The following is a 144,179-nucleotide window of genomic DNA, read 5'->3' as shown; positions in this document are numbered from 1 at the left end:
GGAATCATCATCACTGCAGAATTTCTTAACACTGTTCAAAGCCTGATTTACAGGAAAATGTTCATGATCATCAGTTACGAGACTTTCCCAAATTTTGCTAGTTGGAGAAACATAAAATAAATTCTCTTTTATTCTTTTAACTGCCCTTTTTCTTTTCCTATTGATTCATACCGAAATTGTTATCCCGATTTATAAAGCAATATCTTCATCAGTATGTTATTTGAGTTTAGTAGAGAATTTTGGTATATATAATACTGAGAGAGAGATAAGTGATATTTATCACGAAGATTTATTATAAAGAGATTTAAATTTTTTCTGATAAATAGTTTTTTTGCTAATATTACTAAAAACGTGTTTTTTTATTATTGATTCTTTCAAATTTCACCCTTTGGGGGGTTTCTGTGCTTTCATACAAAAGGGTGATGTGTAGAATTTCGTCGATTAAGTGCGATTAATTCACGCATTCGGGCTAAAGAGAATTTCAGACCAAACCAAATTGTAACATATAATTTTAGCAAATTTATGTATAATATAATTAAATGTAAAATTCATAATAATAATAATGTTTTTTTTATTTATTTATTTGGGGCTAGACACATGTAAGGATGATGTACAGTTAGAAAACGCTATTCATTCGTATGCACATCACCATAGCACATACACATGATGATTCGGAAGAAAAGAAAACGCGAACATCAATGCAAAAAAAATTCAAAAACCTCACAACATCGTTAATAATATAGAACGATTTTCCAATTTGATCTTCAGATAAGTGAGATATTTTGAATTTGAAATTTTGTCTAATGAGATTGCGGAAAATAAAGGGTTTTTTTGAAGCACGCGTCTTCGTAAATTTAAATAGTGGAAATTCTCAAATGTGAAATATGTCGAATAAATTACATAAAATTTAATGTGAAAGCCGCTAGACATACGCGAAAAAGCCACCATCTGCTCTAATTGAAAAAATTAGGCATCCCGATTACAAAGGCATGTTAAAAAGCGGATAATTTTCAGACGTGAGATTGAAAAACATCTCATGGTATGAGCATATCTCGTTGATCCATGAACTGATGAAAGATCGTTTTTTGAATTGTATTTCTATGTAAATGGAAATAACCGGAGGAAAACATTTTCTGACCGCGGCCGGTACCACTTGCAAGTCCCAAACGAATGGGGGCCCAGCTATACGGAGCAAGTCCAAAATAATAAAGGACCAAAATTAATGATAATTAATTAGTCAAATTAGTTCAAATGAAATTAATTAAACATAACTTACAGTTCTTAAACTCTAAGGATTTGAATTAATTTTACTTGTATTATAAAACATTGGAAATTGTTTCATTTAAAATTACAAAAATTTGAAAGTAAAGTAATGGATACCATAAAATGAAATTAATCTCATGATGAATCTGTTTTGAGAAAAATCATGGAAATTTATAGAGCATCAAGTAAATACCTCATACATAAATTAACCATAAGTTCTGTCATTTGGGACCACTCTTAGACTCACATATAGGAGTAAAGTTGGAGAATACGATTTTTTCCATTTGCGGTATCGGATTAAACTGCAGTAAATATACGAATAACGCGTATCGGTTGTTGTCCAGCATGATATCATGTTATGATCGCTGATAAGCAAATATTTATCCGAATTGTTCGCTTTATGAGAGAAATACATGCGTTCTGTCGAAAATATCATTAAATATCCATTACGAAGCGGTAGATGGCTAGTTTCCGTACTTTTCAAAAATAATTCCGCTCGTGAGCGCTCAAAACTCCGTGCCCTTTTCCCTCCATGATCGGTGGCGCTCTGATGTGGAGGGGGGGGGAGATACACAGAATAGCCGATCTATGCAAAGTCAAATTAATTCTAGAGACATTAAGCTCCTGGGATTTCCAATTAACAATTTCAGAGCCAGTGAGTGTTCGGACCAGAGACACGGCGCGCGGGGAATCACTGGCAGCAGCAGCATCCATCTTTGTGTTGTCCGCAACTGTTGTTCCAACTCATTTGTTTACCGGAAAATAACTAACGACATTTCCGATGATGCGCATGCGCTGAGATGTGTTCGCTGCCGAGTTGGAATTAGAAAGATTATATGGACTGACCTGTCTGACTCACACTTTCTGGTCTTTGAGGTGAATGGGATTTTACTAAATTATATCATAGCCGAGTAGGGGATTGTAGGAATTTGGATTCATTTCCGGTTATTATTTGTCGTATATGGTCATTTCGTAGATTCACTTTTGGTTGTTTTTGACTGAAATGAATCAACGTTTATAGTATTAGATTAAAATTCAGATTTAAAAATGCATTATTTCACTTGAAAGAATAAAACTGTGAAAATCATTTTCGTATATTCCTACAAACGAAATGCTATTATATTTAAGGGGATATTACAAGTGGAGCTATCATTGGTATTCGGAACGTATGATTAGCCTAACAAGACTTTGTTTGTACTCTTTCATTGTTCAAGTTTTCTTTATTTTATCCTAAATATGACATAGTGGCCTGTGGGTTCCGACTGAAATTGTTTTTCTTAAAATAATATCTAAAACTACTCACAAATTTTTTCAACCCAGATAATGTAGAGTATATTCATTTTCACATACAATTTTTTTTCCAGAATTTTATTACTGAATTTTGTGTAATAAATCTCACACTTTACCCTGCAAGCTAAAACCCATCTTAAAAAAACCGTGAAACTTCAACTTCATGTTCAGCCCAAATGATGAAAGCCACCAAAGTCCATATTCATCATATTTCTAACTCAAAACTTACACAATCTTTTAAAACAGGGAATAAGTCCCTGAGGTAAAACAAAAAAATACCTCTATAATGAGAAAAAGCATCACACACATAATGGAACCAGAGTCTGAAAGAGTTACTTGATGAGGAAAATTTTTATATAATTATGAGGTGGTAAAAATATATGAAAAAGTGTATATTAGTTAAGAATTAATAATAGCACCATGTGTCTTAAATGGTTAGCAAGCTTATGTTAAGTCTTAATTGGATAGTTACTTGAAGAGACAAATCAAAATGTTGAGGAATTTTTTGTCATTACTCATTTTGTTTGGTAGAGATATCAACATAATACCACCGCTGACAGTTGATCTGTATTGGTGTTATAATGGTATGGGGTGTCCCATAAATTCGCAAATAGTTCAAAAGGTTATAGACATCGCAATAATACGCATATTTGTGTATTTCGATTTGGTTTGCGCGCGCGAAATAGTTATTCTCGCAAAAACGAAATTTCGACAAGCAGAAAAAACTAGTTCAAATACTTGTCGATAGAGGGCATTGAACGAAAACAAATCCCTGGAAATATGCAAATCAGATTCGTGTCAAATGATAAGCGTATGATTTAAAGCTCATTTCTAAATTTTCCTGTTACTTGTGGTTACATAAGATTTTCATTGTGATATTGACATATTGATATTAGTGGATAAAGCGCGCTATTGGTGGAGTTTTTTTACCTCAGACGCGAAACCCAGCCTTTTTTTCTTACGAATATTTTGGAAATTATAATGCCAAGAAATATTTACGAATGTTTCGGACACAGAAGAGATTGAAGAAAGGTGCCTAGCCATTCGTTATTCGCTTTATTGCAACGCCCTCTATTAGAAAAATACGAACTATATTTTTTCTGTACCAAAAATAAAAAATCCTCTTCCTGAATATAACTGTTTTACGAACCGGCATTCAAAAATATCTCGATTCCTTCCATTCTTATGGACTTTTATTTAGGAATTTATGGGACACCTTGCGGGTTTGCTTAGTCAATTTTTGTGATTTTTTTTCTAAAAGCAATGTTTTTGAAAAATATGGAAATATATCACCATTTTTATATGATACGATGCAATTTGCCAAGCAGTTCGATAATCCCATGTAATAGCTCAGTTAATCCAAAAATTATCCGCAAAACTGCATCTGATCTGAAAAAATAAAACGGTATTCAGTGGAAAGGTATAAAATAATTTATTCGATACACTCAGGGCCGTATTCACCGACATGGTAGTCTGTAGTCACATGGTTGAACTGTAATCACAATTTTTGGACAAGAGATCAACATAGATTGCTTAAAAACCTGAATTTAACCAATATCCGTGTCGATCTCATAAAAAAAAATTGTGACTAGTTTAAAACATGTCGATGAATACCTCCCTTAGAGGATTCACCCTTCGACAGAGAAAATCCTCTGAATCGGGCACACGATTTTACCAAAATCTTTTGAAAAATGGCAGTGCCTCTTGTGCTGTAACAATAACGCCAAATGTATGAATAAGTCTTTCGTAAGTTGATGATAAGCCTTACTGAGTGTAAAAGAGGTCCATGAAATTCGGAAAATAAGTATTCCGTCAATGAAAATCGTTATTCGAAGGTTTTCACAACTGACTCTGTTGCGAAGATGAATTTTTGAAAAGAGAGAAATTTCAACTGCCCCTGCGGGGAATCAAACCCACTAGGGTGTTCACCCGGAAAGTGAAAGGACGTGGGTTCGATTCCCCGCAGGGACACAGTTCATTTTCTCTCTTTCCAAAAATTCATCTTCGCAACAGCTATTCGTTAAAAAAACCTTCGTATGGTATAAACTGAAAATGGCGTCATCCTTTCACAAAACCGTTATTTCCACTTGTTTTTTGGCTCGACATAAAATTATTCCCATTTATAGTGATCATAAAAATTACAGCAATGTCATCGCATCAAAATCTGCTATTCTGTGATGTTCACATAACATTCGATTAAGAATAATTAAATTATGTATCATTGTATGGATATATCTGATACGAATCCGTATATGAAAATGTATAAGCAATAGCAATGATTTTCTGTAATAAAGCGGTGTCACATTTAACTTTCACGGTTAATTTTTAGCTCCGATTAGCGACCAACTCGAGGTCTCGGCCTATCCGACAATTTTTCTTAGAACTATAGCTAATGAATAGCTTAGAACTGTCATTATAATGAAATTTTTTTGAACATTCTTACACCCAGGATATGAATGTAACATCACTGTCATGAAAGTTCTAAAGAAACCAGAAGCATGGTCCCCAGTCAGCTCCAACCTCTCTCTCTCTCTCTTGGGGCCCCTTACGATTCTCATCTTTTTTTTCATGAATTAATTCACTTTGAAAGGGGTCCTTGAGCCCAGGGCAGCGCTGTGCAAAACTTTTCCGCGAAACTGCATCTGTTGTCGGAAAATAAAATGGTATGCAGTGGAACAAGAAGGTATCATAAAATTATTTATACGATACACTCAGGGGATTAATACCAATAATTTCCGCTTAGGACTAATGCTGTTTACCGTAGATGCAACTCGTGAACATTCCCCTGGGAATTTCTAAACATGTGGCATGCCGGAACGTGTCATATGTGTATATGTGTAGCCTGCGTGAGATGACAAATCTATAAGATAATACCCCTAAAACAGGGGGTGCACAACTTTTTCAGTTGATGGGCCAGATATACGCAATTTCTGCCACTCGCGGGTCAGAAACTTGTATACAAAGAGTGACCATATGACCCGTATTTTAGCATATTCCCGTAAGTTTGGCCGTCCTAACATTTTTTATAAAATTCCGTTACTTCCCTTACTTCCAACAAGGTTTGGTTGAAATTATTAAATCAAAAATTAAGATTATTCTCATCACTTATTAATTGTATTATGATAATTGTCTCTAATTATAATTATGTACAATTATGATAATTATGTACAATTATGATAGTCACGTAAATATACTGTATCCATCTCACATATTCGCCAAACAATTTACTTACCTTTGACAAATTTTCCGGAATCGCAACTTTTGCTTTTGGCCTTTTTTTCGGCGGTGAATGGCAACTCTATTCGCCTTCAACAAATTTCTCGGCTGTAAATGGTGACTTCACTTGCCTTTAACATTTTTTTGTTGATATCCCGTATTTTTATGAAGAGAATATGATCAGCCTAGGCATTTACCGTGCTGTGTAAATTGATATTTTTATACCGGAACAACTCTCGTGGACCGGGTGGAACACCTTGGAGGGCAGCATCTGGCCTGCTGGCCGGAGGTTGTGTATCCCCACTGTAAAATACGGATCATGTGGTCCATAAAAGAAGGATTACTTTTTGTGTGTGTGGTTCTCCTATGGTTATTAAGATATTTCTGATTATATACTCACACACACACACACACCACTAACAAACTATCTAAATCTCATTGAATATTAGATCAATAATAATTAAATAACACGTACAGCAAAGTTGAATTGTTTTCATTAAACTCATTAAAATTCATTTCTGCTACGGAGGGGGTAAAAGGTTAATGTATAATTCCAAAAATTCCTGATAACCCTCACATGTATATATTAAAGAAAATTAAGAAACTCTCAATAATATTTAACACAATTAAGAAAAAGGAAAAAAAAAAAACCCTCCTGGAAAAAGGAGAAAAAATAGCAACTTCATGTACAAGGAGAGTAAAAATATTTACATTCCACAGATAATTACACTGAGTAATGCCACGAAACGTTTAACCGAAAAAATTGTGTTAATTTTCCCCTGAAACAATTTTCTTTTAGAATTTTAGCAATGGCTCAAGATGTGCGTTTTCAGGACAATTTCCTTAAGGTTATTCGTTTCGCCCCCCCTCCCCTCGCCCACGAAAACCAAAGTTATTTAAGACTTTCTTTGTTTCTTCTTAACTGAAATAGTATTATTTCCACCCTTTTACTAGAAAATTCCGGCTTGAAACTACTTTTACAAACTAACATTCCTAGCATTTTAACTCTCTTATCTCTGTTTAAACATAATTTAACACTTTTCTTTTACGGTTCATGGCATTTTAAACAATTTGTGCGCTCACACACTCTTGTTTTCTTACTTTTTCTCGCTCCTTTTCTTTGGTTCTAAGAAACGAGATGAACTAACTCGCAAAATGTTCCAAGAAATTGAACTATTTCCTCGGCCATCTTATTTATCTGTTTCTAAGAAATGCTGCCACATAGATTTTCTTCCTGTTCTTTTAACGTTTAATGATTATAAAAATTCGGGTAAAGAGAGATATTTTTCTCTATGAATTTTCCACTTTTGGTGAAATGATCATTTTGATAACTTTATCTGGTTTAAGGGGGTTGGTGCACGCAAATTGTCCAAAAAAAAACCACATTTTCCAATTTTAAAATTCTATGGAAATTTCTGCGTCTGTGTTCAAGTTTTTATTCTACCTGTATTAAAATACTTTTAAAACATTTTAATATAAACTGCTGACAGGAGTTACACACATGCTAATGTGTTTTCTACTAAAATGCTGTTTTCTCAAAACTAAGTTTTTGTTAGATAAGGAACTTTTTTTCCCGAACAACACTTGAAACTTTGTGTGTGTCGCAACACTATGGTGTGGCATATTCTAACACGAGGATTTTTTTATTATAGTTATTAAAAAGAATTTATGGCGCAAAATATGGGTAAATATTGATGATTTTTCAAAACGTTGCATGTTGTTGGAGTTAAAGTTCGATAATAAGATAACCAACAATTAAAATCTTAAAAGCTCGCGTTAAAGTATGTAAAACCATAGTGTAGAGAGACACACAATGTTTCAAGACATTTGAATGAGTGGTGTACGAAAAAATGTTCCTTATCTAACAAAAAAACTCTGCTTTGAGAAAAATGCATTTTAGTGAAAAACGTTAGCATGTAATGTATAATGAGTTAGACAATTTTATAGTATTCAAAAATTAGGAAATGTGTTTTTTCGGAAAATTTTCGTGCATTGACCCTTTAATCTGAATTATTTGTAAAACAATTTTAGCTAATATAACTATTCCCAAGAATTTTTGTATTAGGGTATCTTTCCTCTACCAATATAGGTCATTCATTTGGTATTGATAGATTCAGTAGTTTATCTGAACGCATTGATCCTTTTTGTACTTCTATAAAAAATATTAGAGATCTGATGTTACAATTTTTATATTTACTATGTGTGGTTTGTTTCTGTGTTGTTTTAATGTTTTTGTATGATTTTTTATGATTTTTATTGTCTTTAAGATCTTTAATCAAATTTTTGTGGTTTTTTTAATGATTTTTTAAGACATGATTTCAAGTGTTTTAAATAATTTTGATTACTTTCGATGTTTTTTTACTGATTGATGATTTTTTTTTTTAATTACTCATTCTTATTTTAACTCTGATTGTATGTAAATACAAATACAAAAATATAAAGGCCACAACAGGCAAAATGCCTAACGACGTGGCTGAAAGAAGGCCAACTGGTGTTCCGTGGAACCCCTTAAAAATATCGGAACCCTTGGGGCTTTCAAAGAAGGAAACTTTCTTGTTACTGATACTCGCAAAGCTGTCCTTTGTTTAGAATTTTAATGAGATTTATTCGATTAAAAAAAATCCAGACCACTAGAATGGCTAACCTAGAGAGGTTAAGCATGTGAATGACCAAAGGATGACCTAGACACAGAGTCATATTTACGATGTGAAAGTGGCGCTAAGTTAAAGAAACAAGACTAGAATGGGTGAAGGGCTTTGAAATTTGTATTACCCACAGGCGATAAAACTATTATTCAAGATAATGCCTCGCAAGTCCTTGAAATGATCAGAGGATGAAGAAATTTTTCAGGACGTCACAGATTTATTTACCGAAAACAGCTATTTACAATTATTCACAATCCCGCGTTGAGAATAAAGTCTCAACTCTGACTAATTTTCTCTATTGCTCGCATCGTTTTTTCACACACATCGAATTTTCCAGAAATTCTAACGTAGTACCAGTCTAGCGGCGCTAACGTATGGAGGTCAATGAAGACCTTCTCGATCTTTCCACACGATTCGAGTGTTTATCTTTACACTTACGGCTTGGCAGCAGGAGATTACTGCCCCGAGGCGTTCTCAAAAAATTGCGCTACCGATATTTTTCGTAACACTATAAATCCGCTCTAATACGATCAAAGCTCGACTACGGTTCCATTGTATACGGGTCAGCACCTCGGACCTGTCTGTGTGTGCTCGACAAAATTCATCATCTCGCTCTCCGCATTTGCTCTGGAGCTTTCCGAACTTCTCCCATGGAAAGCCTCTATGTCGAATGCAACGAGCCATCACTGACATCAAGACGCCAGCAACTTCCCTTGAAATATTATTTCAAAATGAAGTCTTTACCAGATCATCCACTTCATCGTGTCATTTTTAATCCCTCATTTCATAGACTATTTGCTGCTCGCCCTTCATGTGTTCCATCTTACGGTCTTCGTATGAGGGCACTTGTGGAAGAACTACAATTAGATATCAGTCGTGTGGCCCCAGTTGCATGGCAACTGGCACCATGGGAGCAGTCTCTGCCAGATGTCTCTCTTTCATTATCATCATACTCTAGAGCCACCACAGCAGATGTCATATATCGACAGATATTCTTTAGGCACAGGGGTAGGTACAGCAGGTACTTCCCCATATATACCGACGGCTCTAAGAGCCCTGGGCATGTCGGTTGTGCCTACATCTGCTGTGAGGAGACATCTTTCAAACTTCACAACACATTCTCTATTTATTCGGCAGAACTGTACGCAATCCTTCAGGCTCTACGTCATATACGACACAAACGCCACCGACGACGCATCATTTATAGCGACACTCTCAGCGCATTACAAGCACTGTGCTCCTTCACTTTTCATACCCATCCATTTATTCATGCCATTTTTCATGAATTGAATCACCTCATTCATCACGGTACCACAGTAAAATTTTACTGGGTACCAGGTCATGTTGGAATACCGGGCAATGAAAAAGCAGACAACGCAGCTCGAACAACAACTAACATCGATAATAGCCTTTTGGTTCCTGCCAGTGACCACTTCTCAATCCTCCGAGAAGTGATGCATCGTCGCTGGCAGGATCACTGGAACAATCAAATTAATAACAAACTGCATTCTATCAAGCCCACTATCGGCCATTGGTGCTCGAGCTGCAGAGCTAACCGAAAGGAGGAAGTTCTGCTTGCCCGGTTACGCATAGGACACAGTCGCCTCACACCAGAGTGCCCTCATTGTCAAAGTCCATTGACCATTACCCATGCTTTTACTTGTTCACATCATCGCCATCATTTTACAACCACTTTTGGTCAGAATCATCTTTCAATTCGCAACATTATGTCTGACAATTGCGATGCATCTCGCATTTTTAAATTCATCAAAGCCATTGGTTTATATGACAAATTATAGTTTTTACAATTTATGTCATTGTTTTACGTTTCATGTTCCTTTTTATATGTTTTAGTTTTTTGACATGACGAAGGGACATTTTTCTTATTTTTATGTCATGTTTTGGCGCAGTTTGGCCAAATTGGTCCTTGCGCCAATAAATTGAAAATCCAATCCAATAAATCCGCCTCCGGAGGAGGACACCCTCATCTGAGAACAGTAAAATTATGTGGACTTGTTAATTGCTTGAATACCCGAATGTAGAAATGAGACATTCGCCCAAGCGGCATCTGCTATTTATCATCACACCTGGTCTATCACCTTAATTACCGTTGAGGGTCCCTAAGCGAGTGCTATAGTCTTCTTTATAGTTGATCAGTTTCTTTTTTCTTTGTGAACGGCGAGAGGGTGCAGTTTGTACTTGTACTATTGGCTTATAAGGCGTCCGTGGGATCACTTTGTCTTCATTGTCTTCTATCCATCTAACTATTTTCTTGACTTTATTTATTCTACTTTTGTTTTTAAAAATCTCTCTGATCCAGAGTGTCGCATTTTCAGCAGCAGGCACAGCCATGTGCTTTAGATGTGCAGTTAATGTACATGTTGTCAAGTAATGGATGGGAGTGAAGATTTCACCACAAAGGCAATGATCTGTTCCTCGTTTTTTGAAGTGGTGAAGTTAATTTGGAAAAGGTCCGTGATTGGTTGTAAAAAATACAAATTCTCTGCTCCAATTTTTTGCGTTGTATGAAACTTTAGGTACTATTTTGTGGACAGTTCTTTCAGTTTTGGCATCATTCCTTCGGGTTTGCCATAGATTGAGTATTTCTTTTTTTGCCTTTTGTTTTGCTTTTGATGATGGTAATAATATTTTAATTAAATGTGCGCCATTGATTGTCGCTGCTTTGGCTATTGCGTCTGCTTCTTCGTTCCCCACTCACCCACGTGCGCTTTGATCCAAGATATGGGAATTTGTGGGTTCTTGTGGAGGACCTGCCGAATTTCCCTAGCCACAGCATGGATGGTCATCGGGTTCTGTATTGCATATGTACTTGAAAGGCTATCGCTATAGATTATAGCTGCTTGTTGGAATTCTTGAGCTTTTATGGTTGTTTTATTCGGTCCAGTTCACTCGCTCCGGTGGATTTAATCAAAATATGCAAAATAAAAGTATTGTGTGGGGGAATATATACAATTAGGGATCGCCCGTGCCATCTCGCTTAGCACCTTATGGTGAGCAACATGAATACGACAATATTAGTATGCATGTGTGTTGTGGACATGAAATGCATGAAGAACTTGAATAGAGGAAAGAGAAATACACATATACACATTTATATACATATATATAACTGCCAGGTCGAGTCGTCTCGCCCTAAACCTATTTTGGTGAGCAATATGGGCTTGATTTAAATGGGGGATTTTATTACTTACTGACAAACGGGTGAAAATAAAATTTTAACATCCAAAAAAGTGCCTTCTAGAAAAAACTATACGCGTATATGGAGAAACACATCATTAAACTAGAACCCTTTCTGCCATCTATCAGATAAAAAACACAACTGTTATGATTGAGACTGGTTTTGGTGACTGGTTTTGATTGATATGTTAATGAAAAAAATCAATATAATACTACATTAAAAAATATATTTAAAGCAATAATATAGATTGAATTTTCAAGTGTGTTGTAAATCTTTAACAGTTGATATTTTTGTACAATATAATTGCAAATAAATTGCAAATAACATAAACAAATAATGTTTACCTCTGCTACTGTTTAATATGCTTGTCGCATTCTAAGGAAATTGGGGTGTGTGACTAAGGTAGATACTTTTTCTCAGGGCGAAGATTCCCATAAGCTTCTTTGTTCGATGCTACTACGTACGAGTTGGATGGAAAAACTGATGAAGAAATAAATATTTCTTCAGAGGAAGATCCCTTGATTCTTACGACGATTCAGATGAAGATACAGACATTTTGTCTGAAAACTTCTACGTTGGCAAAGACGGTACAGAATGGAATAAAATTAAAAATCGACAAAATAAAATCAGAATTCCCGTACTCAATATCATACTAAAATTACCGGGAAACATTGGCGACGCAAAAAACGTATGTTAGATAATTGATTCGTGGTAACTGTTGATTGATGATAGTAATCTAATAGATAATCGTGATTTGCAGAATTGAGTATACAGAGACTAAAGCACATAATTTTGAGAGTTATCGTGATGCCAAAGAAACTTCAATAACAGAAATTAAAGCGCTGATTGGTCTTTTGAACTTTGGAGGACTTCACAAATCGTCACATGTAAATGTTAAAAATCTCTGGACTACGGATGGAACTGATCTCGGCATTTTCTATAGAACTATGCCTCAGAAACGTTTTTATGCTTTTTGTTTCGTTTACGATTCGATGATGTTACAGACCGTGCTAGGAAAAGAGAAACAGACAAACTCGCTGCAGAGTAAGAGATCTGTTTAAAGCGTTTGTGAGAAACTGCCAAAAATGCTACACTCTGGGTGAATATATAACGATTGATGAAAAGCTTGAAGCTTTCAGAGGGCTATGCTCTTTTCGTCAATACATTCCTAACAAACCTGCAAAGTATGGTATAAAAATCTTTGCTCTTGTGGATTCCAGACTGTGGATTACTTTTGGCTTGGGGTGGGAAAGTTGTATCTTTGGTATATTGGTTCGCATACTTTTTATATTGAAATCAATTCATATCTTCCGGTGCCCCAAGTGTCCCAAAAATAGTTTAAAAAATGAAATGTTTATTTGAAAATAATTTCGAAAATACTTTTGGCGTGTGGCGGGAAAGTTGGCCTATATATTTCTTTTCCGAACATTGTTATTATGAAATGGCAACGCTTCGCAAATTCATTATTTTATTTTTAAATCTATAACTGGCGAAAATGGAAAACTTAATTTTACTGTAATTGTCTTGGGTATATTAGTTTGCGTAACTTTTTTTATTGAAACCCATTCATATCTTCCGGCGGCCCAAAAATAGTTAAAAATTCACATTTTGATGAAAATTTATAAAAAAAAAAGAATGTTTTCGAAATTGCTTATGGCGTGGGGTGGGAAAGTTGTGTCTTGGATATATATATATGCTACATAATTTTTTTATTGAAATCTACTCATTTCTTCTGGTGGCCAAAGTGCTCAAACACTAGTTAAAAATTAACATTTTCATGAACATCTATTAAAAAAAAAATTTTGAAATTACTTTTGACGTAGGGTGGGTAAAGTTCTGTCTTGAGCATATTAGTCTGCATACCTTTTTTATTGAAATCCATCCATATATTCTGGTGGCCCAAGCGCCCCAAAACTACTTAAAAATTCACACTTTTATGAAAATGTATTAAAAATTGTAAATTAATGAAAAAAAATGTTTATAAATTTTGCAGAGTATTCAGGTATTAAAGTATAAACTTATGAATAATAATTTTATAATAATACATGAAGGATAAATTTAAAAATCAAAGCAATAAATCATAAAGCTTATAAAAATGGAACTTACATAATAACTTTTTCAATTGTATTAATTTGGAGATTTACATATTTATCTTAATGTTGTAATGCTTTTTAATATTAAAATATTTGTTATGGCTTCTTGATTTTATCCTATTCAATGTGAAGCCTTGCATCTTCTCCACACGCACTTTCCGATGCCTCAGACACTTGGCGAATGCATCTTTCAACTACTAGGGTATGGCATGAATATTTTCACCATTTCTTCCAAATTCACCATGGCTTCCAACTTTTACTGTACTAAATAATTTTATACATTTAACAATAAACCATTAATGATTTTTCATTGTCTGCCTATACTATTTTCCCTGTGAGAAATCGATTATTTTACACATTTTTTTTAAATTAAAAATTTGCATAAAGATAGATTTTTGGCAAATATTTAAGTGTCTCGGAGCACCGGAAGAAATTAATTGAAGTTGAAAAAATTTTGCATTTATGCCAGTATGCTTAAAAGACAACTTTTGCAGCCCAAGCCGATTCTTTTATCCACATTTCGATTTTTCTACCCACACTAGTGTAAAACCTGATTGGTCGATGAAATCGTACAGAGATTAACAGAAAATCTCTCAAATTCTGGAAGAAACCTTACAGTGGGACAACTTGTATAAAAGTTATAATTTGGCTAAAAACCTAAAGAAAAAAAAATCGCACTTGTGTGAACAATTTGAAAATATAAGCGAAAATTACCTAAGAGGAATTCATCACAGGAAAAAACTGGGAAATGCATTTGTCTTTGTTCGGCTTTCAGAAACACATGACGTTAGTTTCGTAAGTACCAAAAAAGGAATAAATGCGTAAACGTTTTTTCAACAATGCACTATGATGATTATTCAATAGACTCAGCAACTGACGATGCTGAAAACCCTGAGATCATAACATTTTATAATCTCACAAAGGGAGCACTAGATGTCGCGAATAAAATGTCTGCAAACTTTTCTACTGCACGAAAAAGCAAAAGATGGCCAATGGTAGTGTTTTTTTTTGTACTAAACACAGCAGCAATAAATCCTCGTGTGCTTTTATTGTCAGCTAAAAACCAAACAACAGCAAAGGGTCGGCGACAATTTTTGAAAGAACTTGTTTTGGAGCTTATAAAGGAATATATGTTCAAAACAGAAGCACGCAACAATCACTTCCTCGAAAATTGAGAGAAGAACTGATAGAACATACATTGTTCTTTAAGTCAGACTAGTGAGCCACCAAGAAAGATACAAAAATGTGGCCAAAGGAAAAGATGCCATATTTGCCCAAGTAAAAAAGACAGAAAATCTGCAATTTGTTGTGCTAGGTGCGATAAAATTTTTGAAAGTATATCTGTAGTGAACACCATTTATATTTGCAAAGAACGTGAATAAATTGTATTTTTTGTAATTATATGTTTTTTAATATGAACTTAGAATCTTTTTTTTCATAGAAAATACATTTTCGTTAGTATTATTCAACAAAAATGGCTGACCTTTCATCCGAAAGACCTACGTGCATTTTTCTAGAATGTAACCAATAACCTTATTGGTTGGATTTTTTCAGTTTCGTAAAATAAATTTTATCAAACTTTTATAGCGTAATCCCGGCCTAACTGCGAAAAAAAATGTGATATAATTGTTTCAGAATTGTGATCACAGCATTTGAAATATCAAATGGCATTGATACATTATTCGTTTGTTAATAAAAATATTCAAGAATGAAAAACAGAACTATGTAGCTGATGTTTCAAAATAAGAGAGAAAATGCAATTTGCTTGCTAGAAATAATATAATACACGAGTAAGATATAAGAGTAACAACATGAATAAGTGAAATAAGGGGTTTCGGGGTTTCTTCCAATTAATTATATTTATACACACAATACCGTGCGTAGATTATGTTCGGAAAAATCACATCGATTCGTCAGCCAATGCACGCTTAGCACTTCCATTGGCCTAGAGCACGCGTCTTCAAACCCGTTGCTCGCAAGCAACACGGTGCTCCCTGTAAAACCTAGAGTGCTAGATGTTCGTGTCCGATTTCGTACTCGTGAGCACTTGATCATTGTCTAATTATACACTTTCTACGAAATGCATTCAAGTTATCCTGATATCATGCATTCGTATGTCAAACTTGCCGAAAGGGTGCTCTTCTTCTGATGATAGGTACAAGCAGTGCTCGCGATTAGAGGGAACTTGAAGGCCTCTGTCCTAGAGTGCACTATGGGGATTCCAGTTTCATAATAGATAATACGATCGTATCTCTAAGATTGAGGCTACAATAAATTTTCTATTAATATTTTCCCTCTTTTCATTGGAAATCCTTTGTCATTAATGATGCTTGTGACCTGTGTATCTACTGTCTCAATATTTTTTACTTAAAAAACTATTAAAATCAATTTTCAACTCATATTTAACTTTAAATTGGTAATTATTTCTCGGCAATGAATATCGAGTTCGAGCGAAACGACTTGGTAACGTGAAACTGAGCTGCTTAATTTTGAAACAGAAAGGATGACAGATAATTATGGGTATTCTTATCTGAGAGGAATAATAATTTTTCAAAAAATAATAATACTTAGAAAATTATAAATAGTTTTTTGTAAATTTCATGTAAAGGGTGTTCCATAAATTCGTAAATAGTTTAAAAATTCATACAAATTGAGGGAGTTGGAAAATTTGAATACGGTTTGCAAAGTTATTCTCATGAACGGGGATTTTTTTTATAAGAAAAAATTCAGTTCAAATTTTTTTTTTTCGGTAGAGGGCACTACACAATCAAGGAAATATATGAATCACAGAGTCCTTTAAAATGCAGGGTGAACGATTAACAGCTCATTTCCTGAATTTTCTTATTACCGGCGCTTAAGATTTTCATTGTGATGTTGGCATTGGTGGATAAAGCACTACTGGTGAAGTTGTTTTACCTCAGCCACAAATCACCGGCTGATGCTCCATAAACGTTTCGAACACAGAGGGGATCAAAGAAATGTTCAGGTCACATCGCTTCTGACAGCCTATCGTGCAGCGTCTTCTATCGACAAAAAAATTAACTATCTTTTTTTTGTGTACCAAAAACACCACACTTCGTAACATCAATTTTTATAAACAACATTCACAAGTACACCAATTCCTTGAATGTTTGTGAATTTTCGAACTATTTACAAAGATTATGGGACACCCTGTACTACTAGTCATCATATAACAAGATTTTTTTTATCAAGATTGCGAGATGCTGGAGCATACAATGGATACGAAATTGTGAGATGATGTTTTTCCAAGAACAAGAAAACACTCACATGCACACAACTGTTCGAACAAATTCGAGATCATATCCGTGATGCTCATGCGAAATTTTGTGTTTTCTTGCTTTTTGAGAATTAAGCCCCACTCCCCATTCCCCCTTTACTTTCTTTAAAGAGATATACGGAAAAAGAATCGCCCCCCATTCCGTGTATGTTGTTTCCCCGAAAATTTTCTTTTCGCGAAAAAACATCTGCCGAGTTTAAGCTGCAAGCAAATCATATGTCAGCTACGTAGAAATCGTGACAAGACTTCCTTTGAGATCTTATGCAAAATATCATCCCGTTCTTGAATCGACTGCTATTTTCATAAAGGAAACTGCACATCGTATACCTTAAAAATAACCCCGAGACTCAATTTCAATTTCTCTTCTTATTCTCCTCTCATCATTATTTTATTCAGGAAGCGGTTTTTTTTTCCACTCCTTTTGCGAGCTTTCTAGTCAAATAGAAAATTTTCGACGATGGTTATATCAATTTTTGTTTTCGGTACAGCGAAACGAATCGGTCAGTGAAATTCACTTTGTACAGGGCGTCCAATAAATTCGTAAGTGGTTTAAAAGTTCATAAAAAGTTGAAGTTATTGGCGTGTTTTTGTATGTGGTTTTCCGGAAAAAGTAATGATCACAGAGGCAGGCCCGTCATTTGGGGGTCCCTGGTTTTTGAAACTACACTAAAAATGGTACACATATATATATATATATATAATTTTAAATACATTGGGGGCTTTCCCCCCCCGAAGAAGATAGGCTGCTGAACATCGAAATTGGGAGCAACATGATTGGAGCCAAGTGCTGTTTACAGACGAGTCCCGATTCAGTCTGGAATGTGACACCCGACGTGTTCTGGTATGGAGGGACAGGGGCACTCGAAATAACCCCGCATTCGTTCGTGAAAGGTCACAATACAGACGAGCTGGTTGGATGGTATGGGGTGGAATCAGCATAGGCGGACGTACGGACCTGCATATCATTCGGAATGGCACTTTGACGGCCCGAAGGTATGCAGACGAGATACTGCGACCTCATGTCATCCCTTACGCTGGAGCCATTGGAGATTCCTTTGTTTTCCAGGATGATAATGCCCGACCGCATAGAGCTCGTCTGGTGGAGAACATGCTTGAAGCTGAAACAATACAGCGTATGGAATGGCCAGCGTGCTCTCCTAACAAGTTGAAATATGTGGGTGAAGTTTGACTTCAATTTCTCCCAATTTATTTTTATTAATTTTTATTTAAAATAAACTTACTTAAATAATATATATATATAATAATTAATGGTTTGCGCCATCTATAGAAAACTTAGTACAAATTATGTATTAAACTACATATTTCATATAAATGCTTTGCTATCGGAAAAAAAAAGTATTTTATTTGTATTCACTATTTAATTAATTAATTGGACAAGATCTCTGTCACTCTTCTCTCTCTCTCCCCTATTTATATAGTATAAATGTAGTATTCCAAGTTCAAAATACCATGACTAAATATTGTTATTATCATGCCCAGAACACATAGGCCTTTTAATATAATGTGATTATATTCAATATTTTCATCAATCACAAATTTTATTAAAATATACGGGAGATTATTTCCAGATATTCTCCAAATTATATGAAATTAACCCCATAATTATAACAATTGCCTAAAATAAGTTATCCCTCGTGATATGAGAGTCGACAAATTGGATAAAATTAATTAATAATTATATGATAGTTGCTCATCTGACGTATAAGTAATTGAATTCTATAGAGGCTATATATATTTATTATTTTATAAGTCTCGATTGCGATTCCCAACGCAACTACAATGAAATTAATTGACTAGAAATAATAACCAGTCGGGAATTAATTATTTTATTGGTATCTGGGTATTCCGAACTAATGAGACCTGCTAATCCGATTAGTCATGGAAGACTAATAAAGTATAATAACTAATGAAAAAAGCTAACACACACGAATTAGAAATGAATAAAAACAATGGCGAACAATACCCGAGGAGCAGGAGGAGAGGGAAAAAGGGATTTTTTTTTTCCCGATTTTTCAGAGTATCATTTTTATTTAATGGATAACTAGACATAATTCTGGTAGGAAATAAAATGGGAAAAAATGTATACTGTCTGGCCAAAAAAAAAAGGCTCAATTACATTGCTTTTAAATTTTTTTTTAGAGTTGCCGAATGATGAAAATAGTTGAAAAATATTCACTGAGTGGTTAATGGGAGAATTAAATTCCAGACCAGCGTGTGCGGAAAATGCATCGCCAATTGTGTCGGAAAATTCACCGACAACAATTTATCGCAACGCGATTAACCGAAAGGAAATTTCACCGACAACAATTCATCGGCAAAGGGATATTGAGTGAGAGAATAAGCACGTGAATGAGTCTGTGAGGAATTTCTCACAATTCAAGTACTTGCTCAAGTGAGTGAGTGGAAGAGCGGGTCACTCACTCGGTCACTGGCTCGCTCAATCGCCCTCACTTGGTCACTCACACAATCATACGGTCACTTGATCACTCCACTTGATGACTCACTCGATCACTCATGCAGTCACTCACTCAATCAATCATACGCTTTTTCCCCTTGCTTATTCATGCAGTTACTCACACACCCCAATTACTAGGTTACACATAAAATTGCTCATTCACTCACTTACTCGGTCACTCATACTGTCACTCACTCACTGCTCCCGAAGTTTTGTCCATGGATTTTCCTAGCAGTGAATTTTCTGTAGGTGAATTGTTTATCGTTGAATGTCCATCGGTAAATTTCGTGGCACTGAATATTGTTAGTGCTTAATTTCCTGTAAATCAAAAATACAAGCAATAATTTGCAGGCAGCCGGAAAAAAAAATAGGATAAAAGAATGTGGACCCAAAAAAAAAATGCATAAATAAGAGAAATAATTTCAAGACCACCTTCTTTTACACCATCTACACAGTATGTATGTTGCTGCCAAATCCCGAAGTGCGGCCAATTCGCGGAGTGGCCGGACCCGTCACGAATTGGCTAAAAGGTTTGCCCAAAGTACGAATTTTTTATAAATTAAAAGAAACAACAAATTACAAGATACAAATTCAAAATGTAATACAAGATACAAATTCAAAATGTAATACAAGATACAAATTCAAAATGTAATACAAGATACAAATTCAAAATGTAATACAAGATACAAATTCAAAATGTAATACAAGATACAAATTCAAAATGTAATACAAGATACAAATTCAAAATGTAATACAAGATACAAATTCAAAATGTAATACAATATACAAATACAAACATAAATTACACAAAGACAACGATACAAGATAAACATATATATTACATGCACTATGAAGCCCCAAGGGACCGTAAGGTCCTTCCAGCAGGCCTATATGATTGACAACTGCAGAGATGATTCGGACTTTGAACGACCATTTTGCGATGTGGTGATGTAAGACTCCCCGGTATGAGCCAAATCATTTTTTTTTGATCGCCAACGTGTGATACATGTCTATATACGACAGATATACTCCATCAACACCATGTGTCGAGAGAAAAAAAGTGAAATTTGACAGGAAAATCTAACAAAATATATAAACTTATGGTTTTCTGTCAAATTTTGGAGAAAAATAGAAGATTTCCGCATCGTCACTGCGGTTTGATGGGTTGACTAACGTGGGTCTGAAAATAATTGTAACAAAAAAATACGCCAACTTGGCGGTGATCCCGAATCATATATTTCTTGTCGGACTTTGGCCAGGGATCACACGATAATGTTCAAAAATCCGTGAATTTTGCACTCCGTCGTGAATTGGCCAAATTCCTTAAATATTATCCCTGCCAATGTTCGGAATGATGTTGACTGATCCCTGGTCAAAATCCGATAACAAAGATATGATTCGGGATCATCGTCAAGTTGGCGTATGTTTTCGTGATAATTATTTTCACGTTAATTATGGGAATCCATCAAACCGCTTATTTCAAAATTTGGCAGGACAAACTATATGTTTATATAATTCTTTCGGTAGTTTTTTCCTCTCAAATTTTACTTATTTTTTTGTCGTAACATGGAGCTGATCCAATACAGATACTATATATAGCCCCGCATCACACGTTGGTAATTTTAAAAAAAATGTATTTAGTAGGGCCGTCTTACATCAGCACATCGAGTTTTGGCTTGAGATCTCCGGCCACTTCTCGAAATGGCCAGACAAAGTCCGAATAATTTCTGCACTTCGTATATTGGCCAAAGCTCCTAGCCAATTCGCCGCACTTCGGGCTTTGGCAGTAACATATACAAAGTTTCAATTCGCATCCGTTTATCGATGCGTATTCTGCTGTAACATACGCAGCGGCGATATATTCAAGATTACGACATTGTTCCAACCCTATATCTCAAGTAAATTTCGGGACTGATCTCGAAGTACAGAGATATCACAAAAAGATCAAAATTTCCTTTGCAATCACTGTTTACATCGCCCTAAAAATTTCGAAATTGGCGGAATTCAGATACTCAACCGGCACTCCTTTACTGGAAAAAATGGATAAATCCAGGAAAGGGGACGTATACGAACAACAAAATGGGATTAAAATTCTAGCATTTTGTTCCTTCTATAACGATTGTATAAATTCATAACTTATTACTGACTAACTGGCTAATCCTTTCACCATTACTCATATCATGTGTCGTAAAACCTCCCTCAGCGGAGAGATTTCTGCTGCTATCGCCGTTTATCAAAAATCCGGCCCTTCGAAGAATTGACCTGAATTGGTTTAACATGGCGCAAGGAGGGAACTGAGATTTCAGCGAACGAGTCCTCACGTTACTGGAATTCAAAACGCGTTCTTCAGCTGCAGAAAGTTGCCGAATATGGAATCCTTCGACGCATTTTTAAAACGGGGTGGTAGAGATAGCGTTCGAAACAAGATCTTTTCTTCTGTATTCTTTTATCTACTGATGAAACAGGGCGAAAACAGCAGGAGGGGCGATAGGGCTGCAATATATCCTACCAGTGTATTGCGCCGAAGAGGAAACCAGGAAACACTTTTACCATTACTGCTGAAAACCGCCCACAAAGGAAGTCTTAGAGAAATGATATGAAATTTAAGGGTCATGGGATATTTGCCCTATAGGGAAGTGAACTTCTCTCAATCTGCGCTTACTTAACTATTGGCCTTAACACGATGGATGTGTGTAGGAGGCTTCTCAATTGCGTAAACGCCGTCTATATTTCTCATAAAGAAGCTTTGCACGTGAGAGAAGTTAAATCTTTGTTTATTTGAAAATTAAAAGGTTAGATGAATTTAAGATGTACCGCTTTACAGAGTGATATATATCCTAATGTGCGTAGGTATAGTGCCAAGTCTAGTTCGCGTTTAAACTAAGAATCACACCTTTGCTTCTAACTCGCGAGATTTATATAGCACGTATCTATATGTATACTTATAGCAGACGAGCTTTCCTATAGGTGGTTGTTTAGTGGGTAACGGAATAGCGTCAAATTAAGTTGTCATTTCATGTGCTGTTGACGAGATGTGATGAATTGCATGGTGAGTAAAGGGTGGTGCAACGCTTCTTGTGACGTCACTGCGCGGAGAAAACGCCCTGCGGTGATGAATTAGCTTGATCACGCCTACACTATTACTAGTATAGATGTCGGAGGGAATGGGATATTTTGGAATTGGAGCCAAGAACACACTCACTTCACTATGAACTGTCACGGGCGAGGAACGGAAAATAACTCAGCGAAAATAGAGAGATCATATTACATGTTAACGTTAATAAAAGGCTGTTGACCCATCGTCTAAGTCGAGATAACCTATGGTTAGCCATTCATCTTTGAGCAGGACGTCTGTATGTACACGCTCGGCTTTGAATGAGAAGGGCCTTATCGGAAAATAATACATAACCAATCCGAAGTAAATTGATGGTCTTGGACTTGAGTATGATTGGTTAGGTGATAGTTGGATATTTGTGAGCAACAATGGACGAGGACTTAGAATATGAGTAAAATATGATTTATTAGATTGTCTGCAAAGTCAGAATATCTTAAAAGCATGTCTGGCCAACCGAACACGACGGCCTAGTTCATATCCCAAGTACATTCTAACTGATCCTCCGACGCCGGGAAAAAGAAGCAACACCCTCAGAGAAACCCCCGCACAAGTGAAAAGCTTACACATCGCAGACCATGATAAAGGGTTACAATAACCTCTTACGTATGATGCATGTGCATAATCATGGGAAGTAATTGATCACTGGGGCAAGTTCTGAAATACTAAGTTTAAGGGGGAACACACATGACTTCAAATGAGAAGTTCCTATTACTCTATATTTCTCTCTCGTTAAAAATGCTTTAATGACATTTCACTATCAATATGATAACAATTTCAGGTCTCTCAGTTTAAAAAAAAATATGTGTTTCAACAATCTGGGCACCTTATATACACACCAAGAGGCACCAAACTCGAATAACCATTTTTCAGTCATTTTTTAACCCCCGGGTCTCAAATTTCATAGGAACGCTTTTTTGTTTTCTCCGTGGGAATATATCAATGATTTGTGGCATGCATTTTACATTATGAGAAACCATTAATGAATAAAAAAATATTAACCTGTTTTTATGGAATAAATTTATAAATTTCTCACAATTTTCAACATATTTTGTCAAACTTATCATGGAAATAAAATCGCACAGTAAAATGGAGGATACAATTCATTAATCTCTATCACTTTCAATCGCAAACTCTTGTATAGGTCCCAGGGACAACAATATTGTATAAATAAATAAATAAATAATATATATATATGCCTACTGAGAGAGGAAAAATAAACAATGGTACTTTTCAATGAAATTTGACGTAGGGGACAAAAAATTACCGTTCCAGTGTGGCGCCTTTTGGTGTCTATATAAGGCACCAAGCTCGTTTTGAAACACACATATATATATATTTAACTTAAGTGACCTGAAATTGTTATTATATTGATACTGAAATGACATTAAAGCATTTTTACCCAGAGAGAAATGCAGAGTAATAAGAAATTTTCATTTGAATGTCATGTGTCCCCTTAACTGCGCAGCGCGGCAAAAGAAATGAAGATGGCCGGGTGGCGTAATTACTACTACTACTAAACCGTATACGCACCTCGTACACACATTCCTCTTCAGAATTTCTAACGAATCGCCACATGACGGAATGTGTGTTCTGCGTGAATGTGTGGCCCCTATACGTTGTAGAGTTCCGCTTGTTTAGTGTTCATGCTGCCATCTGTCTTACATTTTCTGAAGTAGTGATGGAAATGCTTGAATTTTCATGTTATGCCATTATCGTGTTGTAGGTCTGCCTGTTCTCTGCGGAGAGACTTTTTAAATGGGAGACCATTCGATCCTTGAAACTGGAAAACCGCAGGAAACTAACTTCAGCCGACCACCACTGTGGCGTCAACGGAGTTCGAACCTGAATCCTAAGGACGAGGGTGCAGAACGATGCCCACACGACTCCACAGTGGCTGGGGTGGCTAATTACAATCCCTACTTTCTTAGTAGCACAACAGGCATTATCACGCCGTGATCGGTTACTACGAGCAATAAAGATAGCAAAACATCACGCGGGGAGGAGCTTTCGGCGAAATTGAGAATTACGAATTTTATTAACGAAAAATGAAATCATTTTTTTATTGAATCAATATATGATAGCAGGGTCCAGCTTCGCGAGCCGTTATTATTGTCATCTTGATGCACCTGAACCGCATTTGATTAAATCAGAAACAAAAAAAATGAAAGTATATTTTAGTGAATATATTTTAGTATATTAATAAATGGTTGCAAGAATGGAAAAAAAAAACGTAGGATGAGATTGAGAGGGTATCGAACCAGCACCTCCTACATATAGAAGGCCTCCGCAGTCTGCTTGTTACGTCAGTAGGTAGTCCATTTTCCCTCAGAATATTCAGGGGAAAAAATTCCCTGCTCGTGCCAGTATCATCGTTGTGAGAAAAAGGAATGATCTCGGGCTCAGAATTGGCGATCTTTATGCCCCACATCCAATCACTATGTAGTATTTGTGAGCCAATCAGTAAGATTCTACGCCAAAATAAGAAGAAACGAAATAGGATACTGTGTCTCAAAATGTGGCAAACTTGCTAGTTTGTCTGAATGACGTTTATGGCACAGTGCAGAGGGCTTCTATCTCTAGGAGGTGATGGTCGAACGCACCTTATTCGGTACGTGTGCCCTGTGTCCTAATCATTGCTCCAAATGGCAATGTCGGTTTCAAGTACAATTAAGTATATCATGTTAAGTTAATGATTTAATGGTTCATCACTCATTTCGGCCAATCACGATGCGCTAAATTTCTATAATATAGCTAGGGATGTACGGTTTGTTTATAAGCGGCCGTGGGGATAACAGGGTTCCAGCACTGAGACATAGAGCAATTACTATATATATATATATTTTTTTTTTTTTTTTTTTTTCATGCTAAAAATTAACTGTTCTAGGACTCGTAAAATGTCTGGCTTCGGGTACCACCAAAAATCCAGTGCTAGGAACGGTGATACCAGAGAAAAATGTATCCAGATACATGTACATTTTCATAAATGTACACTTTACGATACATTTTATAGATGAGAAATGCGCATAAATACTTAATTAAAACAACAATCCAAGCAATACCTATGCGTATTTCTCTTATACACAAAAACATCCGTGGAAATATCTGTCACGAAAATAGGCGACTCCTGTTTCCACCTATCAGATACCACCTGTTGAACATTTTCTTAAGAAAAATTAGCTTTTGGTTTCAAACCAGTATGTCATATGAAAACGGAGATAATGCGTTATGATGCCGAAAATAGCGCGTGAGTTTTATGCGCCAAAATACTTGTTACTGTGGTTTTTACGTTAACTGGAAAATCAGTTCTTACAATCGCTGAAAACATATTATAACCGGTTTTATTGTTATTTTGGCGTGTGAAATCTACGTCGGAACGCAGTATAAAAAGAAAAAAAATATATATGACACATCATTCTATACATATTATTCATATTCTACTGCACACCGGTTTAAAAACCGTGAATCAAGTTCACTTCGACGATTATATAATATGATGTGTAGCATCAATTGTCCTTCCGCAAAGCGTTTTTTCCTCTTGTTTGCAATAACAAAACATTATTGTTACAATGTTTGGGTCCACCAATTGGCTGCCTTAACTCTTGAGAGCCACCCAGCCGATATTATTGTCACACTAAAACTCCTGCTGTCATCACCAAAAAAAAAAATATGCTCATCGTATCTGCAACAAAATATCCTACCGCGTGCGGCGCACAAAAAATTTCAGAAATTCTACGACAAATATAAAAACATTGTGGCGTATAAAATACATGACGGTATGATACAATGCAGAATACTGTACGTTTCCATGCTATACGCCGGTTTTAAACCAAGAACCAATTTCACTTCGAGAATTATAACAGATACTTTTGTATTTATTTTGATAGGCGACGACGGGGTCCTAGGTCAACGTTGTTTCTCACAGGTATGAAATAATGTGGAGTATTAATATAAGAGTTTAAATATGGAAATATAATACGTCTTATTGGTTCGGAAATTTTCCTCCAATACGTTTTTCTTCGCGTGTTCATAAGGTATTTCTCCCGCCAGTCCACGAAATTATACTCTTAATTTCCCCGGTCGGCAAGTAGAAAATGCTTTGCGAACGTCTCGAGATATAGCGTAAAACAATTTCGTTACTTTAGCAGGCCGTGAGCCTCGTGCCCAGACCGGAAGAGGTATTAAAACCGTGTTGGTATATCATTGAATTTTCCTTAACGAGATTTCCAGCAGACATCAAAAACACGAGAGATTCTGAATACCACCTGAGATATGAGTGTTTACATATAACTAGCATAAATACATTTTCGAATTTTTCAATTTTCAAATACTATGAAATTTTCCGCGTCTAACTGTGTTCAAACTTTTATTATACATGTACTAAAAATATTTTCAAATATTTTAATATGAACTGCTGGCAGGTATTATATAAATGCTAATGTGTGTTTTCCATTAAAATGCTGTTTTCTCAAAACTAATTTTTTTGTTAGATAAGGAACATTTTTTCGAACACCGCGGATTCAAATGTCTTGAAACTTCGTGTATGTCTCAACACTATGGTTTTACATATTTTCCATCAGTATTTTTTTTACTAAAATTATTTAAAAGAATTTTGTGGCACAAAAATGTTGGAAAATTTTGGAGATTTTGAAAAAGTTGCACGTTGTTGGATTCGAGAAAGAAATAACCAACAATTCAAATCCTAAATTCTCTCGTTAAATTGTATAAAAATATCCATAGTATTTGAGGGAAAAATTTGAGTGCCTAAAGAGAGCGAAATAGTAAATATTTAAATGTTCATTTTAATACCGAACATTTTTCCCATAAGAAAGCATGGGAAGCCAAGACCGTACACCAACGCCCTTAAATTATTTCGTCACAGAACTTTTTGCGAATGCATCCAGCACCACCAGATTGATTTGAAAGCGTATTCACGTCAAAAATAACACTTTTATATAAGGTTTACCGTGCACGATTGCTATTTCGCAAGACAATGCAGAACGATATCTTTTGAATCATTAACGGCAACTTCAGGCGAAGTAGATATTTTCGAAGTTTTCGCAAACAGGTCTGGACGAAGACAGAGTTTCCAGTTGACTCCAATTACGCTAACCGGTAAATTCCTAAATGAGATTAGATTTCACTTTCAAACTTCGTCAGGGAAAACAACTCCGGGGGAACCAATAAATTTCCTTACCTCGGAATTATTTCTATCTCACATATCTTAACTTGAATTAACAACCGCCGAGGCAAAGTATGGGGAGGAAAAGAATATAGTGCGAATATCATTTATCCCCCGAAACAAGTTTTGTTTCGCGGCGATCATTTTCCATGTCTCCGTGAGAAAAGTTTTGTCTCCAAAAATATCATCCTCGAAGAAGCAGCGGGATTTTGGAGTGTATAATAGGATGTCTCAGCTTGTATCAGCGTATTTCTGCTTCATGATGGTAATGCTGCTAAATATTTCGGTCCACCTACTCTTCTCTAAATGAGTTACGTACCCGAGATATCGAGAGAGCAATCTTTAATAAACTGTACTAAGATGACACGTGTGCGCTAAGCCTTGCGAGACTTCGAATATGATATGTGAGGCATAGTTTGTGGTAAAAATTCCTCCTTTTCATAAACTCTCACTTTGTTGAACGAATGTTAATTTACGAACTTGTGAAAAGTTTTCAGATTTCCATGCATTTTTGAAGCATCTCCTGCAATTATAATCATCTATTAATTTTCGAACTGGTTTGCCGTTGCTTTAATAATTTCCAATTTTTTTATGAATAAAATAGTTTAAAGAAACTTAACATGTTTCAAAGACAAATATTAATATTCGTTCACGGATTTATTAAGTTATGAATTTACATTTATTATTTATTCACTGCTTTTATATTGGGTGTAACTTTTCCTTCACTTACCGCAAAAGTTGTAGGTTCTGAATTAAAACCAGGCAAAGTTTCTTTTCGCATCTAATAAAATAACGTAATTTCCAAACGCGAAGTTTCCTTATCGAACCCTACCTATTATACGAGGATGATGCCACTCTCCACTACCCATACAAAGGTTTAAAACTTTGTGTGGATAGGTGGCAGAGTCCCTGGCGTTCATACATTCATTGACATGTGAACACGTGTCACTATATCCGGTCTGTTGATATTGGTTTCCTGCGGTTCCCAACTTCGAGTCGCAAATGTGTGACGGCTTCTCATTCGAAAAGTCTCGCCACAGGGATGGGATAACAAGTACCGCAACACACATATATACATGTAAATTTTGAATACTTCAATATACTTCATGTAAATTTTGAAGAATGACATACTAAAAGAAGTATATCATTTATTTCACAATGCTGTAGGGGCACCAAATAAATCCCGTCATAACTCACAACTCTTCCGTTTTAAAACGTTAGTAAATTGCCTCGACGGTGATAGACCGGGGTTACGAACGGTATGGAAGAAAGTTTCGAAAATTGCTGCAATAAAGAGGATTCTTGTATACATGAAGTTACAAACGTGAATATTAATTATTAGATACTGGGGGAAACACTTCATTACTTCAAAACGGTGAATTAAGTAATAGAGACAATGTATAGAGGTGATATTCAGAAATTTCAGACAACAGAGATAGAAGTTGCCCTATAGGGAAGTGAACTTCTCTCAATCTGCGCTTACTTAACTATTGGCCTTAACAACAGAGATAGAAATTGCACTTACAGATTGAGGTGCCCAATAAACAATAAATGAGTGAAATTAAAATTTAAACCAGCGGAATATTTTGTGCAATAAAGGTTCAGGAAATTCAGAAAATTGAGGTCACAAAAGCCAGTCTCTTTCAGAAGCTATTTCATATGAATAAAAAAACTTACAGCCGTAACAAAGGAAATCCAAGTTTCTCACATGAGCAGTCCACATGAAAGCACATGATTAACATTACACTCTCGGGTGGTGCTGCTGCTGCTGAACCGGACACATGCACCTCGTCCATATTCCTCTGCGCAACTCCTAACGAATTGCTACATGTTGGAATGTGTATGTGTAGTGAACATGACGTGAAGTTTGTTTCTGTGTAATGCTTGTTATGTGTGTGTGTGTGTGTGTGTGTGTGTGTGTGTGTGTGTGTGTGTGTGTGTGTGTGTGTGTAGTGTTTTTTTTCTTTTCTTTCAAACCGAGCACATCTCAGGTCTATCACCATCTATGGGCGATTTACTACCTAGTGAGTTGTGCCGGAAGTGTAACTTTGTGTGTGTACCTTACAGTCTTGAGCGCTTTTATGCGTGTCCGGAAAATTCACCGCCAGCAATTCACCGACAACAATTCACCGCCGGAAAATTCACCGACCAACAATTCACCGCTAGGAAAATTCACCGACCAACAATTCACCGCCATGCAATTCACCGCTAGGAAAATTCACCGACCGACAATTCACCGCAATGCAATTCACCACTAGGAAAATTCACCGCTAGGAAAATTCACCGACCGACAATTCACCGCCATGCAATTCACCACTGGGAAAATTCACCGCTAGGAAAATTCACCGACTAGCAATTCACTGACAACAGTTCAATGCGAGGGAGTGAGCGATTGAGTTACTGAGTGAGTGACTGAGTGACCGAGTGAGTAAATTATTGAGTGACCGAGTCAGTGAATGAGTGACTGAGTGAGTGAGTGACCCAGTGAGTGACTGAGTGACCGAGTAAGTGAATGAGTGACCCAGTGAGTGACTGAGTGACCGAGTAAGTAAATGAGTGAGTGACCGAGTGAGTGACTGAGTGACCGAGTGAGTGATTGAGTGACCGAGTCAGTGATTGAGTGACCGAGTGAGTAAAGTGACCGAGTCAGTGAATGAGTGACCGAGTGAGTGAGTGACCCAGTGAGTGACTGAGTGACCGAGTAAGTAAGTGATTGAGTGACCCAGGGAGTGACCGAGTGACCGAGTAAGTGAATGAGTGACCGAGTAAGTGAATGAGTGACCCAGTGAGTGACTGAGTGACCGAGTAAGTAAGTGATTGAGTGACCGAGTAAGTAAGTGATTGAGTGACCGAGTGAGTGACTGAGTGACCGAGTAAGTAAGTGATTGAGTGACCGAGTGAGTGAGTGATTGAGTGACCGAGTGAGTGAGTGATCCAGTAGTGACTGAGTGACCCAGTGAGTGACTGAGTGACCGAGTAAGTGATTGAGCGAGCGAGTAAATTGGTTAGTGAGTGAGGGAGTGAGTGAATGGTCAGTAAGTGAGTAAGGGAGTGAGTGAATTGGTTAGTTAGTTAGTTTTTAACCTAGTAGTGTCACAAATGATTAAAAAATCCGATTGTTCCGAAAACGTATTTATGATGAAGTGTTGATTTGAAGACACTTGGATCGGGCGTCCTCTTCGTCGTGGTGGTCGTCGCGCTTTGACATCGACATTCGGAACTGCTTTCAAGGAACGCGTAACGATTTACCAACAATTCTATAGAAGGATGGCATCGAGCGTTCCAACAGCAATTATCTGCTCACCACCCAGATATATGGAAGTTCATCGGTGCCATAAAAAGAGAACAGAGTTTGAATGAAGTTCGGATGGAGCAAATTGTAAGTGGACAAAACCATCACATTGATTAGGAGAAAGAAATACCGGGACTCTGCGCAGAGATTAACATACCCCCTGTGAGTGACCACGAAAATTTTTAATTTTTATCAATTTTAAAACGAATAAAATCCAGGGCCCACATCCAGTAACGGGGACCCAATACGCAGATATTTAGTAGGGCACCCATACACTGGATTTATCTCGGACTTCCGCTGTTGAAAATTCTACAATGTTAAACGACAGAAAAGAATGAGATTCATCCAGTGCCCCCAAAATGAAACGAGACCCCTGACTCGGAAGCCAATCGGGCATCCCCCTGTGAGGGCCACTGCAAATATTCATTTTACCAACGAATAAAATCCAGCCCCCCCCCCCCCCCCCACGCAATTACCCTTGACCGAATTCGCAAATTTTATGGGGTCCCAGACTGGATATACCTTGGGCTTCCACTATCGCAAGGACCCCTGGAAATGAAACCTTTTAACTTCCCCATGAAGGTATATGTGCAATCCCCCGGGTACCCCGACCCTGTATGTTGGGAGCACTGGTGATATATGTATATTTTACGTATACAAACCTCTCGGTATGACCCCCACGAGGGCAGGGCTGGCAGGGGCAGGAACGTTTCTTATCGCTTTTTGATATTTTCACACTATAAATTAAGCAAAGATGGGCCCGTGAAAAAGCTGGTTTGGGGGCCCGCCATCTATTTCAGCTTAGGGGACCTGCTGTAGGATGTGGGAAACTCGGGGTATATGCACATTACTTGGTCCCGATGTGTCAAATGGGTCCCGATATATCCAAGAGTTAAATGAAAACTTGATCCCAAAATCGTAACCGACTTCCGTAACACAAAAACGTAACAGATTTCCATCACTCAAAAAACGTCACCGACTCCCGTAATAAAAAAATCGTCACTAATTTCCGTTGCATAGGAAGTTTATATATATAGAGTACATATAGATATAGATACGAACTAAGGCGGGATTTCTGAAAGTTCATCACGTGAAATCGCGGGTAACAGCTAGTTCAGCATAAAAAAAATCCATTGGTTACTGATGATCAGCGATGTTTTTTATAACATCAAAGTGATAACAGGAGATGATTTCAAGCATTTTTAGGAAGTTAATTCATCGCGTATCCACTTACTTTACTATCTTTTAATTCTGTTATTATCCCTTTTAACATTTCATTAGAAGTTTCTGAGTAAAACAGAGTTAATGGAATTTTGTTGAATTTACTATCTTGTATTGGGCAACAGCAATTTGTAATTTATACAAATACAAGGCCACAACAGGCAAAACGCCCAGCGAGAAAAAGATGCCCACAATGAATATGGATGTCATATATTTCAAAAATACAGCAACCCGAATCCGTATCATCTGAATTTCTTCTCATAAAGTCATTATTTAAACTTTCCGCCATATCTTTATGATATAGCACTTATTCACTCAATAGATCACTCACTTACTAGATCGCTCACTCACGGACTGACTTACTCGCTCATTGAATCAGTAACCCACTCGGTCACTCAGGGCCGTATTCACCGACATGGTTTAAACAGTAGTCACAATTTTTGGATAAGAGATCACCATAGATTGGTTAAAAACCTGAATTTAACCAATCCGTGTCGATCTCTTATCCAAAAATTGTGTGTGTGTGTGTGTGTGTGTGTGACTACAGTTTAAACCATGTCGGTGAATACGGCCATCAGTCACTCACTGGGTCACTCAGTCACTCATTCACTCACTGGGTCACTCACTCACTCAGTAACTCAATCGCTCATTCCCTCGCTAACTGACTCGCATCGAACTGTCTTCGGTGAATTGCATGGCGGTGAATTGTTGGTCGGTGAATTTTCCTAGCGGTGAATTGCATGGCGGTGAATTGCATGGCGGTGAATTGTTGGTCGGTGAATTTTCCTAGTGGTAAATTGCATGGCGGTGAATTGTTGGTCGGTGAATTTTCCTAGCGGTGAATTGCATGGCGGTGAATTGTTGGTCGGTGAATTTTCCTAGCGGTGAATTGCATGGCGGTGAATTGTTGTCGGTGAATTTTCCGGCGGTGAATTGTTGGCGGTGAATTTTCCGTAAACCGCGCTTATGTAGTGTTGTGTTTGATTTTTCAGTGCTGCCATCTATATTTCAGAAGTCTCCCACTTCAACATGCCAGCTTCTTCTTCTTCTTTTTTGCCCACAAGTCTTTTCCACACTTCTTCCGAAATCCCAGGCTGCGGTCTCCGGCCCTTATGTGCCACTGGCCGCACGTGCAATTTTTCACCCTAGTCATTGGATCTAGTCACATTTTTTTTTGAAAGGGCTTGTGCGTTGCATCGAGTTGATGGCTGTCTTCATGGGGAGAACGACGCGAGTGATTCGATACTTGCGAGCACGGCGCAAGAGGAGCCACCACTATAAATCTTTGCTAACTTTTCCGACACAACTCTGCCTCTTTTGAGGTAACGGAAGTAAGGGGCTTTGCATCAGTCCGTGTTTGTGAGCTGTTCTGCCTATCAAATCTATATTTCAGAAGTGAAGTGAGTGATATATTATGATTGAATTACATTTGTACTGTTTGTAGGTCTGTTGCTTACTGTGGCGAGACTTTTTAGAAAGGAAATCGGCTCGCATTCGCGCCTTGAAGTTGGGAACCACAAAAAATCAACTTCAGCTGACCCCGCTGTGGTGACGTTGGGGTTCGAACTCGGGACCTCGTGACGCGAGTTCATCACTATGACCACTCGACCACCGGGTGAAGTGCAATGATTGAATAACGGTATTGTTATAGGCCTGAAGCTTTTTGTGGCGATACACTCGGTTACAATATTGGACATGTACGTCAGAATCTCACGATTTCCTTCAAATAATTGCGGCATAACAGGTTATGAATATATATTAAACTAAAATTTTCGTTCGGATAATGCAGAAGTACAGTAAACCTCTGTTAACGGACAACCTCTCAGATGCGGCCACCCCTCTTTCACGGAAAAATAATATTTTATCCTTGCATAATAAAAAGTATGCATTTCAAACCTCTGATCAACGGTCACTCCTCTTTTACGAACGTATTTCTTTTTTGTGCCACCGGTGACCGTAAAAGAGAGGTTTTTACTATACAAATAAAAATTTCTATAAAGATAGTGGAAATCAGTTTTCTGTATTCGGAGAGATTATGATTCCTGGGACCAAAGAAAATCCTGTAACTGTTACAGAAATGGTCCCCAAATTAGAGACCTTCAGAAAGACCGATTTTGAAAAATGACGGGCAACAAAATAGGAAAGTGCATGGATTTGTTTTAAGAATGTAACGTAAAAGGAAATAAAAGAGCTAACAACTATATATATGAAGAATTTGCTCAATGGCATGTAAGTACAGGGATTTAGGATGCAACCTAAAAGTGTATTTCCTAGATCCACATCTGCATGATTTTCTTGAGAACTGGAATGATGTTTCCGACGAACGTGGAGAAATGTTTCGTAAAGGCAAATGACAATGGAATAAGCGGTATGAATTGAAATAGATGCCTGCAATTCTTACTGACTATTGCTGCAACATTATTTGAGAGGGTGAAAGTGATCACAAGGAAAACATAAATAACTTCTTGGAGAAAAAGTGAATTTATTGATATTTTCATCTGTTAATAAGTTGTTTTTTTTTTTCGTAAAATATATATTTCCGGAAAATGGCTCAGGCAGTTCTTTCAAATGAGCAGAGGATGAAACAAAATGCAGGGTGTCACAGATTTATTCCATGTTGCTGCCTAATAATAATAATAGTAAAAAAGAAAAAGAAGAAAGGTCAAAGGGAATGAGAGAGCTCCCCTCCCGTTCCCTTTGACCTTTCTTCTTCTTCTTTTTTACTATTATTATTATTAGGCAGCAACATTCCACACAACTGCTATTTGCACGTATTTACAAGCGGAGATGTTGACGGAACGTGACCTAAAGATAGAATGCGATCTACAAATAATGTTTTGTCTTCCCGATACCATTTCAACATAGTTCCGCAAAAGCAGCGCCACGCGCGCGTGCGCGTATTTATTGCCAAAAAAATCTTTCTAGAATAATTTCCAAGATTCGCGCAACACCTTTACGTTTCTCCTTCGGCATCAGGTTAGAGCTGTCACCAAACACGCTAAGTGCGCCGTTAATTTGGCGAGATTTACAGAGATATATGTATTTGTGTGTTCGTTTTATTTTTAATTTTTAAATGACAATGAGAGAAAATGATTATTTCTAAAAAATGTGATTTTGGAGTTATCATGTTCTGACGAAACATCACAGATATGCGCTATCGATTACTTACAAGTAAAAGATGACATAATAAGTGATAAATAATCACTAATTACACAATTTTCGTAACAATATGATATAATTCGTAGACCTGTATTTACTTTTTGTTTTATTATGTTTGGATACAACTTTAAAAATGACAGGAATAGTGATTATATATATATATATATATATATATTACATTTTTAGGCTATATAGATACACAGCGTAGGGAAAAAAATCTGAAATTGCCTATAACTTGAAAGCTATGCCTGGAACAGAGAAACAAATCACAGATTTGTAACAGGAGGCAGATTTCTTATAAGAATCATCACTGTTGTCTCAAGAAAAACGATTTTCATTTCTATTTGTAGAACAGTGTTATCAGAGCAAACATGATCAGCGGCCAGTGAATGGGGTATAAAATTTTCGGTGATTGGTTTTCAAAGAAATTTAAAAAAAAGATGACATATTCAGCTAATTATAGAGTCTATACAGACCCAAATACAATCCACGACAATGCATGATTTTTCAGTTGCAATTTCGTACAATTTCTATTCCCTTCGGGAACGAGAAGGTTATTGTGGAAATGTAGGAAAGCGAGTGTCTGGCATTGTAATAGATACCATCAGGATAGCGAGTGTAGTGCAAAGGAATCAGGGTTCCCCCACGTAACAAGCGAGCGAACGAGCGAGAGAGAGCGGGAGAAAACAGCTGTTAGGGGCATTACAAATGAGAGGCAGCCGCTCCTGAATTTAAGACAACAAGTTGTTTCCAAACAAGAGAGATTTATAATTAAATGAATTAATTGTTATGCTGATAATAAATGCGTTTTGGTAATTAATTTCTATCCACATGAATTAACACGAAATTGCGTGGTGTTGCGTACATGTTTCGCTCACCCCACCCCCCGCTCTTCTCGTCTTCACCCATTGCCCCTCCAAATGCCATGATTCTGTGATAAATGTTCGTTTTGTGCCGAAAACGGGAGGTTAAAATGTTTTCGTTGTTCAGTACGCAAGGCTGAACATTTTGTATCCGAACGTGTTTGTCCTTCCCATACTTCCTTCGTTTTAGCGATTCGGGGCACAGCGAACCTCCTTTTGGTCATCTCTAGCCAGTTTACACCCCGCAGCCGCCCGCCCCGTGTTGCATTCTTCGTGACCTTTTGAATGCTTAAATAACGTTTCCAGCATGTTACTATCATACAGATGCATACGTGATTACTTGGCAAATTAAAGACTTTGTAAAGCCGTTCATAATGACAGCTTTGTTTTAACATAATTTCCCGCATGGTGTGGGAAAATAAATCATGAGGAAGTCCGGGTTAAATTTGCAATTTTAATAAATTAAATCAGTTTGACTTATATTTCAATCTATACACTAATTTATAGTACAATTTTATGCAATCAGAGGTAGTGGTGACTGGTATTATATCAAGGAAGAACGCGCGCGTAAGCTACAAATATTGCAAGGGTATAAGTAAGCATTGTCAAGTGATTTCATTCGAGAAAATGTTAATACAGTGGAACCTCTCGATAACGGACACCCATGGGACCAACAACTTTGTACGCTAACGGAGAATGTCCGCTAATAGGGAGGTTATACAGCGAAACCTCGTTCATACGACTTTCACATTCGTGCAACGTTTGGCTTCGGTCGCAATTGGTTCCTATAGATTTTAATGTTAAAATGTATACGTTACTCTCTCTGGAAGCGGTACATCGGTATTTATGCATAATCATCAATCGTCTCGATGAAGAAAGTTCAATAAAATTATCACTTTTACCGGTGATAATGCATAATTTCCAAATAAGGTTGAAAAGTCTGATAAATATGGGAAATCCATAACCTTTCTTCTCTTCATTAAACCAATTAAAGTTAATTGCATTTTTAATTAGGTTGCTGTATTTTTGAAACATATGACATCCATATTTTTATGGACATATTTTTATCAGCCACCTCGTTGGGCATTTTGCCTGTTGTGGCGTTGTATTTGTATTTGTATGATTTTTACCATTACATGATACGTGCACTACACGTATTTTGCAATGAAAATTGAATGAAAATAAGTGTGGAAAGTATAAAAATAATCATAACACATTATCAGTCTTGTAATTTTGGCTTTCTTCACACGTATCAAAAAATAAAATCAACATTATTCGAATTCACCATCTTGCACCATAGTTATGTTGGAGGTATATTGGCGGTTTATCATATATACATATACCAACACGAGTTTCGAATTGAAAATAATCTTAGTTGAAGATGATAAAAAAAATTCTCGGTTTACTACCACAAATGAATAAATTCGAGTTTGGAAGAAAGTTGCCTTGTCCGCTATCGAGTGGTATGTTAACAGGGAGTGAAACACATTAAAGCCCTATTCCACGAGACCGGAGATCACAGAAAAGTGTCCGTTAATAGGGACTGTCCCTTATGGGAGGTTCTATTGTACATGGTGAGAAGCTGGTGAGATATCAGATGGACAAGCTGCTAACTAGAGGAAATCGATAACGAAAAGGTGGATACAGCGTAATTGCTTCAAAATATTAGACACTCTTTCAATAGTTAATAAACACTTTTAAAATTTGCCCTTTTCCTGGAAATGAGCAAACGAATCTCTTTCCAAAAGCAGCCGTGATGATGGTGACCACTTAGCATTATCGGGGTCGAGAACAGTTTAGCCACCACTGTGATTTCATACAGTCAACTTTAGTTTACACTGCTTCTTACACCAATGAACTGAAAAGCCTGCAGAATGTTTGTGAGCAATACATATAGCACCCGATGGATATAGTCAGAGAGATTAAGAGCTTTTTCATTGCATGAAAAGTTCAGTACAGAAGAAATTTTGACTGATAATAAGTAAATCATCATAATGATAATTCCCTACTCTGAAAATCGAGGTAAATAAAATTTTTTTCCCATGCAGTCTATTATTATTATTATTATCTGCTGATTTTTTTTTCATGATTTCTTTCTTGGCACATCAATTACTGATCTTTTGGTTCTCGTAGCAAAAGTTCACGAAGGGAAAAGAAATATCTGCGCTGGGTTTTTTCCACGATGTATGTTTGATCATAACTGTACACCGAAAAAGAAAAATAACTTGTTTTCACCTCTAGTCTTTTCTATTTCGTTCAAGAATAAGAAAGTTGATGAGAAAGTCGATAATGACGACTATTATTTTGTCGTCTGAGGCTCATCATGGGAAGATGGAGGCCTAAATTTTCTCAGCAACACTAAGAAATAAGACGGAAGAGTGAGAAAAGAAAAAAGAAACATTCCAAAGAAGTTACTAATGCATCAAAAGAAAGATTAGAAAAAAAATAGAAATCGAACAAATGGAAAGTTTTTCAACTTTTGTCTCGAAATATATCGACTTAAATCTTATTGATTGATCCTCGGTAAGAACATGGAAAAATCTTTACTGACGTAAGAATTTTTTTGCAAGAAAAACCGCATCCATTTTATGCGTGGAATATGTTTTTTTCAGCTGTCGTTATGAAATCCCATAAAAAACACAGTGCAGGTAAATACTATATTAGCATTGAGCATTCATGCCAGAACTGCATTGAGTATTTATGCCGGAACAGTGCAGGTAAATAATATATTAGCATTGAACATTCATGCCAGAACTGCAGTGAACATTCATGCCAGAACTGCAGTGAACATTCATGCCAGAACTGCAGTGAACATTCATGCCAGAACTGCATTGAGCATTCATGCCAGATCAGTGCAGGTAAATACTATGTTAGCATTGAACATTCATGCCAGAACTGCAGTGAACATTCATGCCAGAACTGCAGTGAACATTCATGCCAGAACTGCAGTGAACATTCATGCCAGAACTGCATTGAACATTCATGCCAGAACTGCATTGAACATTCATGCCAGAACTGTATTGAACATTTATACCAGATCAGTGCAGGTAAATACTATGTTAGCATTGAACATTCATGCCAGAACTGCGTTGGACATTCATGCCAGATCAGTGCTGGTAAATACTATGTTAGCATTGAACATTCATGCCAGAACTGCATTGAACATTCATGCCAGAACTGCATTGAACATTCATGCCAGAACTGCATTGAACATTCATGCCAGAACTGCATTGAACATTCATGCCAGAACTGCATTGAACATTCATGGTAGAACTGCATTGAGTATTTATGCCGGAACAGTGCAGGTAAATAATATATTAGCATTGGGCATTCATGCCAGATCAGTGCAGATAAATAATATATTAGCATTGGCCATTCATGCCAGATCAGTGCAGGTAAATACTATGTTAGCATTGAACATTCATGCCAGAACTGCAGTGAACATTCATGCCAGAACTGCATTGAACATTCATGCCAGAACTGCAGTGAACATTCATGCCAGAACTGCATTGAACATTCATGCCAGATCAGTGCAGGTAAATACTATGTTAACATTGAACATTCATGCCAGAACTGCGTTGAACATTTATGCCAGATCAGTGCAGGTAAATACTATGTTAGCATTGAACATTCATGCCGGAACTGCGTTGGACATTCATGCCAGATCAGTGCTGGTAAATACTATGTTAGCATTGAACATTCATGCCAGAACTGCATTGAACATTCGTAAACGAACTGAATTTAACATTCATAAACGAACTGAATTTAACATTCATAGCAGAACTTAATTGAACATTCATGCCAGAACTGCAAGGAACGATTCAGCCTTAATTTTCCCCCAAGATACAGTAAGGTTTTCTTTGTTCTCCTAGATGTCATGATTTTCACCTCATCCAAACAATCGGTTTTTTTTATCTTTTTTTGTTGAAAAAATATAGAATATATCTATCGAGCAATAGAGATGGGTTTCTTGACTACGCAAAGGCATTTGATATTATTTCCCATAAAATAGCCTTTAAGAAATGCAATTTCACCAAATTTAATTAAAACACCTGTCGTTACTTTATATTCTTAAGCAGTTAATGGTGTCCTTGAGAATGTGGTGATGGATATGTGAAAACCTCAATGAGAACAAAATATTTTCTTCAAGACTTAGTTCTTGGAATTTTAAATCTTCTCAAAAAACGATTTCTGTAATTTGGAAAAGCAGCATATATGGTTGTAATACAGTCAGACCTCAATATAATGAGCTCTAGCTCTTGGATGAATTTTCAGACCTAATAAATTTTTGTTTTTACTCGCTGTGCAAATTTCTATATTGATTTAATTCCCCCACCCCCCCCCCCCGACAAAAAAAAAGTTTTTCTTTGATTCAACAAATGAAAATATTTGTTTTATCTGATTCGTTGAATCGAGGTTCAACTGCACTTTGAGACCTACAATCTCAAACATTGTTTATCGTCGACTGATATCGTCAATAGAGATTGAACTAAAATTAAATATTTTAATTCGAAATTAGTTTTCAGCAAATGAGAAGCAAATTCTAAACATTTCTGGGCAAATAGACTTCACCCCGCATCTATACTAACAATCACATAAATCGATACATCACTGATCATTAACATGAATAATTGCCTACTTTTCGTATTCAAAACTTTGTCCTTGTAATGTAAGATTGAGGAGGGGGGGGGGGGTTTCAACCTTTTTACATGCTCAAAAGCTGTACTCTAGTAGAAATGTCATACCATTCAAGATATATCTATTATTTGTATATTATCTAACCATTGATTTATTTCAAATTTAATATACATATTTTTGATTCTATATGTTAATACAATGTTTTAAGTATCTAAAATATGTAACTTTTGCAAATTTTCAAACAAAAAACCCTTATTTACACCTAGCGCGTATGATAAAATACACTGCTGGCCACCCAAGTTGCAACACCAAGAAAAACAAGAGATATCGCAACAATATTTATTTTGTAGATAACATGTTGACCAAGCATCAAATGATCAAATTTATAGACTTCTGTGAAGTGTGGTTCCTGCCAAAATCAGTAGCCAGAGTAGCCGCCATTGTTGGAGATCACCGCTGCCACACGCCTCGGCATTGATTCAAAGAGACTTTGGATGTGTTCTTGGGGTACAGCAGACCAAGCAGCTTCCACGCGTTGCCAAAGTTGATCTGGTGTGGCAGCTGGGGGATGTAATCTGGGTCAATCGTTGAGCAACCATGGACCACATGTTTTCTATCGGCGAAAGATCCGGAGAGCGAGCTGGCCAGGGAAGCAATTCAATCTGGCGATTGACGAAGAACCTTTGGACAATGCGTGCCACGTGTGGTCGCGCATTATCCTGTTGAAATATGGCTGTGGGCAAGCCCTGAAGGTAAGGAAGGACAACTGGCTCCAACACCTCGGAGATGTAGCGCTGGCTTTTTAAAGTACCGGCAATGCGTACTAGAGGAGTGCGAGAGTGATATCCAATACCGCCCCATACCACAATACCCGGTGCAGGACCAGTGTGGCGGTGCATAACGCAGCTGTTCAGCATCCTCTCTCCACGGTGTCTCCAGACTCGAATCCGACCATCGTGGTGTTGCAGACAGAAGCGTGACTCGTCAGTAAAGACAATTTCATTCCATTGTGCCGTCCACATCCTTCTTTCATCGCACCATTGGCGGCGGAGACGTCTGTGGTTCTGCGTAAAGGGTAGACGAAGCAATGGACGTCTTGCGGACAGACCACTCTGCTGTAAACGGCGTCGAATGGTACGCGCAGACACTGGGTGATGCGGTACAGACTGAATGTGCTGTGCTATGGTTCGTGATGTGGCTGAGCGATCCGTCACTGCCATACGCACAATACGCCTGTCATCACGTGAAGTGGTGCACTGAGGTGGATGCGATCGAAAACGTCGGTCCGTCGTACCCTCCTGCATCCAACGATCACATATCCGCATCACAGTTGTTTGGTTTCGTCCAACACGACTACCGATTTCCCTGAAAGATAATCCACAATCTCGGTAGGCCACTATCCTTCCTCTGTCGAACTCGGATACTTGATCAAAAGATGATCGCTGTTTTCTACGAGGCATAATTGATCGTTGTTTTGAAAAAACCACAAGAAAAACACAATTGCCGCACTTCAAATCGTCGAAATCTCCAAGCCTTAAATAGCGCTTTGAAGTGACGCCACAGGCGCGCGTGATGTGCGTCTGCGCTGAAATTCTAATCATTTGCATATCTCACCTCCGCTAATGCATGTTGTAAATTTCATATTATTTGCATGCTTCCTTCAGGGTGTTGCATTTACGGTGGCCAGCAGTGTAGCTTGACATTAATGCTATTGAATAAAAGTGGATTCAAGGTTGGATTCAAGGCCATTCTCTCCATGGAAGTGGATTTATGGATTCAAAAGAATTTGTTTATAAGCATCTTCAGTCTGAACTTGGATACCTAATTTTATAGAGTTTCTACCTCGAAATTTTATAACATCTTTTGTTTTTTTTTATTATGAAGTATGAACAAAAGTATGAGCATAACATGATATAATTTATTTTTCTCCAGTCGATTAAGGTAAAATTATCCAAGCCGAAGTTTACCATTTAATCACATATTTTGCAATATTTAAAATAAAATACAAAGAGAGAAAAATAATATATTTGAATGAGGACATAATAGAACAGTTATTTATAATGTGATGAAGAGAAGTGGAACAGAGGGGGAGAGAGCAGTAGCTAAAAGCTATCAAGCATATTATAGGCCGAACCATTATTATCGATAGAAGAAATTATAAATAATTCCAATTAGAAGCCCATTACTTTAGCTGCAAAACAAAGACGGATCAGATATCTGAATAACTACTGCAAATAATCATTTAATGAGGATTTTTATTTGCCCAAATGTCCTCTTAATAAATCTGCTTTTTAAATTGGTTTCCATTTTTCTGAGTTATTGCGCATTAATATATTTTCTCGTAGGAAAAACGATGTGAAATGGGAATAATATATGATAATAATTAAGATATTGGGATAAAACATGATGTGAACTATACAATATAAGCCATACTCGTTTTAAGCCATATTGGTTGCTTAGACTTAATGATCGTAATGATCTTAACTCAATAAATATCTGGTTTAGAAATAATAATTTAAAATTAAATATAGATAAAACTAAATATATGTTATTTGGTTTTAGTACTTTCAATGATTTTGGTGTTCTAAAATATCATAGTATGACAGATGGCTGTATCTCGGATTGTATGTGCACAGTTGTAAATAGAGTAGACACCTTTAAAGTCTTTGGGGATTTTTTAGATTAAAAAATATCCTGGAAAACACATGTTCATTATTTGAGTGTAGAATTAAATCGGAACATTAGGAAGTTTTATTTTATTAGTTCCCAATCCATTTTAAAACTTCTTTATTTTGCGTTAGTAGAATTTAGATTGAGTTACGACATTACATGTTGGGATGGGACATACTTCAGCAACCTTTCTTCACTTTTTGTCCCACAGAAGTCCTTCATCCGTATCATTCCGAGTAAAAATAGACTCACGCATACATTTCCACTTTTCAATCAATTAAAGCTACTCCCTCTACAACACTTGTATGTTTATAAAAGTTTAAAAATGTTTTATAAAAGAAGTGACCAGCTCAATCTGAAATTACATAAATCTGGAATGCAATTTAGACGTCATACTATACAGGTAAATCTTCCTTTATCTTGCATACGCTGCTAAATGCCAAATTTTTTTGTTTATCAATTCCATTCCTGTTGCCACTTATTTCTTGGTGTTATTATTTCTTCTTTCTTTTTTTTTTTCTCTAGTTATTATTTATGCCGAAAGATATGTATCGGGTGTTGTTTTGTGGGCTCACAAGCTTGCTTAGCCCCTAAATGTTTTGTACTGTGTTTATAAAAATCGTAAATAAAGGAAAATATTTATCTATCTAAACTCAGAAGGTGAGGCGCCTATAGAAGAAAGAGTGCTCGTTGTCCATCTTTGAGCAAAGGACAGGTTTGCTGCTGAAGGTGATGGATATTTGTTTAATCGTATGCTTCGTATATAATCTTTTTCACTGGCCCGCACAGGGTTTTCGAGCTGGAGGGACCCAGGAAAGATTCCGGGGAACACTCTCGCACTTCCGGCACAACTCAATCGGTATGAAATTGCCTATTGCGATAGACCGGAGTTGGGCTAGAACCCTCCTAGAGATAGATGCGTCCGCACGGATTGTCAAGTTCATCTATAACATCATTAAGACTACCAAATAAGTTTCCCACATTTTGAAATATAGCATTCTATTTCATTTCTTCTTATTTTGGCGTAAAATCTTCCTGGTTGGCTCACAAATACCGCATGGTGATTGGATATGGAACATAGACATCGCCAATTCTAACCCCGATCTTTTTTTTTTCTCCTCACAACGGTGGTACTGGCACAAACAGGGTAGTTTTTGCTTCTGAATATTTTGAGGGAAAATAGACTATTTGCTGATGTCACGAACAGCGTGCGGACGTCTACCTCTAGGAGGTGCTGGTTGGGCTCGGTGAATGAATGAATGAATGCTATAGGTGATGTCTCGGAAATCGTTGTAAAAAAAGGAGGGTAAGGAGAAGTGAGTAGTTGTGATGGAAGTACTATCTCACCACGTTTCCTGAAAAATGGCGCATAGGTCAGCCTGGTACATCAAGGAGCTTCTCAGAGGCTAAACTCAGCATTTCCACGTCGTCATCGAAAATCGAATGACCTTACAATGCTGACTTCAGCTATTGCATAGAACAAAAAATACAAGATGAACGATTTTGAAATACTGTAATTGTAACAAAATATTCAGCAAGGGGTTACGTTAAATCTGCAATTTCTTCAAAACAATGAAAGCAAATAAATATGAAAAAACTTATTTATCAAAATAAATAATCTCAATTCACTTTTAAAATTGAATGGAATCTTGAAAATATTTTTTTCTTTTTTTCAATCATATTCTGATTGAGTGTTTCAAATGTCCGCAAACAAATAATGCATTATACGCCCGAAATTAAGGTTTCCAACAAAATTCTTCAAAAAATTCATTCTTTGCATGAAAAAAACAATTCAAAATACGAATCTCAAAATCATTTATTGAAAGCAAAAGTTTCTAAATGGATATTTTCGAAGGAAAAAACAATTGAAAATGCATCATTCTTCATGGAACTTTTCCGCAGACATTTCTTAATTGAGTGAATGCATTTGAACTACCATCTAAAATAACTGAAGTACTTTTTTTCTGCTGAAGTACATTTTTAATAGTCCAATACGTGTATATATATATATAAAAAGAATGCCTTAATTCTAAACGGGCCCCATAATTGACTACCGTTTTCTTTCGTTATTTATTTCCGCTCAGGATCGAAGTTAATCAAGAATCTGAGAAAGGAGTGACATTACCGTTAGGTTTCTTAGAGTTGGACGTCACAGGAGAGGTAACCTAACTCTGCACCGGTGATAAATCGTTCCAATGTCTCTAAGTTAATGTTAGGCGAGAGAAGGAGGAGAAGAAAACCGCCGGATAGATTCACATAGAATTCCTTTCCACAGAGTTTGTCCGGGTACGAGTTGGTACTCGGATGGAGTATTTGCAATATATCGTTGAACTCAGATTTCCGAGCAAATCTGCATGGACGTTCATCCAGAAAGAATTTCTGAAATTTTGATGAATTCTAGTGCAAGTTATCAAAGGCTTGACAACAATTATTATTGTACTGTAGATGTGCTGATTCTGAGGGAATGGAGTGATACCCTGGGAATTAAGTTCATGATCGGAAGATAAATATGGGCTGAACAAACCTTTTTAAAAATTCCGATGCCTGACCGAATATGTAACTTGAAATAATAGATTCTTGAATCGCACGCAATATTTTACATGCAACGGATTTACTTACTTTACAAAATTTTAAAAACTGATTCATTTGCATAAGAAATATTTAAAGTACTATATTTTTTTAATCGAAAATTTAAATAGAATGTCGCTACCAATTTAAAACATAAAATCAATTAAATTATTGTTGGGCTTTATCTTTGTTACTTTTTATGACCCATGTAAAGAATCATCCCTTTGGGTCGAATACGAGTACTACTTTACCGCCCACCAACTCCGGTCATATATCGCCATATAGCAATTTCCAATCAATGGAATTGGGTGGAATATAAAGGTGCCATCTATCGGCGGTCACCCCAAGCGCGATAGGTTCTCTCTCCCCCTGATGTTCTTTCGGCTGGATTCGGACCCAGAGACCTTGACGGCATTCTTCATAGTGGGAGACAAGCATTTTACCACTAACTTTGGGTCGAACAGTGTTTGTTTCTTTTTGTTTTCGTAATTGTCTTTTTGTCTTGTTTTGTTTTGTCTAAAAAAAGCAGCAAACCTCTGACGATAACTTTCTGCGCTTTTGGCATAGGAAAACAAGTCACCATGTTACAATTCACCTTGCATATAGAATCATAGCCAATTTACAGCATGAGACCGAACGGCAGACGCAAGCCTAGGATAGGGTGACCAGATTATGATGTGACTGAGAAACCGCACAAATCCTGATAAAAAACCAGGATACGACGCAAACTTACTGATAAAAACCAGGACACCCCTTGAAAATTTTTCTATAGAGGACATTATAGTGTCGAATTTGTATAGCAATGGACAATAGTACAGTGAAACCTCGATATAACAATACCAAGAAGAAATATGTAGGGGTTGATTTTGACATTGTAGAAGGTTCATCGTTAAAAGGGGAGATAGCAATATTAGCAGGTGCCACCAAATCGATGCGGTTGTAGGCATTTTATTCTGAATTGCGATGTCAGTACAACCATAAAATGAACTTTTAGTGTTTATTCTAACCAAAATACTATAATTAATTAGGGCCCATTCAAGTATTTCGTAAGCAGATTTTCAGCCATTTTTAACCCCCCCCCCTCCCCTTGTCATCAAAAGTCAGCAAATCCAAATCCCCCTTTCGCCCCCTCGATGCTGACGCAATACTTGAATGACCGCTTAGTTGATGAGCAAAATTCAGTTGCTTCACCACGTAAAATAGTTTTTTTGCACAACACTTCCGTGTACTACACAGAAAGTAGCTTCACGGAAATTGCATTAACGCTTTCGGAGAGGATAGATACAAAATACCGATGATATTAAACACCGTCCGAAACAAACTGCGAGGAATTTGAAAATATATTGGAAGTGATTTTGAGCGAAATTTCAGAATAGCGTTGAAGCGGTTTCAAAATAACCTCAACATATATCGTTATAGAGAGCTACGATGTAATAAAGGATATAATTGAAGCGAGGGGAGAAATTTGAATAGAAAAACTGGAAAGAAATCGGAAAAGAACACCCAAAACTAACGGGTATGAATGAACGCCAGGGGCTCCGTCAGCGGACTTATCCCGTTGCCGAGATCTCTTCCAGCCCAGCTTCGTGGCAGAGTCTGGAACAAAGTGAGTGCACCTAACAGTCTGAGTGTGTAGCTAGTGTTGTGTTTGATATTTCAGTGCTGCCATCTATACTTCAAATTGTGAGTGAAGTGTAATGATTGAATATTTGTGACTTTGTAGGCCAGACTTTTTAACGGGGAGATCGGCTCGCATTCGCGCCTTGAAGTTGGAAACCACAGACAACCAACTTCAGCCGACCACCACTGTGGCGCCGGTGGGGTTCGAACCCGGATCCTCGCGATGCGATGGGCAACGGTTCTTTCTTTTATTTATGCTATAGTTTCCCAACGTTTCTCTGATTTCTCAATTCAAATCTCTTAGTGAAGATTACACTTGGAAAAGTGGAATTTTCTTTTTTTTTTTGTTCCCAGGAGAGACAGAAAAACTGGCTAATTTTGTATTTGCCGTTTTTCGGAAAAATTCATCTCTTCCGCCACTACTACTAAATCACACATGCACCTCGTCCATGTTCATCTGCGGAACCTCTAACGAATTGGTACATGTTGGGATGTACGTGTAGCGAAACCTGACGGGAAATTTGTTTCTGTGTAATGCTTGTTATGTGTAGTCCTGCCATATGCCACCAGTTTTTTTAACTATGAGTGAAGTGTAATTATTGAATAATTGCATCGTTGTGTAGGCCTGCTGCTTTCTGTGGCGAGACTTTTTGATGGCGAGATCGGTTAGCATTTGCACCTCGAAGTTGGGAACCAGAGGAAACCAACTTCATCCGACCACCACTATGGCGACGGTGGGGTTCGAACCCTGATCCTCGCAATGCGAGTCCGTCACTATGACCACTCGACCACCACAGCGGCATCTCTACCGCTACCTGGACCCGAGTTCCCCGAATGCCGGTCGAGTGCTCTACCAACTAAGCTACACAGTGTCAGATCAAACTATTACCAATGGAGCGCATATATTTATGCTTAATGGCAACGTGCATGGTCGGTGGCAGAGCAATCAGCTAGTAATGGCTCGTAAATGACATCAGGCCAGCAGATGGTGACATATATGAGAGGAATATGTACTCCTCACATACAAGATATACAGAAAATCTGGCTAATTTTGTTAAGATACTCATTTTCGGAAAGTTTTCATCTCTGCTGCTACCGGGACATCTGTCAGTCACTATAGCTTCGTGACAATAGAACACTCTCTATTAAGCTGACTATAGCTTAGTTGGTAGAGCAGTCGACCGGATTCGAGGGACCCGGGTCCCGTTAGCGGCAGAGATTCACATCGTCTTGACTCTTTTCCTGGCCCCCGTTATACTCTTTTTCGCCCCGGCGGTGACCTGTCGGTTATAAATTCTTCGGAATATGGACTGGGTCACCGTTTCGGCCTATAAATCTTATATTAACAAGTGGAGAGTACATCTTTTTCTAAAATCTTGTAGAAAGTCCCTCAATTTCATTGACGTTGAAAGCGAAATTTACAAACTTAATTTTCCACGGGATTCACCTTTTTTACAACTAAGGTGTCGTATTGACTGAGATTGTTGTAACCGAGTTTGGTTGTATCATTAACCGGTAGAAAAAAGAATACATGTGTACAGCACAATATGTATTTCCGAAGCATTCAAAGAGACGAATCGTTTCCCATTGATATAATGGAAGTGTACTGACACGAGAGAACTTGTAATAGTTCTCGTCTCCAAAAAAAAAATATAGAGTCGGAGGCTGCACACATATGAAAAATGGATGCAACGAAACAACCAATTTCTATTGTTACTACTCTCTGCCGTATCTGTAACAGGCGTATATATTTTTGAATTATTATTATGATTTCACATACACTCAGTTCTCGTGTTACGTAAATGTTTGTTTTGTTTACCTAGTAGAAATAGTCAAACCGACCGGTCGCTGTAACTGATGATCAGCTTTTCTGTAGATGAGTTCCGTGTATCCTTTCTTGGATTCTTTCAGTTGATGATTTTCGTAGCCACATTCTGGAATTCTTTCGGTATTATTTTTTTCCCTGCTTTACCTCCGCTGTTACCTTATTCACATTTTTGAAAATTTCTAAAGTCGTTGAAAATAAGTGTGTTCATTATTTGCTAGGGGAAAATGCTTTTAAAGAGTTCGGAAAACAGTAACGACACCATGTATTTTGATGTGACACAAGGAATCACTCGTTTCTGACGCTTTTTGTTTCGCTGTTGATTATTTTTTTTCACACACAAATTGTGAATAGTAATTAAATGATGAATACAAGTAATTCTAAGCTTTTTAGGAAACGAAAGTATAACCATTAATTTCTTCTTTATACTATCGCTGTAGTGGGTTATCGGTAAATATTCATTCGCAAAAATAGGTGTTGAATTAATTGATTTTGACAGTGACAGTTGTGACGTATGATGCTTAATTACGTCAAATAACTGATGTACTGGAATTTTCATGTCATAATAGCGAATTATGGTTTCAGGTATTAAATAAATTAATGAATTAACTGTTTAAGTCTAGGCATTGAAATATCCAGGGAAGAAAAATATTGAGGGGGTTATAATCAATGAAATGAGATACCGTGAATGGTATTACGTGAAAACAAAAATGTTTTGCACTTCAAAGAACATATCGCATTTATATGACATATATTATATTATATATTTGAATAGTATGAAAATGTCATTTGCATTTAGACAACTTACTTATACTATTATGGTTGAAGAATGAGCAGCAATATGTCTCCAACACACATGGTATTTCCCCTCTGGCATGCAAGTGTTGAGAATCGTTTTTGCTTGTCTTGCCAAGAAATAGGAGATATGTACGCCTTTGAGCCATTCTGCTGGTAATTATAGAAACTTCGTGAACATCTCAAAAATATAAATCGAATGTTTAGGAGTTGCTTAGAAGCATCAATGCGGGAACGGGCTCAAAATATAAAATGTGTTTTCTTGAAAAATATGAGGAAAACCATGTTACTCGAGAGCAACAGTGCCAAATAGAGGACAAATAAATTATTGCAAAATAAATAATTGGTGAGAGAGAGAATTTAATTAAAATTTTTATTTTGGGACAAACACACAACTTAGGTAAGCGTTACTTATTCAATGTTCAGATATGGGGTAGGTAATCCGCAACAAACTACACAATAATATCCACGTAGGTCCAAATTAGGCCTACCTATTGTGAAAGTCATGGATTACAGGATTTCCGTTTCGCAATCGACAACAAGCTTTTACTCCCGTTTTCGTGAAATCCACATTGAGCCATAAATGTAATTATATAATTTAAAAATATTGTTCCTTTGTTTAAATTCTTATTTGCTCATTATTTGAGTATACCCAGCTGCAGGGAACCTAATTGCATTCGTGGAAAAAACGCATAATACCACAAGCATAAAAACAAATTGCATCAAAAACTTTTCATTTAAAAAATGAAGCCAAGTCTCGAGATTCTTTAGCAGTAAAAAGTTGCGATATCTGATTTAGAACCGAGTCAAATGTTGTTATTAACTGTGACACTTTTGATTCACGAATCACTCCAAGGTTCTACACCTTTAATTGAAGAACGTTTTGGGACTTGGCAATTACGAATCACGAGAATATGTTTATAAGTTTTATTATTCACGCCACTAATCGAATTCCATCAAATACTGTTTATGTAAGGATATCTGTACTTTTAGCGTTGACTTATAGGGGTCTTTTTATCTTCAAGTACTTTAATTATCTCGAGGATTTCCTCACGATCAAAGGGAGATTAAGATGTTATGTAGCTGGTTGTTCTGTAGAAAGTCGTTAACCACTTGTTCAAATTGTGCTTCTACAATAGGCGGACGGTGATTATTTGGTGAAAACTGGTCTTCTTATGTATTAACGTAATACTCCGCTATCTCTTCATCAGTGTGCATGTTACCGCTAAAGTGCAGAAATCACTTGTTCTACAGATAATCTAAGTATCAAATCAGTTAATCTGCAGATTAGCCAGGTAATGTGCACATTAACGGCTTTCGAGCTTTAGCGGTAACACATACAATATGTTTTCATCTACAAGGACTATGTAGCATATTTTGATTCAGACATATACAGACCTTTGATAAGGTTAAGCACTCAACACTGATTGCCATTATGATACCTAGAAGGTTTCTCTCCCACTTTATACATATGGTTTACAGCTACTTCACGGATAGGAAATTTCAGGTCCGTGTCAAAAACGCCCTGTCTACTCGACGCCCACTTAAGACATCTATTTGTCAAAGGTCAGTAAGTGGCCCAATACTCTTCAATATTTTTATTAACGATTTTACGGATCCACAAAAAAAGACTCGAAAATCCTTATGACATCCAGGAATCCTCATCAAGCTCTGAGGAAGTTGAGTTGGAAGAAATGGTTCGAAGACTCGAGATCTGGTTTCAGCAACTAGTTGCTCGCGAGCACCACGTTGCTCCCTGAAGAGCCCAGAGTGCTCATGAGCCCGATTTCGTGCTCGCAAACACTTGATAACCGTTCCAATTAAACACATTGTACATATTGCATTCAAGGATTGAAATCATGCTGATTTCATGCATTCGTATTTCATGCTTTCGTATGCAGGCAGTGCTCGCGACTGGAAAAAGTTTGAAGACGTGACAACAATCAGCTATGGCTCGTAAATTACATCACGCCAAAAGAATGGTGACATAGATACACTCCTCACTTGTCAGCATATACGCGCTCCATTGGTTGCTACAGCTTAGATGGTAGAGCACTCGAGGGGCGCGGGTTCAAGTCCCGGTAGGAGCAGAGATGAAAAAAATAAATTTTTTTTAACACATCAGTAATCTCTACAAAAATAGCTAGTTTTTTGTACATAAATGTTGATAAAAGATCTTTTATAAAACTGAAAAACTTCAACCAATAAGCGCGTCGGTTACATTCGAGCAAAGGCAACCGGTGATCTTATTGGTTGGGTTTTTCGAGTTTTGTCAAAGAGCTTTAAAAAACTTTTACAGTGTAATACCGTCTTTAGAGTGTTTTCTTCCAAAACAAACAGCACAGTCGATCTTGGCTTGTTGAGCTTGGGAGTGAGAGCGTAATATGTGATAAGGAATATATTTCTGGCGATTAGAAGAATTCCTGATCGGAGAATCGACAATGGCTGAAGAAAACACAGCATTCATGGATTCATTTGCAAACATATTGACAGATCCCAGTATTAGTAATGAGAAGAAATTAAGAGTTCTTCAGGATTTGAGTGTTTGAATTAGAGACAATCACTAACCAGCGTTTCTTGATCCCACTGTTCAAGTCTTTTAGCGAATACTCAAAGATGGAGAAAATTGCTTCATTGCAGAGCATCCGCTTCAGCAAAGGCGTAAACTGATTTTTGAGCTTATTCGTCGCTTTCCAGTAAATGATCACCTGCGCAAACATTCCAAAGATGTCTTGAGTGTCATGTCCAGACTGCTGAAGGTGGAAAATAAAGAAAATGTTCTGGTTTGCCTGCGTATAATTATAGAACTTCACAAGAACTTCAGACCTGACTTCAGTCCAGATCATTCAAGATTTCCTGTTATTCGTTAAAAACATTTACATGAAGCTGCCTCATCATTTGCATAAAATATTTGAACCGTCGTCATCTTTACTCGCCAAAGACCTTGCCGTCATCAATCTCGAAGCAATGTTGAACGGAACATTCACTACCACGAACGTTCAAGTCGAGAAAAAAGATACTGACGACAAGTCTTGCAAGAAAGATAAAGAAAAAGAAGCTACCATGAGAGAGAGAAAGAATATATATATATATATATATATATATATCAGTACAATATATATGTATATATACACTCATTGCCATAAAAATTTGCGCACCAAGAAATAATTGTGGGATCAAAACGAAAGTTGGCCTGAAGGTACATGTCGGGCAGATATGCAAATGATTAGAAATGCAGCGTGATTGCGCATTGCGTAATGGCACTAGAGGGCGTTGAACTTCATTCTCCTTGGAGTATAAAACAGGTAAGCAGAGCTTGCTGGAGTGTATTTAATCGTTTGCAAAGGAAATGCTGAGGTAGACATGCTGTTACGCCGCCGTCGAAGACCATATGAGCAGTTGTCAGAGTTCGATAGGGGAAGAATCATCGGGATGATGGAAGCTGGGTTGTCAGCTCGGCGAGTAGCTCGTCAACTAGGCCGTTCTGATTTTACTGTGAGGAGGTATTAGGACCAGTGGACAGAAGAGACGTCATTTACACGGCGACCAGATTCAAGACGCCCTCGACAGACCAGTCGTCGAGAAGACCGTCACGTCATCCGAAACGCACGCGTAGAGCCAACTGCCTCATTTGCCGCTATCCAGACACAGGCAGCAGCTTCACTACGGGCCCCTGTGTCTTCCCGAACCATCGCAAGGCGCCTGGCTGAAGGACATCTGGTATCGCGGCGCCCATTACGTGTGCTACCAATGACACCCACCCACCAACGCCTCCGTTTGGAGTGGTGTCGAGCACGACGGGATTGGACTGCAACGGAATGGAACCAGGTCGTCTTCAGCGACGAATCGAGATTTAACTTGAGCAGTGATGACAATCGTGTTCGTGTGTGGAGGCCCCGTGGTGAACGCTTCAATCCTGCCTTCGCTTTACAGCGACACACCGCTCCCACGGCTGGTGTCATGGTATGGGGTGCCATTGCTTACGATACACGGTCACCCCTAATATTGATCCATGGCACAATGACAGCCCAGCGGTACGTCCATAACATCCTTCAGCCACATGTGTTGCCACTCATGGCAGGGCTCCCAGGAGTCATTTTTCAAGAAGACAATGCTAGGCCACACACAGCAAGGATGTCACAAGACTGCCTCCGCCACATTACCACCCTTCCCTGGCCTGCTCTATCCCCAGATTTGTCACCAATCGAGCATATCTGGGATCATTTGGGACGGCAAGTTGGACACCCTACGAGGTTGGTCGAACTAGAGGCGCATTTACAGCAACTGTGGAACGAGATGTCTCGGGACATCATACGGAACTTGTATGCCTCAATGCCCACTCGTATCGTATCGTGCATTCGCGCTAGAGGGGGGTCCAACAGAGTACTAAAACTTCTGTTCATCTGTACTTTTTTCTGCAATAAATGATCCTTTTCCTTGGATTTTCTAATCACTATATATATAGAATGTGTATAGAAGCAAGAACTTTCAGTGAAAGCACTGCTCGAGGCATATATATATATATATTGCCTCGAGCAGTGCTTTCACTGAAAGTTTTAGCCGAGCTACCCATCACCCATCATTGTGGTTCTGATGTATCAGTTATACAAAGATACCAGTTCATCAGGATGTCGCAGTATTCATACCGCTGATTATGCATATACTTACATCTTTGCAACCTTCAGCCAAGCACAGGATGCATCCGAACAGTGCGTCTTAACGCATGGACCCATCCGGGCATGGCCCGGGGGGGGCTCACAAAAATGAGATCCGGTTGAAATTTTCTAGGATTTCCCAGGTAGGGCCTCCGAGACATCACTTGGCCCGGGGGGCCCATGGCACTCTTAAGAAGGCCCTGCATCTGAATTTCAATAAAGAGGTATTTGTGGCAGCACAGATCAAGACGTTGTCATTTTTAGATCGGATATATCAGGATGTTTTGAAAGAAAATTCTGCTGGTCTTGCTGGGGGGTATGCTGGACCTACTTAGTCTTTACCCACAGGAAGTTGCTCATCTTAGAAAGGAGAGAACTTCTGATAGCTGCTAGACATATACTAGCCACTGAATTGTGGGAGAATTTTCCAAAACAAACTATTATCTCACGTTTTCTTTTAGTCTTTTCCAATAACTAAATACCTTATCTCACCCTCACTGTAATATGTTTTACAATTTATCAAATTATGTTTCTTCGAAGTGTATAGTCATGATACCCGAATCTACTATCCGTAGCCTTACTCAATCTACGAGATGAGATTCGCTAATGCCTTCTCGAACCTGTTTATCGATTCCGCTTCTCTCGACAAGCGCCTTTAGATACATCATGTTATCCATCGAATATCATCTTATGCACATGATGGATACGACCTTGTATTGGAATCTAGCGGAGATAATTTCCCCATCCATCAACGCTTGCTTTAGTTGCTCGCATAGTAGGATCTGACAGAATACGGCAAGGGGGGCAAGAAAAAAGAATCAGTAATAATAAACGAGAGCAAAGAGATAACGGGAGGTGAAATTTTTCTATTCCCTTCTTCTTGGTACGTATATTCTATTCCTTTTGTGCGTTCGGATATCAGTATCTGATATTGAGTGTATCTCTCTTGGGGGGAGGGGGAAATATATTCTTATATAGCTGCACACAGCAAGAGGCATTTCAAAAGAGTATGGAACCTGAACTCATCAATTGTATAGATTTTGTATGACATCGGATATATATTCCACGAATTTTTGTCGTTGTAACCGATACGACCAAGACTGACGTTCTCAAGATCTTTTTTTATGCGAAAAATGTAGTCAGAAGCAATTACATGTTGTGTTCTCGTAGTGGTCACAGCATTTGATCAGATAAATACTTGGGGGGGGGGGGAATTGAGGTAATAAATACTCTGAATATCGCCAATGTGTTGCCTCACTAAAAATGTTGCTGAAAGTCGGCCAAATCACGTGTTAACTGCCAAAGCCCGAAGTTTGTCAATTCGCGATTTGGCCGGGTCAACTGGGATGGCCAATGTCCGAAATCCGGGCTTTCACCGGTCTTTGGTCGGGAAATAGATATCGATTCTTATGATTCGGGGGGTCGTCACTACGTTGGCACATTTCTTCTTGTGATTATGACCTTATGGTTAGTCATAGCTAACCATACCGATTGTGGTTAGCTATGGCATCCCTATGATCAAAGGCATCTGAACAATTTTCATAAATGTCTTGTGTCCCGCGCCTAGAGGCATACGCGTAACAAAGACATCTGATTATCGATAGCTTAATGCTTTATATACAGGGGTGTATAGGGATCTATATCTTGGGGTCGGAAAAAGCCTAGTGAAATCCCTAAATTCGGACATCGGCGGGATCAACTGAGCCGGCCAGAATTGGTCATCTTCAGCTTTTGCAGTAACATATGTATTGTTTGTAAATAACTCCGAAAAATGCGGTGTTACAGCATATGCTCTCTCAGGAGAGATCAGGCAGACCTACAACACGATACTAATATAGGATGAAAATTGAAGCATTTCCATCTTTACTTCAGAAAATGGAAGACAGATGGCAGCATGAACACGAAACAAGCCAGCTCGATTAACATTGATCAAGTCAAGACGAGCAAAACGACAAAACTACGAAATGTTTAGAAAACCTGTCATACTTTCACTAGGCGCCATCTGTACATCTTTTTATGGGGAAGGTGCCTCAGAGTGCCCAGAGCCCCAAAATTAGCTGCATTTTTAATTTCAGGGACAGCCCGCATGTGCGCCCTTTTTCTCTGTCTCAAGGAAGACTGCATAATAGGAATTCAAAAACTAATATTTGCCCAACTCACACAACTTATGACAGAAACCGACCCTCTTTCTGATAAGGAACAGAGAAACAGCGCTATCTATGTCTAGTGATCGCAATCTAGCCATCTAGATAGCGCTTTCCAAATAATGAAGACAGATGACATCATCAGCAAGAACACGAAACAAGCACAACGACGTAAATAAGTTATGTCGCATTTCTCGGGAATACCGCAATCGTACTTTACATCTGATTCTATGAAACTTGGTCCTATAGAACGAATTCCATTCTTGCCGGAAATTTCGTTCTAACCGATGTTCATGAATATAACAATTCGTTATAAGCGATATTTTTAATTATTACAGAATGTTTTCGTATCGCAAGTTCACTGTGATGAGATTATCCGATCGACTGAAATTTTTCTGATTTCGTTATAAGCATTCTCGGTTGTATTTTTCATTTACTTGCTGTGTAATTTGTATCCTGGTACAGCCGACGCCGCTTATTAAAATAACGGATATCATTCGATTATTGTTATCACCTTTCCAGAGAACGGAAAGGATCGTTTTTGTCGCACCACGGTCGTTTTCTACACACGAGGGCTGATTACACAGGGACCTACAATTTATTGCCGATTCCGAACGGAAAGGACCAATATCATAACATAGGGAAAATACGTTTATAATTATCGGGACTTCAGTTTATATTATCAATATTTTCCGACCGTCGACTTTTTTTCCCGTATTCCGAAGCTAACGTTTAAGCAAAAATATTTGTTCACCTCTAAGTTATCGTTATCGGTGCTCCAAGACTATTCATTAGGCTCTAGAAGGCGTTCTCTCTGCCTTCCCTTGTTGATAAACATTTGATTACTCCGTGATCGGGACGTAGTAATAGCTGTGATCCATGTACGTCTGGAGTTCCCTTCGCAATGATCTTCCGATAATGAAGGCAAATACATGGAGGTGGGATAGAAAAGATGGGAAAAGTCCCGTGTGCGATTTCGATTCCCGATTTCGAAACGCGTTAGCGCGTTTGCGTTTCATGTTAGACCCATGCATTCTTTAAAGGGAATTGTTTATATTGATGTGTAATATCACCTCTTATAGTTTTTCCCATCTTTTCAGAATCACCCTGTATATGGCACAAAAAAAAGCCCTTCTTTCAATTGACCAGATTCAAATTTCTTTTCCGAGAAGCTTTCTCAATTGATCGATGAAATGGCTTGTACATTATAAAAAGTAATTCACGATAAAAATTGTAGTTTCATTATAACGTTTCATAATGGCTGAATAAAACAAAGGCGGGATATTAGCTTAAAGAGGAAACAAAAGAATCCCACTGTATAATTAAGAGAAAAAAAACGGAACGATTGAACATTTTGCAACCAATTGTGTAAACAAGAAAAACAGTTGTCAAGTTTTACTAAAACCCGCATCCCATTCGTCCCATTTGGCCAAGGCCGCCCTTATCGGAGGCGGGGCCCGGTGCGGAAATAATGGCGGGACCCTCTAGCCTCGATTTTTTTTTTCTTCTTGAGAGAAGGGAATCAAAAATACTAGAAGAGGAAAATCATAAAAATTTCCAGCACCCATGAAAATTCAGAATAAATGAAAGGAATATTATAAGAATTGGCGAAAATCCAGAATCAATGAAATAAATTGTTTGACAACTGATGAAAATTCAGAATTCCAGAATTGAAGAAAATTCAGAATAAACGAAAAAAATACCTTCAGAACTGATGAAAGTTCAGAATTTATCAAAAAAACAAAAAAAAAAACAGTTCCAGATAGGGTGGAAATTCAGAATTCACGACAGAAATATTTACAGGATTTATGAAAATTCAGAATTTATGATAAAAATTATTGTTACCGTGAATGCAGGTCCCGGTGCTGTCGTACCTGCCCCACATCCCTAAGAGCGGCCTTGCGTTCGACCAAACGGGATGTATGGCCACCGTACTTGCAAACGGGACTTTTCAGACATAGTTATCGTTTGGTCACACTTACCAGAAAAGCCCAAAATCCCAATTTGATCACATTAAGCGGCGTCGACTGCATATATCAGACAGTGAACAACATAAACTAAACTCACACAAACAACAAAATCCCCTCACTATATTCCACAGAGATTCACACAGTACATAATATCGTAGCTTTTAAAATTGATTACAATGCCCGTCACCAGAATATTGATAGTTCATTAAGTTCACCAATCCTTGAGAATAACTTCCACGTTAACAATATTCAACAACTTTTTTTACTCTTGCTCCGAATACAATGTTTCCTGAGGGACCAATTTTAAACGATGTAATCAAATATTGTTCAAACGAGAGAAGATGTGCATATAAATAACAAACAAAAGTCTCTTTTCCTCCTCGGTAAACCCCCGAATCTATTTTCACTGAGAGTCGACTTTGATTTCTCCATCTCCATTGTGATCTCTATATTTATTTGTTTATATATATTTTTTTCCCGGTTATCCGATACGAGACATTCGATCCCGAATCATTGATCTCTTTCAACGTAAAGGATGGAGAGGCATTCGAGGGAGGGAGGAAGGGGAGCGAAAATCGATTATACTCACGAAATTTAAAACGTTTATTTGTCTTTGAATTCTTGTTTAATTTCCCCGCTGGGTAGAAATCTGAACGTATGGAGGAACGTTCGGGTAGGTTTTGCTTGTATTGGTGGGGAGAGAGAGAGAGAGAGAATCAATGTGAAATGTCAAAAACTGAAGGTGTAGTTTCGGTTTCTATGTGATTTAATTATTTCTAGAAAATGACGGTTTAGAATGCTTACTCTGAGAAGAGTTTAATTATTTGATATGTCTCTTTAGAAGCTATATGCATATGTTGGAGAATATATTTTTCCGTGTGTGCGGGAAATCCATCGCCAAAAATTTACTGCCAGGGAACTCGCCGACAACAATTTGCCACGCAATTCACTGACGTGGCGATGCAACGCTAGGAAACTCGACAACAAGCATTTATTTCATCGACAGTGTGACATTGAAGTGAATGGATGAGCAGGTGAGTGAGTAAGTGAGCAAATGAGCTTGTGAGTGAGCAGGTGAGCAAATGAGTGAGTGACGCTCAATCGCTTACATATCCATTTACTCGATCATTCTCACTGTCACCCACCCTCTCATTCGGTCAGTCATGCGGTTACTAATTTACTCTGTCACTCACTTAGACATTCATACGGTCACCGGCTCGCTCAATCACTCGATCACTCATGCGGTTACTCATTTGCTTATTCGCTAACTCATTCACCAGCACTAGTGAGCACCTTAAAATTCGGACTCGAGGGCCAGCGTGGGACCTATGGCACCCCAAAGTTTGTTTTTTAGTGATTTTAGTAATTAACATAGAACGTAATGAATTATTTTATGAAAAACATATTTTTTTTCTTTATCCAGGGTTTTCATTCGTTTAAATATGTAGCTTTTTTTCGCTCTTTTGATCTGCTCTGATACATTGTAAACTGCAAATGACTGCCATGGTCGCTAATAAATACTTCACCACCTTGTCGTTGTGTTTGAGAATTTATACAAATACAAATACAAATACAAATACAACGCCACAACAGGCAAAATGCCCAACGAGGTGGCTGATAAAAAAGATGCCCATAAAAATATGGTTGTCATATGTTTCAAAAATACAGCAACCCAATTAAAAATGCAATTAACACAAATTACAAACAATATATACACTTCGTCTGCACCATTTATGGCATCCATTAATAGTTTCTCATAGTCACATTCCATCTTCATAGGGACCTGTTATTGGTTCAGATCCAACCGTACATTTTGAAATTACATGAAAACGTGCATTAGGTTAACAGGCCCGTCGTTCTCCTCTCAGAAAACAAATTCATGGCCAAATGACGCGTTTTTTCAACAACACTATGAAGATAACGACCTTGAATTTATTAACTGAAATGAAAAAGCTCAAGTGCGTGGGTTGAAAGTACGAGTCTATTTTGCAAGGAATGCGGCGTGCGTTTGACCCCCACGCTAAATCTGAGTAGTGGCAGAATCAAATCATATCCCCCCCCCCCCCCAGGGAACAGGTGGGTCTCGTGCCCCGGGCGCTCGACCCGAGGGGGTGCAAATTTCATTCTGAAACCTCACCTTCAACATTACAAGGGGGCGTCAAAATGCGTGCTTGCCCTGAGTGACCAAACACCTAGTTGCGGCCTGCCCCCCCCCTCCCCATCTAAAGCGGGAGGTTGAACATTTTGAAAAAGAACCCGTTATGGGGTAAAATAAAGAATATTTTTGTTTTTATTATAAAACTAATAAATGAGTAAACATGTATTAGTATAAAAATAGAGCGTACATCCAAATTCCGTACTACGAAAGCACATGACGTTCTAACGAGTGTATTAAATCCATTTTGTAGATGCAATAAGCACCATATTGTGTTACTGAATTTTTTATTCACATATTAATAAATATCTTATTTTTATAATTTTCTAAATATGACTGAAACGAGGCGTACTTCTATCCTGATCGAAATAAATATCTAACAAACAAATTGTACCAAATAGGTTTTGGAAGTAGAAGCCAATAATACTCATCAAGTGGCAATACACGGAACATGCTTCTGATTTAACGTTTCAACATGATGCACGGATGATGTTTTGTTTCAACAGAAGAAAAATATATTTTTCTTTTCATAATTATAATAATCACATATTTTTTTAAATGTCTATTCGAAAGATAAGTGAAAATCAGTGAATCCAGAAAAGAAACTGTGAAATTCAAAATTTCAAACATTAAAACAAATTATATGCATAGTTCACCATACATATACGGTCACAAATCATTCAATTAAAAAATAATAATCATATGATTTTTAGAAAAAAAACGGAATTTTTATAAGTTTATTTTGTGAAAATAACAAAAAAACTCAGAGAATTCAGTATATTTGTCGAATTAAAATCAATCCAAAAACGGCATAATTTAGAATCAATATACTCATTCAAAACTGAAAAAAAAATTCTTTGGCTTTAATTAGGAACAAGAAAAATAAAAAATTAAAAGCTCTCATTTTTGAGATAGGAACTATTACATTTGAAGCTAATTTCGATGAACTAATGGTGGGAAAAAAAACTACTGAATTCTAGCAAAGTGTCACGACAGTGAAAGAGACAGTGAAATTCATTAGTTTCTTAATCAAAATTATTCCACATTTTTCCCCCTTTTCCTCTTTTCTTTTTTTTTGAATAGTTTGTTTGCTCTGCAGACTTGAATGACAAAGTGTCTTGAAAAATTCATTCTAAATTTCTTTTCCTCTTATTTAATAAATTAAAATTACGTTTTTGTATACCTTGACATAGAGGGAAAAAAGAAATTTTTTTTTCTAAATTTGATCTTCTCTTTATATATTTACTTAACCTCGCTCCAATATAAATATATTTTTTTTTAAATACCTGACATGTTTGATTAAAAAAAAATGTTTTTATTCAACAATATAAATTTAAATAGTCAAGGCAGTGAAAAAAAAAATTTAAATAAAGAAATTGAATTGACAAAACCAAAGAAATATTGTGTATGTATGTGTGTGTGTGTATACTGTATTTCTCAAGAAGAATTAAGTTTAAAAATCAGACCTTTTCATTAAGTTTATATTAGTTTTCTAAAACTTCAAATTTCCTTCTCTTTTTTTTCTCTTTCATTCGAAGCTGTTTCTTTCTTTTTCAAATTTTGTGTTCGTTGATGATGAGGATTTTCCTTTTAATTACTGGTGAATTTTTAACTTTGCTATTGTTACTCTGTTTTTTATAATTTATATTTGCCTCGATTTTATTTGTTTATTTATTTTTATGTGTGTGTGTGTGTGTGTGCGTGTAAATTAGCATAAGTGCTTTTTATTTGATATAAATTGTTTAAACAAGAGTATAAGAGGAGAGGATTATAAAGTTGAGAGAAAGTATGAAATGTAAATTTTCCTTTCTTTCTGATTTCCTTCTCTGATTTTAACTCTGTCAACTGTTATTTCTTTCTCGCTGTTTCGAATTTTCTATCTTTCTGTTTTTCTTTTTATATCTCAATTTTTCCTTTGCTATCTCCTTGTTTTTCTCCTTTTTCTTTGTGTTTCAAATTCTATATCTTTGTTTCCTCTTTACTATCTTTCTGTTCCTTCTTAACTAGCTTTCTGTTCCTTCTTAACTATCTTTCTGTTCCTTCTTAACTATTTTTCTGTTCCTTCTGTTTTCTCTTCAACTATCTATCTGTTTCCTCTTAACTCTTTCTCTTTCTTTCAAATTCTATATATCGGTTTTCTCTTCAATATCTCTGTTTTCTCTTCAATATCTCTGTTTTCTCTTCAATATCTCTGTTTTCTCTTCAATATCTCTGTTTCCTCTTACTATCGCTTTATTTCAAATTATATACCTTGTTTTGCTGTATCTCCTTTGCTATATTTATGTTTCTGGAACCTTGCTTGGCTCCCTGGTTTATCTTTTCTAAATCACAGTTTTATCTTCTCCATCTATTTGTTTTCCCGTTTTATATCTGTTTTCTCTTCTCTATCTCTCTATTTTCTCTTTTCTTTCTGTGTTTCCCACACTTCTTTTCCATCTTCCTGTTTTCAATATTCAATCGATGTATTTTATTTTTTCTGTCTGTCTTTATTTTCTTTCAATCCCTCTATGCCTCTCTGTACTCCCATCTCTAACATTCTTAGTATCACTATATCTTTTGTACTCTTTCTATTTCTCTCCTTCTCTGTCTTTCTTCTCCTCTCTTTCTCTCTTTCAACGTCCAATTATTTCTCTTAAGCTGTTTTCCTTTCTCTCTCTCTCTCTCTCTCGAACGTACTTCTTTCATCATCTTCCTTTCCATTCTTCCCACTGTCTCCATTCTACACTCTCACTTTTTCACTTTTACTTTCTTTTTTCTTCATCCCAATTTCTGACCTTTATGGTCATTGCTCGCTATTTCCGTTCTACCCCACTATCTTAATAATCCACTATCTTTCTCTACCACTATCTTAAATGATGGGTGTTCTCTTTCTCTGTGATTGTCTTTCTCTTTTAGACACACTTTCTCTCTCTACATACTGTACTGTTCTTCGTATTGTATTTTTCTACTTATTTTGCCCATTTTGTCCTTCTTTTCTTTCTTTCTCACTGCCTTGAAACTGCATAGCCTTGTAATGAAGATGGAACAACACAAACTCGTTTGAAATAAAGTTGATTCCGCATACATCATTTATCAAATTCAGTATACCAGACTGAGGATTATGCGTAAATTCTACTAAATCTGATTATTTAAGTTCCAGTTCTTTATATTTACTAGTATTTATAATTCGCGATTATGCATATGCATATATATATACTGGTAGATCAACTGGTAGATCTGATAAATCCCCAATATATTTGAACAAAATCTAGCAAGTTTACGAAAATGATCAGCAATTACACGTCATCATGATTGCTGCAGCATATATTCATAGATACAATGGTAGATAATAAAAAACAACCCATAACCCTTTCAAACCCTGGTGCCACAAATATGTGGGTTGCTTTTTCTCACTGTAGAATTTTTTCTTTTGACAGGGAGTTAAGCCCTGACTCAGAGAATTGTGTCAGTTTTGAGTTAGAAATATAGTGAATATGAGCTTTATGGGATTTCACCAGAGGGCAGCACTTCAAAGTTGAACTTTCAGGGATAATTTAAGTTGGCTACTAGGATAAAATCGGGCGCATCGAACAGTGACTCCGGGAAAATCGTGATTTATTACTTAAACTTTAGCAATAAAATTCTATAAAAACTGTATGTGAAGATGAATATACTCTGCATCATCTTAAAAGAAGCAAAAAACATATTTGAACGAAGTGAATTATTTCTTCACAAAAAAAAAAGAAAAAAAAAATTGAAAAAATAAAGATTTGGTGACATTCATGTTTTCATTCCTTTTTCAAATACAAATATGCAAAAACATTTTCAAAAATTTCAAAAAAAACTAATGCTCGGGACTTAAAAAAGAGTTAATAAAATTTGCTTGCATATTCATACGTGATCAAAAAATGATAATGAATTATTGAAGCATAGGGTTAAGGAAACCCAAGGAGATCTTTCTATTAAAGGACGAAAACGCACATTCAGAAATGCTCAGTGGTATTGGTTAGTATTTGCTGCGTTTTTTCAATTTATTTATCGTGCCCTCAAGTGATAGATCCATACCGAAAGTAATTCGAAGTATTAGCTCCGAAAAAAGAACAAAGTAAACATCGAAACTTATTTTCGATTCACCCAATGGCGCTTTTCACCAACTGATATGGGAGATCCGGGAGATTTGAGATAGACACACAAGCATCCGGAGGTTTTTCTTTTCTTCATATAAAATCAGCTCGAAATAAATTGGTATTCAGATTCAGATACTATTTTCGAATAAAACTAAGCATTTTTGATCATCACAAGAGATATTTTTGTTTCTCTTTACTGGTGTTTATCCCATTTTGTGTTCTTTCATCGAAATTCAAAAGATGATAGTTTTTTTTTGCCCCCGCTTAAAATTATTCGGTTAAATTAAAATTTGACCGAATATCTTTCTCCATATCAGAATCAAAACAATGTGAACAAATATTTGAATAAATTTCGTTATATATATTTTTCTCTTATTCGTTTTTATTTTGGAGAAATGTAAATGAAATGCTCTTTCATTATATGCATTATTTACTGTACCATGTTTAGTATCGAATGCGAAATAATATTCACTTCTTTTATTTTGATGTATTTCCTAGTTTATATATTTAGTTTGAAATATTTGATGGTAGTTCTTAATTTAAACTTTATTTCAATTCCGAGATGTTTTTTTTAAATAAATTGAAACTTTCATGTATTTTTCTACGCTTTTTTTCACTCGTTTACGAGACGGAATATGTTTCTTTGTTCATTATGTACATTACTCTCACGATAATAACAGAATCTCCATACAAAGTAACTAGAGCTGGAAATCGATACAATTTTTAACTGGTTAATAAAAAATGTTTAATCGATTAATCGACCAATTAATTGAATTTTAATCGAATCCATTTTGTGACTATATAATAGTGATAGATACTATGAAACTATATTTTATTCATTTCAATCGCCTATTCGGAAGATGTAAGCAAATATAGGAATTAAGTTAAGAAATTAAGGCTGCCCGCTTCAAGAAATGTAATATGCTGAACGTAATTTTGCCAGAACTTGTAATTTTTTTCAATTTTGGATCTTGTTTCTTTTTTTTTTTCAAACGGAAATTTTTGGTTATTATTCACTGATTTCGAAACTACTTTCCATTATGCTGTTGCTTGTTTTCCTAGAAACTCTTCTCCAATGGTAATTGTGAGGAGATGAGCTGATGCTTGCAAAAAAATACTGTTCATGTGGAGACAAAAATTTTAGTCTTGTCTTCTAAAACTCCCAAACTTTTAATAAAAATTTTAATCGAACTGATTGATTCGATAAACTCAACTAAAATTTCTAACTTCTATTAACAAATGATCGATTAACCGACCCGATTAATAGATTAATCGGACCAGCTAGGCAAGTAACACATCAGTGTATTTTAAGTTAAGTTAATCTATCACTGAAATCTTTTTTAAGGTCTTCGATAAAGCTATACCAGAAAACAGCTAATATGCGTGAAAAGACAATGAATGGAGAACACTTCATGTGAAAATATTTTTCCTTTGATTTCTTAGGATTCGAATAGTAAATTTTCAGTTTAACATTACTGCTTATCACAAAAGATTGTCGTGGGCCCAACACAAAGTCATACGATATTTTTTTTCATACAGTCTTTACTTTTTGAGTCAATAATATTCATTTGATTGGTTTAGACTTAATCCTGTATGAGTTGGATGAGTTCATGAGAAATTACAAAATAAATGACTCAAGATCTTATCTAACGCAGAAATAAGTACTGTCAGCCCCGCTTAATCGGTCAACGGATAATCTGGATCACCGCTTATAATGATGAAATCATCTGGAGAACCAAAATTTTCCCCATAGTAACAATGCTAAAGTTCCTCATTTAATGTGATAATTTTTGAAATTTTCCCCGCTTAATCGAATATTGGAATTCACATCACAACTGTAAATACATATCAACTACTATGTGCAATTTATGAAAAAATTCGGAATTAGTGCCCTATAATGTCAGTGTTATCTTCTGTACATTTAATTGTTTTATTTTATTTTTGTTTAGCCCATAGAGGGTGCTAACTTTTTATTAAATAAGAGAGAGAGAAGAAATCTTAAATATTCTGCACAAACGTCATGGCTTCATGCAATATCTTGAAATTACAGAAAAATACGCGAAAAGAAAAATTTTCTGTTTGTGTCAAACAGATTGAAAGTTTTAAATGCAATAATAAACTCAAACTGAAATTTCCAAACAGCATGGAATTTCTTATGCTCGGATATCAAGCATTACAAAAAAATGCGGATGAAATCGAAGACGATGTGCGAAACAATGGAAGCTTGTTCAGAAAACGGAAGGGAAAATCTAATTTCGATGGTTTCGAGACTAATTTCTATGTGGTAATGATTTCATGCCGAAAAGCCAAAAATGCATCAATCAACCTCTCCATGATTAGGCAAAAGACAGAGGAAATCGCCAAAGATTTCAAACACTGAAAATATAAAAGTATATAATTTGATAATTATAATTTCAATTTGAAATTTCATTTTTGTTGATTTTCTCTCCAAAGCATTGGGCTAGTTTGCTTTTTTGAGTTCATTTCGTCACTACATATTCTAGGTGACTTTTTCGCTGATATTGGTATGATATTATGGATACCAAACTAAAAATCTCTACTCTGCTGCTTAATTCATTCTGCTCTGATGTAATTCTGCTCGGATAATATTATAATTGCATATACAGTGTATTTTTATACTACTATGAAACCGCAATCTATTTGTTCAAAATTTGTTCTCTGTTAAATCGTATGTCACGTTACCAGAATCGTTGATATCCGTTCCAGCGGACCGACTATATTTGACGAAATCAAAGTCATCACTGATGAAATCAAATCACTGATGCAGCTGTGACTCTTCAACGGCACAAAAACTGAGAAATGCCTGAAAATTAACATGTATACTGGCATGTATAACAAGTATACTGGCTTAAAAGTGCATATAACAGAGAAATGTCGGTCAAATCTGGAAGGGGCGAGGCTACGCTTCGAGGATCGCATTCCCCTGCGTGTAATCTGCAGATTGTACGTTAAAAACGCATCGTAACTTCGTAGTGTATATTGCCGATAGCTGCGTATCTTAACTGCGGAATTTTATTTTCCCTGAGGTTGAGATACAAATAAATATTTGAAAAATCAGTTTGAAAAATTTTCAAAGTTTAGATAACGGATAAATGCGAGTAAAAAATTCGAAAATCTTTTCTTCAAAAACCATATAAATAACTAGGTTTTCCTCAAGATTTCATTATTGATCTATAATGTTTTCATACGCTGTTGCAAACTATATATGATAGAATTTCTTATGCAAAACTTAGAGAAATTTGCGTCTGTGGATTATGCGCAGGAAATTACGGTAATAGTTATCACTCCGTCTATCTTAAATTACGTGTTCTCAGCGAACTTCACCTTTTCACTAATAGAAGGCTACAGAAATAGTCAAAATCAAAGTGTTCCTAATACCGAAGACAAAAGAACATCTCATTCAAAATCTAATTAGTACTGTCTTTAATGAAAAAAAAGAACAACAAAAAATTAATTTTTAAATTTTATTTTAGTTACATATTTTTTTTTCTAATTAAGCACCACTTCTTTCTGTTGTTACGCGTTCTTTACGTAGTACTTCATCGCCCGAGAAGCTTCTGAAAATCATAATGGGAAAGGGATTTTCGCATCTTTCTAAAAGAGAAAAACTGGATTTTTTCCTTTCTCTTCGAAGAAATTTTTGTGTATTCTTCTTAAGTTATGTTTCCTTCTAAATCCCATTACCATTAAATGCCATTACCACCTGCCTTCGAGGCTCCACTTGCACTTTCACGGCTCCACTAATAAATGCCGGTGAAGAAAGAAAATAAAAAATACTTGAAAGCAAGAAATATATATATCGTTATTCATTTAAAATATTTTGAGGGATCTTCAACAAATTTTGTGGTTTTTTTTCGAAAATTTCTTCTAATCTTTAATCTCGAATCGTATTTATGATTACAGTTTTATTCTACATTTTCACCACATAGTGCGTCAATAAATAAATAAATCAATGAGCCTCAATGTACTCAATGCGTCAATCAATAAATACATTTTATAAATTAAGTGTATTGTAATCAACAAATATTTATTGATAAATCAAGAATGTATTAATCATTGGCTGATTTATTCTCGTTATGAAAGATTCAATGAAAATAACTATCGATATTGGAACTTGAAATAATTGTTATAACCATTTTCGTTATTAAACGTACTTATCCCTTTCAGAACCTGAATGCACAAATGTGGGTTGGTTTTGTCCCGCGGTATAATTTTTCTTTTGACCGAAGAAATCTGAGCCCTAAGATAAAGGATTGTGTCAATTTTGAGTTAAAAATATGGTGATTATGAACTTTGGTGGCTTTCATGAGCGGGCAACATTAAAGTTGAACCTACAGGATGTTTTTCAAATGACTAACAGGAGAATGTTCCTCCCGGAAAAGTGTGATTTATTACATAACATTTTGCAATAAAATTCTGGACAAAATTTTGTGAAGTCGAATATATGCTGCATCATCTTGGCTGAAAAAATTCAAACGAAGTGAATGATTTCTTCAAAAAAAAATGAAGATTATCTGATATTTATGTTTTCATGCATTTTTTCAACACGAAAAATGCAAAAGAAAATATTTTAGAAATTCCAAAAAACGAATGTTCGGGTCTGCATTATTTTTTCCCACCAGAATAACATTTTCTTTTTCACTTCATCATGATAATGCATTTTTTTCATTAATTTCAATTTGATTGACCAAAAAGCAGTTATTTTTGATCGAAAATGTGATCATAATTATTGATGTATTCAAAGTTTAGTTTTAGGTTTAAACTGGGTTTGTATTGGAACTTTGCGTATTAAAATGATACAACGAGTTTTTAAGTATTAATTCTAGAAATTGTTTAAAAGGATTTGTGTGTAAGCCTAGAAAATTTAGAAACAATTATATTTTACGTAGGAACATATTGTTTAGAAAACATGCATTGCCTGGTTGATTATCTTTTCGATTCTTGTCATCTTGAGAATTTTTTCTGAAATATCACATGGAGCACATTGTTTGAAGAACTGGAAATTAATTGAAAAATTATGCTTCTAAATCAAGTGTACTTATTACATCAAAGCTAACTTGAGTATATTTTGATAAGATTTCGAAGTATTGGTGGATAAGATTTCGACATCTGGAGTGTAACGAAATGCAAGTATGCATTTTAACTCGTTTTTTGATGAACTATTGGCGTCTAGATTATCGCTTGTCAGGTTGTTGTTGTCCGAACTCGGCTTTGGAGAGAAAATCAACACAAATGAAATTTCAAATTCAAATTATAATTATAAAATTATATACTATTATTATATATATATATATAATAATAGTATATGTATATAATAATAATAATATACGGGGTGATTATAAAAACACTATCCCGACATATGGGCCCCTAACTATCATACCATTCACAGAAACTGAATGAAATTTTGGCATAAGGTATTTTGAGGTATGCGCTCAAGAATGATATGGAAAACAACAGTGTCACTCTTGACAGTTACGGTTACAGTGAGAAAATTTCGAAAATATCAAATGGCAACACCAAGTTTTTTGTATTGGAATGCGATCTCCATACTGAAAAACACTAAATAGCGTTAAAATGACACCTGTAGCACGAAAATCCCCGCAGCTAGGCAAGGAAAAAGTAAAAAGGCACCAGAGCATTAATGTTCGTTTCATTCGTCACACCGTTTCTTCGGCTGAGATCCCAGCCTGATTAGTCCTCCACAAGGTCATGTGGAAAACACAATAAAATGCTTTATTTTATGCTGCTTCTCTGTCCTTATTGGTTGTCCTCACTTTTAGCCTATCTACCACCGGTGATTTTCATGCTACAGTTGCCGTTCGAACGCTATTTAGGGTTTTTCACAATGGAGATCACATTCCAATACAAAAAACTTGGTGTTGCCATTTGAAATTTTCGAATTTTTCTCACTGTAACCGTAACTGTTAGAGTGACACTGTTGTTTTCCATATCATTCTTGAGCGCATACATCAAAATACCTTACGCCAAAATTTCATTCAGTTTCTGTGAATGGTATGATAGTTAGGGGCCCATATGCCGGGATAGTTTTTTTATAATCACCCTGTATATATATAATAATAATATTTATTATATATATATTATTATTATCACACTTAACTTTCAACACTTTGCAACAGATGGCTCCCCAATTCGCATCCAAAGACCACTAGGACGCAGCAAATACAAAGGCGAACTCTTCGGACGACCAGACGTAAACATCACTCCTCCATGACTCATTCGTAAGAATTCTGATCGCGAGGTCATGATGGCGGCTCTCCATTGAAGAGCCGAAACGCGTCGACCATTCGACCAATCGAATTTATTTGTCTTTATACAAAAATTGCTACGTTTTTAAGACAAATAAATTCGATTGGTCGAATGGTCGACGCGTTTCGGCTCTTCAATGGAGAGCCGTCATGATGATGATGATAATAATAATAATAATAATGTCATAATCGCCATATTATTATTATATACTTTTATGTATTAATTTTTTGAAATATTTGGCGATTTCCTCTGCCTCTTTTGCCTAATCATGGCGAGGTCGATTGATGCATTTTTTGCTTTTCGGCATAAAACCATTGCCACAGAGAAATTAGTCTCGACACCATCGAAATTACATTTTCCCTTCCGTTTTCTGAACAAGCTTCCATTGTGTTTCGCAAATCTTCTTCAATTTCATCCGCATTTTTTTGTAATTCTTGATATCCGAGCTTAAGAAATTCAATGCTGTTTGGAAATTTCAGTTTGAGTATATATATATATGTATTATTGCATTTAAAACTTTCAATTTGTTTCAGAAACTGAAATTATTTTTCTTTTCGCGTATTTTTCTGTAATTTCAAGATATATTGCATCAAGACTCCGAACTCGGTAAAAACTCTAAAATACCTTAGCGTTTTAGCTATGGTAGGACTTTATCGGGTGACGCAATAACGCCACTATTTTCAGGCAATAAAACCACTGTTTAATCAGACTACTACTAATAAACCGCACATTCACCTCGTTCATATTCCTCTGAAGAACTTCTAACGAATTGGTTCACGTTGGAATATGCGCATGCGTGTTGCGAACCTAACGTGAAGTTTGTTCCTGCGTAATGCTTGTTATATGTAGTGCCGTTATGTGCCATCAGTTTTTCTAGCCATGAGTAAGTGTAATGATTGAATAATTGTACCGTTGTGGGCCCGTTGCTTTCTGCGGCGAGACTTTTTTAACAGAAGATCAGCTCGCATTAGCGTTTTGAAGTTGGGAACTACAGAAAACCAACTTCGGCCGACCACCGTTTAACGAGACCAAAACTTTGGTACAATTCTAGATGCTGGCGTGCTATTGATGATGAGTTTAATTGGCATCAGTGAGTTCTGTAACAAAAATGCTCCGAATTAAATGTTAAATAGACGCAACATTTAAAAAAAATTATAATACCGCATATTTCCCTCTATCACGCTTGTAGGAATTGTAAGACAGCCAAATGTTTTCCTTATAATAACTATTCAAGCATAACTAAAGGTTATGTTTCCATGCAATCCTCATCTATGGATGGTGAATCGGTACAGTAAATTATTAGGAGAAAATTCAACTAAAAATACAAGGACACAACAGGCAAAATGCCCAACGAGGTACTCGTCAACAGTGTATGTATTCTACTGTTTCATAGTTTTTGAATAAATTAATAAAATTGCATGGGAGAAGTTCAAATTTTTCCTTTCCTTTGGCTGCGTAATCGATATTTTTTCAGTCCCTTATACGAATTTGCGATCACGTATAACAAAGTTTAGAAATTTCATTCCAGACATTACGTATACAAAAATCCCGTAACGGCCTAACATATCGATCGGAGATGCAACGTGTGAACCGTGAATAAATCCCGATACAAATACCCGTGTATTAGGCTGCATAAAGAACAAAATAAAAGCGGTAAAACCCCAGCAAACAATCATCAAACGTGGTTAATTCGCAACACATATCCGAGAGTGCAGCCTACCTGTATTTACATATGTATATACGTGTCATTACGAAGCATACATGAATCCCAACAATGTGAACCTAGCATTAGATAACAATTTATACTTTGGCATTCAGCCCTAAAATCCTCAATTATTCATAAACTAATGGTTTTGTGCCTACACCAGGGGGGAATCAATTACCGAACTTGCTCGTGGCAGTTAATTAGCTCTGCAGCAGGCGGCCGAAGAGATTTTGCAGAGTGACCGCGAGTTGCGTTGAATGAGTCTTACGGCAAATAGGAAATTGTTATCTTTGTTAGGTTATATTATAACGTATGAATAACATTTGTTTCAAACAGCATCAGTTTGCATAATCAATATTATGTTTTGTGAATATTAAATACAAGCTATAGTTTGGGGTAGCGCAAATGGTGACTCGTCGTCGTGTGTGTGGCAAGCTCGGTGGCCACGAGCGCCGTTCTCTACTGACAATTTGCTAAATCACTGCCTAGACACTCTGGTTGATGAGAGTTCCGGTTCCGTGTCATTTTGATTAATAGCTAACATTTATGCTGTTGTTCTTTTTTATTATTTTTATGCATTAAAACTGCGGTGATTAATTTAAAATGCGTAATTCAATTGTTATACAAGGAATTATTAGTTATTGTTTGTTATATGATTTCTAATATAATCATGAAGATGGTTTGTTTCTTTATTTTTCATGCAGGATTCGATCTCAGACCAGCACAGCCGAAATTGCACTAGCCTACAGAAAAAAAATCGGACGATCGGTTTTTTTTTCCTTTGAAATAGTAATGCAAATCATTGTATGCAAATCGAAATCACGTTGTGTGACGTCTACCTACGTAACTCTTAAGACTGAGCCGATTTAATAGAAAAAGAAACGGCAGGCAAAAGGGATTTGCTCCAAATAATATGCTTCGAAAGGAATTCATTCAAAGCTCAAAAAAAGTCGGACAGGGAAAATTTTTCTTGTTTCTGGAGCTTTTTTTTTATTTATTTCAATTCAAAATCCTTTTCCTCGCAACTTTAAAAGTGAGGGAAATGCCTCGTGAAATACAAACATCTCTAGAAACAAAAGAACAGATCGTGAAACTTACGCAAAAAGATGAGCAAAGCTACAATTCAGTTTTTCTAAATCTGTAATTTTTGAATAACCGACAATATGGAATGTTTTGAAGAGGTTTCAAGTCTGGTTCTAGTCGAAAAAGGAAAACTCGTCCCAGAATCGATCGCTTGATAAAATAGCTAAATGTGTACACATTCGGCCTAAATGTGTATATAACCGAAACCTCTGCACTGAGTACTGTGCACAGCCCAGGCCTGCGTTAAGTTAAGATACACACAACCGAAAGTCAGGTAAACAAACTCATTGTCACTCGACTGTAGTAATCCCATTGTAACGTAACATCGCTTCCCCTATTCAACAATTTCACAGTTTGCGTGCACGCTTATATTCGTTATTCTCAAAAACGGCATCTATGCCCATTCTCTTCTCACCGATCACAAAAGAACACGGTGTATTATGTTTGACATATAAATTGAACAGACTGAGAACACAATCTTCTCCTGTTCTTTTTCCATTTCACTTCTTACAAATCCCTCTTTCCCGTTCCTGTCCTTGCAAATAAATAAATTGAAAAAAAAAAAAACACCGAAAATAACTCCGCTATTAGGAACGGAAAATGCAAAAAATAAGGAATCGTAAAAACGGCAGCTAAACTTCAAGAGTCAGAGCTGCCTTTTTTTTTTTACACTTTCCTCTCTCAGTTCAGAGATTTCACTGGAAAGAAAGAGTGAGATGATATCAAACAACATTAACTAGATGGTGCATTTTTTTTTTCCTCCCTACACGCTACTATCATTGAATAATAATAATATTTAAAAAAAAAATGCAGAATTCTTTTCTTCCCAAAGAAATGCAAAACTGAAAAAGCCTCTGTTGAAGGAAAAAAAAAAATGAACAAAAAATATATAAAAAAGGGCATAGCCATTTGCGTATCTCTTCCATTATAAAATAGGAAATGGGAAGACAGGCTGTTGCACTTGAGAAGTGCGATTTTCTCCTCTTGGAAGGTGGGTAAAGAAGGTATCCGAAGACGAGGTGATGAAGAATATCTACCCTACGATCCCAAAACTCATACATTGATGAAACCAAGCAAAGCGTCTCATAAGAAAATAACATAAGAAAAAAGGAAAATGCGCGAAGGAAAATAATATCACAGACAGAGAAAACAGCTCTTTTCGAACTTGGTAATAGTTTTTTTTGTATTCACGGGAAAACTAAGAAGAAACAGAAAAAAATAGAAAATAAATATACCTGAAATGTGTTTTCTTTTCCCGGGGGATCATATAAAAAGCGTTTGATCCATATCATTAGTTACGTTATACGTTTAGGTTTTCTTCTCGTGTAGGTTAATCACTCCATGAAAGCAATTCATGATGATGTTCAATTTACAATTGTAGGAAAATATTTGATAATGGGATGAAGATACCGAAATGGGGGGGGGAGGGAACCGTTTGTTAGAAACGAGTAAATGAAATTAATAGAATAATAATCGTATTCACCGACAGAGTATAAACTACAATCGCGGGTTAAAGGATTAACGACCGACACGGATTGGTTAAAATCCTCAATTTAACCAATCCGTTTCGATCTTCAATCCTTTCAGCTACTACTACTACTAAACCACACGTCTAACTAAACCACCTCTACTGAACCACCTCGTCCATATTCCTCTCGGGAACTTCTAAAGAATTGGTATATGTTGGAATGTGCGTGTCCATGTTGTGAACCTAATGTGCAGCTTGTTTATGTGTAATGTTTGTTATAGTGCTGCCATCTACCGCATATTTTCGGAACTATGCGTGTGATGTTTGATTATTTTTACCGTTGTAGGCCTGTTGTGCTCTCTGCAGTGAGACTTTTCGATGGGGAGATCGGCTTGCATTCGTACCTCCAAGTTGGGTATCCTTTCACCTGCGATTGAAGTTGGTGTGTTGGTGAATATGGCCGTTAGATTGTTATCCACGGTGCATAGCTACGTCCCCTTGTCGCAAATTATTGGCGAACCGTTGATCTTAGGCATACCTCTAACTAGGAAAAAGTGTCAAACAACGTGTAGACCTCAAATACGTCGTGCAAGGGGTTGTACAGTTATTAAAATAAAAAAGTTCACTTTATATATGGACACGCTGCCCAAAAGGACCCAGATAAATCATATTATCGTCTCTCCCGAGCCCAGGAAAAACATATGTCCATGTTTTCAAGTCCAATATTCGCTGAGATATTTTAATTCAAACATCGGAGGAGAGAATGTGTGAAAGAACTGCCTGAATGAGTGAAAGAATCATTGTCCGTTAATTTATGCGGTTGTTTCCCACATTTTCTCTGATTTTGAATTTAAATATCTCAGTGAATATTGCACTTAATTTGTTTGTTGATCTCAGGAAAAACAGGTTAACAACTATATAATTGGTTTGTTTTTTAGGACAGGATACCCGTATGGCAATTATTATAATTATTTTTTGTTTCAATAACTATACAACCCCTTGCAATATGAATGAATGACGTATATGAGGTCTACATGTTATTTGGATAATTTTTCTAAATCGGAAGTATTTCTCTAGAATCAACGGTCACAATATGCGGTAAGAGGACTTGGTGATGCACCCTGTATATATTGTCCGTTAAAACATATTGAAAAATTAGTAGGTTATAGCTTCGGTTTAATTTATTCGATGTTTTAAATTATCGGTCTGTAGTTAATCAAGTGTCCGGCGTGAAGTCTTCGAACTTGTTATTCATCATGAATTTATAATTAGTAGGATCTTTATATCTGTCAGCGTAGTTTCGTACCCTCACTATCTGCATGTACGATCCTTGTGAAAATATCTCGAGCTATTGCTAGAGGTATTTATAGAAACCAGGAACTAGACGTCAACACACATCTACCCTGAATTTTCCAAAGCTCTTTCGATACCACTTAACATATTATCCTTCTTTCGAGAATTTAATCTGGGAAGGATTTCATGTCACCTCGCTGATGTCCGTATTCACCTACACGGCTTAAACTGTAGTCACAATTTTTGGATCAGAGATCAACATAGATCGGTTAAAAACCGGAATTTAACCAATCCGTGTCGATCTCTTATCAAAAAATTGTGATTATAGTTTAAAACATGTCGTTGAAAACCGCCCTAAATGATTCAGATCTACTTCTTAGGCCTATTAAACTCTCCTGGATTAGGAAAACGAAGTTCACTTAACGAATCGTAGAATAGTCATAAAATAATGTTGTTACGATACAACATATACAAACTATAAAGAATACATAATGTAAAAATATTAGCAGAATGTATAAACCAATAATATAACACCCATGAAACCATGCAAAGCTCCTCATAAGAACGGGAGTAAAATGAGGGAATGAGGATAAACTGGAAAGAAAATAGTATCACAGGCAGAGAAACAGCTCTTTTCAAACTTCGTAATAGATTTTCTAACCACGGGAACCAATTAAATAAATAAATACACCTAAAATGTTTCCCCCGTGAGGGATTATATAAAAATTATTTTTATCCATATCATTAGTTGTGAAAGGATGACGTCACTTCCCGCTATCCATACAGAGGTTTTTTTAACAACTGGCTGTTGCAAAGAAGAATTTTTGGAAAGAGAGAAAATTCAACTGCCTTTGCGTGGAAACGAACCCACGTCCTTTCACTCTCAGGGTGAACGCACTAGACCACAGAGGCAACGAACCTCCTAATCTTTCCTTGGAGCTTGTGTACACTGAACGGGACCGTACATGGACGGCGGGACCGGACTCGGGCCAATCTCACTTCTGACGCTGCCACCACGTGGCGACTTATGAAAGGATGACGTCCACTACCATACGAAGGTTTTTTTAACAACTGGCTGTTGCGAAGATAAGTTTTTGGAAAGAGAAGAGAATTCAGCTGCCTATGCGGGGAATCGAACCCACGTCCTTTCATTTCCCGGGTGAACACCCTAGACCACTAGACTATAATGGCAACGAATTTCGCAATCTTTCCTTGGAGCACGCGTGCACCGAAATGGACTGTGGGGGGAGCAAGCTCAACCGCTAGGGCATTCACCCGAAAAGTGAAAGGACGTGGGTTTGATTCCCCAGAAAGGCAGTTGAATTTTCTCTCTTTCCAAAAATTCATCTTCACAACAGCCAGTTATTAAAAACAATCGTATCATTAATTACATTATATATTTTGACTTTATATAATTTGACTTTTTTCTAATGAATATGCGTCTTATAATGTATGTTAATCCAACTTCATGTAATGAATACTATTGTTTTATATTTTTACATTTACTAAAATGTAATAATAGGATACGAAAATTAGGATGATGGGAAAAATCTTTTGTTAGAAATCAGTGAATATGAAATGGAATTCATAAAAAAATATTTTTATGCCTAGACTCCTATGATAAAATGTTAAAATTAGACGAATACAACTTTCGGTTAATTTACCCAAAGTTTTCAAATTGTTGACCTATAACAAAAATCAGTGCACAATGTGAAGTCTTCGAGCTTGTTATTTATAAGTTAATTGTTAGTCATGTTCCATCAATGATCTGGTGGTCAGCAAGGTTTTGTACCCAAACGATCTGCATTTTAAAAATATCTCAGGTCAATGCAGAGATGAAAACCAGCCACTGGACATTACCTGCACTGAATTTTCCAACGCTTTTAATGTAGTTGACCATAACCTCCTTCGTTTGAAAATTTAGGCTTGGAAGTTCCCTGGTCAGCACCACACCAAATGGTTCGAATCCTATGTCATAGGTCGATAACAATAATAGTGCTTAATCTTTCCGTTATCCTTGTCTTTCTAGTGTGCTTTTCAATGGTCTTCTTTATGTCTCATTAATCTCTGTTTCATTTGTCAACGATTTAGATTATTACGTTAATTCTAATTGTTTGACACCTGCTAATGATGCCTGTCATGTTTTCAGTATTCCTAAGCACTATGGTGGGGAGGGGATGAAAAATTCCTCTCAAATATGATTGCTTGAAAAATCAAGTCCTGATTTCAGTACGAAACCAACTCCTATTCTGTATGATTATAATATTGATGGTAAACTGCCCGGAAGAGAGTGTAGACCATCATTACATTCATCTACATATTTGAATGAACTAGTTGTTAATTATTATTCTTTGCGTTTTTTCTGCATCCACATGCTATTTATGTTCTATTTTTCCCCCACTACATTGTATCTGCGCATAAGCCTTTGTGTGTGATAATCAATCGATTAAAAGAAAATAACGAGGGAGAACAAAAGTGTGGAATGGGAAAGAAATATCTAATAATATCAGTTTTTTGTTCGGAAACGAGTATCTCTAATACGCAAACGGAAGGAGGTGCAGAAAATTTTTTGTGGGTAGTAACATGTATAAAAAGAATGTTCCAGTTCTAACTGGTCGTTAACACATCCACTCATTTGAGCAGTATTTGTACTGAAATGCTTTCGAATACGGCTAAACGTTAAGAAATTGCAAATCTATATATTTGAAATTGATTTTCTCTCTCTCTCTGTATGTTCTCTATATAAATCTACTATTATAGACAGATCATCGATTTCGCATACATACGATTGGGTCAGACTTGAACGATAGGCTATTTTACATTCATCTACATATTTGAATGAACTATAAAGAATGAATGAATGAATAAAGAAAGAATTTGAATGAACTATGAATCAGAACTGGGCAAATGCCCGAAATGAGCAAAAAAAAACTGTCGAGCAACAATGGTTCCTGGGCCTCAACAATCACTTTCGGAATTTTTACTTTTGTTAACTTGGTTCTCAAAAAAGGCGTTTCAGACATGCATATGCCTTTACAATGGTTTGCCAAATAATTTTAATCCTATCAGTATTATGTAGGATAGTTTATTAATTTATAATTTTTTGTAACTTTTTCATTCCTCCCAGTAATTGAAGAAAACTCGGGCAGTGCGTGTTATAGCTAGTTAGACATACAGGTGTTGGACAAAATAATATGAGAAGCTGTGAAAGGAGACAAAATCTTTATTAATTTTTTTCACATTTTTTTAAATAATTTAAGTTCTAAATTTAATTTTAAATTTTAAAAAAGTGAAATATAATATTTAAATGAAAAATAAATAGATATATAAAACATTTTATTTATTTTTTTTACAGGTGTTCATATTATTTTGTCCAACCCCTGTATATAATGGTAATATAAATTCCATCATTTTTCACCACTGGACTGGCTAGGGAGCTAGCTTCTGACTGTGCAGGTCTGGGTTCGAATCCCGGTTCTCGCATGGATATCTACTAACACAAACAAATTCCCTGGACAGATCGCAACGATCTCTTGGGAATACGTGCTGATCACGTTATTATTATAATTATTTTATTAATAAAAAAAAATTAGGATTGAAAAAAAGTCAACGACATAAACTATTTTTCCTAAATTCCATCTGTGATAATTATCTTAATACACGAAATACTATGTTTTTCCTATGTGCTTCCTGGAATTCCCGAAAGGAACATTTAAGAAGTTCTTAAGAGAAGCATGGAGATATTGTGTGAGTACACATGTAGGAAATTTTAAGTGGAATGTTTTCATTTTTTTTTTCCTTTTCTCGGCATGTCTCATGAATTAAGTACTGTACTAAGCATCACACGGAGGACTTGGTCCTTCACGGTACTAGAACAAAAAAAACCGCATGCACTCTAATTTCGCAACATCCAACACCAATGTAGTATTTTTACGTGTAATAAAATAACTCATCCTATTTTTTTTTTCCTCCCTCCTACTTCATTTCGTAACGTGGCGGCAGCAGCAACAGCGCAGTGAAACTCGCGTAAAACTTACACAATACACTTCATTCATAAGCGGAAGGAATAAAATAAAACAAAAACCCGGACAGGCGCTCACCGGGACTTAAGTTTCTCAAATATTCCGTCTAATTGCTAAAAAGACCCATAAAGTGGGTTGGAGCTGCGGCAGAGAGAAAAAAAAGGAAGATAAAAGGCAAGTTGTTTTCCTGATAATCTTAAGGAGTATTTCTCCGCTATTTCCTAGACGTTAGACGAGAAAACAACTGTAAACGTAGGACGTGCTCAGGATGATGAAGGCAAAAGGGGACTCTTCTTCACTTGGGCAAAGACATTACATAGACAAAAAAAAAACGGACGGTTTCGCTCCCAAGAGAAGCATTTCAAGCGCTTTCCCTCCAATTAAAATTTGTTACGGTAATTTTTATTGCTTCCTCTCATGAAAATAAAATCATTTTCTTAATTTAAATCAGCTCTATATAGTCGAATTACATTATTACGGCTATTTTTGACATCAACGACGAGTAGCTAATGAAATAAAGCAAGAGTTGTGAGCCCCAGCTTAATGCTGATGTAAAGTGTGGTGTAAGCATTATCTGAAAATGTATCAACAGGTCAAACAAGCTACTTATGTCTGTTTTTTTTTCGAAAAGAGACTATTTCGGCTTTCCAGCCAATCGTCAAAGTGTGCCTGAACTGGGTGGCACGAGAAATATTCAAAATATATAGTTGGTGTTGTTTAACCCTTTGGCTGCGGAAATAGTCAGAGAATTGCTTCTGTTACTGCGGGGAAACGAAAAAGAAACTTTTTTTGCAAGTTTTTATTCGTGAAAGATAGATACATTCAAACTTAGACGTTGCAAATTCAATGTTATCGATAAATGGGGGTTACAAACACAAAATTTACGTTCAAACCCACAATCACCGACGTACTAGTGTTCGGATGTAGACACTTTACCACTTTGCCATTATGACTATCCCTGCATAGAGTACAAACAAACCCGTCAGAGAATATAAATAAGTCAGAGAATGAAATAATATTAATAACTATAATATAGAGGGTGCATAGCGCTAACAGCAGAACCACAAATTACCGGCGAACGTTGATCTTAGAGGTATACTTTCAATAAGAAAAAGTATCCAAATAACGTTTAGACCTCAGATAAGACATTCATATTGTCAGGGTTTGTATAGTTATTGAAATAAAAAAGTGGCTTTTTAAACGGACCAATTTAAAACCCAATATTTGCTGAGATATTAGAATTAAAAAAATTGAGGAAAGTTGGGAAGCAATATCATAAATGAGGCCGAAACTCGAACACCATACATACGGTATTTTAAGAATTTCATAAAAAACACGAAAAAAAAAGCATTTCAAATCATCACAGTATGGTTGAGAAGACTACCACGCTTATCATCTGTGGATGATGATAGATAGCGGTTTTAGGGTCAAGTGTACATGACTACAAAAATGACACCGCTGTGATTTTCTCGGCAGTGCTCACACGAGGCCCAACGGACTCCTTTCTAAATAAAGTGGACTCGTCTTCTCAATCAACGAATGTGAGCTCCTATATTCCTTCGGTAGCTGGGTTTAAACTGGATCTCTTCTCAGTGCTGTGGGAAAAACTTAAAATTATGATCGTATAAATTCATTTATGAAATGACTTTGTACATCGGACGGGTCACGCTCCCAAGAAAAGCACTTCAAACTCTTTCTCTCTTATTGAAATTTATTAAGTTAATTTTGATTTAAATTATTTTTTTCTTTGCCTTTCACGTGGAAATATAATTATTTCCTTAATTTAAATCAATCCTATATTACATCCGAGTAACATTATCCTGACTATTTTTGACATCACCTGCATATAGCTAATAAAAGCAAGAGAGACGTGAGATAACTTTAGGTCGAATTTAAACTGTGAATTCGAAGAATTTACTCAAGAAATGAAGTAGCTCACGTGCGTGAGTTCAGAAGACGAGTTCACTTTACAAGGAGTTAGAATCTGTTGGAACTAACTCCTTGTAAAATGAACTCGTCTTCTGACGACACGCACGTGAGCTACTTAATTTCTTGAGTAGCTCAATTAAGGTCTCTATATTTTTAGTGGTGTTCGAGGTTGACAGGTTTTTGACGGTTTAACTCTTTGACTGCGGGAATGGTCGCAAAAAAAAATGTTTGAAATACCCTGGCAGCGTAAAAAAACAATTCCTTCTTTTCAGTTTCCTTTTGTGAAAGATAGATGGCAATAAAACTCAGTTGCTATAGATTCAATGCAAAAAAAAAAAAAAAAGGAGTGATACAAACACAAAATATGGATTCGAACCCAAAATCACCTACATGACGGTGGTTGGAACAAGATACTCTACCAAGAGACTGTGGACACCCGAGTGGCGCGGTGGTAAGATGCTCGTCTACCACCGTGTAGGTTGCTGTCACGGTCCCAGATCCAATCCCAGGAGAGAATAAGTTATAAGATATATTTTGCTAACGAGCTTGAGGTGACCATCGATAGATGGTGCCTTCATTTCCAACCCATCTCATATTAATGGCGGCAGTAAATAGCGATATCGACAGAGTTGGTGTTTGGTGTAGATACTCTGCCACTACTAGTAAATACCATGCGTACCCTCCAACAGGATACAAACAAACCAGTCTGAAAACAGACAATAATGATAAAGATTAGGATATATATATCAGAAGTGAAGTGAGTGATGAGTAGTGACTGAATATTCGTACTGTTTGTAGGCCTGTTGCTCTCTGTGGCGTGTGGCGAGACTTATTAACGGGGAGATCGGCTCGCATTTGCGCGTCGAACCACAGAAAACCAACTATTTATTAAGGTCAAAATCCGTAAGCACACTACCACTCGTTCCAGGCATTTTCTTAGTGAGATCAGCATACAACAGTCTAATCTTTTCACAAGCGATGGCTTCCGAAACAGAATCGCCATCTAACTGTTTCAAACCGATCAAAATTAACAGTAACTGTTCGACATCTTCAGTTTTCGCTGCACACCTTTCGCTTCATTAGCCTCCTTTGTTGCTTCCTTTTTCGCCACAGTTGAACTTATCGTGGATTACGACATCCCGTACATGAGTGGCCGAGATTACACCAATCTCAATGCCACTCTCGTATTTTTCAATAATTTCTTTTTTCGACTCGACGGGCTCTTGGCGTTCTTCTTCGAAGCGCTGCTGGCTCTGGAAAATTTCTCTGGTCCCACGGAATCGTTTGGTTAGACGCGCAAGGTGATGCTCCCACAACGAGAAACAACGCCACACACTGCGCAGGAGAACGAAAATTAGCAGCGAGGTCACATTAGCAGGTGGGCACATCGACGAAATCCGAGACAAATATTTTGCGGACAAATTCAACGAAAACCGAAACCGACGATAACCGAAGTCAACGAAAACCGAGGCACTACCATAATTGTAATTCTTGATTTCAGTAAAGAATAAATATGCAAGCAATCCTCGTTGAAAATATTGAAATATATTTAGATAAGGGAAATTTTATATTTAACAAAATATTTGAACTGCCAAAATTGCGAGAATGTTCCATAAAATACGGGTCATATGGTCACCCCCAAATATACAAGTTTCTGGACAGCAAGCGGCAGAAATACCACATATCTGGCCTGAAAACTGAAAAGATTGTCATGTCAAAAATCATCCGTTAAAAATGTACGGATTCCTACCGGAAAGAAAAATATCCATTGCATGTGTAATGTTCGAAACTACAATATTACACCACAGTAATAAAACTTAACAACATTACCAAACATATTTCTACTCTCTATAGAATTATTTTGAGCAATACAATTATCATTATAACCATCTACGCGACAACTATTTTTCTAACAAAATGCTATATTATAAAGAATTAGGTTTATAAAAAATTATTTTATGCTACACGCACGCACAAACAAAAGTTGAATTTTTGTTATTATGAAAATATCTAAAAAACTCTTAAAACTATATCCTTACTGTTCATAGCATTAGCAAATTTATCTATTTGTGTTTAGCAAAATATAAAATTGAAGGACTGACTAATGTGCAAAATGATTTGGCTCGAAGTTCTCGAAATTATAGGCAATGGAGAGAATTAGCGGATGCTTGTCAGTGTCGATTGAATATGAGGGAAGCTGATGTGTGGGAAATTTCCCCCTTTTTCTCAGTTCTTGTACTTGGTGTAACATTAACAATGTCTGATACTACGATTTATTAGACGGAAATTCCTAAATGCAATATATGAACTTGCGCAATCAGCAGTGGATTTGGCTAACGAGTGCTGTCAGGAGAATATTTTTAAGCTTTAAATTGAAAAACCTTATGGGAGTGAATTAATGAGTACAGTTGTAGCTATATATTCCTCTTACCAATTGCTGTGAGGTAATTTAGTTAATTTTTCAACGGAATATAAACTTAGGTAGACCAAAAAATTAAGAATATTCTGCTGTTTATAAAAAATGATACCTTGCAATTAATAATTGTAATAAATTAATATTTCAAACTGCTAAACATTGTAGTCTTGACGCAAAAAATTTTCATTGCCATTCAACGTATCTACTATGACAAAAAAAAATTATTTCATTGCATTGATTCAATTTTTTTGGCGATTTAAACTAGTTTGTGCCTGTTTAAACCTGTTTTGACTCTTGTCGTTAACCCAACCCTGGTGCTGCTGAAAAAAATCTGGCATTTTCTTTATTAATTTATATTTTTGATATGGAAAAGAATGATGCGTTTAATAATGTAATGTACATTTTCGCGTGCTGTTTGTGATGTCTCGAAAAGTCGGTTCGAATAAATTACTAATTCCTGTGAAGACGGGATGCGGTGGTAAGAGACAATTTTATTCGTCAAAAAGTTTTCTGACGAAGAAATTCTTGAAGGCAACGACAAAGTCATGAAGTAATTTTTAGTAACCATGACACTGACTCGCTGTTCACAATGTAATTCTCAGGTGAAGAGAGTGAAGAGCGCAAATTCAGCGAAGACAGTTCTGGATAAGCTAAACAGTTCACTGTCCAAATGGACAAGGAAGCTATGAGACTTTTCTCTTAAATTTCAGCCAAGTTGTATGTGATGCTGTCCAAAGTAGATTTTTAGTTAATGGTAACGGAGTTGCATCGATAAAAGACTTCAATTTGACCAAACATCATATAGGTCTAATTTTCGGTGCCTTCTTGTAACGTCGTTATTGGACATTCTAGCTTGCAAAATCATTTCTTACTGCCATTAGTGGTTATTTTCAACACTCTATGGCAAAAATTTCAGTTTATCGTATATCTGTTTCTTCAAACCTAACACAACTCCGGTCTTATCGCTATAGGCAAATTCACTTCCGCTTTACCAGAAGTGTGAGTACATGTACCTAACAGTCCGGGTGCGTATCTAGTATTGGGCATGAATTCAGTGTTTCCATATATATTTCAAGCTGTGAGTGAAGTGTAATGATTGAATATTTGTACTGTTGAAGAACTGTGGCGGGAATTTTCAATGAGGAAATCAGCATTCATGCATGCATATCTTATATCCTGTATCCATACCCTAATTTCATCAACTACTATGTACTATTTCAGAAGAGTTTGGAGATAATAGGTTTACTTACTTAAATCCAAATACAAGTACGACGTATTACAAGAAGTTTGCACTTTACATCCATTATAGAATATACACTTCAGCAATCTTTCTACACTTTTCGTAAAAATACTCACACATACATTTCCACTTTTCGATCAATTAAAGTTACTCCATCTACAACATTTGTACGTTTATAAAATTTTAAAAATGTTTTATAAAAGGAGTGGCTGCTTCAATCTGAAATAACATAAATCTATAATACAATTTAGACGTCATACTACACAGGTACCAAAGGCAAATAAAACTCGTTTCCAAAAATTTCTCCTTTATTTAACTCCCAAAATATTTTATTTCTTTCCTCGGTTAATAAGTGAACAATCTTATGTAAATTTTTTTATTCATTTAAAATCTTGGTTGTTAACTCAAGAAAATTTTGTAAATTTTGAAAATTTTAACTAAAAAAAAAAAACTATTTGACATTGTAATGTAATCTTCTCATATCTTGCATATACACCTAAATTGCAATTTTTTCTGTCTATCAACTCCATTCCTGTTGCCATTTATTTCTTGGTACTATATATATGGGGATTGATTTTTCTCTCGTTATTATTTATACCGTCGGTTATTATTTTGTGGGCTCACACACAAGCTTGCTTAGTCCCTAAATGTTTTGCAACTGCGTTTCAAAATTTTAAGTAAGGGGAACATCTATTTATCAATGAAAAAATCTACTTGTCTCGATGATATGCTTAAAATCAAACATCAATGAAGTTTTCTATAGAATTCTATATTCTTTTATAATTTGAAGAAAATCATAGGAAGAAATACAATTGTCTGGAAAACGAATTCTATAGTGAGGAAAAACATAGTAAAAAAAAGGGAATAAAGAGGAAAAAGATGGACGTAGAGCGATTCGTAGGAAATGCTTGAAATCGGATTGACACGAACCGAAATCACATCCGAGTAGAAAATAACGGAAAATTCCGTTTTCCAAGCGAGGTGCATCACCGACATCTCACAAATGCAAATATATTCTCGGAATTCTCCCGCAAAAACTTTTTTACTATTGTCATTGGAACATTTTTGTTTTGTATTTTATCATTTTCTACATGTTTCCGATTTATCAAAAATCAAAGATATGCACATGTTACGGCTGGTCCGATAAATCGTGTCGGTCAATCGATCAGTTGTTCGTAACAGCAAAGAAAAAAATTAGGCCGAGTAAATAAACTCAATCAATTCGATTAAAACTTTTGTGAAAAGTTTGCAGTTGAACTTGATTTGTTTGGCAAAATCGATCAAATGCCTTATAAATTGTATTACAATACATAAAATTTTGGACAAGTTACCATATTTAAAAATGTTTGAATCATTACAGTAGAATCTCGACTATCCCGATTGGTCTCTTGGCCCATGACGTCACCAAACTTCGCTAAGTTTGTTGCCAATTAGGCGATATTTACAGAGGAATGCGTTAATACCCATTTTTACATAAGACAATGAGTATGTACAGGTAAAAAATGGCATAATAAATGATAAATAAGAATTATTCGCGTGATTTTCATAACAATATTTATACTCGTGGACATAAATTTTTAAAACTTATGGTACCGTGCATAACAAACCTTTGCAAAAGAAAAACCACCTTAAAGGTACTGACCTGCACCAAAATGTCACAAATATAAATAGGGGTGATTTTTTATATTAAAATGGTGATTTTTTGATGGTATGGTGGACGTAAAAAGTGAGTATTTATATAACGCTGGCCCATCCGGCACTCCCTTCCACCACATTACACTGGATAGTCCGGATTCTACTGTATTTTGATCAAATTTTTCGTCATGGGGAAATACAAGTGGATTTAACGAAAACTGATGACTTCAGTTTCAAATTAAGTTTGATGTGAATATTAGAAAGCAATGACCAAAATTCATTGCCTCTACTGAGCAAGTGGAAACAATACCCCGAAGTACTATTCAGTAGAAGTTCCTTGGGGAAACAAAAGTAAAAGTATGATCAAAAGCAATTTCGAAATTAGTGACTAACCTAAAATAATTGATTTTCATAAAAAGACAAGGAGATCTAAGTGAAGAAATTCTAGTATCTGTAGCAAATATGTTCAACACATCCAATTGATTTAAGACCGGGCAACTTTAATTCATATTTTCTATTCCTATCTATGTTTACATCGAGAGAATATTAAGTGAAATGGATTAAATGTTTATAGTATTCACATTCACCAGGCCAGGGTTGAGTTTCTTATATTTTAATAGCATGAAAAATTAAAATTATATATTTGCAAAAAATATTCGATTGAAACCCTATTAATCAGTCGACGATAAACCATGAAAGTTACCTTCATCGTTCATGGATTCGAATCCGGGAAAGAGCATTAGAAACAAGTTCTTCGCCTACCGAGCCTGGTGCGATTGCCGATAGATGGCTCTTTCATTTTTCAGCCAACTCCACTGGTTGGAAATTGCCGTACCGCGATTTTTGACCGGAGTTGGTGCGCGGTGAAGTAGTCTACGATTAATCGATTAAAATTTGTTGATTAACCAGTTCAAATTTGTAATCGATTCCCAGCCCTAGTATATCAACATCCGACAATTTATCTTTTTAATTCGAGAAATAATTCCAATAACCTATTGAGATATAACATGTTGCGGATCTCAGTTCCCTTTGATTTTCATGAATTCCATACAGTAATAATCAATTGAAACAATTCAGGAAAGGATATTCGTAAATTTGAATAAAGAAAAGAGAAAACTATATATTTCAAGAGGCATATAATATTTCTCTGAAAACCACGCGATTTATGAAAACTACGTATTTCGTTTTAGCGAGCATAAAATACAAATTTTTTTCCACACAGAAAAATTAAATTAATCTAATGAGAGAGAGAATGAAAGTAGCTGTGTGTGGATTAGAGAATAGTTGCAAAATAATGTTGTTGCAATACCGCTTATAAACTATAAAAAAAATGCAAGTTATAAAAATGGGATTAGAATGTATAAACTGATATTATATATATAATATAAAATAAGCTTATGAAAACAATGGAATTTAATATCATTTTTTTCCATTCGCTAAACCCCATGTACGTATTATCACTCGAAAAACCATAAAATATATGGTTCTTTGCAACCAAACTCACTTATTGTTCTGAAATGGTAATTACTTCTAAAATTATGGATAAGAATATCGATAAATTCAAAAAAGTCATCAGTTATAACAATTGGATAATTTTTAAATATCGTTAACGTAATACAGAGGTAGTATTTTGGATAAAACACTCCAAAATATACCCAAAGGATTCACTTAACTATGCAATGCATATGAATTGAAGAAGATATTAAATGAAAAATTAGTTTCCTATATAAATAATTAGCTTATTCATATACAGGTCGTCAATACTAAAAAAATGCTGAATTGGATTTCAAATTTAATTTACAGCATGTGTTGAGACGAAAGAAAAATAGTAATAATTAATGAAAATTTCTGATTTTTCAGTTCGTTATTAAGCTGTGAAGAAATAATTATTCGAAAATTCAAAAAGAATTCCCTATACAAAATAATAGTATATTTTCTAAAGAACAAAAAAAATCCATCGAAATTTACAAAAAAAATTCCCTAAAACTATTTTTTCAAAGGAAAAAAATTTCCCCATGCGTATTCGTAGCTCTAATCCTCTTTTGTAGTTATGCGGTACCCGCAAGTCGAGATAACATTGAATACCTAAGAATTTTTTATTCATCGATATATTGATTTGTTTGCTATTCTTTAAAAAAATCTTTACAAAAAGAAAGCTTTTTTCCTTGATAGGATAAAAAAAAGAGGAACATAAAAGAATCATATAAGAGTGAAAAACTAGAAGAAAAGGGATACAAGAAACCACACGTTATCTTCCAACAGATTTCAAACAATCGACCCAATCCGTTTTGAATGCATTCCCTCTACTTTCTTTTTTGCAAGACTTACTTTCACTGTCTTTGTATATTTTACTTTCTTTGATGCCCACGTATGCGAAAATTGAGATTATATTGATGGAAAATAAGTTTTTTTTTTTATATCTTCTATATAAATCATTTCAAATGTTTCATCTGAACTTTTTGGAATGAACATTTAGATTCGTTTTATGACGAACAATATTTCATGGAATGGACATTTTGATTCGTTACATGACGAACAGTATTTCATGGAATGGACATTTTGATTCGTTACATGACGGACAGTATTTCATGGAATGGACATTTTGATTCGTTACATAACGAACAGTATTTCATGGAATGGACATTTTGATTCGTTACATAACGAACAGTATTTCATGGAATGGACATTTTGATTCGTTACATGACGGACAGTATTTCATGGCATCATTCGTTTTGATTCATTACATGACGGACGGTATTTCATGGAATGGACATTTTGATTCGTTACGTGACGGACAGTATTTCATGGAATGGACATTTTGATTCGTTACGTGACGGACAGTATTTCATGGAATGGGCATTTTGATTCGTTACATGACGGACAGTATTTCATGAAATGAACATTTTGATTTATTATATGACGGACAGTAGACCGAATGCGAATATTGTCACTCCTCCAAACTGGTATAGAGTGGTTCTTGAGCACATTTTGAGAATTTTTTAAATTAAAACCATATCTCTACGACAGACAATTGATGAGGTAAAGGCTGACTTAGGACTTACAGGACACCCTGTATACTTTGTTGCGGTTACAGTCTTGAGAAATTGTCATTTGAGATCATTTATAAGTATAAGTTATTGAGATTATATACATCACGATTTTAGTGTTGTAATTTTCGTTTTGGATTAGAGTTTTGTTGATTGGAGATTTGCTTGCAGAGATGGAAAGATTATAAACCGCAGATGCGAAAATTTAACTAAAAAAATGAAACGGCTCATCTGAAGATAATAATCTTTTATAACTGATATAATGGTGACAAATGTAGAATAAAGCGGTAAAGGCGAATACACGAAAACATACGAAATTCCTAAAGCATTTCGACGCAGTAAGGTTGCCATCTTTGGAGGATAACGTTAATTCAATTTCAAAGTGACCGGGAAACAGGCTTTGGTTGGTTACCAAATCGTAACTCCTGATTATTCAGCGGAAAAAAATATATTTATAAGTCTGTTCAAGTCAAACGTCGTAGTTTCTGATCACGGTATATAATATATATATATATATATATATATATATATTTCCGTAGAGAGCATAGAGAATTAATATTTGGTATCCAACTCAAATGGGTTTCGCCGTCAGCTGGTAGTGGTAATTCTCTGAGAACGGCACTCATAGTTTGTCGAAATGCATTCGGGATTTCTTATTTTTCCGTGATAAGAAACTTTTTTCGCACTAAATATTTTTCTGCACTATATAACCACCGCTTTTTATCTACTTTTAACCTAATTCATCATACCATGATAAAATATCAAAATTATTCAAATTTTATGCAATGTGTGTGTGTGTGATCGGTTTCAGAATCCTGCTCAAACTACATGTTCGTGGAGGTTGAAGAAGAGAAAAAAAATTTTATACAACCATTTTTTTTTCATTTGATTTTTAAAAATAGTTTGAATTGAGTTTTACGTAACATATACCATGATATAAAATTAAAATGAAGTTTCTAACATATTAATTAAACCAGATTTTCGGAGAAGAACTTTGTTGTTTTTCTCTTTATTTTTGTTTTAAGCACTGAAAGCATTTCCCTTCCCTGGCCCATCATTTGTTTTCGTTTATAATTTTTAATTGCTTTTTTACAATCCATTTTTTTGCACTGACGTTTGTATGGTTAATTGCTTCATGTTTGTTTGTAATTGTCGATTTCTACACCTTCATGATCTATCTTTAGATATTACTTTTCTTTCAACAAATACTTTTTTACATTTTCGTCTTTCTACTGTGTTGCTGCCAATACAGTGATATTTTCCGCTGCTGCCATTTAGTTTCTTTTCTTTCGCTGTCGTTTATTGTCTTTCTCTTATAGTGTATGATTTTGCAGTTTTTCACCTCAGCTGTTGGGTATAGTTAGGGTGACCATACGTCCCGTATTTCCCGGGACAGTCCCGGTATTTTCTGTATTTTTGGTCGTCCCGACTTTTTCGCAAAAGTGTCCCGGTTTTTCCCGTATTTTACACGACGCTTACTTGAATTTTTATTCTTTATTGAAGTCAAAGATTGAAATTATTTTTCAACTAATAAACTATATTATGATAATTACAACTATAAATGAGAATATTTATCTCCCACATTTGTCTTGGTGAACGTTTTTTTCGTGAAATTCATTTTAATCCACTGCAATTTGCAGTAACGTTTCATTTCCCGCCATTGTGATTTTACCGTAATTTTAACGATATTTGGCAATTTTGCTCGGTTTTGGCGTCATTTTTGGCGATAATTAGCGATGTCCCGTATTTTCCCGAATTTGGAATCTCAATGTCCCGTATTTCTCTCGAGGAAATATGGTCAGCCTAGGTATAGTGTAATTTTACTACCTGTTGTTTATAATTTTATTTCACAATCTGTTGCTTATATTTTTATTTGCTACTGATATCGTTTGTATATAGTTCATTCATCCTATCCAATGTTTCTCTTCCCACTCCATTTTTTCTTCTTTTCCTCATTTGTCGACCTCATCTATATTGTATGGGTATTATATGATTTCATTTATTTTTACATATATTTCTTTGATTACATGTGGTCCTATTATACACTAATGCTCAAAAGTTAAGCAACAAAATTAGAAAGGCTTATTAAAGCAAATGTTCTAATTTTCCTTTGTTGCAATTTACACAGGTTATAGGATGAAGCAAAGAACGCCCTCTGGTGAAATTACAAAGAAAATAGAAAATCCAAAATCGAATAATGGCGCCAAAAGAACAAACATACATTGAGCTACAAAAAGTTCAATGAGAAAGGTCAGCCAATATGGGATATGATCACCTCTGCTGGACACAAAGGCTCGACAACGTCGATCTATACCAATAATAAGATTATCAATGGCGTTTTGCGGTATCAGGGTCCATTTAAGCGAAAGACATGTTCGCAGCTCATCGACGCTTTGGGAAGCGTCATAGAGAACAGTTGAATGTATTCCATGTGAATATCTAATATATTATATCTTTTATATTATCTAAGTCAAAAGAAATGGGTGGCTATTCCATGCGAGTTAGCGGTTTCAGTATTAATGTGATGCTGGACATCACAGACTGTATTAACTTTTGCATTATCGTCTATAAATATATCATAGAGTCCCGTGACAGAAAGAAATGGTGCGTACATATGATGCAAGGGGATGCAAGGACATTTCTATGAAAAATAAAATATGGAGAGACGAAATAGGAAAGACTAATAAAATGCCTTCATCAGCTAATGAAATAAACGTCTGTTAATTTAAATGTTTTTGTAGGTTAATAACTAATAATATATCGGGGACAAAATCCTTGTGAAACCCCCTCAAACTTTTTGTGACCCCCTCTCAAGTCGATCTTATCCATCCTTCCACCAGCCCTCGTTCATTTTGTATTTATGCATGTGCACTCTATGGATATTATATGTATACGCATGAGGGAAAAAAAATTCTGCTATTTCATATACAGTCGAATCCTGTTATAACGAATGTCAAGATACCTTAGCAATCACTTCGCTATAACGAAATTTCCTTATAAAGGAATTCCAGGTTTATGCATTGTTCCTATGTAAGCTTATCTGGGGATTAGAAAAGTGTTCGTTAAAAAAAAGATTTTCGCTATATCGGGATTCGACTGCATAACGATGTAGGGATATGATGAAATGACTATCGTAATAAATGTATTATGGTTGGTTATTTAAGAATATGCCAATTATATCTATTTTCGAGATGTGTAACTTTTTCATAGTATATATGTATTTTAAAAAAATACCATCATGCATACAGAGAAAACTACGTGTTGGAGATTTTTTACATTCATGTTTGCATTCATTCAGCACCCCCAAAATTAATCTATGAACACTTATTTCAGTCATGTTAAGAAAGGAAAGTTAAATATCTTTGAACTAGTTTAATAATATCTATCCATTACTCTTAATACAACCAAATAACTGACTGTTATTTCCGTTGCGAAATTATTATCACATTTATTTATTATCCCGCTTGAATGTCTTTATTCTGTTGCAATTGAAACCTAATGTCAGAAAATTAGCTTTCGATTCTCATTCATTGAAATAATTTCCTGGTATTCGGCGAAACAGTTTTTATCCCAAGACTTCAAATCGTCTTTGATAATAATTATTCTTAGAATTAAATACTCGAGAAACTTTAAATTATTCAGGGCAAATAACGCCGATATTTATAGAACCTTTACAAATGAATGGCTGACGCGTGATCGCCATCTTATTCTTGATAATCCAGTACTAGTTTTGTCGAAGACGGAAACAGTAAATGTTCGCAAGCTATTTCTTACATCGAAAAATTCAGTTTTCGAAAAATGGATAACTCTCGATGGCAGAGATCAGCCGCATGATTTCTTACACAACATCAGTTATTGTTTCTAATAATGGGAAAAGCGTGTTTTATTCTTTTTCTCTCTTCCCCCACCCCCTCCACTCTTTTGATGCTATTATAATGTAACAACAATGGAGGTAAATCGAGTTTTCTTGAGAGACACGAACAATAGGCTAAAGAAGCATCTCTATCTCTCTCTGTTTTCTTAAGATAGCAGAGAACGAGAGAGAGAGAGAAGCTTTTCTCCAGCGAGATTTTGCTTCTGGAACGTCCGGAACATCTGGCGGCCTACATACCAGCGGTAGCCAGAAAGGAGATCAATTACCGAAGCATCGCCAGGGAACGTCGTTGAAATCAATTATGGTTTGCCTGTTCCATTGTATGTGTTCATCATAAAGGATTTTCCGGATTGCTCTTGACGCTTTTCCATCCCTTGTTCTCTTTTAAATCGATGAATGGCCGGCGTATTTTCTTGATAGAGTATCTGTCATTCCTGGTTACCGTTGAAATAATTCATAAACGATTAGGCCCCAATTAGAAGACGATGGTTCTTGCACAATGTAAGATCTGTACGGCGATGACTAGCACATGGTCAACCGTGATACTTGTCGCCGCGACGCTGATTCTCGTAATATTTATGTTTGGAAACGATTTGTATCAAGATGGCTCATCCCAAATTAATATGATCACTTGTGTGTGAGAGCCATGGGTCTTCAATGCTTGGTCCCACGTGTGGAGATTTTTGCTGTGACCGGCCAATGAATATGCTTACATAGTTGAAGGATTTTCTTAAATGCTGAAAAAAACAAAGAAAAGAAAGCCACAAAATGAGAAAAGATGAGAAATATTTTAAAATGAAATATTTGGAAATCTCTCCGTGAAAGAACTAATTTCAAAATCATTGTTAAAAACATTTCTAATGAACTAATGAGTGAAGTAATTTCGTAGTTACTGAAAGAAATAATTTTGCAATCGAATTACAAGAAATAGTTCTAGAATTATTGAAATAAAAAAATTATAGTTAATGGGAGAAATGATTTCATGATTATATTGAAAGAATTAGAATTGGTTGAAGAAAGCTATTTCGAATTCATAAAAATTCATGATTATTGAAAGAAATATTTCCATAATTAATGAATCAATTATACAGCCTAGTGTTTGTTTTTTGTAATTGCATTTTTAACTGGGTTGCTGTATTTTAGCAATATATGACGTCCGTATTTGTTATGGGCATCTTTTTCACAGCGTCCTCGTTGGGCACTGCCTGTTGTGGTCTTATATTTGTATTTGTATTTATTCACAGCTCTATTTAGAGGGGAAAAAAATCCCTGCGACACCATTACCTTGAATTATCATTTGCCATTGTCTCAAGCTATCTTCGGACGTTAGTTGTTATTGGTTCATCGTGTGTAAATTATAATTTTGAGAATGCCCACAGATGCAAAATACTGGTGTCCCCTTGTCGAAACGCTCTACTGACGGTGTAGTAATGAAGTATATATTCAGAGTTAATCAAATATACATTCGAACTCGCTTATAACGAACACGGATATTACGAATTTCCGCATATAACGAATTTTTTACGTGTACCGTGAATTTCTTGTTGCTTATCTATGCTATTTTGATTGCTTATATTAAACAGCGATTTCAGCAAAGTACGCCTATAATGGATTTTCGGTAGATATTTAAACATGAAATTGTCACGAATTTCTTTGCAATCTTTTATAAATCTTCTTAAATGTAAATTTACTTTTCTGGAACTGAGATAATGTTTCGTTTTTTTACTTGGAAGACGTTCTAGTAGGGCTGTTTTCAGTACTGTAAAATCCTATCTTGCTTCCTTTTTTCTACATTTCTCTGTTTTATCTTATTTTGTTTGCAGAAAATCTTATTAGGAGGCAAGGATTGGTTTTTGTTATTCCGAAGGGAATCTTATCTCAAAACCACCTTTAGTGTACATTTGCCATTGTCTCAAGCTATCTTCGGACGTTAGGTATTATGGGTTCATCGTGTGTAAATTAAAATTTTGGAGAATGTCCAGGTGCAAAACGATATCCATTGCTTCAAGAATTGCAGCTCTGCAGTTGAAAGTGAGGAATAAAAAAATTCGGGATTACTCGAAGTTCGTAATTCTCTCTTAAAATGGTTCTAAAAACCCATTTGAAGAAGGTCCGTGCTCTCTTACTATGAAAGAAAATCATGCTCGTTTGGAAAAAATGATTTATGAGCAAAACGCGTTCATGTTCCGCAAAAAATAGTAAAAAAAAAGTGATTGGCACACATATTTTCGTTGATGTATTCAATTATATATGATTTTAAATATTTTTCTAATCTTTATTGAGAAATATATTACTTTAATCTATTCATTTTGACATTGCTCAGATGAATGAAAAATGTGTATCGTGCATGTGAAATGTTTTATTTTGCTTAAACGCACCATTTTTTAAATCAGTACCGATTTAACGAAGTCCGCGTAAAACGGAGACTTTCTCTGTTATTTTCGATTTCGTTATAAGCGGGTCCGACTGTATTATCAGAACTATTGGGAGAAATATTTTTCAGAATTGTAATAAATATAATATTATATTATAATATAATATAATATTGTAATAATATATTTCCAGAGTTAATTAAATATATTTTCAGAACTAATGAAACATAATTCCAGGATTGATAAAATATATTTCCAGAATTGATTTAATATATTTACAGAATAAATGAAAAAATATCTTCAAATACAAATACAACGTCACAACAGGCAAAATGCCCAACGAGGTGGCTGAGAAAAAGATGCCCATAACAAATATGGATGCCATATATTTCAAAAATATAGCAACCCAATTAAAAATGCAATTAACAAAAATTGTAAACAATATATACACATGATAAAATATTATACAACGCCCATAAAGAATACTTATGGTTGTCTTATTATAAGTATGGATAGCTTCTCGATTTACCCCAACAGGTTTATCGCATTTCTTCACAATTACGGAGATTGATTATTTAATGAAAAAATAATCTCGGGTGATTGTCCAAAATATATTATAATTTCAGAGAAAATGACTTTTCGGATTTGATGCAGATGCATATTTTTATGAAGTAGTAATTTTAGAATTAATGAAAACTCAATTTATAATCTGGAAATAAATGAAATTCTGCAATAATATTGGGCCCCACAGTTTAATTTGTCTCGAAGCCCTCGGAGTCCCGTTGGGCCCACGGTCAAGACGCCGCTGAGTGAATCTAGATATGGCAGTATGGAAGCCTGTTGGCATTCAGGCTTCGTGGATTTTTTTTCTCTCACAATGTCTGGAAGACTGAAGACACCTGACTTATGCATTGCTGTTTTATGTATGTATTTATGTTAATCTTCATTCCCAACGTAAAAAAGCGTTGAGTGATGAATGCATGCGGTTTACCGTTTATGCCTTCATAAATGCGCACTTGTTTGGTGCATTCTAATGACCGATGTAGAAATTTTTCACGCTCTCAAATCATAAGTTGTGATCCTAAACACGTACCGATTTCAATAACAGCAATATATTTTCAAGGTTCTATCGCTGTTTTCAAGTTTTTGACCAAGCACTTTGTCTCACTGCCAGCCAGACAGAGGCCAGCTAAATTAATTTCAGTCTAGGAACAAAAGAGCGAGCCAAAGCCAGCTAGAATTTCCAATTAGCTGAATTTGGCTAATAGGAACATTAATTCATGGTCGGGTGATCTTTTCAGCCCAAAATCCATCTTCGTTGTCCACAACCGATGTTTTAGCTAATTTGTTAGCAGCAAAACTTCACGTCATTTCCATTATATGAGCGGTTGCGCATTTTCTCTGAATTATCATACGTGCTCGTTGACCCATCGTTTCGGGTCTGGACTCGGTGATAGGTTAAGGTATGAGAGAGAGAGAGAGATACGGAGGAATCTTGTATTAGAATGGAAGGTGGAGCGCTGCGATAGATATCACCTTCAAGGTTATAAGAGTGAGGGTTTCCCCTTCCTAAACAATTATTCATTCAAATTAATTTTGAACAAACGCGGCGGCACAAGATTCCATTGAAAGAATCTCAATTCGGTTTTCTGATATTTTCTCAAATTCGATCTTGATTAAATGAGCTTCTGTTAGACTTGGCATAAAGATCGTCACTAACATGTGAATGATTGATCGAACAATCAAATCATTCGAAGAGTCAATGGAAATACAGAGATATCATACTCACTTAAAAAAAACGAATTACCTACAACACACATACAGTAAACAGGGCCGTTTTAACGCATGGGCCCACCCAGGAGTGGTTCGAGGTCCTCAAGATAAGACGGGCTAAAGAAAAACGAGAAGTAGTTGAATGTTTTGAGAATTTTCTAGGTAGAATCTCAGGGAAATCACTTGGCCCGGGGGCCCATGACGCTCTTAGACGGCCCATGATGCTCTTAAGACGGCCCATGATGCTTTTAAGACGGCCCATGATGCTTTTAAGACGGCCCTGACAGTAGAAGTCCGTTATAATGACCGTTCACAATCACGGGAAAAAATTGTCGTTTTAACGGACTTCTCGTTATTATCGAATTTCATTCGTCAAAAATGATTACACTGGCATTGAACCGTAAAATATTAACAAATCCCTTTAAAAAAGGGGGATGGGCAACGCAGTAAAACCATTCAGTTCACTTTGACTTTTTTATATTGGACCTTGTAATTTACACATTTTTCACCGTGTTTTTGGAAGTGGTCAAAGAAGAGTGTCAGTCTTAAAATAACTTACATGTATTCATAATTTGCTCTACATTGTCGAAGAGAGTTGACCGAAAAAGAAGCCCTTCCCGTCAGTTCTTAATCAGTTTCTTGCAGTTGACCAGGTTCAAATTTTTTTTCCCGTGTGATTTTCTCCAAGGATCCATAAAACGTATTGTGCATTAAAAAATATCGTAATTCGTGATACACATTAGACAGTTACATTCCAACGCCACTTAATGGCAGTATAAAAAATATTTAGCTCAAAGGAAATAAAAGGTTCCGTTTTAGAATAGAATAAAAAAAATTGAACTATTTTAAATATTTTGAAACCAATTACGTGGGAAGGAAAAACAGGGTTGTCCACCCAGCTTTACCAATTCCCGTATACCATACGTCCTGTTCAACCATGCGGGACGTATGGTCACTCTACTTGCAAACGGGATGTAGTTACCATTTGGTTAGAATGCCCCTAGTCCCGACGTGATTACATTAAGCAACGCGTGGACTGTGTTTCACACCCCTATTTTATGGACATCTTTTTATATACCCGTTAGGAGTGTTTAGCATCTGTGCACCTATATATATATAATGTATCTTTCTCAACTAATCCTTGTATTATACACTGCAGATAGAAGTGAGAAAGAGAAAAATGAAAAAAAAACTACAAAATAAGTTTACAGATGAGGGTGAAGAAGCAAAGCACTGTACTAATATTATTCTATGCAATCATCCCTGTACTGTTTCTCCCCACCCTTTGTTTTTTCCCCTTTCTTTCTTTCCCTTTCTTCATTTTTTAACGTGGAACAAGGCTACCTACATTTGTCGCGTGTACATCTAATAAAGTTCATTCAAATTTATCACCAGCAGCTTGTACGCAAAGGCGTTAATTCACTAGAAGTGAGGATTCTCGAATTTCAGAATTTACGTGCACTTTACGGGGCACCCTGGGCCATATTGACACATGAGGCACATCCTGTCACGCCACGAGGGCTTCATTTGCATGGGCGCTTCCACGATAAGATGACACAATTATATGTATAACGACAAATATGTATATTAAGTGGTGATTAAGCCCTCTTTCATTTTACCCTGGAGATATGACACTGTTGAGCGGCAGTAGGGACACATTCTTTTTTGAATAAATATTCAAAAATTTGTCCGAGTTCTTTGGAACAGCCTCATTATCATCAAGTGTTCCGCGGAACAGCCTTACAACTATCAATGGTTCCGCGAGGAGTTTTACGTTGGAAAACACTGCGTTATGATATAACGCAGTATTATATTAACCTAGGAGATATAACCCCTGCGTTAATATCTCCCTAATTCTATTGGGAACACTCCTATATATAATAGCGTTACAGCATCATAACCTATTGCTAAAATGGTTTCCAAACTTGTATAGGAACAAAGACTGATATTTCATCGCGTACAAAAGCTTCAGAGAAATTTCAGACCTGGTGCTATACTTTCACGGAATGATTTACTTACAATGACTTGCAGGACATAACAATAAACATCAGAAGTATAGAAACTTCCTATTTCTTACAATTTATACTTCGGCTATATTAGATAGAGTTGTCTCTTCCATGTGTCGCCAGATAGGTCTCTTCCGCACGTTTTTTATATATACTACTGTCAGTAAATTAGTCCCAGAAACAGCATTGAATTGCCCATATTTTTAGGAAACGTAATTGACGAAACTCGCAACGATTTGCAGTATGGAAAGAAAAACGTGTACCACGGACTAAGGATTAGGAAACGACAACAATAAGCAATTTAAAGACATACAGGGTGTCCTGTGAGTCTCAATGCGGCCTTTATCTCATCACCCGTTCATTGTAGAAGTCTGATTTAATTTAGAAAATGCTTAAAATATATTCAGAAATCATTCTGTATCAGTTTCGACAGTTAAAATTCAGTGTGTCATAAAATAAAATAAAAAATCTAAATTTGTATTTGATCATTTTTTTGTCGCACCACGATCATTTTCTGCACACGAGGGCTAATTAGACCGGGACCTACAATTTATTGCCGATTCTGAACGGCAGGCTTGTTTTTATACTCATCGAGAGGTTGGTGCGCTAACTCCTCGGTGGAGAACTCCCTGCGGTAGCAATTTTCTCTGCGGTCATGTCACCGTTTCTGTTGTACCCCTGTGTCAGGAGAGTTTCCTGACAAGAACGAAACGGGTATCGAACTCGCAACACTACTAAACATCCTTTGGTACTTTAGGCGAGTATCTTATCGAACTGTGCTACCGCTCCCTCTAAATTTTTAGACGGCCTCCCTGTTGTCTAATTTTCGATTAAAAAGTTGTTATCCCGTCTCTCCTTAGGTCAACAACATATTTCATATTTCCATGTGCAATATTCGCTTAGATGTTTGAGTTCAAAGTGAAGAATATCTGAGGGAACAGCATAAATCAGGTATCGAACTCGCAACACCTCTAAACATCCTTTGGTACTTCAGGCGAGTATCTTATCGACCTGGGCTTGAAAAATGCTCTTTTCCCTCATTTATGCTGTTCTTTTCCATGTTTTCTCAGTTTTTGAATTCATATATCTCAGCCATTATTGCACTTGAAAACGTGTATTTTTTTTCTGTTGCCCTCACAAGAGATATGGAATGACCTCCTAACTCAAACTTTGAAAACTGCGGATCTTATAAAATTTAGATTTTTTTCTATTTTATTTTACAACACACTGTATTTTCACTCTTGAAACTGATACAGAGTGATTCCTAAATGCATTTTAAGAATCTTTTTTTTACTTAGAACTATATCTCTACGAAGAACGGTTGGTGAGATAAAGGGCGCATAAGGACTTACAGGACACCCTGTATATTAAGATAAAGATTACAAAATAAATAAAATGTATTTTTACGTGCAAAAGTATTTTCCATTTAACTAAGTATGCGAACCTGTTGTGAAAACAAATTTTGAGCTATAAAACGAACTATAAATGTGAATACAAGTGCTTTGTTCTTGTGTCACTATCAATTATGAAGTACATTCGGCAACGCTTTTTAAAACTACGGATGCCATCACTCGGGTATTGTTACTCCTTTTCCGAAGAACGCAACTGACCAATATCATATATCATGCATCAATATCATGGGAAAAATCGTTTATAGTTATTGGGATTTGTCCGATGATGTCATGTTTTTCCTTCGAGTTTTTCTTTTTTGCGCATTCTGAAGTTGAAGTTAAAACCAGGGGTTCTTAGCATATGGGTCGCGACACAAACGTGGGTCACAGCAGCTTTGGAGATAGGTTGGTTGTTCAAATCCAAACAGTCCAAATCCATTAATAACCAGGCACTCTGAGTGTTTTTGGTCCCGACTCAAGCTTGATTCGCAGGGTCGTACGAATCCACTCACAACCAGGGATTCTTGAGCTACTTTCCTATGCTTTACCGCACACCAACTCCAGTCATATATCACCATATGGGCATTTCCAACTAGTGGAGTTGGGTGGGAAATGAAGGAGTTATCTATCGGTTGTCTCCACAGGCTATATAAATCAGTACAGAACTTTTTCCGATTTTCTTTTGGTTGGATCTGAACCGACATACCTTGACGGCAGCCTTCATTGTGGAAGACGAGCATCTTACCACTGCGCCACTCGAGCGTTTAGAGCTGTGGATCACGAATTAATACTCATTCCCAGGGGCTTCCGATATAGGTCGTAAAAATCCAATAACAGCCAGATGATCTTCAGCTACGGCACAATCGAGACTTGATTGGCAGGGTCTTCCGAGATGAGTCATAAAAATCCACTAACATCCAGGAAATCTTGAGAAATCCACTTCATCCAGGAAATCAGGATCACGACCTGACCTGAAAATTCACTAACAGTCCTGTTATAAATGCACTCATATTGCGTTACTGGTTCACTAATTTTGAAAAACGAAGTCACGTAGACCGTGAAGCTGATCGGTGAAGCTGTTGCTGATTTTGGGCTGCTACTGAAAAGAAAGACTCTGAGTTTAAACAATCACATTTTTCCCTTGTAAGTTATCGTTATCAGGCTGGGAGACCATGTATAAGAACTAGAAGGCGTTTTCTCTTCCTCCTCCTTTGTTTACAAATACTTCTGCACTCCGTAATCGGTCAATAGTATTTGCTGTGACAAATGTACGTGTGGAGTTCCTTTTGCAACGTTTTTCCTATAGTAAAGGCACATGTATGACCAATAAACCCCTTTCTTCACTTCTTGATTAGTGTCTTCCAATTGAACAAATGCAAATTTATTTTTTTCCGAGAGACTTTCTCAAGTATTGTGTGAAACGTAATGTGCACATTAAAAAATAATAATAATAATTCATGATGTACATTACACCAGGCGTTGTTAATGTTTTTCAGCCGCGACCCAAATTCATCAACAAGATGAGCTTCGCGACCCATACGACTTTGTTTTTCGAAATTAGTGAAACCAGTAGCGCAATAGGTTCATTCATAACCGGACTGTTAGGGATTTGTACGACGCATCTTCGAATCTCCTGCACAAAAACTTTGGGACGCGATCCATAGCTCCCGATCCCCCTGGCTGTTAACGTATTTTTATGACCCATCTCGGAAGCCCCGGCCAATAATCAAGCCTGAGTTGTGACACATAGCTCGCGTTCTGGCTTAGTGGATGGATGTTTTACAACCCTTCTCGGTAGCAACAGCGAATGAAGGATCCATAGCTCAAGAATTCTTGGCTATACGTGGATTTGTACGACTATTCTCTGAAGCCGTGGCGAATCATATTTGTCGGTACCCCATTATAGCTCACAGTCTCTGGTTGTTCCTGACCCGTCTCGGGAGCCCAAGCGATCGAAGTTTGGGTCGTGACCCATAGGTTAAGGCCCGCTAAATTACACAGTTCCATTCTACTCCTCGCAATGGCTGAATAAAAAAATGCAGGATTTTAGCTATGAAGGAAAAAAAAGAGGATGGGCGAGAACTCAATTATGTAGGGGAGAAAAAGAAAGAAAGAGTTGTCCCGTTTTACCAGTATATACGTTTTTACCACGCATTCCATTCGACCAAACGGGATGTATGGTCACAGAACGCGCAACGTGTTACGCGTAACACGTTACAACGTGTTATTTTCGAATATAGTTATCATTTAGTTACTGTTATCAGAAACCCAAAGTCTCACATCGGGACTTTGGGTTTCTGTATTATTTTCTTGTGAAATGCGTTCAAAACGCTAAAAATCTTTCATTTAATCAAATATGAAAATTATTTTTCTTTGAACCACCCCATTATATATTCAGTGAGTCACCTATCAAGGTGATTTATTGTTATTTTTTGTGTAGCGTTTTCCTCCTTTGTGACATTTAATTTTCAGGGCTCTAATTCACTCGAGAATGAGTCACTTATTTGAAGCGGACATTCCATTCCGGAAACTTTTCACGAGGGAAACTCCCATTCGTCAGCATTTTTCCAAACATGTTTCGTTTCCGCATAGCTTGATGAATTTTTATGAGAGAAAAAAAAAAATTCAACAACCCCAGCACAAATTCCTCGGGAGTGCATCGCATTCAAGTGAGTGCTCCTTTTCCCATTTTTCCTATCCTAGTGTGGTATTTGCATAGTTTTCATGAAATCTTTTACACAATGTGTAGGTATTGTGTTTCGCATCTTCCCTTAAACTCATTACATACATAACTTACAGTATATACAATTCTATAAACATTTTTCTGTCTCATTCGGATGAAATTCTTCATTATTAATAGAATTTTAGGCACTAAAAATAGTCGAAATAGGCACTAAAAATTCCTAAAATAGGCACTTGAAAATCTTTTATATTGTATGGAAGAAAATATAACTAAAAACTAAGATATATTAATAGCTGAAAAATTGGTTGCACTTAATCCGTCTACTGTTTTTTTTGTAATTTATAATAGCTGTATATTATTCAAGTTAAATTTATTTCAGGCTCAAAATAGAATATTAGTGGGCCCCCACGATTTGGTAGATTCCAGGGTTACCGTTACGCGACGCGTAACCAGTAGAGAAAATGATCTGTGTGCCTCCTTAAAGTAGCAAGCATTTCTCGTTTATTTGTTGTAGCATTTGGAATAATTATTATCATTGCTATAGTTAAAACATAGCTAATATGTTTTACTGTTTTAAAAAAAATACCTTTTTTTAATATTACCACATATGCGGGACTCCTTCAAGCGTGGGGCCCTGTGTGGCTGCATCTGTCGGACGCCCCTAAGGATGACTCTAGTCAATTTAATCGAATACTAAATACGTAATAAATAACCATGGTTGTTTACAGTGTATTTTATGAGCCGCTGTGCGGTCGCTTGGGCATCGTGCTTGATTCTTGTGCTGAGGATCCGGGTTCGTACCCCGTTGACGGCACAGTGGTAGTCTGCTTAAGTTGGTTTTCTGCGGTTTTCCATCTTCGAATGAGAGCCGGCATGCCATTTGGGAAAGCCTCTCCGCAGGGAGCAGGCAGACCTACAACACGATGCTGACATAACATGAAAAATTCAAGCATTTCCATCTTTACTTCCTAACATGGAAGAGAGATGGCAGCACGAACAGGAAACAAGCGCAACTCGTCGACGTAAACACGTACACTCAGATCATGCATTCCGGCATGTGCCGATTCATTAGAAATGTCGTACAAGAATGTGTACGAGGTTTAAGTAGTAATAGTGGTGTAAAAAATAAAATCAAAACAACAAGGGCTCCAGAGCCCTGTCTGCTCCTACCCCCGCCTTGTGTGAGCCATGTCGCCAACTGATACCCTCTTGGGCAGTCACCGGTCAGCTATACATATACAATGCAGTCCATGCCTGCCAGCTTCTAGGCGCCAATGCGCGAGCCGGTCTTTCATTTGAAAAAGTCTCTCCACAGAGAGCAGGCTGACCTAAAACCAAAAACAAAAATTGCATATCTCTCATATTACTCGATTATCGTACTAATAATCACTTAATCGAGGCTGGAAAGGGGGTGGGAGCTTTTTTTGATAATAATAAACCGGGTGTTGCAAATTTTGGGAGAAAAAAACTATTATTTTGTTCTCAATGCTCAAAATATCGAAGATCGACAGAATGTGGCTTCTGATATTTACTGATAAGCCTAAAAATATGTTAAAATATAGACATTTATGGCAAGAAAAGTTTAAAACAGGCATTTTTACATAATAGGCAAAACAATTATCTATAGCATTTTTCCTGAAGTTCCAGGCTCTAATTATTACTTTCGGCAAGAAACATTACCAGTTTTTTTATTGGAATTTAGGGTAAGCTTCAGTGAAGTTTGATATAAAAAAAATTAATGTTATATTAAAGAACATTTTCTGCCGCGAATCGTTGCTGGTGTGGAACTAGCTTGACTCTTTCTAAGGCCGCGGGAAGTATAATTCCTACCAAATTCGTCAATTTTTAAACATCCATGATAAGCTACCATCTATGAATAACTTCAGAAACAACACCAAATAATTGATTTATCCAATTAATTTGAAAAAAATTGATTCATTATTTAGGTAATTTTTTTAAAATTAATGTTCTTAATAAGCTAAATAAATTTATTTTCTTAAATCAAACTCAACCTCCGAAATATGCTATTATTTGCTAGAAAAAAATAGTCTTTTAAAGGTGTTAGAAGACTACATACCCAGTCAATGCCGGTTGAAATGGTAAATGAAGAAAAATCACAGAACTTTCTGATCCCAGGATTTTATGATGTCCTTTCAATATCGTGGCTCCGACAGACTTTAAATTTTTCCGATTTCCAGCTTTGCTAACTGAACTTGAGCTCTAACTAAACCCGCTTATCAAATTTAAAAGCCCCGTAAATTTTTTTAGAACACAAGCTGTAAATCACCGTTCTATATCGGCAACGGGAAAAGTCCAGTGACAAAGTTCTGGCGTTCATTCAGTCACTGTTCTATAAGTATACAAGCATGCGTGTACATGGATGACAGACATTTTAAGCAATTTCCAGTCTGAACACAATGTTCCAGACGTGCATGCACAGAAGTTTCTCTTGTAAACATAAATATGATGTTACATTCGTACGTGCACAGAAATTTCTCGTGCAGCGAATGTAACCAATAAATAGGCTTATTGGTTTCGTAAAAGATCTTTTATCAAACTTTTATACTGTAGCGCAGGCCTTATTCCTTACTTCGTACGATGACGTAATCCATTCACTTTCTTTCCAAAAGGTACTGGCTCTAAAATATTTGTTAATTGGACACCTCGTAAGCACTCTGAGTAAGAACGCGCTCCCCCCGGGGTTTATGTGGCCTCTGAAACAATTCACATAATAATGTCCATTTTTTACCCCTTTCATAATTTTAATGCAACCTAAAAATGTTAATAACTTTATTTTTAAACAAAAACTACAAATTCATACTTTTATGTACTATTTTTTTCTAGAAAGAATGATCTACTTCATGCCCTATTCGTTTCGAAACTAAGTGCATTATTCTCTTTATTACCTTATAGTAGGTAGAAATCCTCATTCTTTCAAAAACGAAATAAAGTATACTGTCCTAAAATAAATTGTATCACGCAATAATATGTTTTACGGAATGGAGATAAAAGGAAAACATAAATAAATATATATTTTTTACGAGCTTTTATAGAATAACAAAACATTCCGTAGAAACATTTTATTGTGTTGACCATTTGTTTCCTCTGTCTTTTTTAAAGGAAGTGAAATAGAGTCCAGTCACGACATTTGCAATGGATTTCAAGCTATCTTGAAAACCGCAACAAAAATGTATAAATATTTTATAATAAGTATATTTGTGACTTATTCGAAAGAAATTTCAGAGTATTTATTTTTGAATTGGTATCGATGCGAATATATTTTAGAAAAGTACTAAATGTGACCTAAAAAATTTTAAACATGGAAAATTTCTTGAATATCACCAAAAAACGAGTTATAAAGTTGGAATAGAATATAATGTAAATTCAAAAATCAGAGTTTCTAGTTTAGTTTCCAATGTAAAATTTTTCAATTTGTAAAATCTCACGAATGACATTTAAATACGCCTAATAAATAGTGTTGAGAATGTAAAAACTGCTAGACCACTGTATATTTCACGTTCGCAGTAAACAATGGTTGCTTGATATTCAAAAATTTCGAATTCGTAATCATTTTAGCACAACCATTGGGATTTTCTAGTCCGAATTGTAGATATGCATGATGGGTAATGCTTTAGTGAAGCCATACATACATGTATAAAATGATATGAACTTTCTTGAAAAAGATCCACGGGGCACTCGGTTTGCACCACAAAGATAGAATAAAAAAATTTAATTCATTCTTTGAATATGTTTCTCTTGAATGGTCACATAATATTGTACGGTAGAATTCACCACAACGTTCCCCACACCCCATTCATCACAACAATTTGTACTAATCAAACTATGTGTTAACATGAGATACAGCCAATTGAGTCGAAAATGCTCCAAAATTAGCAGCTCAAAACCAGGAGGTCTCCTGGATATCTTTGTTTCAAAGCTAAGCCACCCCATCAAAAAAAAAACCTGCAACGCCCGCTATCTTGGAGCTCAGTTTCTTCCATTGGTCATCATCGGCTCAGCAAATTTGAACACAATCGGAATTATTTTGTAAAATCAGTATTGGAATATTTCTGTACCGAAAACAACTAACTTTTAGTTGTTTTTTTTGAAAAACTGGGGGGAAAAATATACTTTCCCCTCCCACGGGGATACTTATGTCGTCTAGATACCTGAAAACTTTGGATGTTAATACAATGATAATAGTAATAGCATGATTTTGAATGGGCACATTTGACTGAAATGAAAGAAACGCGCTGAGTGGGACGCCTAGTGCGATTTCCGACCATCGGACTAAGCGTATGGCTCTAGGGCCGGATCGCAACTAATTATGGCATACCTGAAAACTTGATATGCAGACAATGCAACTCATGTATTAAGCACTATAACTACGCAACCGGTTGACTACTACGAAACCACACATGCACCTCGTTGATGTTCCCCTGCAGAACGTCTGGTTTACATATTGTAATGTGTGTGTACGTGCTCTGAACTTAACTTGAAGATTGTTTCTGTTTTATGCTTGTTAAAGTGCTGCCATCTGCGATATATTTTTTCGAACCATTGGTGAAGTGTGATGACTGAAGATTTGTACTGTTGTAAGTCTGTTGCTCTGTGTGCGAAACATTTTAATAAGCGGTTGTACTTCACGTGCTAGTCTCCTAGCTATCGGGGCGTGAGTTACACAATTGTACGGTGTTTGTCTACCTCCATGTAAGATGCCATCCGGTCGGTGGTTCCGATCCCGGGAAAAAACATGGGTGATAAGTTCTTTCTCTACCAAATATGAGGCAACCGTTTATAGATGGCGTCTCAATGTGTTCTCGTTGTAAGTCTATGAGCGGCCATTATGACATTTGTTGTGAATATGTGACGTACATAGTAATGTTTATGTGTATCAACAATTATAATAAAAAGGGAAATTTATATTATGTAATTAGCGTATATTATGTAAATATGTGTGGGTAATTCAAATGTGATCGCTGCCACCCAGCACTGTGAACAGGGGCTGTGTTTGATTGTTCCCGCCGCACTTTTATAGTATGATAGTAATTTGTAACCTTGAATATATATTTGTATGAGCTCATGGTGATATTTGTGCCCAATACTACCTTCATAGAGTAATGTTTTTGTGCATTCCCAATAGTATAAAAAAGGGAAATTTTTGTAAAGTAAATAATATATGCATGTAATTCAAATGTGAATGCCCAGCACTGTCAACGGAGGCTCTGTTTGATTATTCCCGTTGCAGTGCAGGCTCTGTGTGAATTCTGTGTGTGTGTATATATTGCATATTCTGCAATAGGACAGGCAAAACTGCTCAGCACTGTGGACGGAGGCTTTGTATCTTCGTTTCCCGTCACAGTCGAGGCTCTGTATATATATGTAATTTGTATACATTGTGTATTGTGTATTTTGATCATTCTCAAAGCTCTCCCACTTCAACTTGCCAGCTTCTTCCTCTTCTTTCTTGCCCACAAGTCTTTTCCACATTTCTTTCGGAATCCCAGGCTGCGGTCTCCGGCCCTTATGTGCCACTGGGCACACGTGCAATTTTTCTCCCTAGTCATTGGATTCAGTCACCCATTTTTGTCAAATGGCTTGTATGTTGCATTGGTTGATGGCTGTCTTCCTGGGGAGAACGACGCGAGTAATTCGAAGCTTGCGGGCACGGGGCAAGGGAAGCCACCACTATAAATCTTCGCTAACTTTTCCGACACAACTCTGCCTCTTTTGAGGGAACGGAAGTAAGGTGCCTTGCATCAGTCCGGGGTTGTGAGCGGTTCTATCTATCTATCGTTGTAAGTCCCTCTCTGTCCAACAAAGACAGAAGTATAACATGACTTTCAGTAGAAAATGACTTCCGACTCAACTCGATACCTAGTAAATTTCTGCACGGCGATCCGACCAGAGTTCGTACGGTAGAGAAGCAATCGATTCACTACTCCAACACCGCGATTCTGAAATATTTTTTGTAGTGAGCCTATTTCACATATAGATGACGCACTCCACATATTATTCTTTTAATGAACGCAACCAATATTATCCGAAAATAGAATCTTGAAGGGTAATTTCACTCCTGTCAAATTTTAAGAGGTATTTTTCTAAATAGAGGAGTACTTTTTTTAAATAGCGTATACAGTCAAACCTCGTTAGTGCGTCACCCGGTTAACACGTCACTCTGCTTACAGGGTCACTTTTTGGAAGTACCAATTATCCTCAACCAGGAATTGACACAGCTATGGCTCACTCCGCTTGACGAGTCACTCCGCTTATCAAGTCATATTTTTGCTCTCCCAAGAGTGACTCATTAACGAGGTTTGACTGTATTTAATTACAAAAGAATTAACTGAAATTTGAAGGAGTATTTTCACTTCCCAACTTCATTTGAAGGAATAAAACTGAATTTTGATGCGTGAATCACACATCTAACTGCGTATTGACGAACATAGGCACCATTGATCCATTTTATTCCCCTCAGATAGGGCATACATGAAATAAATATGGTGTGATTTTATTAACTATTTTATAATAGAGTAATATTAATTTATTTATCTCTTTTGCTCCGAAATTTTAACAGTTGCTGCTTGTATGTAGTAAAATAACACCAGTAAAGAAAAAATGTTGTCCTCTATAATTATATGTCATTCTAATCGGAAAAAACAGCTAAATCAACCTGCATCTGTTTTTCGATTACAATTGCTCTACTGTTAAAATTTCGAAGTGAGCATAACGATTAAATTAATATTATTGCTTGTAAAATATTTACTAACGCACACATGCGACACATGAATCAAAAACTAGTCGTCAATTTCAATCGAAGAATTATAACAGTTGTATTTTTATATGATAGGTGGCAGCAGGAGCTCCAGTTCAATGATGTTTCTTACATGGTACATTATACTGTACTGCAGTGTTACGCGATGAAATAATTTTGTAGAGCAATTTCACTCCTCTCTAAAGTTTTATGGGTTATTTTTGTGAAAACGGATAATTTTTTTAAAACAAGAACAGGCACTCTATTAAAATAAAAACGTAAAATTTGAAGGAGTATTTTCATTTTTTAATGTAATTTGGAGGATTGAAATCGAATTTTGATGCGTGAATCACGCGTCTAGATGCGTATCGGCGAACACTGTAAACAATTACTCATTTTTAGTTGTCCACCATTCTTGCGTCAGCCACTATTCTTGTCATTCCGTGTCTTCACACACTGAAAAGTGTCTTGTCTGTGTTCTCACTACGCTGTACTAGCGAATATTCCTCTGAGCGTGTGAAGGTAAAAATCTAAAAACTGCGTAATAGTTTTTATCAGAAGTGCCAAGTTTCCGAAAACGACCAAGTGGAGTCGTTCAGTTGACTAGTCTTTTGTTCCCACGGGATAATCGAGAATGGGTATCCCTGTTTGAAGAGGGACTTATGTTATAAATGGTAAAATATAGTAATATTCGAACGGGAAATGTACACAGCGATAACAATGTTGAGTGCCACCACGGAAATCAAGATGTCGCTTCAGCCAGGTATTTCAAAGAGGTCTAATTATAGGCGAAGTGGTTACACGAATAAGAAAGTATTGTCTATTCATTCTTAGTCTATGCCTTCAATCCCACTTTGCTTGCTCTGGCTTTTTATTTTATTTTATTTATTTAAAATACAAAGCTACAGTTTTTGTTCTAATTGCTGCGATAAATGTGATAAATTGGTTATTGTAATAACCGGTGTATAATAACCGGCTAATATATGCACACTTACCGATCGTCTTGGTAAGTTTGATAAATTTATTACTTTTACCGGAGATTATGCGTAATACCCCAGCGTCGTTGGTTAGTTTGATAAATACAAACAACATTATCGCTTTTACCGGTGATTATGAATAATAACCAAGTAGTGTTGGTAAATTTGATAAATATATGAAAAAAAAATCCATATGAGTCTAGTGTGTGTGATGAATATAGTCGGACTCCGATATACTGATACAATACATCTATGAATTATCACGTATAGTAAGTACGCACGCATCATACAGTGCGGTTTATCATGTTTACCAATGACGCTACGATTGGGTATTCTGCATAATCGCAGGTAAAAGTAATTAATTTTGGGAAACTAATCAATGTCGCTTAGGTACTCTGCATAACCACCGGCAAAAAATGGTAAATTTAAGGAAATTTATATATCCATACTTATACCGCAACGCTCGGTGATTATGCATAATAACTATTATTTATGATAACCGGATTACTCACATTTACTGTAACATGTGATTTAAATTTAATTTTAGGATTAGCAGCATTTCTAACAGTCGAAAAAAAAATCACATCAACATCATTCAAACAATAACAATTGAAATTTCTATAATGGAAACACGTATAAGATAAATAAGAAATTATTTCTGGCATAGAAATATTTATAGTTTAAAAGTTCATTTTGGGTAGTTAATAACAAGCAGTGTTTTGAAGCATCATGTTGATAACAAAAACAGAAGAAAAACAAGCTCAAAAGAGTGGAAACTTTTGTGTGAAATATGATTTTTAACAAGTTAAGAAAAACTCATCGCTCAGCATATAAATGAGATAATAATACGCCTCTGTTCAGCGAACCTAATCTAATAATGATCGATGAACTAACTTCATGGGAAATAACATACCTGGAAATTAACTTAATATAAAGCAATCAATTACTCATCGGGGGGAAAAAACAAATAAATAACTCAATAAAATCGTAGTTTAACTAGAAAAAAATTTGAATAAGGAAAAAATTGAAAAAATATATACGGGATACATTAATACGTTTTAATAAATTGGATGTATTAGATAGAAAATAATTTATTATCTTAATTTTTTTTCCCAAAAACGCGTGATAAGATAAATTTTAAAAATCATGGAAACTTTTCAGCAGGGAGGCACAAATTGTTGAGTTCGCGGGCCGAAAATTTGTCATATAGGATGCCCAAAGGACCCTTAATTCTGTCGTTCCCAAATTTTTATGGAACTTCCGTTTCTTTCTTATTTTCAATGAGGTTCACATGAATTTTTGAAATCAACAATTAAGATTTTTTATGATTTAGTCATAATATAGGGCAGGGTTGGCCAACTTCTTACTGTTCAAGGGCTAACATAATGGCCAGCTGCAGCGTCGCGGGCAGCACCAGGTGCAACACCCCAGTGTAAAAGCAACACCAGTAAGATCACCCACAAAACTCGCAGATTTGTGTCCGCCATAAGTAATATGGTGAAAAAACGAGCAATTTATTCATTAAAATTTTACCCTGGATCCACTTATTCATAAACTGATACATAGTTTTTTTTCGTTCCTCAGCTACTAGATTCAATGCATCGAAAATTGATGGTTCTTTTGCAAATTAGTAGATTCGATTATATTCAGAGTTTGAATTTTTACAGAAAACAAATCTCTTCTACATTTCATTCCTGATTCGGCAACCTGTAGGGTCGCACGAGTCGAATAGACGCTCAAGAAATTTATTCACGCACCAGTAGACTTCAATGGGAAGCGTGACCAAAGTCAGTGGTGTGCATAGTATTGGCTATCATGGTGAGCCCATGATGGTACCAAGATTAAATAGACTAACCTCGCATGGACCAGGCAGACTACCTCTAGATGGGAAAGGATACGCATACGCACCATTACCTGGTGCTCCCTTGCACAACGAGGTGGCAAAAAGCAATGGAGTAAAAGTGCCCATAACAAATTTTGGTAACAATACGTGCGTACGAAAAGGCAGTGTGAGAAAACATAGCTAGACAATTGCCACTAGAAATAATGAATGTAAACAAATCAGGGCTGCTGTGCGAAATGATGGGTAAAATAATGATAAAAAATAAATTTAATACACAGTTATTCAGTGTTTTCAAGTGAAATATAGATCATAATATTCTTGAGATATTTGAATTAAAAAATTGGGGAAAAGCTGGGAAACTAAAGCATAAAGTAAGCACTCTCTTTAAAAATTTTTGGGCTTTAATTGGGAACTTAACGTTCAACGCTTCTTTCCATCATTTATGTTCGTTCCTAACTTTTCTCAGATTTCTAAATTCAACTATGTCAGCGAAAATTGCACTTTAAAACATGCAATTTTTTTTAGTTGGCCGCAAGAGAGACAAGACAACAAATTTCTAATAGGATTTGTGAAGACCAGGGTGTTATATAAAAATTTAGATTTTTCATTTTGTAGCACACTGTATGTAAACTCTTAAAACTGGTACAAGGTGATTTTTAACGCATTTTTTTTTTGTTGAAAATTTATTAAATTGGAATCATATTTTTATAACTAAGGGCCCTTTCACACGGAGCGGATGCGGATGCGGACGCGGATGCGGGTCCGGAAGAAGTTTTAACAATTGGAATATACTGCGCCTTTCAGACGAGCCGAAAAATCTCCGCACCTAGGAAATGTTCATGCGGGTCCGGACGTCCTCCGCATGTGTCAAAACCTAAGTGCGGGCTCCGCATCCGCACATAGAAGTTTTGACAATAGGTTTATTCGGAGCTATTCAGACGATGCGGATGCGGAGCGAATTCGTCCGCATCTTTGGCTATTTTTTGAAGGTGATTTTGCACGGAATTTTTTTAATTATTTGCCATAAATACCCTTAAAAACACCATGTGAGGGTCCCTGTTCATCAAATACGATGTACCCACATACGTGTATCCCTTCGTTTCCTTCTGAGATGGAGATATGGAGCATGGAGCAACTTTAACTGCCTTTTGTCCATATTTCACAATTTTATACAATAAAACCTGCCAACAAGGGCCACTGACGGGACCAAAATTATAAGCCGTTCTGTTCATTACGAATATTTAATTGACTACATACTTTAATAACTTTTAAATTTAATTTAAAAATATTAATTTTTTTCTTTTTAAATTTTTAAAATTATTTAAAAAATTATAAATATTTGAAATATTATTTTAAATATTTGTTATTTTTTTAAATATTTGTTATTTCTTTAAATATTTGTTATTTTTTTAAATATTTATTATTTTTTTAAATTTTCAATCTTTGAATTTTTTCAAACTTAAAAAAAAAATACTTTTATTAAACAACGTTATCCACGTACGGTGTTCACTCAGGGCCGGATTAAGACGTTTGAAGACCCTAGCACTTGAATATTTTTGGTGGTTCCCCCCATACCTACAAGTATATTTTACTCGATATTCAGTCTATAAACTTAAAAAATGAAATTTTATATTTCAGAAATGACTAATCTAAGGATGGGATTTCACTATAAAAGGTTTATGAAAGTTATTTTATAAAACTTGAAAAAAGCAACTAATAAATTTATCGGTTGCATTTGCTCTAATGCAACCGATAAATTTATTAGTTGCTTTTTTTTAAATAATTGTTATAAAATTTTTATAGTGTAATCCGGCCGGGATTATACTATAAAGTTTTATAAAAGAACTTTTATGAAAGTTGAAAAATTCAACCAATAGGCGCATCGGTTGCATTCAAGAAAATGCAACCGGTGCACACACACACACACATTTTGTATTCAAAAAATTCAACTAATAAGATAATATTGGTTGAATTTTTCACGTTTTATCAAAGAGCTTTTACAAAACTTTTATAGTGTAATCCCGGCCTAAGGCTGGTATTACACTATAAAACTTGAAAAATGTAACCAATAAACATATCTGTTACATTCGAGCGAACTTAACTGATCGGCCTATCGGTTGCATTTTTCAAGTTTTATAAACTAACTTTTATAAAACTTTTATACTGTAATCCCGGCCTAAGACAGAATTGTGATGTGAATATTTCTAAGCACAGACATTTTGAACGTTCCCACCCCTCCCCTTTTTTTGTACTTGCAAATTCTTTGATATCTCCTGAATTTTTTTTTTAGGAACATATTAGTTTTGGATGTTTTTGGAATTTTTCTTTCATATTTTTCCGGAAAGACGGATTTTTTTTTTCAAAATGTTTTGAAAATATTTGAAGACATTTTCTCCCATCGACTACTTGTGAGGATCGGAATTAAGACATCTTTATTCCCATATTCTATGTGGCTCTAGACTAAACCACCAAAGAATGCCTCTAGGCTGCCTATGGCCACTGAATCAGGGGTGAAGGAGAAAAATAATTACAAAAATTGCGAAAAAATAGTTTTTATGCACGAATTTCAACCTAAAGATGCGGGCGAAACACCCGCATCTTCAGTGCTCGTGTGAAAGGGTATGCGGACCCGCTTCCGCATCCGCATCCGCTCCGTGTGAAAGGGGCCTAACGGCTGATGAGAGAAAGGCCAAATTAGGACTGTATTATGGTAATGTATCGCACACTCTGTACATTACCATAATGTAGTAATTTACATCATAATTAATTATGATCATATAAGTAGGCCTATATTCATCTCATTCGTTAGATATACGTTTTTTTTCGGTTTTTAAGGAGCCTCATACCTTTTAATATGGTGAAAACTATGCTCTATTAAAAATACTATTTAACCATCGGTTTATTTCAGTTTTTACACGTGTTCCTGATTGTATGTGCTATCCTATGCTGGTATGAAGTTTCGCATATCTTAGATACTTAATTTTTTGTAGATTTCCAAAAAAATGCAGTAAAAATGCAGTAAATGCAAATACGGTACTAATACAAAATATACGGAAATATCCCATGAAACATGATACTAACAAACAGCAGAATGATGCAGCAAAATACAAAATGATGCAGAGAAATACGATGAGCAAAATACAAGATGATGCGGAGAAATACGACGAACAAAATACGATGCAATACGATAAGCAGTAAAACACGATGCTGCAAGAAAACAACACTACACAAATATGACACGAAAAAAAAAACGGCAGAATGATGTAGCAAAGCACAAATCGATGCGGAAGAAACGATGAGCACAACACGATGCGGAAGAAACGATGAGCACAACACGATGCAAAACAATATGCAGTAAATACGATACTAATACAAAATATACCAAAAACACCCATGAAACATGATACTTAGGAAACGCAGAATGATGCAGCAAAATACAAAATGATGCGGGAAAATACGACGAGCAAAATACCATGCAATACGATAAGCAGCAAAACACGATGCTGCAAGAAAACAACACTGCACAAGTATGACACGAAAAAAAAAACGGCAGAATGATATAGCAAAGCACAAATCGATGCGATAGAAACAAAACACCACATATCTGGCCTGTAGACTTGAAAAAGGTTGGGCACCCCGCCTGTGATAAAGGATAGGAAAATATTTTCCAACCCTATTAGATGGAACTTAATGTTATAATACGCTTCTAGTAATTCACTTGGAATTTTATTTTCTCTTGATATAACTGGATCAGGCTTTTTCTGCTCTTGATTTTCTATCCCCGATGAGACAGACACGAAGGTACCTTTCGGTACCAGATCACGCACATTCTTTTCGCGATCCTCGGAATCGTGACAGTTCTTCTGAGATCTATTAGAGTAATTCATCCAGCAATCTGTTCGACTATCAGGTCATCGTCATCGACCGCAGGCTACTCAAATAATAAGGAACTACAAATCTATAGAGAGAAATACTCATATACGGAGCAATGCACACACACACACGGAAAAACAGAATTTGTTTCTTCATTATGATTCTTTAATGAGTATTTTGCTTCCTATTATAATACAGTCGACGCCGCTTATCAAAATCACGGACAAGATTATTATCCACGTATTTTTATCACTAAAACTCGGATTTTTATGGCGTACTAAATTTTTATATTTCGTAATTCGTGCATTTTCAAGCTACTGGTGATATTGTAAGCATTTTTAAGAGATCGGTCATGTTTTAGGAATTTATATCATTTCTTTGGCCATTGTTATCATCGAAAATTTCAATCTGGAATATTTTCTTCTGATTTAGTATGCACTTACAATGAATTCTTGTCATTTCTCTTTTTTTTTTTTTGGACAAAAGAAACAAAAACTCTAATAGTCACGTTTTTTTGTTTTCGGAGGGTCTTTTTGCTATGTTCCTGAATAACACGCGCCAAAGTTAAGACGTATGAATCGGCAGAAGTTCATTTTACCTACACCATGTCGGGCATACCGGAACCTGACTACTCAGCATCAGATCCTGCAACCATGGCCGCAACCAAATACAAAAATCGGCACTGTCACCTGGGACAAGTATCCATTTTTTTGGGGAGGGGCACCCCGTTCCTCATAATTTCAAATGAACACAAAGCAAGCGAACTTGGCGCCTTTCCTTGTACAGAGTAAGGGCACCAGATCCCCTCTACCTGTCCTCCCTTAGTTGCGGCCCTGCCTAAAATTGCACGAGCATTTACACTTCACGCACAAGTCGAAATACAGATAACAGCACTAACTTCACGCGCAACAACGGATACTCACGCAGATGTTTAGGTATCAGTTAGGTATAGAACGTATACCCACGTTCAGCACAACTCACATCTGAAAGGGGATTAAATGGTAGTTGTGGGTATGACACACTCATTTACTAATTGGATTACTAATTAGTCACTAATTGTCTCCCTGACCCGCTCACTCACTAATTGACTCTCGGAAGCGCTCATTCATTAATTGACTCTCTGACACGCTCACTCACTAGTTGGCTTTCTGACACGCTCACTCACTTATTTGCTCTCTGACATGGCCCCTCACTAATTGGCTCTCTGACACGCTCACTCACTCATTTGCGCAACAATTTTCATTCTCATGTTATGCTTCCGAATTCTGAGACTGTCATGGAAACACAAACAGCCAATAGAAACCGTCAAGGTTTTGTTTAACGATTTAGTTTCCCTAGGTGTTCACAAACAGACCATGATTCGGCAAAATAATGAAATGATACACTGAATACAGAACACGTGCAGGGTAGATCCACCACTCATCAGACTCAAACCTGACCTGGAAACGTAGAGACATTTTATGGCACTATATTAAGCACAATAATTCAATTAAATACATAAAAACACGAGGAAATTTAAAAAGAACAAACGGCCATCACATTATATTATCAAACATGTTTTTAAAAATTCCATTCGTTTTTCAAACTAATTCGATCAACTGAAAACTTTCAAATCATATTTCGAAAATTTTATTTTCAGACAGACATTTTCTGAAATTCTTATATGAAAGCACATCAGTAATATCATTAGAACTTTTAAATTTGAATGAGAGAACTCATAAAAACTGCTAAATTTTTGAAATGTCTGTAAATGCATCCAAAAAAATCCATTAGAACTTAATATGAATGTTACACTAAATTAGCGCTAAATATTTCCAAATAAAAGGAGTAAATATGAACACCGAATATATTTTGATGCTGGGAATTTGTCAAATTTATTTTCTCTTCAACTTTTAATTCAATATTATGATGCTTTTATTTAAATTTCTGAAACTAGTAATTTTTTAAATTATAAGGAAACATTGATGTAGTGTTATATGTATTAACACTATTAATTAAGATAATTTTTTTTCAAGGATATGAGGGAAAAAATTACTTCTTTAGCAATTAAGGAAGAACCAATGGTTAAAAGAACTTTTTCGTCTGAATTTTCATCACTTATGGCTCCGTTTTTATCAAAAAAAATTTTTTTGGTGATTTTTAATGATATTTTTCGATTAAAATACAAAAAAATCGCAATGGCTTCAATAGACAGATGGCTCAATGAAAAATGAATAGATGAAATGCTCTAACTAAATACGGTTGTCGAGTGATCGATTACAGAGCGACGAAAAAAATACAATCAAATTTCATGTCATACAATACCTTACATACTCGTATAAAACGAACTTTAAAATAAAAAGTCGAAGTCATCTTTAAATAAACATCAATAATGTTATCAAATTTTATCGTAACCCTCAAACAACTGAGCTATAAAAATTAGGAAAAATATATAAAATGAATGAAAAAATAAAACTAGTCCACGCCGGTTAATGCGATCACATCAGGACTCGAGTTTCTGATATTAATAACAAAATGGTATAACCGGAAAGTCCCGTCCGCAAATATGGTAACCATGCATCCCGTTCGACCAAACGAGATGTACGGTAAACTGGTGTTGATAGAACGACACAACAATTTTTTTTTCCACACATGATTGATTGCAAAATGTTCAATCGTTGCATTTTTTTTCATTTTATATTATCATCGCCTTTAATCTAAAAATGCTGCATTTTTATAAATCAGCCATTGTGAAGCGTTAGAATGACACTTTCTAATGTGTATTAAGAATGACAATACTTTTTTATAACGAACCTTCATTAATTTTGCAATTATCACTTTCATTAATTTTGCAATTATCACTTTCATTAATTTTGCAATTATCACTTTCATTAATTTTGCAATTATCACTTTCATCAATGCTGAAATTATCTCTTTCGTTAATTCTGGCATTATATTTCCTTTATTCTGGAATTATATTTCATATTTAGATTTTCAAAAACCTGGAATTCCTTTGAAACGAAATTTCGTTATAACGAAGCGATTTCTTCGGTCCCTTGGAGTTCGTTATAACTGGATTCGAGTGTAGTTGCTGTAATGTGGAGAAGAAAAAAATCCTAAAATATTTGACCTGAGGAAGAGAGAAAAAAATATATTACAATTTCGATTTTTCTAATCAACTTTTTTGTTGTTTTAACTGAAGACGCTAAAAAATATACGTTGTTTTTTAACCATCTCCTGTTTCGTAGATTATGAATATTTCACTTCAATTTCAAAGAAATATAGGCCTATATATTCACATTTCATCTTTTTTTTCAAAAACAATTATTTTAGTTGAGCATGAATATGTTTTTGGTGGTTTTCAATTTCAAGAAGGGAATTCAAACCAGTTTTCTCGTTTAAAAAGCGTCACAATAGGAGAGAGGAAAAGCTTGAAAATATGTATATTCCGCAGATTATTCACTCACTACTTTACAACACACCAACTCCGATTCCCATCGAAATACGGCAGTGGTTACCAAACTTTTTGAATCTAACGAGTGACCATACGACCCGTTTTCCGGTAACACAAAAACACATTCTTGATTTTTTTTTTTTGTTAATGAATGTCATTTAATTTCTGTAATCAATGTGAATGAAATCAGAATATTTTTTTTGATATTTAGTTGACAGAACTGTTTTAATGATGAGATTTCAAACTGACCACATGCTTTTAGGTTTGATTCCAGCGGTCGGCGTCATCAACAGAGCCACAAGTTAGGCCGGAATGCTTATCTTGCACGTCGTGACGGTTGCGGAGTGGATAACTTGGTAACCAAATATTCAATAGCTCAGTTAAAAATGTAACCTAAAAATGCTACTACTTTGCATTAATGAGATTCAATCACACAATTTAACTTAAACACGTACTCCTATAGTACTAACTTTATTTTTAAAGGGAGAGCCTACTGCTCGTCTCTTTTCCTTGTTAATGACTTATTTCGTAATACAGTCACAGGAAAACGCTCGCTACAATTGGCGTACAAAATAGCCGCCAACTCACATAATTTGATGTATCGGCCTAACATGCCGCCCGGCATTGAAATATTAATTTCAATAAATACGACAATATAAAACTTGAAAACATAAACAAAATTAACATATAAAAAATTCGATGCAGTACAGATATCATATTTGCGAAACAAAAATTAATTATATAAAATACAAATGCACTATATACATACACAAATGTACTATATTATACAATTATAATTTCAAGGCGGAACCCAATGATTTTTTTTTTTTCTATCGAGACCCTTCTAACGGCAACAACGCGATTTTACATATTGATCTTTTGAAGATCCCATTCATTGTTTTTACATTTGCAATTCTCACTTTATTATCCCTACCCTGGAAAACCTCCACGACTTTTTTCCAAATCCATTTACAACTCCATTTACAACTTGGGAGGTTTTCTTCTTTCATGACAACCAACATTTATGTTGGGCTTGGAATCTTTCCATTTATTTCGTTGTTGTAAAGTGCTCAAATAATTGTTTTGCCAATGCTTCCAGATTGTTTGCACCAATTTAGATGTACGTTGCCATAAGTTCAATCTGTTTTCCTTAACATCAGTCAGTGATGGCTCTACAATGGCAGTGACTGGGTGACCAATGAGGAAATGACCAGGCGTAAGAATATCTAAATCATCTATATCACTGGATAGTGGTGTTAACGGACGTGAATTTAAAATTCCCTCTACTTGATTGACAATAGTTAACAGTTCTTCGTATGTTAGTTTCGAATTCTCAACTACACGTTTCAAATGGTGCTTAAAGGACTTTACCCCGGCCTCCCACAAACCACCAAAGTTGGGTGCTCTGGGAGGTATAAACTGCCACTGAATACCCTCTGCTGATAAATAGTTGACGAGATTGTTATTACTCTGCACAATATCGGCATACAAATTTTTCAGAGTTTTATTAGCACTTACGAAGTTTTTTGCATTATCGCTGAACATTTTTTGAGGTTTGCCTCTCCTGGCAACAAATCTTTTCAAGCAAGCGATAAATGCTTCGGATGTCAAATCAGACACTATTTCCAAATGAGTGGCCTTCGTGACCATGCATACAAAAATGCAAATATACACCTTGTGGTAGATCCCCTTTCTCTGGTCCTTATATTTTATCAGAAACGGTCCACAAAAGTCGACACCAGAGCAGTTAAAGGGAGAGCCTACTGCTCGTCTTCTTTCCTGGTTAACGACTTATTTCGTAATACAGTCACAGAAAAACGCTCGCTACAATTGGCGTACAAAATAGCCGCCAACTCACATAATTTGATGTATCGGCCTAATACCAAACTCAGAGCCGGCATTACCAAACGCAGGGCCCAGTGCAAATTTGTTTTCGGATTTATTTTGTAGGAAAAATAATTTTGGTGGTTTTATACAAATACATCGCCACAACAGGCAAAATGCCCAACGAGGTGGCAGAGAAAAGGATGTCCATAACAAATATAGGTGTCATATATTTCAAAAATGCAGCAACCCAATTAAAAATGCAATTACTAAAAATTATAAACAATATATACACAGGATACAATGCCAATAAAGAATATTATGGTTGTCTCATTCTAAGTATGGATAGCTTCTCGATTTACCGCAACATGTTTATCGTATTTCTTTTTAACAATCTTTTAAGTTTTGTTATATTATTTCTGAATATTCGCAATACTTTCCCGGATTTGCCACAGCCACCCTTGCTATATGATGCAAAATTACTTTTCAACTGCAGAAATATTTAATTACATCCATCGAGTTATAATAGCGATTACCCGCTGCAATCCCCGCAGCATTTTAAACTCCCACCTCTCCCACTCCTTCCCGATATTTTTAATTCCTTCCAATGCTTCCAATGACTTCATTCCTTCGTCGAAAGAGCTTCATGAAGTAGCGTTATTAATTGTTCATAATCTGAAGAATGTATATACACACATACACACACACACACACACACAGTACAACTATAAATTCACACGCTCATCGCTCGTTCTGTGTTTTTCATTCTTTAAAAAGTTGGTTGATTCTTTCTGAATTCCTCTATACAAATAATAACTTCATTATTGTATGGTAGGATTTGATTAAAATTACATCGTCAGGCATTTTTTAGTTTTGACATACAGTCTAATCCCGTTATATGAGTAACTTACCCCGGCCCGGCGAATATGATTCACCATATGAGGGTTTCCTGCAGGGAGCATTTATTTTCTCAATGGAAAAAACAAAACTTACATACATACATATACATGTATATGTGCATCCTACCCCAGATAGCACCATCAACATCTCGCGAGCAGCAATTTGGTGCCCCCGGGGGCACAATTCCATAATGTACGCAGGTTTTACCATGGGATACGCTCATTAGCGAAGATCACAATTACGTCATTAAAGATCGAGGAAAATTTTAACTCCGAACCTATCCAGCATCTGTTTGAGAGAAAGCCTCTGCACTGTTTGCCATAAACGTCATTCAGACTACCTAGCAAGTTTGCCACATTTTGAAACACATCATCCTATTCCGTTTCTTCTTTTGGCGTAGAATCTTCCTGATTGGCTCACAAATATCGCATAGTGATTGGATGTAGGGCATAGAAATCGCCAATTCTGAGCCTGATCATTTATTTTCCTCACAACGATGATACTGGCACGAGCAGGGAATTTACTTTCCCCGAACATTCTGAAGGGAAATGGACTACTTACTGACTTCACAAGCAGACTGCGGAGGCCTTCTATCTCTAGGAGGTGCTGACCTATCTCGTGACCTAGTAGCCCAAGACCCGAACATCACCTATTCGGAGCTACGGCTGTTACGTTTGGCAACTTATCGCGAAACACCAGGATTCATTAACGATATCGCTTTTATTTCGTCATGACTGCTCCAGCGATAATATTACAAGGATCTAAAATTTTATAGTAATATAATATAACATAATTATCGTAATAATAATGATATATAATATAATAACACAACGTAAAAAAAAAAAAAAAACATTTCCGACTACTTAATTAGTAAATACCCCTGTAGGCCGAACTTTGTTCGACGGACACCACACCTTCCACAACCGGAAATACGGCAAAACTGATAAGTTTAAACAAAAACCAACAGCGGGTAACACTATTAAAAGAATTCGAGTGGGTTTATGACGGATTCGAACCCACAACCTTCATTACAAAAATCCCATACTCTAACCATTATACCGACTGACAAACACGCGCCACATTATGTATATCTATCATTGAACGTTGCCAGGAAATATATTGGCGCCACAACCAACAGTCGCCGGAAAAACGCGCGCCAATAACTATTTCGCGCATGCGCATTACATCGTGGCAAGAAGTTGCGAAGTCACGATCAGGTGTGACGATTTAGTGACGTAATAGTGATCTTAGCCAATGAGTCACATCCCATGTTAAAAAATCCTGTTTACGGTATTGTGAATTACGCTCCCAGGGCTTCCTTTTTTTTTTAGGGCGCCCTAGATGATACTTCAACAGCTCATAATCCCTTCATCATCGCTTGTCAATTGAATGTAGTAGTGCATTAGAGCCATGGTTGGTATAAAGAGAATAAGGATGATGACAATTTAGAAAAAGAGTCATCTCACACCATCTCTAAGATGGCAAAGCATTTAGAAAAGAAATGTGGCTAGAAGTACATCTGTTGAACCCGATAATTAACAGCCAGCTCCACAGGAACCAATGGGTAATATATATTGATGATAATTGATGATATAACTAATTATATGTGATAATACGATGTAATATCGATAGATCGAATAGAGTCACCATACTACGAGTAAGATGCTGACTATGTAATAAGTGATGTAATATAAATATGATAATGTACATAAAAATACTAATATGGTGAATAATACTCAACTTGAGGTGAAATAGGGAATAAAATATGTGTAAGCCATGAAGTATTTACAATGAAATATGCAATGTTATAAACTCTAACGCTACCAGAAGAGAGCAATATAACACCACAAGTACATCTCAGGGACCCGGAGCTTGGGTCTGGACATGTCGAACATTTTTTTTGGGCTTTTTAAATCTAAAAGTATCAGTGTGCTCAGCGAACGAAAAACCTTTATCGAAAATTACATCAGAGGGGGATGTGTGAATAATGTTTTCTTGCACGTTTACATTATGCATTTTACATTAAATTGATTGAATTTATAATAAACAATTTCAATTTTTTTCGAGTGGCCCATAATTATATCCGCCGGATTCTTTTAATATTTTTGTGCAATAAGTAGAGTCATTTGATTGATAAAATCAATCCATTATTAGATGAATAGCAGTCTGCTTGTGATGTCCATTTTCCCTCAGAATATACACTGAAAAAAAAAATTCCCTGCTCGCCAGTATCATCGTTGTGAGGAAAAGAAATGATCGGGCTCAGAAATGGCGATTTCTATGCCCCACATCCAATGACTATGCGGTGTTTGTGAGCCAATCAAGAAGATTCTTCCCCAAAACAAGAAGAAAAGAAATAGGATGCTGTTTTTCAAAATGTGGCAAACTTGCTAGGTTTGTTGAATGACGTTTATGGCAAACAGTGCAGAGGCCTTCTATCTCTAGGAGGTGCTGGTTCAGTGCACCAAATTCAACCTTTGCTCACCCAAAATCATAGAGGGAAGGACGAAAGCAGATGCTCGCCACGAGTTACTAAATGCAATTTTGGTTCAAGTTGTGGAATAAATGGACGAATTTCAGAAGTGGTGAAATTTCATAATTCTGAATTTTCATAGTGTGTTGTTGAGATTATTTATCCCGATTGTTTTATTTCTAATTCGTCAATTCTGGGTTTTCGTTAGTTCTGGGATTATTTCTTTTATTAAGCCATAGTTTCCTCATTATTCTTGGAATTCCTTCTTAAATGTACAATTTCTTTTCGGTTCTAAATATCTACTAATTTTTGTATTAACTTACATTTAATTGTGTGTTTACATTTTTTTTGTTCTGTAGTAATACAGGGTGGGCAAAAAGTCCGTATAAACTAAAAATTCATAATAACCGGAAAAATAACCGAAATAAAAAAACGGTTTGCATTGTTAGCATCACTGGGTCAAGGGAAGTTTTTGACATGAAAAAAATAACGCTAAAAACAGCCAATAGGTGGTGCTGACGTACAGAAGTCAAAGAAAAGATAGGCAAATAACGAACAGAATGCCTCGAAATCGTTTATTACAGCAGTATGCGTTTGGCATGACCACTATCGGGGGGGGGGGGTAACGCATAGCAGGCGAGTCACAAATCCAGCAACGGCAGAGTGCACCACATGTACGGTTTACAACGTTGAATTGGTTGTTGATTATCAGCGAGAGTTGTTCTTATAATCGTGTCATTTGCATATTTCCACCGAAGTCACTCGTAACAGCACCACCTATCGGCTTTTTTGAGTTTTTTCCCTGTCTTGAAAAAATTCCCGTTATCTAGCGATGCTAACCCTGCAAACCGTTTATTTGTTTTATTGGTATTTTTCCGGGTTCATGAATTTTTAAAGTTTCTACGGACTTTTTTGCCCATCCTGTATATGAATTATAAGATGCCCTTGCAAAACATACAAAATCAGGTTTCTTGGGAACACGAGATATTTTTCGCGCTGGACCCCGCGTCTGGTAGGCAGCATTTGAATCTCTGAGGCATTCTTGCATACAATTTCATATTATCAAAGCGAATAATCTAAATTCTCAATTTATCATATTATTGCTCAATTCCATTGCTGTATGACCTCGTTAAAACATCTTACCACTCTTCAAGAAATACAGAAAACTGGATATTATGTGAAGATGCTTATTGTTATTATTATTTTTTGAGATTTTCTCGTTGTTGATGGGGCCCAGATATCTCAAGTAGATACGTGCTCATAAAATAGGATCCTTACAGACGATGTCAGACAGGATTAAGCGTGTTCATCTCTCACAAACGGATTAAGACGCTCACGGAAAGATGGATGACGCAGCGGTAACAAGTAACAGGTTTATTTCAACAATTAACAGTTGAACATGATTACGTTAGAATTTAAGATGTGCTACATAGGGCACTAAGGGCTGCGAGCAGACAGAATATAAATTTACATTTGAGAATTAACGGTTGTAATCATAACAAGCGAGTGAACGAATTAAAGCAGCGACGACGTAACATAGCTCAGTCCTTTTATACACAGCGGCACATTTCACAATCCGAGGATATGCAAATGACCGGATGCGTGCATTAACTGTGGATCGGTTGTGACGTAGGTTGGCAGTGACTCCTTATACGTCACTACGAGCAGAACATTCCCTGAAGCGATGACGTAGGTTAGCAGCGACAGAAGCTAGCTTACTGCCACAAGACGTTGATTTTAGGAAAATACAAACTCACATATTTTCCGGGCAACTCAATTGCCGGGCGAGCGCTCTTACCACTAAGCTACAGAAGCGATGCAGATTTGCCTTCCTTGGGGGCGTATATATGCCGATCGGGACCGTGCAATGGACAGTCTTTCTTTCAAACCAAGCGCAACTCAGGTCTATCACCATCTATGGGCGATTTACTACCTGGTGAGATGTGCCGGAAGTGTAACTGTCTGAGTGACTATGTGGTGGTGTGTTTGATTTTTCAGTATTTCCATCTATATTTCAGAAGTTAAGTGAGTGATGTGTTATGATTGAATTACATTTGTATTTTTTGCAGGTCCGTTGCTCTCTATGGCGAGACTTTTTAAAGGGGGATCAGATCGCATTCGCGCCTTGAAGTTGGGAAACACAGAAAACCTAACTTCAAGGTGCGAATGCGAGCCGATCTCCCCTTTTCAATGGACAATCTGACACGACCAAGTAAAAGCTAATCTACCTTAGAAGCTAATCTCTGTAGCTTAGCGGTGGGAACATTAGTCCGGCAAATAAGGGGCCCGGGCCAACACCACCTGTAGCAGAACGCCTCCACGCGGTGCTCGTGACGTCACTGAAGAAGTTATTTCCCCTTTAGTCATATTGGATAAGGTATCGCATGCGTCGACCTGCTATATGCAATGGCCGCAGGTGAAAAAAACTTCTGCAGTGATGTCAAAGCTTTGCACGGAAACCTTCTGCTATAGATGGTGTTGTCCGGGTTCGATTCCCGGTAGATGTATAGATATGAGTTTTTTTTCCTTCTTAAAATCAACATTTCAAAAAATAATATGAACATAAGCAGCTTCACACAACATCCAGTTTTCTGTGTAACTCAGCATGAACAAGTGGAGATCGACATCCTGTCATATTTTACCGCTGATTGGAAAGTTTTTAACACGATTTTTCAGTCATTTCAAAACGGGAAACGACTTTATAAACTTCAAGTTCTGGTCCCATGGCATCTTTTCTTCACTGAGGGAGACAAATGCCGAAGAAAACTATCACATATCCCGTGTATATTGGGGGTGGGGGTGGTGTCGAAAAATTGGCAGATTTGGCGGAGAGGGTGGGAGGTTAAAACTTTTCTGTGTCCATCCTTTGTTAGAGGTATCTCAGATTAACTTTAACGAGGATCATGCGCTATGATAAGTAAATACAAATACAACGCCACAACAGGCAAAATGCCCAACAAGGTGGCTGAGAAAAATATGCCCATAACAACTACGGATGTCATATATTTCAAAAATACAGCATCCCAATTAAAAACTAAAATTATAAACAATATATACACAGTGTTATCCATAGTTTAATTCTTGAAGAGAGGAAAAACTGACATTTTTCAAAATATTTTTAGCGATATCGTGAATGGGATTCCTGATTTTCACCTCGCTATAAACGAATATGCTTAATATTATATAATGTTAAATTGTAAAAATATATTTCTTATTTCCGAAAGATCCGGATTCTTCCGAATATTCTTCATTTATTCGTACATTATATTATTCACACTATATTCAACGTTAGTTACTTGACAATCAATTGCAAATCACTATCCGTAACGAGATTGTCGTTGTAAGCCGTACTCGTCGTCATACCGGACTATTTTATGGTATTTATTATTTTACATTTATTATTGATTAAGTAATATAGCTTGGTAGTATAAAAATGGAGTAGAACTGAATGGTTCCAGTGAAAATTCCATAAAAAAAAGTGGTTGGCGGCCAGCCATCTCTCACACACTGACTCGCAGACTGAAAGTTATGAACACTTTTATTCTAACACAATGAAACATTCACGGGCACCAAATATCTTAAGTACCTGATTCATTTTTGCGCACATCCTTGTCATTTAAAGTACGGTGTATTTCAGTTGATGAAGTAACAAACATATTGAATATTAGATGCTCACATAAAATCCATCACCAAAGACTTTTGGAAAGTATTTTTTCATCAGAGATGGAATTTCTCAGACATACTTGCAAAGATATTGAACTATACAGCGCTAAATATCTTCGGTACAAATATCAATCTCCCGGTATTTTCTTTTTTCTTTCATTCGGGTGTATTGAGTGGTATCGACATAAATAGGCATCCACCTATAACAAGAGAAAAGAATGGCTTAAAGGTACAAGTTATTTTTCCTCTCTCTCTCTCCTTGCGGCATCTATCAATGACGTACGTGTTTTCTTATGATGGATGACTGCGGTAATTTAATACATCGTGTTCTTCTGCAAATTTATGAGGATGGTTTCTTGACATTAGGGAGCGTCAAAACCTGTCTCGGCTTTCAGGCTTAATAGCCGAAACTTCTGAGCAATTTTTGTTCATATTTTCCGGTTTTTTTTCTCCTGTCTAATCAAGCGGTTACAGTATTCGAAATAGGTTTCTATTGATCACGTTACTTACAAAAGTTAGTAAATAAAAACAATGTCATTAATAGCGTGGACACAAAATAGTGATTCTCTACAGTATTATTAGTTTATATAGTATAAATTTATTTATCTATGCAATATTGTAGGCCGACGCCTGCAAGAAAATGCGTTGGGTAGGACAGTTATGAACCACTTTTAAAATAATTTAATTTAATAGACATCATAGTGATGTATGCAATTATATTAATTTACTGCCGGTTCTAAAATTGGAATGAAGTATAAAAATTTGTCAACAAAAAAAGAAGATAGAACTATGAAAACTAAAATTCTTATATTGCCCCAGTGTACAGGGTGCATGGCAAACAGGGCATATGACATTTTACTGGTGAACCGTTGATTCTAGAGGCATAATTCCAACTACATAAAGTTTCTAAATAACGTCTAATAAAATCGGATGTGTCATTCATGTTTCAAGGGGGTTGCATAGTTATTAAAATATAAAAATTAACTTTTTATACAGTCCCCATGTGTCAATTATAAAGCTCTTGCATACACCATTTCACTCTTATTTATTAGATGAAATATCAGTCAAATTTCTATAGTGATGATAATTAATTAAAATAAAAATGGAAATGTTTATCTTATGATCCTAAAAGCATTGAAAATATCTGAGATGTAATTTCACGTATTTTTTTTCAAATATTTGAACTGATATATTATATTTCTTTCAATTCATTTCCATAAGGATAAAAGTAATATAAGCCGCAATATATTGATTGAAAAATTTCCTATAAATAAAATCCGATTCGTAATTTTCCGCGATGGAAACAAAATAAATATAGATAGAATTTCCCAAATTCTCTAGAGAAAGCACACAGATATTGAAAGGGAAGAATATATACCAGGGAAAAATTACTTGGTAATAAAAATTTTGAATCACAAAAAAAATTTAAAAAAAATGTGTTGGAGTCAAAAATTGGCACCATCTTAGGATTCCAATTGGTAATTAATATCTATAAGTTGATATGTACTGAAGCAAACAAATATATACATTTCCTCTTTTAATCATAAAATGGTTTCAGATTTTTGAAACTAAATTACTAAAATGTCTGCTTTATCATTCGCAGAGACGTTATAAAAATATTTTGATGAGAAATTCACATTTTTTTTTTTGTTGTAATTAATCGTAGTAGAGAAGCTATTATGAAAATAATTTCAAAAATTGTAATATAGGAACGTGTATAACTTTTAAATACAAAACCAGTTAAGAATCTCGCTTTTATATAACACAAAAGAGAGTATTTTCTTCCTTTTTAGAGAGCAAAAAAAGGGAAATGTGTAAATGATTTAAAATTGTTGAATCGTTTACGCAGCCTTAAGCTAACAACTCATATTATAACCTTAAACAAATTTGTTTCAAGATTACAAGACACCGCAGCTAAAGTAAATAACTGTTTTTTTCTTCAAAGTTTTCAAACAAATTAAACATGACCCTATTTATTCGTTAGCGTCTCACTTGAAGCCCCAAAAGTAACCAAAAATGTGACCAGTTTTTCTTTAAGCTAATATTTATATGTCGATATATTTTTAGTTTGTGATTTTGGTTTTTTTTTGTAATCCGATAACTTCGTTTATTATTCAGGAATTTTTTCTTTTTTGTGCGCGGAATTTTGAAATTAAATTATAATCGAACGTATTCTACACTCGTGTTGTATTTTTAAAGAAATATGTTTATCACAATATTTATGTGTGTCGAACTCGTGTGCTTTTTAAGCGTTTACGAGCGCGGACAAAAATATCTCGTCCAATCGCCAGTGGAATAAATCTCAATATCAAATTCTCTGTGTTTCGTTTCCTCTCTCCACAAGATCACGTAGCTTTTATTGCAACCCTATGAACCGGAGTTTTTTCTTTTCCCTTCCCGTTTCTTCTATATTCGCGTTAGTGATATTTTCTATATAAAAATAAGATATAAAAGGGAACAGATAGAGGGTGAGGGAGAAAATAGAAATCTACTGTCATGCTCTTTTCTCTCTTATTACCTTATATCTGTGTTGTATAGTTTATCCTTTTCTTTTTATTTCTTTTGTTCAATTTTCTTTCTCCCCTTCTTCCTTTCTCTAATGGTTAGGAAAAGGTTACCAGATTTATCACCGATTCGTCAAATATAGATCATCCAAATTTGCTACCAAAATTTTCTGCGTGAAGTGGGTTAAATACTTTTCATCCATACAAATGCTCAAGAAAAATGTCGGGTTTGAAAAAAAATTTCCGTACATGAAAATAATCGGAATTTGTCACTATCGCTAGATTGTGCATCGTAATGGCACGTAACTTTTATGTACCCTCTAAGGAGAGAAAATGATCCGCGCTTCTGTAGCTTAGTGGTCCAGCCTACTCGCCAGATTGACAATGGGACGGTGGTTTGATTATCCATAGGAGCTCGTCAGTTTTATTAGTCGTTGATCTCTGCTTGGCATTTAGGTGTCTTTATCTTGAATGGCGGAGAGTGACTTTTTTTTTTAAATCTCTGTATATATGTTGCCATCTCATTTTGCGGCTAGTTTCACCAAAATTAAAATAAGAAATAAAAAATTATGATTACCTAAGTATACCTATAAATATGCATCACGTACTTGACTCTTTGAAAGCAGTCTAGATCCAGACATTAGATTTTTAAATTTTGAAAAAAACAATGATATTCCTAAACAGTGATTTATTTGCCGCCTGGCAGTCGATTGGTTAGGGAGCTAAACTCTCACTGTGCAGGTTTGGGTTTCGCATTCCAGTTTGGGCATGGATGACTACTAACCTAGCACTAACAAATTCTTTGGATGGATCATGCTGATATCTTGGGAATACGTGAAGATCACGTTCTTTAAAAAACCCCAGAAAATTTTCAAAATTTCCAAGGCCCTAAATTGTGATTCATTTCTTTATTTATAGATCCTTAAATATTGATTCCTTTCTAATATTTGGAAACGATCTAGATCCCTCTAAATATAGATTCATTTTTTTAAATTTATTAAAGTAGTCAAAATCCATAAATAGTGATTCATTTTCTTTTGAAACAGTCTAGATCTCTAAACAGTGATTTATTTCTAAATTCTGGATCTCTTAGACTGTTTTCAAAATTAAGAAACGGATCCCTACCTAGGGATTTAGATTGTTTCTAAAATTTAGAAACAAATCACAAATTTGAAAATTTTTGACCTTTTCAAATACAAATTGCGATTCACATTTCTAAATTTTGAAAATCTATGCCCTCTAAGATCCGATTAGAAAGGCAAAAAGATCCCAAAATTGTGATTTATTTTTAAATTTGGAAACAATCTAGATCCTCAAATAAGTATTCATACATATTTCTTAATTTCTATATCCCTAGATAGGGATTCATTTTAAAATGTTGGAACACTCTAAATCCCCAAATAGTGATTAACTCTTACTTGGGAAATTTAATACATAAAAAATATCATCTCATCAGCACTAAAATCCCTAGAAAAATTAATATTTATATTTTCCCTTATAGAATGAACACTTCCAATTATGCTATAGGCAAGCGTGTCACCCCGCAATAAAAATAGCACAAAGCAACGAATCGATGATACCTTTCTGAAGTCATTATCAGCAACACTTTACACCTCATATACAGTATTTATAATGCTTATAACATTTCTTTTTTTTTTTTTTTTTTGCTTCGTTTGGTAATGCCACCCCAATTTCTAGTGCTGTCGGCGGCAAAGCAAAAGCTTTTCTCGAGAGATAACGAGGAACAAGACGCACGCATACACAAAAGAGGAGAGATTCTATCCCGTTTCCCTACATAGAAAAGTTGCGGATAATGGAACCAAAACCTTTAGCATTTCTCGTCCGTTGAAGAGCGAGCGATATATCGAACGAAAATTCCACCAGGCGTGTAAACTTTCTGAAGTTCTGGGAACAGCCTTTTACGTATATAAGTGGATACTCTCGTCGCTCAAGTAAAGTATCAAATGATGTAAGAATTTTTCCCCTTCGACTTCATTGAATCAGAAAAACCCGCAGCAAGATTTACGGTCGCATGGCGGACGATTCCCACTCTAATGGATTCCTTGAGAATTTCACATTTCTCTTGCATCGAAATCGATCGCTCCGTTTCTGCCACATCATCTCTAGATCATAACATGAGGTTAATTTTGAGATCGGTCTATCCGAATACTAGTAAAGTGATATCTGATATGAAGTCTTGTTTTTACCAATAAGTGCTGGTTTTTAACTCTGGACCTGAGTGGCGTGGTGGTAAAATGCTCGTCTACTACCACCGTCAAGGGTGCTGTCGTGGTCTCGGGTTTCAATCAGAGGGAGGATTCATCCCTCAGGTATAGCTATATCCGAGGGAGGATATATAGTTGAGATATTTTCCCTAACGAACTTGAGGCGACCACCGATAGACTGTGTCTTCATTTCCATCTCATGACAATTAATTGCAAGATAGCGATATGTCCAGAGTTGAAGTTTTCTTGACGGTAGCTCGGTGTCATTTTGAGCGCAATGGAGGAAAAACATCAACATAGATTATTTTTCTTTACTGAATTCACGAAGCAGTGTCTAATCAATAAATCTCAGATCTCTTCGACGTTGCATATTTTTTTATGATTTTGGATATTTCGCTATTTTCACGTGAGAGAGTATTTTTTCCCATGACTTTCAGTTCTTTCAATGCATTTTTTTAAATGATTTTTCAGTGTTTTTTTTTTTTTTTTTTGTAATATTTGTGGCAATTTCGTTCAGTTAATTCCCCAACTTCTAGGCGCAATGTGATCCTATTTTCCCAAAAAGTCTCGCCACAGAGAGCAACACAGGCCTACAACAGTACAAATATTCAAACATCCCACTTCACGCAGAATTTGTATTATAGATGGCACCACTAAAAAGTCACACCATTATATAAACACTTTATATAATGCTGGTAGTAATCGGTAGTAAATTGCCCATGGCGATAGACCGGAGTTGTGACCTGTCTCATTGAAAGGGAAAAGGTAATTTGTGCGTGTGGGTAGTGATGTGAAACCTGATTGCGGTTTTTAGCACTGCGTACATCCCCAGTGCACTGCACCGAATGTGATGAATGAAGGTATTTCATTCTCTTGTATTTCTTATCCAACATTAGGGGGGGGGGGTGAATGCACAATCGACTTTTGGAGGGGGCACGAAAGGCTTTGGAGACGGTACAAAAGATTTTTTCCCGAGAAAGTTTTAGTAACCACATTTCAAAAATCATTTAAATTAACAGAAATTTGTTAATATAGCATACATAAAGAGCATATTTCTCTCTTGGTATTTCATTTTTTCAGCCAAATAATTCACTTTTTCTACAAGAATTTGGACGGCATAATGGGGAGTTGGCAAGGGCCCCTCGAGCCCCCCCCCCCCTGTGTACGCCTTTGTTAGCAATATGAAACATTTTCGGCTCTGCGTTGTGAAATTCGATTTTTCGATGTGTACCTACAATTTGTAGCAAATTAAACGTGTTTCAGATGCGTATAAAACAAACGTCAATTAACATACCGTGATATATGACTTGGTCAATTATTTTACTGAAGGAAATCACAAAATACCAAAGCACCAACCCTGAAAACCGGCTACGGCAACGACAAAAAGTCGATAATACAATCCGGCCACTGCCAGTTAATGCTATTACGGACGTACTTCGGAATAAATTGCTCTCGCGCCGTTATTACTTTCATTATTAGTTTACTACAGGGTGAGCGCTGACCAATCCGGGTCAGGGTCACGTCTGTTACAGTGAAAGCGTTTTCCTTCTCATTTCGTAGCCACAGCGTACAATCATATACTCTCAATCACGGGAACGTCTCCATCGCATCTCTTGTGTTATATTATTCAGCATAAGAAACAAACTTACATCGGATATCAAATTACTAATCAGTGCGAGCTCGGATACATCTAATGTATATAACTCTCTGCGAGAGAGAGAAATACGCCATTGATGCTCTCCATCATCTTCTCCCATGGGAAATCGAAAAATCACTAATCGATACGCATCGATCCCGAAGAAAAAAGGATCCCGAAACTTTTACTGATTTTCTTTAACTCCCATCCTGCTATGCCAACCAAGAGTTTTATGACTAAATACAGTTGAATAATCTCGTTCGCTTCGATTTCTTTGTTTTATTACCAGAAAGAGAAGAAAAGAAAATACTATATTTTATAAAATGGATGTAGAGGACTTATTGCTCATTCATCTTGAAGGAAAGAAAACCCTCGTTATTTTTTAGGATTTTCTTCTACGAGATGAAGTTTCTTCATCGACCCTGGACGAAAAACAGAAGATGAAGAAACGTCATCTGACATGAAAACGGTGACCAACTTCTGTTTAAGTCATGATATCTTAACCAGGGATCCGTGAGCTTGATTGATTGAGTGTGGCTCTACTCGAGCAATCAACACATGGTTAAATTAGAACAATATCAAAACAAAACAATAAGAGCTATGCTGGGAGCCAATTGGTTCACCGGGAATAGAAGTATAAGAAACGATATAGGAATGCCCACCATACACGCCTTTGCTCAAAAGCTGGCTAAGAGTCAGAATACCAACATCTGTGGTCGGCTGAAGTTGGTTTTCTGTGGTTCCCAACTGCAAGGCGCAAATGCGAGCCGATCTCCCCGTTAAAAAGTCTCGCAACAGAGAGCAACAGTCCTACAACGAAAAATCATTCAATCATAACACTTCACTCATAGTTTGAAAAACTGGTGGCAGATGGCAGCACTACACATAACAAGCATTACAGAGAAACAAAAAAAACTTCACGTCAGGTTTCACTACACGTACACGCACATTCCCGCATGTACCGATTCGTTGGGGGTTCCGCGGGGGGTTGTGGGCGGGGTGCATGTGTGGTGTAGCAGTAGTAGGTAGGGTAAAAAAGGGTTCGGGGATCCATGATGTTCTTAAGTCAGCCACCTCGTTGGGCAATTTGCCTGTTGTGGCGTTGTATTTGTATTTGTATATTTGTATATCTTAGGGAAATATCCACTTACCCAAAAAGATCAGATATCAGCTTTTTCCAGACCCAAAAACTTTCTGGTTATGAAAAGACCGGAGGTACCGGGATTGTGAAAAATGTATATAAGCAACTATATATAGTGTAAATAATTAGACCAACTGCAAAATATCAAATTTTGTAGATAATATATACTTAATCAAATAATCATAATTAACTGCATTTAATAACATATAATCGCATTTATTAATATGATATATAGTTGACGCTAAATATAAAAATGAGAGTAGGTAATATATACATTATGATGAATGATTAGTGTTAAAAGAATAGCATTAATTATAACTTAATGACGTCCTAACAGGCTAATGAAGTGGCATTCTGTCACTGCCCTGTTGAGTGACACTTTCTGCTTTCTATTTCCCCTCCAGCCTACTTAAGCTTTCTTTTCCCCCTTGATTAATAACCCAATATGCGTAATATTAAACTCTAAGTAGTTTAAAAATAAAACATATACAGCCATGGCGAAAATCGCACTACTAGTCCAGGATGGCTAAGAAATGACCCAGGGGTATGCACTGTTTGCCAATTTCAGTCGGAACCCCCAGGCCACTATGTCATATTTAGGATATTTAGGATTTAGGACTGATTGAGAGAATATTCTACTAAATGCATTTTTTCACGCATTCAACGAAATTAAGTGTATTCATAATTCCATACCGAGGAATTGGCACCTTTGTCAGTTTCCCTTAAATATGCAGTTGATGAAACTTACAGAGATCTCTCAATATTGCCAGCCTCTTCGTTTTTGTTCGCTATGCGCATGTTGGAGCCATCAAAGAAGAATTTTTATTCTGTGAGCTTCTTTCGGAGGAAACTACAACGATGTTTTCGAAATGATAGAAACATTTTTTTAACATGGGAAAAAATTTTGATTGGGAAGCGAAACTTCATTCAATTTGCGTTGATGGAGTTCCTACGATGCTTGGTAATACATCTGGTTTCGTTACTTTGGTGATAAAAAGAGCTCCTTACGTCCATCATTGCTTTTTTTCACAGGTATGCACTGGCAACAAAATCTCTTCCACCAACTGTGAAAGAAATTTTGTCCCTAGCCATAAAATTTGTCAACTTTATCACACGCAGGTCTAGGAATCATCAAATTTTTAAAAGATTTCTTTGTGTTAGAAAAAAAAAAAAACCCCTGTATGTAGCGGAAAGTGTTTAAAATACACATATGTAACATGGATTTTATTTTATAACTTTTACTAAACTTTATATACAATTTTTATACACGTTTTTTGTTGTATATATCGCTCCCACGCACATATGTTTTGTTCTTCCCGAAAAATTTGATGAATTCACGAATTTTAATCCAAGAACCCGTCGCCGTTGATTTTCATTCGTAAACAAATTTTGATGATGCGGAAACATGGCAAAACTTTGAAAATATACCCGGCTCCACTTGCGATTCTGCTTCAGGTCAGCATTACACTATGAAAGTTTTGTAAAAGATATTTTATCAAACTTTTATAACTTAATGTTGGCCTCAAACAAGTTTTACTGTTTATTTCAAAGGTGTCGGAAATACACATACTCGTTACATGACTGTTTCGTAGTTTTTAATTGTTTGCATTTAATATGTGTTTAAAGGTGCTTTTCCGAGATGGAGGTCACCGACGTTTCGTCTCCGACATTTCATCTGCTCTGATCGTATGATTGGCCAAGTGGGCGTGGGTTACTCATACTGTTATCAACTTTATCACTCATACGTTCATCAGCATGGTAACTCATAGGGTTACTTGGGTAATTCATATTCATACAGTCACTAACTTGATCACTCACACGGTCTTTAGCATACTTGGTAACTCATATGGCCACTAACTTGATCAAGAAAACGGTCACTAATACGGCCAAGCACTTGGTCACTCATACGGTCACTAATTGAATCACTAGCACGGTTACTCACTTTAGTCATATATCAATATGGTCACATACACACTCATACAGTCACTCGATTGGCCATGCTTATGGTCATTCAGTCAACACTACAGTCACTCACACTTACTCATACAGTAATTCACTTGGTCACTCATACGACCCACACGGCCACTCACTCACTCATACGTCAATAACAAATTCACCTGGTCAGATATAATTTCAAATATTATACAGGGTGCATCGATAACTCCTCGAACCATCTAAACCGTTGACCCTGGATATGCATACTTCCAGTTAGAAAAAGTACCCAAATAACGTACGGACCTCAGTTACGTCATTCATGTGAGAGAGATGGCGCCACCTTCCGGAATGGAGTTGGCGAGTGTGTGTGGACGCGCGTGCGCAAACAGTGAACGAGGAGAGTGAATGACGCCGCGGTAGACGAAAGACAGTATAAGGGAAATGTATGTAACTCTATGTAAATAATATGGTTATGATTAAATCTCACATTCCTATTGCAAGGGATTGTATAGTTATTAAAATGAAGAAAAATAAACTCTTCATATACACGCTCGTTACGTGAGAGCTCGAGAGCTTATGGACACTCTGTCCTTGGAAACCAAATTGGAAAGTTGTTGCCCTGTCTCTTCTGAGGTCAACATAAACTCACGTGTACAAGTGCAATATTGGTGAGATATTATAATTCAAAAATTGAGACAATTGTAGGAAAAACGGAATTAATTGAAAGACAATGCTTCTCTCGCTCATTTACACTGGTTTCCCATTTTTTGAATTAAATATCTCAGCGAATATTCCACTTAAAGGGGGGGGGGGAGACACATGTTGTTCGAAAGAGAATTTCTTATTACTGTGTATATTTCTTACGTTAGAAAATGCTTTAATTACATTTCAGTATCAATACAGTAACAATTTCAGGTCTCTTAGTTCAAAAAATATGTGTTTCAAAAATCTTGGCGCCTTATTTCGACACCAAGAGGCGCCAAACTGGAACGGTCATTTTTTATCCCCTGCGTCTCAAATTTCATTGAAAAGCATCAATTTCTTTTCTCTGTAGACATACATTTATGATTTGTAGCATGCATTTTGTATTATGAGGCAGCATTAACGAATTTTAAAAAAAATATCCAAAACCAGTTTTTATGGCACAAATTTGCAAATTTTTCATAATTTTCAACTTTTTTTCTGCAGAAATTATCATGAAAATAAAATCACGCAGTAAAATAAATGCTTCAAATCATTGATATGTGCCTACTGAGCTAAATAAATTATCAATTGGTAAGAGACAATTCCAGGTGATGGTGTCGCAGGGAATTTTTTTTATCTTATCGGGTTGTGAATATATGGAATTGCTTACCTCCGAGGGTAGTGAATGCTAACACGATTGACACGTTTAAAAAATATGTATGATAAACAAATCGGGATAAATCTCGAGAGCCTATCCATACTTAAAATAAGGCAACCATAATTTTTACGGGCAGTATATTTATTTATTATCATAATTATCAGTTTGTATTACACTTATTCGGTTGCTGTATTTTTGACATAATTTCCATGTATATATTCGACGTCCATATTTTTTGTGGGCATCTTTTTTCAGCCACCTCGTTGAGCATTTTTTCTGCTGCGTTCTTTGTACAGGGTGGGCAAAAGGTCCGTACAAAATTTAAAAATTCATAAAAAGCGGAAAAATAACAGAAATACAAACGGTTTTCAGGGTTAGCATCACTGTTATAGTAATTATTCAAAGACATTAAAAAAAACTCGAAAAAATCCGGTAGGTGGCACTGGTGAGAGTGACTTCGGTAGAAATATGCAAATGAGACGGTTATAAGAACTTGCGCTCCTAATCCACAATCAGTTCACCGTTGTAAACCGTGTGTGTGTGGACCTGCTGAACTCTGGATTTGTGACTCGCCTGCAATGTGTTATCCCCTGTGGTGGTGGTGGTAATGTGGAACACGTACTGCTATAATAAACGATTTGGAGGCATTCTGTCTGTTCGTTATTTGCGTATCTTTTCTTTGACTTGTTTACATAAACCAACGCCACCTATCGGCTATCGGAACTTCATCTACTCAATCTTATTCAAAATTAAAATTAAAAATTTGAAAAATTCAAACAAGTATTCATGAAAAGATTTCTGTGCCTCATTTGATGAAGTAAACAATTCTCTTTATTCTTGAAACAGGTTTTTATTCAGTCACATCATTGATGCCATGCTATAATGAGTGCAAGGTGCAAACATTACATTTCGTTTTCCCTAATATTCGAAAATTTGCAAAATAATACTGATTCCATACTACTTTATCATTCATGCAAGGTGTTCGTAATAATTTTTTCCCCTTCATGTCTGAAAATTTGTAAAAACATAAGCATAGAGATTAGTTAAAATATTGTCCGTACATTGCATAGCATACAATTACAGATACTATTCAAAAATCTGAAAAAATTGAAATAAATCAATGTGAAAATAATATTTCTACTAGAACATGATATATAATAAATGCTTCAAAATTTTTCAAGGTTTAGATTAGACGTGGAAAGGGCAAAAAATTTCAATCATTAATTTCATCTCGGCGAGTTTTTACTGAAATTTCTTGGGGAAGTGATTTCTTTCGGTAGAACAGAGTAAGGCAAAAATTTTACTTATTGTCTATTATTATAAAAATACTAATTTTTATATTGCTCTAATATCAGTTTTTTGGAAGAATCAAAGCAAAATTCTCATATTTTTCGCTGCTAATATTGCTTGAAATGATTTAATTTGCATAAAATATGTTTTTTTGCTTTAAGACACTTTTGTTGAAACACCCTGTATACATATCGTCTGATTGCACCAATCGTTATTACTACCAGTGCTCACTGGGAAAACAACCTGAAGGGATAAGCAAAATATCTGTGGTGTCAGTAAACAAATGAAAACACAAACAAAATCTAATGAAAATCTTTTTGGAAAACACAAACAAAATCTAATTTAACTGGACGATTCCAATTCCTGTTTCCATCTTCAAAACCATACATACGTTGAAAATATGAAATTGATACACAGTGAGACATCCAGGAAAATTGCCTTTAGGTTAATTAGTTTTTATTTGGTTTTTTCCGCTTATTTTTTATATAAAACAAAACAAAATCGAAAATTGCTTTCGATTATCTCGGAAGATACGAGAGATGTAGCTCTTCGTATAACAGTTGAAGTAAATATTGATAAACAAAGCAGGAATGCATATATACCATATAAACAAGGAGAGAGAGCTCATCTTTTAATTTCCCCGTAGGCTCTTGTTTTTGAATTTCTAGAATATGATCTCAAAAGAA

Source organism: Pholcus phalangioides, unplaced genomic scaffold (genome assembly GCF_987345545.1).
Source record: "Pholcus phalangioides strain wild (caught in Gottingen) unplaced genomic scaffold, Ppha-v1.0 ptg000022l_1, whole genome shotgun sequence".
Classification (NCBI taxonomy): Eukaryota; Metazoa; Arthropoda; class Arachnida; order Araneae; family Pholcidae; genus Pholcus; species Pholcus phalangioides.
This window is presented reverse-complemented; position numbering follows the sequence as displayed.